The 112,715-nt window shown below is 41.3% G+C and overlaps 2 protein-coding genes and 3 long non-coding RNA genes across 6 annotated transcripts; 3 read left to right on the top strand and 2 right to left on the bottom strand.

Moving 5' to 3' along the window:
- The first annotated feature begins 4,058 nt into the window (after positions 1-4,058).
- LOC116318194 lies at positions 4,059-45,638 on the top strand. Its single transcript, XM_039607209.1, has 10 exons — positions 4,059-4,493; positions 12,730-13,137; positions 41,767-42,039; positions 42,158-42,412; positions 42,497-42,745; positions 42,882-43,139; positions 44,055-44,357; positions 44,458-44,727; positions 44,849-44,932; positions 45,079-45,638. Exons 2-10 carry the CDS (start codon positions 12,899-12,901, stop codon positions 45,143-45,145), a joined length of 1,998 nt encoding a protein of 665 aa, XP_039463143.1. The 5' UTR covers positions 4,059-4,493; positions 12,730-12,898; the 3' UTR covers positions 45,146-45,638.
- On the bottom strand, positions 30,309-41,592 carry LOC120436344. Its single transcript, XR_005610332.1, has 3 exons — positions 41,458-41,592; positions 35,182-35,185; positions 30,309-30,361 (listed from the first exon to the last, which is right to left on the bottom strand). It is a non-coding gene; the product is annotated as an uncharacterized LOC120436344 (long non-coding RNA).
- An 856-nt stretch (positions 45,639-46,494) lies between the features above and the next one.
- On the top strand, positions 46,495-49,183 carry LOC120436342. Of its 2 annotated transcripts, none has more exons than XR_005610330.1 (3): positions 46,495-46,627; positions 48,824-48,932; positions 49,022-49,183. It is a non-coding gene; the product is annotated as an uncharacterized LOC120436342 (long non-coding RNA). The 2 variants fall into 2 exon arrangements; XR_005610329.1 differs by lacking the exon at positions 46,495-46,627 and adding an exon at positions 46,766-46,892.
- Positions 49,184-52,597: 3,414 nt separating this feature from the next.
- On the top strand, positions 52,598-74,725 carry LOC120436286 (nucleotide-binding oligomerization domain-containing protein 1-like). The gene is made up of 5 exons (XM_039607048.1): positions 52,598-52,653; positions 52,765-52,834; positions 72,552-72,965; positions 73,139-74,681; positions 74,716-74,725. Exons 3-5 carry the CDS (start codon positions 72,599-72,601, stop codon positions 74,723-74,725), a joined length of 1,920 nt encoding a protein of 639 aa, XP_039462982.1. The 5' UTR covers positions 52,598-52,653; positions 52,765-52,834; positions 72,552-72,598.
- Positions 74,726-90,015: 15,290 nt separating this feature from the next.
- Positions 90,016-90,965, bottom strand: LOC120436343. Its single transcript, XR_005610331.1, has 3 exons — positions 90,834-90,965; positions 90,634-90,723; positions 90,016-90,417 (listed from the first exon to the last, which is right to left on the bottom strand). It is a non-coding gene; the product is annotated as an uncharacterized LOC120436343 (long non-coding RNA).
- Positions 90,966-112,715: the final 21,750 nt, after the last annotated feature.

Raw genomic sequence — 112,715 nt, 5'->3', positions numbered from 1 at the left:
AAAAACCATTCAAACACCGTTAGATTCCTCTTCTTTTGGACATGACTGCTTCTATTTTTTTCATTTATAACATTTATCTTTTTAAAATTATTCAACTTTTTTCAACAAAAATTTCCCATGCATTTCAATGGGGAGACCCTTCAAATTCTCATTCAACTTACTCCTCTTCAAACTGTATCTACTTCCACATACATTGACGTAGAGCCATCATTCAAACTTTAAAACGAAGACAAGACATTCAACTATTCAACTTGTATTTATCTTTTCAATATCTATTATACTTTTTCTTCAGTTCCAGTTTAAGTTTCATGCTGTTTTTTCAGTCGTTTCAGAGTTTATAATGGGTGTGTATGGGACGGAATGTTGGGGCTAGAGTGAGACAGCTCAACTGCCAGAGTGAGAGGAGCAAAAAAATTAATCTTAAAATATTTTTTAAAACTGCTGCTGTGTGAGCAGCTTTTGCTCTACAGGTATGATTTTACCCTCAAAACGTAGCCATCGCTGTCCTCTTTCATCCAATGTGTTTACTATTGTACTAGGTGTTATGGTTCTTTCATAAATGTCACCAAAGCACAGCCTCCTCCCTCCAACTCCTCCATAGACTCTAATGTTAAAATGGCTCAGAAGGTTCCTTTGAAAATCAGAAGAGCATGGTGTTTTACACACTCACCACGTCCATATAATAAACTCCACAGGCATGAAAACTGAGAATTAGGTAGACTGGACATTGCTGCCGCTCACGGTGAAAGAATTTCGTCAATAGAACCTGTATTTTTCATTTGGGAGCGATTTGTTTCGGCCTGACTTTTCTGTTCATTTTAAGCAGCAAAAGTGAGGTGCATGTCTGTGAGCGTGTGTATGGAGCCATTGGGTGCAGTCACTATAGCAACCAGGCTCACACCTGCCTAACGAGCTCTGTCTCTCACTGTGCCAAGATTCATCTTAAACACTTCTCTTTCAACTGCTGCTGTGTCCACAGTGTTTGGTCTATAGCCATCATTTTACCCTCAAAACGTCGCCATCGTTGTTCTCTTTTCAACAGTGTGTCTTTCAGAGCTCAGAGATGTAAAGTTTTTAAACTGTGTGGATCCAAGTGGAAGGATGAGATTTTAGTCATTCAGTGATTCAAAGAATATGAACTTTTAATATTCATTCAGATGTTTTCTGACTCTAAATAGTCTTTTCTCATTTTTTAGGTTTTTCTAATTTACATTTAAAACATTTTCAGCTCTTTTCTAACTTCTTCTCTGTGGATGTCAGCTTTTAGCAGTTCAGCTTTAGGTGCAAATTTCTGTATTTTTCATCCCATTCAACATTTTTAACTTAAAATTCAGCAATTAATTCATTTCAGCGCATATATTCAGATTCAAGCATTCACACTGCAGTTTCTTCAGAAAATGCACTTTCTAGTTTCACATAAATGTTGTACATTCACTAATGATGAAGGTTCAGTGTTTCCTTCTTATTATTCAGTTGTTGTCAACACTCACTTGAGTTTTTAGTCCCGTGAACATTCAAATGAAAGAGCTGAGCTGTTTGTGAAGCTTCACTGTCTGACTTACTAAATCAATCAGTTTCCACTTTGAAACATGTGACAGTCTTCTGTCTGTATGACAATAATGAAATGATGTTTAATAAGAATCAAACAGTAACAATAACACAGCCATGTTAAAAGAATAAAAACATGTCACATCAACTTTAAGATAAAACAGGATCAATTGATCCATTTAAACATTAAAGGTTACTCGCTGCATTCAGGTCTGACACACAATCTGATGAAGGAGACGAGGAAACCTCTCTAGTTTGTCACCACATCAAAGTGAAGTTCATGTTATAGGTGGGATCTTCTCTGTGATAAATGGACTAAACAGCAGATTAGGCTCCACATCTGTTTCACACTGCATCAGCAGCTGAATACATGTAAACTTGTGTGACCATGTGACACACAGACTGTGCTGCTTTAACTTACAGCTGGGCTTCATTCAGTGCTGTTAGTCAGACTGATACAGATCAACAGGTTGTATATATAACACGTACTGATTCAGCAGAGACTCTACATCACACTCAGAGCAGACTGGAAATAACAGAATCAGAGAAAATGTGGCACTTACAGCTGATTTTACTCTGAAACTCTGAACATAACCTGATCTAAACCAGGCTGTGTGTTCAGCATCTGTTACCATGGTGATATAGCCAGGTACAAAGAGAGCTGGGGTCCGTTCTTCGTACCTCGCTTACTACATCCAAGATCAAATGACACATCCAAGATCAAATCATCGCGCTAACCTTGAGCTCGCTAATCCAGTTCTCCGAACACACCTGTTGTTGACGATTAGTACAGCTGGATGAAGTAATGCGAGATCACTGGGTGGCTTAAAAGGGGCTACGCATCGATAGTAGAAACATTGATCGGCAACCCTTTGATTGGTCGGCGAAGATGTCGGCGGCGCTCAGTATTTTACGGCAGCAGAGCAAGAACTCTTGATTGAGGGATATCAGGAGTTTCAGAGTTTAATTAAAACGCAAGGGAACACTGCAAAGGCTGCAAAAGCAAGGAGAGAGGGCTGGCAGAAAGTTGCTGACAAATTAAACTCGTAAGTAATTTATTATATTATATTACATTATATCCTCTTTCACATTAGAGCCACAACAGGACCCACTAGAACATGGGAACAAGTAAAAGTGAAATATAAGAATATTCCACAGAATGGTAATATTTATCACTGATATTGCTTTTTAGTCTCTTGAAAAGAGACCCTGAAATAATCAGTTTGTTTGTTTATAACAGCAACCAAGAAAAGGGCAGAGCAAATAAAGACAGGTGGTGGTCCTGCACCCCTCTGTGTGTGTGTGTGTATGTATATATATATATATATATATATATATATATATATATATATATATATATATATATATATATATATATATATATATATATATATATATATATATATATATATATATATATATATATATATATATATATAAGGAGGAGGAAGGACAGGAAGGATCCTGTCTATCCCATCTATCCCGCAATATACGCTGAATTCTGTAAACTCTCCTTATCAATCTTGCACCTTCCTTGCTCGCGTACAAACGGACAGGACATGGCTGCGACAGACTTCCCAAATCCACCTTCGCTTTTATAGTCGTGGTCTCTCATCTTGATTACACGAAGTAATTTACTATTACTACTCTAAAATATGAATTACATCTGAAATAATCAAATACATGTAATAGAATGATTACTAGTACATTTCCCTTTTTTTAGGAAATGACCTGTATGTATCTGTATGAAATCAATAAAAGAATCAAATACTGCATTATCTTTAGTTACATTGATAATATTTATTTATGGAGAAACAGTGGCGAAATATCGCTGTTGCTTTCGTATAAATGAAGCGGACATACCTGAGTGGCCGCGATCTAATCCTGTTTACATAAAGTAAACCTGCTCCCGAGCAGGTTTACGCTTACGGATCTGTTGCTATGACAGCAAGTCCCGGATGAGCTTCGGAGAACCGAATGATCCAAAATCACGCGAAATCGTCAACATTCAAATCCGGCTAACTTACTTAGCGAGGTACGAAGAACGGACCCCTGGTTTGGTGAAACTAAACACTCTGACAGGAGGCTCAACATGGTGCACTTTGTGTTTAAGACTCTTCTTCGGCAGCAGAAAATATTAATGTAATATAATTTTGCAAACTTCCAAAAGTGAATGAATCAAAATTTAAATTAATTAATTTCTTAGCACATGTTAGTAAATATGTGATTTCCACATGTGTGATGTGAGCAGCAGGTGAAACTGATGTTGAACAAGATATGAAGTGTAGATGTTGTTGTTCCACTCTGTGTGTTTTTATATTGTTGATATTTAATGTTTTACTGTCAGACAGAAAATAAAATGACAGTTACAGTTCAGTATGCAGTGATTTCACAGACAGGATTAATGTTTTTGTTGTGAGTCAGTAAGATGGAGTCCATCAGTAGTGTGTGGTTCTATTTATGCAGCTCAGATCAAATCATCACTAAATGTTTCCTTGTTGTTCCAGTGTTGATTTATGGGATCAAGATGAAGAAATCAGGTTCTTTGTGAATCTGTTCTGTGCAGCAGCAGAGAGAGAACAGCGGACAGGAGAGAAGATACTGGAGCTGTTATCATCAGTGTGCCGACATCAAAATTTCCCCTATGATAACACGAACTTGACTGATTATGGAAAGAAATGTCAGTGTGATCTCCTGCTGGATCTGTACTCCCATGTGAAGGGCTATGAGTCTAAAACAGGCTTGAGTGTCCTTCCATCATTACAGTCAGTTTTTTCAGCTCCTGTAGTCTGGTCCATAAACCTCTCAGAGAGAAAGACCTCCATCCTCCTGGAAGTGCTGAAACTCCAACCAGAGAAGAAACAAGTGAAGCTGACAGGCTGCTCACATGAAGAAAGTGAAGTGAGGAGTTTCCTGCAGTGTCTGCCTTATATCTCACAGCTCAGGTAAATTAAATGTTCTTCACATGATTAAATCTATATAAAGAAATAATTAATTTTCAAAAGGAAAATTTTTTAGACTATTTAATCCTCAGGGTTTTTTTTCATATTTGCAATATTCTGGTAATATTCCTTTTTCATTTGTTTCATATTTAAACTTTGGGGATTCAACATGATGGAATCATGTTTCAGTTTTATTGTTGCTGCTGTTATATTTGATCGACTCTTTCAGTTTCTTGTCAGTTGTCAGGGACCAAGCAGTAAGGCATAGAGGACACAGGGGCTTTAATTCAAAAATGGGGTTTAATTGACCACAAAATATGAAAAATAATTGACATCAGAATCAGAATACTTTATTGATCCCTAGGGGAAATTATTTTTCGTTACAGTGCTCCATTATAAACAAACATTAACAGAGACAGACAATACACTAACTAAGAATAGCACAATATATACAGGCATATATATACATAAAAGTCACTATATATACATAAAAGTCACTTATTAATAAATAGCTGAAAAGAACATGTGCAAGAAGGGTGTAGCTGTTGCAGTAAACAGTGTGTTAAGTGGATGAGTTGTACAGGGAGATGGCCACAGGCAGGAATGATTTCCTGTGTCGTTCAGTGGTGCTTTTCGGTAATCTCAGTCTCTCACTGAACGCGCTCCTGTGACTGACCAGCATGTCATGGAGTGGGTGGGAAGTGTTATCCAACATTGTCTTTATCTTGGACAACATCCGCCTCTCCGACACCACCTTGAGGGAGTCCAGCTTCATCCCCACAACATTACTGGCCTTACGGATCAGTTTATCGAGTCTGTTGGCATCTGCGACCCTCAGCCTGCTCCCCCAGCATGCAACAGCATAGAGGATCGCACTGGCCACAACAGACTCATAGAAAATCCTGAGCATTTTCTGGCAGATGTTGAAGGACCTCAGTCGCCTCAAAAAATAGAGACGACTCTGGCCCTTCCTGTAAAGTGCTGTGGTGTTTTTAGCCCAGTTCAGTTTATTGTCAATGTGTACTCCAAGGTATTTATAGTCCTCCACAATGTCAACATTGACCCCCTGAATTGAAACAGGGGTCAAGTGTTTCCTGGTCTTCCTGAAGTCCACTATCAATTCCTTGGTCTTTGCCACGTTGAGCTGCAGATGATTCTGCTCACACCACGTGACAAAGGAGTCGACCACAGCCCGGTACTCTGTCTCATCATCCCTGCTGATACATCCAACCACCGCGGAGTCATCAGAAAACTTCTGAAGATGGCAGGTCTCTGTGCAGTGGCTGAAGTCTGTGGTGTAGAGGGTGAAGAGGAAGGGGGAGAGGACAGCTCTCCTACTGTTGGTTGGCCTGAATCCAGTGATGGTCTTCATGCCCCTCCACACCTCTCTCATGCTGTTCTGCTGGAGTTTCCACTCCAGCTTCCTCCTGTAATTGTCCTTAGCCTCTCTGATCTTGTCCTTTAGTAACACCTGGACCTTCCTCACCTCCTCTTTATTGCCCCCTCTGAAAGCCCTCTTCTTGTCATTGAGGAGGGCTTTGATGTCCTTAGTCACCCACGGCTTGTTATTTGGGTAACAATGAACAGTCTGAGTTGGAACAATGGAGTCGGTGCAGAAAGTTATGTAGTCTGTGATACACTCAGTAAGCCCGTTGATGTCCTCGGCGTGAGGCTCACAGAGTGTTTCCTAGTCGGTCACCTCGAAACAGTCCTGTAGTTCCGTTAAGGCCTCCTCTGACCACCTCCTAACGCTCCTCGTGGTCACAGGTTCCCTCCTCACAATTGGCACATAGCGTGGGGTGAGGTGAATCAGGTTATGATCTGACCTACCAAGTGGGGGGAGGGAGGAGGAGCTGTATGCATCCTTGACATTAGCATACAGTAGGTCGAAAATTTTCTCTCCCCTGGTGGGACAGTCCACATATTGTCTGAACGTTGGTAGTGTATTGTCCACTGATACATGGTTGAAGTCACCCGAGATCACAATAAAGGCACTCGGGTGCTGAGTCTGTAACCGGGCTATGGCAGAGTGGATAGTGTCACATGCAGCTGTGGGGTTAGCAGAGGGAGGAACATAAACAGCCACCAAGATGACATAAGAGACATACCAACACTTAAACAGTCAGATCAACAAAAGAGGGCAACTCAATAAACTGAACTCAAAATAACATCTAACAAAATGCAAACAAACACAAGACAAACTGACTTCCTGAAATGACACATGTGGGAACTTAAATACTAGTTTCGCTAAACCAAATGACAGACAAGGGGGGAAACAAAATGCCTGCAATATAACCAAGTAACACAAAACTATTAAATAAACTTGAAACACCCACCACACAATGTAGCATGTGGTTTAGTCCAGTTAGGCCGTCAGTAGTACTTCAGATCCCACAGCACTTTGCCAACCAGAAAGGAGAAGCCAAAACATCAGGTAACTCAAACAAAGAAAGATGTATTAATATAACATAAAACAGAACTTTAACCTTGCATGTTTGCACTCCATGTAAACAATGGAAAGTGTGATTGGAAAAAAATTTATTTAATAACGAAGCAATATATTGGGCAATAATTAATATATATTTAAAGTAGTGACTGCAAATGAAACTAAAGTGGAGCAACTAGTGGTGAGGTGTGGAGCTTACCATGTATGGCCATCACATCAGTAAACTGAAAAGCATTTCTAAATGAAAGGAAACTGATTTTCACAGTTAGCTGTGTTTGACTGCAGTGAACTTCACTGAGCATGATGATCATGTTAGCAGCTCTACAGTGAGCAACAAGTGAAGACTTCAGACAGCAGAGAGTCTTCATCACTTTGTGTCTCCACCTGCAGATGTAGAATAAGTGTGATTTCCACGTGTATGATGTGAGCAGCAGGTGAAGCTGCTGTTGTACAAGATATGAAGTGTAGATGTTGTTCCACTCTGTGTCTTTCTATATTGTTGATATTTACTGTTTTACTGCTAACACTTTATAATAGCTACACACTCTTAAGCATTAGTTCATACTTATTTCATCATTTATAAAACATTACTCCTCCTTAGTATCTCATTCATAAACATGGATATGAATGTTAAGTGTTGCTTAATAAGCTCATATAAAACATGTTTAATGACAGCAGTTTGATACTTTTTCAATGATGGATTAACAATTTAAAGTTTTACATGTATCACAGATCTTCCTGGTTAATTCAGGCAGTTACTGGTTGTTAGTGAAGTATCTTGTGTGAGCTGGTCTAAAGTGAGGCCCATCCATGCCTCACAAAGCATTTATCAAATAAAGTGAAAGGTCAGCAGGACCTGGAGACTCCAACCAGTCTCAGCTGTCTTCATGACAGAAAAAGGAAAAAGCACAAAGTGACTTTGTGAATATTTCACAGAGCATCACAGACAAGTGTAAACAGCACAAACACAATGTTGATGTTGAAGTGATCAAAGCTACTTTAGGCTGCTCCCTCATCACAAGGAGTCACCTGATAATGCAGGAAAGTGTCTCTGGGATGTTGAAGAGTTTGGAAGTTCTTTAGTTGGTTCCTCAGGTTCAACTTTCCTCTGGTTTGTAGTCAGTTAGTTTTAGTAAACAGGTCAGCGTCCAGTCAGGTTCACTTCCGAAGAGCTCCTGAATGAAACGCATCAGTTCAGCTGTTTGGTGCTGTGCTTTCACACAGGTGAACTCAGGTGGATGATGAAAGAAAAGGGCGTGGCCTCCTCGTGTGTCACAGTGAAAACGTAGAGCAGCTGCTCAGGCTAAGGAGGTGATCAGGTTCAGAGGTGGCTCGCCATCTCCTTCATCATGGAGAATCCAAAGCAAACAGCATTTCCTGTAACATCAAACATTAGCCTGTATAACACAAAGTTGATTCTGTTCATCTGGACGTAGTTTTTTCGGTTGGAAGAAACATGTCGTCACTCATCCAAGTGACTTCTTCAGTCTCAGCTGACTGCAGGTTTCCCCAATCTTATAAACAGCACATTTGCATAATGACTGAAACCAGCCCACTGAAGGAACAATGGGCTGGGAGGTCAGTTCCTTCATCATAATTATGCAAATTCTCATGACCACTGATCAATGGCCATGAGTACCATTCACAGAGAGTTGGGGAATGGCTACAATCGCAGCATTGTAAGATGGTGAAAGATGTACCCTTAGGCCCCCTCCTCGATTCAGAGATGGTCTTTCCCTTTTGACGTAAATGGCCTCCTTGACTCCGCACTCAAACCAGCGTTCCTCCCTTTCCAGAATGTGTACATCCTCATCATTTAAAGAGTGTCCACTGGCCTGTAGGTGTAAATAGACTGCTTGTTCCTTCAGTGGTGCTGGTTTCAGTCATTATGCAAATGTACTGTTTATAAAATTGGGGAAACCTGCAGTCAGCTGAGACTGAAGAAGTCACTTGGATGAGTGACGAAAAGTTTCTCCCACTGAAAACGTTATGTCCAGATGAACAGAATCAACTTTTGGAGATTTACTTACCTGGATGATTGAGAATGCATCAAGACTGCAATAAATCAATAAATACTAGTTTTCAGTGACCATAACCAATATAGAATAGAACAGAATAGAATAGAATAATCCTTAAATGTTCCCACAAGGAGAAATTTGGATGTAACAGCAGCAAGAAAGACACATATACAGACAAACAGTACACAGGATACAGAAAAGACACATACACAATTTCTACATATTTACATCAAGGACAATGGTTACCAAAAACAGAGTACTGTACCGTTATTAAATTAAATAAAGATAAGAGGCAAATCCAGGTTGAAGTGTGAATCGGTTGATAAGATAGTGCAAGTTACAGCGCTCATATAAACATCTCTGTTTGTTGGGAGCAGTTTTGATTGTACAGTCTAACAGCTGCAGGGAGGAAGGACCTGCAGAAACGTTCCTTCATGCATCTAGGATGCAGCAGTCTGTCACTGAAGGAGCTCTGCAGTTCAGCAACATTTACATGCATGGGGTGGGAGACTCTGTCCATCAGAGATGTTATTTTGGCCAGAGTCCTTCTGTCTCCCACCACCTGCACTGGGTCCATGGTGCATCCCAGAACAGAGCTGGCCTTCCTGATGAGTTTATCCAACCTCTTCCTCTCAGCTGCCGATAAACTGCTGCTCCAACATACCACACTGTAAAAAATGACAGATGCCACCACAGAGTCATAGAAGGTCTTTAAAAGCGCTCCCTGCCGCCTCAGCAGGTAGAGTCTGCTCTGACCCTTCCTGTAAAGAGCATCAGTGTTGTGGCTCCAGTCCAGTTTATTATTCAGGTGAACACCCAGGTACCTATAAGAGTCCACTATCTCAATGTCCACTCCCTGGATGTTCACTGGTGTCAGTGTGGTGGGTCTGCGTCTCCGGAAGTCCACCACCAACTCCTTGGTTTTCCCGGCATTGATCAGCAGGTGGTTCTGCTGACACCAGTCCACAAAGTCCAGAGTCCACTGTCTGTACTCTGAGTCGTCCTCACCTGTGATGAGGCCGACTATGGCAGAGTCGTCAGAGAACTTCTGTAGGTGGCAGCGTGGGGAGTTGATGGAGAAGTCAGCAGTGAAGAGGAACGGTGCCAGCACAGTTCCCTGTAGGGCCGCCGTACTGCAGACCAGCGTATCAGAGACACAGCCCTGTGTCCTCACATACTGTGGGCGTCCTGTGAGGTAGTCCAGTATCCACTGGGACATGTGGTGGTCCACTCCTGATAGCTCCTGCTTGTCCCTCAGAAGTCGTGGCTGGATGGTGTTGAAAGCACTGGAGAAATCAAAGAACATGATCCTCATGGTGCTTCCAGGCTTCTCCAGGTGAGTCAGAGCTCGGTGCAGGAGGTAGATGATGGCATCCTCCACCCCAATGCCAGGCTGGTAAGCAAACTGCAGCGGATCCAATGAAGACCTCACCAGGGGGCGCTGATGGTTTAAAACCAATCTCTCGAGTGTCTTCATCAGATGTGATGTCAGGGCTACCGGCCTGTAGCTGCTGAAGTCCTTGGGATGGGAGGTCTTTGGTACCGGTACCACACAGGAGGTCTTCCACAGCTGTGGGACTTTCCCCAGCGACAGGCTCAGCTTGAACAGATAACCTAGGATGCCACACAGTTCATCTGCGCAGCACCTCAGGAGCCTGGAGCTGCTGCCATGTGGACCTGCAGCCTTCTGCACCTTGATCTTCCGAAGCTCGTTCCTCACAGGAAGTGCTGAGATAGAGAACAATGTTCCCTCTAACCTGCGCGTGTGTGCATTTGCGCACTGCTGGCACGGTCTCTGTGCATAGAAAATCTGTGTTGCGCACAAAAAAAATCTAACCTGAATTGAAATTGGAGTGAAGCCACGTTAATGACAACATGTACAACCATTGGAGATGTGAGCAGGTCAGATGGAACAATTGACAGAAAAAGTGTGGACTTTATACCAGTTTTTAAATTGTGTTGATAGGCCACGTAAAACCAGAGTTATGATAAAAATATATGCAATGTTTGGTTTTCTTCCTCAATACTATCGTTATTTATATTTACTGCGGGAAGAAACGGTACCAACGGCGTTTTATAAGGAAAACGCTTGAAAGCGCTCGCTGCCTGTCAGCAAAAACAAATCCAAAAAACCCCACCCTTTCCTATTGGTGCAAAAATGTACCATGTCGACCAATCAAAAAATGATATGGCAACATGGCATTTAGTTGTTTAAGAAGGGGGGAAGGTTTAGGAGTGACGGCGGTGTTTTGAGATGTGAGAGATTTGCGACGTTAGTGCAAATCTTGTGTAGTTAGTGTGTAGTTAGTGTGTAGTGTAGTCAATAGTTTTGTTGTGTGTGTCAGAACAATGAGGCGACTGCTGAGTGTTACAGGTGTTACAGGAGTGATACATCTCCTGTTGTCAGGCCTGCAGGTATCAGGCTGTTGTTCTCCTTTATCTCATAGTGGACAGAAATTATTTTTTGGAGTGGCACAAATAATTTGTGTGGCATCAGATTTGATGCAGAACAGCTGATTGTTCTGTAAATATTTTGAAATGTTTATTTTAAAAAACGCCTTGGCTGCATTTTTAGGTAAACAGCTGCAAAAACTTTGTTTGCATAATAGTTACTTTTTTTGAAGAAGTAACTATATAATTAATTGCCCAACATTGGTCATTATATACTGTATTTTGCAGACAGAGAGTTACAGGACTCTCTCCCAGACCACAGACTCATACTCATAATACAAGTCAGAATTTATAAATTAAAAAAAAAAAAGAAGAAGAAAGTTTTGTTTTCAAAATTGGAGTTCAAGTTATTTTTACTTCCAATAGTGTTAACATACTACACAGGTCATGAACAAGATTTTTTTTTTAAATTTTCATTGTAAGTGGGCTAAAGCAGTTAATTAAAAGTAGTCTAACATAAATGTAAATGCTGTAATTTGATTATTTTAATAAACCATGTAACTTGGATGGATTTGATGCTGGCGTGACCACAGTGCACACGTCTAATGTCGCTCACAGTGGTCCAAGGGACCGCTCAGGGAGTTTGTGTGTTCACTCAGACACATGGAAAATTAGAGGGAACATTGATAGAGAGAGGGGATTTCGGGGGAGGGGGGTTTATGTTGGAGTCCACAGAAGCCGGGGGTGGGTGTGATGGCTGGGAGCTGAGAGGTGTGAAGTCCTGAGGTGAAAGACAGGCAGTCTCTTAAAATGAGGGAGATTGCAGCAGGGGGGATGATGCCGGGGGAGGGGTGGGTGTTTAGGTCATTCACCCACCCCAAGTCTCCTGCAGCCTGGGGGGTTGGTTTTTGTCCTGGGATTGTCTACAGGCTGTTCCAAACCCCTCTGTTGTCCTGTTGCTGCTGCTCTTTCATCTTCCTCCTGTAGTTTTCCTTCCCTTGCCTTATCCATATAATATCTAAAGTCTCAAAATACTCTGAAATACATGAATTAATACAACACTATATCACAGCTGTTCTCACACTATTCTACCTTTTTACAGCGCAGGAAATAATTATTTGATCCTCTGCTCAATTTATAAGTTTGCTGACTTGTAAGTCAGCAAACTTATAAATAAACAGTCTCTGATTATTTTTTTTTTTATCATAGTTTCATTTTCCTGAAGAGAGAAAATAAACCAAAGATCCAGATTAAACACACAAACATTACAAAGTGATTTGTGTGTCACTAAGTGAAATTAGTATTTGATCCATCAGTAGTGTGTGGTTGTTTTTATGCAGCTGAGATCAAATCATCACTAAATGTTTCCTTCTTATTGTTCCAGTGTTGATCCTCAGAAGTCATATCTTCATGAAGCAGTCAGGTTCTTTGTGAATCTGTTCTGTGCAGCAGCAGAGAGAGAACAGCAGACAGGAGAGAAGATACTGGAGCTGTTATCATCAGTGTGCAGATACAAAAACAGTCCTCTCAAAGAGAAATGGTGTGATTTCCTGATGGACCTGTACGCTTATGAGACTAAAACAGGCTTGAGTGTCCTTCCATCATTACAGTCAGTTTTCCAGTCAGCTCCTGTAGTCTGGTCCATAAACCTCTCAGAGAGAAAGACCTCCATCCTCCTGGAAGTGCTGAAACTCCAACCAGAGAAGATACAAGTGAAGCTGACAGGCTGCTCACATGAAGAGAGTGAAGTGAGGAGTTTCCTGCAGTGTCTGCCTTATATCTCACAGCTCAGGTAAATGAACTTAACTTTGCTTGATATTACGTTCCCAGAAATAAGGTCTAGGGGTAGGTGTGGGGAAGCAGTATCAAATAGGATGGAGAGGTAGAAAAGGAAGCCAAACACAGCAGTATGGTAAATAATAAGTGTTTATTATAAACGGTTTTAACACAGAAAGACGTCAACGCCGGTTTATCAATGAGCACTAAAAAAAGAAACAAGGCCTTGCTTGCCTAAGGAGGCAGAAGGAAGAACAAACAACATATTTTCTACAAATCTCAGATGACTTTTCATGCTGAAACAGGACAACAGGATCTAAAATAAAGAAGTTCTCATCAGAAAGGTTAGATTTTATTCAGATTTGATAGGTGTAGAAACAATTTGATTTAATGTTAAATTAAATAAGCTTCCGGCAATGGAGTAACACGTGTCCCTGAAGGCTCCCACTAATTGAGTTTCAAAAATAGTTTTTTCTCAACCTAAAAAGTCTTCTTTTGTGCTACAGCGGAAGTTAACAGTCTTATAAATTATATTATAACTTTATTTGAGATGAAATGGCATCCAACCTACGAAAATACAAGCACACAGGAGGAGCGGCGACTAGGCCCGGTGTGACCTCGGGCGAGAGTATCGATGATGGCCCAAGGGCAGCCTCCAGCTCTACGGCCGCTGAAGAGCAGACTCAACAGAGCGAGCGGCCATGTGATGTGGATATTGCTGCTCTAAAATTGGAGCTTTTTCAATCCATTAAAAAGGATATTAGTACGGTGTTAAAAGAAGAACTCAGGAATGCATTGAAAGATTTTGACAATATTGACAATAGGTCTGACTAGAGTTGGATGACCGGTCTCGAGACCACTTTTACGTGGTCTTGGTCTCGACGGACTTTTGTCTTGGTCTCGACTGACTTTGCTCTCCATCTTGGTCTCGCTGTTTCGGTCTTGCGTTCTCAAATCGACATAGTGTTCGGGAGATTTTGGAGATTCTCCCCCCTTGCATGTGAGTGAGGGGGGAGAAGCTGCTGCCTGCGAGTTTGCTGCAGACAGAGGAGAGCTTAAGTTTGACCAAGTACCGAAGCAAATCATTCGTACTGAACTAATAATGTAAATATGATGGTGTATCACAAAAGATTGATATCAAACTGATCACTTGGTTGCGTTACTTGCTCTTCGAGTGAATCAACAAATGGATAAATAAAAAGCCAAACAACAATGCTGATTTTTTAGAGAGTCTTAGCTTACATTTCATATTTTCAGTTGTTACCCTCCACGGCTAAACAAACTCTCTAAATCGGTTTCAATCGTGTACTGATGAACACAACAATGGACATAAGGAGCTTCTTTCAAAGAAAAAACTCAGGTAGATGTTATTTTATATATTATGCTTTGTATGTTGTTCAGTATATATATGCAAAACAAGAGGAATTTCAATACACAGCAGTGTATTCACAGATGAAACCAGATATTTACATACACTTTAGGAAGAAAACATAAAAACTTTTTTTTTACTGTTAAACATCAATTTAGAGTAAACTTTTGTTTTAGATAAATAAATGTTGAAATATCTTTTGAATTAGTTAAATGTCAAAATAAGATGAGGGAGCTGTCTATTTTAATAACTTTCATCAAATTTAGGAGTACATATACACTAAGTTTATTGTTAATTAATAAGAAAACTCCAGACGATTCTGTCACGACTGCGCAGCAGTCGTGTGGTGAATTGAGAAAAGGATCCAAAATGCAGGCACTGGCTGGGGTGCGAGTGAATGTTTATTTACAGAGGTGATAAGGTGACAAAAACAGGAGGAGCAGAGCGGGGAGTAAACAAACCTAAACTGGGGAAAACTAAAGAACTCAACTTAAACCAAACACGCACGGGAGGAGGAACAAAAAGCACAAAGAAAGATGGCGGACAGACGCAGACCGACTACCGGGTTACACAGAATTCCGCAGACGGACATGGAGTAAAACAGACGACGCGACAGAGAGCACAGGAAAACACAGGGCTTAAATACACGGGGAGTAATCAGGGAATGGGCCACAGGAGGGAGATACAGCTGGGAGAAATTAGGCTAACGAGACAGGGGAGAGGTAAAACTGAACACACTGACATGAGACATGAACTTTCAGAATAAAACAGGAAACTAACAGACACAGAGAACCAGACAGGACACTGAACTTGACAGGCAGACTCACGAGCAGACACAGTGACACCATAGACAGACGGAGGGAACACAGAGAAGTGGGAGCAGGCAGGCAAAGAAATGGCAAAATCACAACAGAATACATACTCGGAATGAACAAAAGCATAAGGAAACACAAAACACTGAGTCCTCAGACTCAGGACCATGACGGATTCCATTCTGAGCTGAAGAAGCTTCTGATAGGTTAGTAGAGTCCATGTGAGTAAATTGGTGGCACACCTGTGGATGCATATAAGGCAAAACACAGAGCCTGTTTCTTTGAAATGGGAAAATCAAGAGATATCAACCAAAACACCAGGAAAACAATTGTGGAGCTCCATAAGTGTGGCTCAATTTTGAATACAATTTGGTGCCATTTGCAATTAAGAAATACAGATAGTTTCTCTCTTTACTCTTAAAGTTAACAAATATGTTTTTTATATTTATCAATCTAAAAAAAATAAACATTTAGTCTGATTTGATGTTACAATTAAAAAGTGTTTGTGTTTTTATCTGAAGAGTATGTAAATATCTGGTTTCAACTGTATATTTGATGATGTTAGTGTTTGGTTTGATTGTCAGCACAGAGAGGGAGAGAGAGGAACAGAGAGGGAGAGAGAGGAGAATGAGGACAGAACAGAGATGGAACAAGAGCAGGTGAGACACACATGTTAGTCAAATGGTTGTTTGCCAAAACTCATCAGAACATGTATCTAGTGCCTAGTGTAACTTTTTAGATCCCATTTGTTACTTTTCAAATTCTGTATTTATTAAGTTTTGCAGGCTTGTTTGCACAACAAGGCTAAATAATTATATAAACTTTTCTGAATCTAAATAGTGCACTTTGGTAGAATTAAAAAATAAGTGTAGTGCAGGTCTATGATGATTTTCAGTGCTACTATCATCTAGTTTTGATTCTGGTTCTGTCTTGGTTAAGTCCTAAGTAGTCCTGATTTTGAACTGTTGTAGTCCTGTTTTAATTCTGGATCAGTTCTGGGTCTGGTTGAATTGGGGTTTAGTCCTTGTGTCTTGATCCAGCCCTGATTTTGTTCTGCCTTGCTGCTTAATCAAAAAACTAGTTTAAGGTGTGTCCTGCATATGTAATTTTTTTCCCCTATATGAAGTCATTCTTTTTTGAACAAAACTCAAAACAGAGCCTAATAATCTTTCAGTCATTTCAACCCTCACTTAATTTCCTTTCGCTGCTCAGCTCTCACACAGTGGCTCAGCTGGGATCCCAAATCCCTCCATATTGTGGCCAATCACATGCGAGGATATAGGATAATATCATTATGTGAAAAACAGAGAGGGTGAGAGACGCGACAGTCAAGTGGAGCATCCGTCTGTCCTCTCAGTAAGTGAATGAGACAGTAGACAGCGGTGAGGAGGGCTGTGTGAAAGCAAAAACACATAAATATGCCTGACACCCATAAACGAAGCAGCATCTGGCTGCAGTTTAAAGACTTTTTTTGTCTCGGTCTTGGTCTTGGTCTCGATACCCTCTGGTCTTGGTCTTGTCTTGGTCTCGATACCCTCTGGTCTTGGTCTTGTCTTGGTCTCGGATTAGGCGGTCTTGACTACAAGTCTAGGTCTGACGTGCAAAGAATGAGAAATGAGATTGCTAACAGCATGGCAGCGACACGCGTTGAATTTGATGGCATAAAGGTCACGGTGAAAGAAACTGAGGATGGGCTGTCAATGTGGACCAGTGAGGTGACCACCCTGCAATCTACAGTAGAGAGTATATAGAAGGAGCTGTCTGACTTGAAGGATAGATGTGATGACATGGAAGGCAGGATGCGGAGAGCTAACATCCGCATCATAGGGATCCCAGAGGGCCCAGACACAAGCTCCATCAATATTGCATATTGTACCCCCCTCCACCATTAACAAATGGTTCAGCCCATAGTGTGAAAGGTTTTTTTTTCTTGTTTTCAGTAGCAAGCCATGCCATGATTCAGCCAGAGCACATATCGAACAACACCATGAGACTTTCAGATTTCAGGTTTTTTGTGTGATTTCAGATCAGTTGTGTTAATACAGTATGTCAATGAAAAAAACAACTAAATTCAGACGTGTGAGGTTGAGCTGAAAAGAATGATACCAAACAAGGCAGGAAAAAAAAATAAATTGAAAAAATGTAAAGGTGAAATACAAATGTAAAATCAAAAGGAGTCAAAAATGGCCAGTTATATTTTGGGCCTCAGAGGGTCTAGGGAGCTTGGAAAGAAAAGCATCTGGACTTCTTTAAGATGCTTGAACACGTTTCCTGTGGAGACAAGACTCAGCAGTCCATCTGCATCTAAAGGATAAAGGTCACTCTTTCGAGGATGCCAATGTTCACATTTTGGACAGAAAAGACAGATGGTTTGAAAGAGGAGTAAAAGAGGCCATCTATGTCCACTGTGAGCGGCCATCTTTGAACAGAGGTGGTGGTTTACGATACCAACTTTCTGCCATCTATAATCCAGTTTTGAGATCCCTTCCCAGACGCCTAAAACGCCCACTCACATCCTGGGCCATCTGACCTCAGGAAATCACATGATAGGGGAGCTCACCCGAAACCTTGGCCGTTTTCACACCTTGGCTCATGTGATTAGGTAGAGGATCATTTTGTCCTGGGACTCTCCACCATTTGACCCTAGAACTGAAGAAGCTTCTCGGATGAGAGGTGAAATGAGAGGTGCAACTTAAAGAAGTCCAGACGCTTTTCTTTCCAAGCTCCTTAGACTACGATGACCTGGATGACTGATAATCTTCACAGACATATGGACCTCAGAGGGTTAACTCAGCAAATCGTGAAAAATTTTGTTTAAATATTTGTTCATGAAAGTGCAGATTTCTGACATTTTGTATAAATTAAGCATATAGCAGTGTGATTTTTTTTTTTTCTAACAAAAAACAGTGAAACTTCAGTTAGACTCAGAGTGGTCAAGCTCAAAAAGTGATATTTATTTTATATTTCCGGAAATGGAGACCCGCCACATGAGCACACAAGCTCAGGTCTGAAAGCCTTAGAAGCCAGCATAGTTATACATAGTTCTGCTATACGTCACACACACAGTTTACTTAGTTCCACTTTTTCTGTCTGGTTTCCTGTGTTTTATTAATATGCCTCTGCAGCTCTGCACTATACTTCCTGTTTTCTGCACAAGACGTGCAGTCTACTCTGACTTTTGGCATACATTCTAACTCACAAGGGCGTTTTCCTACACTGGGCTCTATAAAACAATATAAACAGAAAATAAGCAATAAGAATATATATTTATTTCGTAACAGTAGCTTTCTGGATTTTATACGTATTGGGTACATATTTATTTGTTATACAGGCTACCCAGATAGCAAGGAAACATTGAAACAATGTTTAGTCAATATCAGGCGACGTCATTGAATCAATGTTGAGGTGTGACGTTGACCTAACGTCACTCTTGCACCCTTTGTTATTGAAACAATGTCAGGTTTTGATATTGAATCAATGTTGAAAGCTGACATTGATTGGACGCTATATTTTCTAATACTGTTGACATTGAAACAATGTCAGATTCTGATATTGAAACACTGTTGAACTGTGATGTTGATTTTCCACCTCTTTCGCACAGTTGCTTTTTATTGAAACAAAAGTTAAAGTAAGTTAGTTTTAACCAATGCTAAACTACTGCATGTTTCCATCAATACTTAAACCACCTAAACACATAATTGTACTTATTCCTCAAATTGGACACCCTTTATATGTTAAAAAATGTCTCACAATGTATCATGTCAATAGTAACATTCTAAAAACAGAAAGCATCACACATGTAACAGAGAAAAAAAACTAAACAAAAAAAAGGTCAATAGACATGTATCGTTTACAAAATACTTTATTAAAAGACAAAGTTTCCTATTAAGATTTCTATGTTTCACGTCACTTTTAAATTTTTACTCCGGGATGGGGATGGATGATGTGCGTCCTGCGCCACCCATACGATCCAGAGCGTATCTGAGCCATTTCTGGACTGCTTGAGCAAAGACAAACTCAGACATAGAGTTCGCCCCTACCTGCTGCGTCAGGCCATCTAGGACAAAAATAGACACACACACACACAAAAAGACAAAAAGTGAATCAGAGCACATGAATAAGCTCTTGTTAATTGTCTCCAGCAGGGAGAAGGTATGTAAACTCCTAGGCTGATAAACATGAAAGTCACCAGGGGGAAATCGGCAAACTGCCACATTTGATTCCCAAAGAGCTATGAGCTGAAAATGTGATATGTCTTAGCATGGTGTATCCTTTAAAAAAAACAGACAACATGGGGTCCTTGTGTACAGCCCGAGGACAAAACAAGCCAAAGACCAAAGACTCCATCTCCAGATTAACCGGACATGAAAATCTTGTTATTAAGAAAGACAAAGTAATATAGCAAAAACTGGACATAGGAAATGTGAAACGCACCCAGCACATCAATTGATCCCTTTGTTTGTGCTGGAGTGGCGAAACGTGCCGCAAGCTGGGTGGGGCATTATGATGGTTGTAGAGCTGGGCGATAAAACGATAACGATATGTATTGCGAAATAACTTTTTCTCGATAGAAAAATTAAACTATTGCGATAGGCCTCATCTCTCTTGTCCTCTTAAAAAAAAAAAAAAAAAGAACAGCCAATCCAAATTAAGTAGCGCAGAGCCGAACCAATCACAGCCGCAGCGTCACGTCACGTGACTTGTTATGTACAGCACAAGCGCCAAGGTGCACATGTGTATTTGTTTTTGCAGCCGTGCAGCCCGGGTAATGAAGGAAAGGAGTTTGCCGACTAGAGAAAAATCAACCGAGAGCGTGAGCGAAGGTTACCGAAGAAAAAACAGATGATGGTTCCAATGCTGGAGAGCTTGTCGAACGGAAGGGCCACAGAAGTTCCGTAGTGTGAAGGTATTTCGGCTATTTCAAGTCTGACAAAAAACAGAGTAGCGCGCACTGTAAATTGTGCCGAAAGCAAGTCTGGAAATACAATAAAGCGGTGCATGCTCAATCTCTGACTGAAAGCGCTAATTCGTCATTCGGCTTTTGTCAGACTAAAGTAACTGTTAAAACTGTTTGAAAAGCTAAGCTATACAACAAGGAGAGATTGAGAATTTCCTTTTAGTTCTCAGTTTATTTGATATTGACAAAAGTTAGTCAATTTTGTCTGTTCTTCTGTAAAACAAACTAAGATTTATTTTTAGAAGTAATATTTTGTTTCTAAGTGGAATTGACAATTTAGTTTTGTTTGTTTTGTTTGTTCTATTTTGAAACTTAAACGCTTTAGCGGCTACCTTTTGTGTAGTTTGCAATATTTGCCTTTATTTATCTGAAACTGAAGTCTCATGTTCCTTAAGTACATCTGCCCTGTTGAACTTATTATGGGAAATAAATATTTTAATTAAAACAAGCTGCTAATTATTTCACATTTTACTTGTGAGCAACGGCACATTTAAATCTTACAAATATAGTTATTTGGCTTATATCGTGATATATATCGTTATCGCCTGAAATGAAAAAAACATATCGTGATATGAAAAAATCTTATATCGCCCAGCTCTAGATGATTGTCATCAGTGGGCTGGGGGGCAGACTGCGGAGTGGTGAGGGCTGTTTAGAAAAAGATAATTTTTTAAGTATTTAAGAATACAGACAACTTGTCAAAAAAGTTTCCTTGTGTCAGACACAGATATGTACACAGACACTAGACAGTATTTTATTACCTGGTATTTTCACTCATGGGGCCTGGGGAAACCGTTTTTTTGTAGGCTGCTCATCCTCTGAGTCAGTATATGTGTACAGGGGATTTGGTCTGAAGAAAAGAAGTTAAAAACGGTCATAAGTAATTAGAGCTGGGCGATATATCGAGTTTTTTAAAAATATCGATATATTTTTATACGAAATATAAGATGTGACAATATCCTTTATATCGATATAGTCTATGTTACGTTATAATTATAGTTGCGGAGCCGCAAGTTTGCCTCTCGTTCGTCCACTTTTGTCTTTACGCAACGTTACTCGACCTCGCCTCTCCTTCACTGAACACAACTCCCCTCCTCCCCATCGCTTCACCTGCAGGCAGCGACAAGATGGACACGGCAAATCTCCGTTAATGAGTTACTGCGCATCGCCCCGTGCGTGGGGCTGGACGGCGTCAACGTGTTAACGAGCTAGCCATGCTAACGCCATGCACGGCCTGAAATCCTTTCATTTTCTCAAAAGTTGACTGCGCGCCTTTTGTATGAATTCTGGTTGTGCTTGATGACCGCGAACCGATTTTATGTGATACACAGCGCTCAGCAATCTGTCAAAAAATGTTTTAATACGACTTTGGTAAGCTACGGAGCTGCACCGCTTGATGGATTGTCGGAGCATTACGGCTACCGAGGAGCCTCGCGGAGTAATACGTACTGTGCTTCAACGTAATATTACCGTACAGGTGTGTGTATAAGGAACCATAAATGGCACCTGTTCAGAGACATGGTTACTGAAGCGGATTTTAAACTCCAGGCTGTCAGTCACGCAGTAGAAGCTGGGAACAGAGCAGCTGTGAAATCTGTCTTTGTTATTATGCTCAGCGTCTGTTAGTTTACATTTTGACTGCACAATTGTGAGCTCTTTGTTATGCACAAAACAACATAGTTTTCTTTTATTTATAGAGCATCATTATTTAATAAATGCTCATAATTTATTTTTGAGTAGTTTTTTTCATGTACATCTATGCTGTATGTTAATAAAAGTGCCTGTGTGACATCTGGGACACAGCTTTGACTAAGAACTCTCTTTTTGTTCTTACTTTATGGCTTTAAAAAAATATCGAGATATATATCTTATATCGCCATCCAGCTAAAAAATATCGAGATATGAATTATGGGTCATATCGCCCAGCTCTATAAGTAATTGTAAATGTGCTTTTGGCATTTTTATTCCTAAAGTTAGTTTGATTTGTAACAACACACACAGGAAACAGAGACGTGCAAGAAGGTACAGTATACAAGGAATTTTTGAAGTGCACAAGTGTACACGGCTTTGCATTTTTAAAAAGTTTACAAACTTCCACTTTTTGGACTATATTATGTGGTGATATTGCAGTATGCAATGGTAAATGGCCTGTATTTATATAGTGCTTTTGTAGTCCCTAAGGACCCCAAAGCGCTTTACATATCCAGTCATTCACCCATTCACACACACATTCACACACTGGTGATGGCAAGCTACGTTGTAGCCACAGCCACCCTGGGGCGCACTGACAGAGGCGAGGCTGCCGGACACTGGCGCCACCGGGCCTTCTGACCACCACCAGTAGGCAACGGGTGAAGTGTCTTGCCCAAGGACACAACGACCGAGACTGTCCGAGCCGGGGCTCGAACCTGCAACCTTCCGATTACAAGGCGAACTCCCAACTCTTAAGCCACGATCGCCCCCTATGCAAGCACCACAGATATGTATAAAAGACAAGATCATAGATTCTTAACAATCAAAGATATGTTTGTGAATAAAAAAGTTTTACTTGTGCTTTCTTTTAAGACTGGTCTGGGTGTCTGCTTCGGACTGAAGCAGACACCCAGTGTTCACGTAGAGATCTCTGAAGACTGCGTTCTGCTTCGTGAAATGTGGAAATACAAACACAATGTAAGGCCAGACATACATTGCGTGTGGACAAAAGGTGCAAATGCATAGAAAAATCAGCGTTTTCAAAAATACGCTGGTACGTGTGGACGTAGCCTTATTCATTATTCAAGGCACAAACGGAAAGTCATGTACGCGTGCAACGTAAAGTTAGGTTAGGTGAGCGTGCAACATACAGTCACGTGGGCATGCCGCGTGAGCATTTGAACTGAGTCTAAAGTTTTCGTTTGCGAATTGATGCGGGTGCTCTCCAATCATCAAAAGTAACAAAGTCATTGAACATGTTTATACAGTTAACTTTACGTTTACCAATCATATATAACAGATGTACAATTTTTTGTAGTACTATGCTAAAAAGCAACTACAGAGCGAAAGTCTGGGTCAATGGTCGCCGATGCGACGGCAAGGCTAACAAAGGAACCCTCGAAGTTTTAGGCTAGCTTTGTAAGGGAATATAACGGAAAAGTATGAAACGAAAATGTTTTCTTTGTTGATAGACTTTGTTGATAGACAATTTATTTATTGCCGGACTGTAAGATGAAAGTAGACACAATTTCGGGCTCCCACATTTTGTCCGAAACTGTACGTCTGTGAAGGTTCTCAGTCATCCAGGTCATCGTAGTCAAAGGAGTTTGCAAAGAAAAGCGTCTGGACTTCTTTAAGTTGCTTGAAGACATTTCACCTCTCATCCGAGAAGCTTCTTCAGTTCTAAGGTCAAATGGCAGAGAGTCCCAGATTTAAACCCAGTGGGAGTATCCCCCCAAAGAGGGACAAAGGACCCCCTGATGATCCTCTAATCACCTGAGCCAAGGTGTGAAAGCGGGTGTGGGTTGTGCCCACTGGGTTGTGCCCCCCCTCCCACCCCCCGCACAAACGCATCCTCCAAACACACACACCCATATTTTGTTTACAAACTCCATTGCGGTTTATTTCACACCTCAAACATTTAGTAAACAATTAAGCCAATACAAGTAAACGGCAATAAATTACAGGTAGTAATAAAACACACTACTAACTCTTTTACGCTACGTCCACACCTACACGGGTATTTTTGAAAACGCAGCTGTTTCTATGCGTTTGGGCCTTTCGTCCACACGTAAACGGTGTTGCGATTCACCGAAAACGGAGATTAAACTCCATTTTTAAGTTTGTGTGGATGAGGCATACAGAGTTCGTCACGCAACGACAAAGGTATGTGCCTCTTTTCACGTCACGCTGTGCGCCACGTTATTGTTTACATGAGATGAATTGCAGAATGGCAGATTGAGACAAAATACTGATACTGTTAATCTATCTGCAGTTTTTACACGCTTACATACACACGCAGTTACTGTCCCTCCGTTTAGAAAGGCAGAGGCGTCATGGTGTAATTATTTTACGTGTAGTTGTTTTTTTTCCTGTGTAATAATATTCAACATTGCTATCAATACATTTTTCAAAAAATGCCTCTCTGTGCAAAATGGGTTCAAAAACAAAAACAGCTGTGGGATACTGTTTGTCCGTGATTTGAACCGGGGGGAACAAATTACGGAAGGATCAGCCTGATATTATTTGTATCCCACTGTAACTTTACTGCATAATGAGTTAACATGTCCAGAATTTCAGGAGTAGTTATTACTAGGGCTGTGATATAACGATATATATCGGATGACAATATAAAAAAGTCTATCGTTTCATTTTACACTATCGTTTGTTTCGTGGTGTCGCAAAATAAACTGTTTACGGCAATATTTTTTCATTATTTTGATGGTCACTGTAGTGGCTATATTAATTTCCTAAAGTTCTCTCTTTCTCTTATATTTAATATAACCACACTACAGACGGACAAGCGCTTGTTTTTATGCGTTGTCGTTAGCAACAACGACGGTAAAACCACCCCGTGTCCGCTTGTTTATTTTCCACATAAACCTTTCACAATAAAGCTCAAGATCCTGTTGAGACCTTTCAAAATAAACTGAATAACGTGAAAGATGCAGAGTATTTACGGATGAGAAGCAAAAAAGAGCCGTCAGGTGCTAAAAAATAAACCTTAGACTCAAACGTTAAAACAGGGTTTTCCCCGCAGCACGCTGTGTAATAAATACTCACAAAGAAAACGGCGGCCGTTACAACCTATGTCTAAAAATGTATCGTTTCATGCATTAGTTAAAACACTCGACTCCAGGTACCCGACGCCCAGCTGGAAACACTTCACGCAAGTCGAGCTGCCCGACATTCACAGAATTTACAGAAAATGTTACATTTTTGTGATTTATATCGTTATTGGGACGATAGATGTCTTAATATCGGGATATGAGATTTTGGTCATATCGCACAGCCCTAGTTATTACAAGAAGTGTTTGTCAACTAAAAATCAACATTGTTGGATACTGTTTGGCCGTGATTTGGAGAGCCCAGCGCGTGCTCCCGACGCAGGGAAAACTATTTGCAGGGGAGACCTACCTTGGCACTTGTGCAGGTGAAGCCAAAGGGAAGACATGCTTCACCATATCTTTGGCTTGGAAGGAAGTTGGTTTGGAAACATATTTGGCGATGCTTCATCTCCTGCTTTGCGTTTGTGTGGGAGCCCCGTCAAAAACTTGTCCTTTATGCTAGCAGTGTCCAAGCGTTCTTTTTTTTTTTTTTTTTTCATACCGCGCCCCCCCTGCAATGGCTCTGCGCCCCCCCTAGGGGGCGGGCCCCACACTTTGGGAACCTCTGCCTTATACTAACCATGGTGCAGGCCAGAGCAGTGACTTCTCTACTCAATTCTGCTGAGAGTAAACGGAATGTCCCGCTCTACTGTACAAGACAATGGTTACCTGGAGGGATGTACCACTGTGAGAAGGGTGCTGCGGAATAGTCCAAGTGATCGGTGCTTTAATTTCCCGGTCAACTATATAAATCTGCACGTCGACACGATTTTTTAAAGCTGGTGAACTAGACCAGAAATTATTGATAACAAAAGAACCATAAATCTACTTTCTCCGGTACTTTATACCCGCTCAGTTGCAATGCAATTTAACGCTCAACTACAAATCAATGGCTTTTTGATGGTGACTGGCGCGGATGGTCAACTATAAATAGACGTTTTCTTGACGTTGTTGTTGTCACCTGGTCGACTACAAATAGATCAAATATAAATGACAAAAAACAACCGTAAATCAACATTATTACAACGTCCCTATAGTAAGACCGTCGGTTTACCACAGTACAGGGAGTGCAGAATTATTAGGCAAATGAGTATTTTGTCCACATCATCCTCTTCATGCATGTTGTCTTACTCCAAGCTGTATAGGCTCGAAAGCCTACTACCAATTAAGCATATTAGGTGATGTGCATCTCTGTAATGAGAAGGGGTGTGGTCTAATGACATCAACACCCTATATCAGGTGTGCATAATTATTAGGCAACTTCCTTTCCTTTGGCAAAATGGGTCAAAAGAAGGACTTGACAGGCTCAGAAAAGTCAAAAATAGTGAGACATCTTGCAGAGGGATGCAGCAGTCTTAAAATTGCAAAGCTTCTGAAGCGTGATCATCGAACAATCAAGCGTTTCATTCAAAATAGTCAACAGGGTCGCAAGAAGCGTGTGGGAAAAACCAAGGCGCAAAATAACTGCCCATGAACTGAGAAAAGTCAAGCGTGCAGCTGCCAAGATGCCACTTGCCACCAGTTTGGCCATATTTCAGAGCTGCAACATCACTGGAGTGCCCAAAAGCACAAGGTGTGCAGTACTCAGAGACATGGCCAAGGTAAGAAAGGCTGAAAGACGACCACCACTGAACAAGACACACAAGCTGAAACGTCAAGACTGGGCCAAGAAATATCCCAAGACTGATTTTTCTAAGGTTTTATGGACTGATGAAATGAGAGTGAGTCTTGATGGGCCAGATGGATGGGCCCGTGGCTGGATTGGTAAAGGGCAAAGAGCTCCAGTCCGACTCAGACGCCAGCAAGGTGGAGGTGGAGTACTGGTTTGGGCTGGTATCATCAAAGATGAGCTTGTGGGGCCTTTTCGGGTTGAGGATGGAGTCAAGCTCAACTCCCAGTCCTACTGCCAGTTTCTGGAAGACACCTTCTTCAAGCAGTGGTACAGGAAGAAGTCTGCATCCTTCAAGAAAAACATGATTTTCATGCAGGACAATGCTCCATCACACGCGTCCAAGTACTCCACAGCGTGGCTGGCAAGAAAGGGTATAAAAGAAGAAAAACTAATGACATGGCCTCCTTGTTCACCTGATCTGAACCCCATTGAGAACCTGTGGTCCATCATCAAATGTGAGATTTACAAGGAGGGAAAACAGTACACCTCTCTGAACAGTGTCTGGGAGGCTGTGGTTACTGCTGCACGCAATGTTGATGGTGAACAGATCAAAACACTGACAGAATCCATGGATGGCAGGCTTTTGAGTGTCCTTGCAAAGAAAGGTGGCTATATTGGTCGCTGATTTGTTTTTGTTTTGTTTCTGAATGTCAGAAATGTATATTTGTGAATGTGGAGATGTTATATTGGTTTCACTGGTAAAATAAATAATTGAAATGGGTATATATTTGTTTTTGTTAAGTTGCCTAATAATTATGCACAGTAATAGTCACCTGCACACACAGATATCCCCCTAAAATAGCTAAAACTAAAAGCAAACTAAAAACTACTTCCAAAAACATTCAGCTTTGATATTAATGAGTTTTTTGGGTTCATTGAGAACATGGTTGTTGTTCAATAATAAAATTATTCCTCAAAAATACAACTTGCCTAATAATTCTGCACTCCCTGTATTTCAATGTTGTTACAACATTGGCATTTCAACCGTGAGACAGATCGGATGAAAAATCAAGATCAATTCAATGTAGTCTTGCTATCTGGGTATACATCTCCAAAAGTTGATTCTGTTAATCTGGACGTAGCGTTTTGTGGGAGAAATGTTTCGTCACTCATCCAAGTGACTTCTTCGGTCTCAGCTGACTGCAGGTTTCCCCAATCTTATAAACAGTACATTTGCATAATGACTGAAACCAGCACACTGAAGGAACAATGGGCTGGGAGGTCAGTTCCTTAATCTTAATTCTGCAAATTCTCATGACCATTGATCAACAACCACTGACCAAAACCCACTGATCAATGGCCATGAGTACCATTCACAGAGAGTTGGGGAATGGCTGCAATCACAGCATTGTAAGATGGCGAAAGATGTACCCTTAGGCCCCCTCCTCGATTCAGAGATGGTCTTTCCCTCCTGCTCTGGCTCGCCACGCTCCGGCTCACAGAGCTCCTCCGGCGGCGGCACGGGCTTCCCCTGCTCGCTGAGCTCCTCCCCTGGCGGTGATGACGGCGACACGGCAGCAGCAGGCGGTGGATGTGGTGGCAGAGTAGTGGACGTGGAAGGTGGAACAGATGACAGCTGAAGTACTAGCTGGGCAGCGGACTGAGTGACTAGCTGGGCAGCAGACTGAGTTGAGGGTGATATGGCTATCATGAAGGGTGGAGAGGATGAAAATGTTACAGCTGGCTCAACAAATTCCAGGGGTCCAGAGCCAACTGAGACCTCCAGTTCGGCCTCTGGGGAAGTCCTGGGGAGAACCTCCGTCTCCATGTGGCCAGAAAAGTCATCTGGGTCTGCATGCTCTGAGCTCCCTAGCTCCTAGCTCACAGTCTCAAAGAGAACATTTTCTGAGCTTTTGGAGGTAAAGCAAACAGTGTCTGACCCCACTGACTCTGAGCTAACTACTTCAGGCCTGACTATGTAAAATTCTGCCCCAGAATTAGCACTCAGACCACAGTCGTCTGTCGGTGGTCCAATAATCTCCACTGGGGGTTCAGTTACCCCTTTTACAGTTTCTCCATTGTTAATTGCCGTAGCGGCTATAGTCTCTATTTCCATGTTCACAGGGAGGGAATTTACAACCCCGGCAGAGTCTATTTTACTCACGGTGGCGTCCAGAGCCGCTGGTCCTGAGTCTTCAACAAGCACAGGAGTGAGTGTAGATGTGGCTGAACGCTGCTTGCAAGGACGCCTTCTCCATGAAGGCGAGGCCGTGTGTATGGAAACCGTCCTCTGCTGTTCATCTGTGTTTTGACTTTCAATGACAGGATTTATTGAAACAAAGGAGTCTGATTTACTCACTGCGGTAATGAGTGAGTAAATCTGGGTAGCTTTTGGAAGAGTATATTTGACACTATGTCTAAAATATGCGGCATTCCAATTACACCCTGTCCATTTATGGCTGTTTTCGGGGTGACGCTTTGTGTTGCCAGTCTTTCTAAATCCACCTTTCATGGGCAATGGGTTAAGGATGTTATGTATTATGTTCAGCTGGAAAAGATCCGCTACACTTCAAAAAGCTCAACTCAGGAATTCTATGACGTGTAGCGATCGTTTTTTTACTTAATTTGAAAGTATAAACGCGGATGTTATTGCTTAGTGGGGTTTTGTGTGTGTGTGTGTGTGTGTGTGTGTGTGTGTTTAATTTTTGTTCAATAAAAATAAAACCTTGATTAAAAAAAAGAAGAAATAAACGGATGTAAGTTATGTAAATAAAGGTGAGCATGTGACTGAGCTCGTGCAGCAGAGAGGAGAGTGTTGGAGTGCACACATGTGTTTGATGGAAACTTGCATGTTTGACCTGCAGCAGAATCATGAAATGATGTGAAGAAGAAGAAGAACGTAGCTCAGTGCTGACAAGTCAGTCCTGTTTAAAGCTGCTCTTAAAACAACAACAACGTGACATCAAATGTTTAAAGTCAAAGTTCAAACTGTTTGTGGCTTTTTGAAAATGAGAGCAGCTTCAAAATCAAAGCAGCTGTGAACCATCTCTATGCTGCAGTGATACAGCCAGAAACATCCTTTACACCTGAATCCATCATCGCCATGGAAACAACATAAAGCCAAACTCAATGAGTCCTTCAGTGAGTAACTCAGTAAATGAATGAGTTACATGAAGCTGCACTTTATCTCCTGACTTTGTTGAACTTTACTGAGCATGATGATGATGATGATGGTAGCAGCTCTATAGTGAGCAGCAGATGAAGAGTTCAGGCAGCAGAGTCTTCATCACTTTGCGTGTCCACCTGCAGATGTAGCAGATGTGTTAGAGCAGGATGAGTGTTTGTGTTGTAAGAGTGTAAAACAGTGTTCAGCTGCTCTGATGGAAGATGTGTTTAACATGGAGCTTCATTATGTACAGGAAGGACAAGATGGAGTCCATCAGTAGTGTGTGTTTGTTTTTATGCAGCTCACATCAAATCATCACTAAATGTTTCCTTCTTATTTTTACAGTGTTTATCCTCAGTGGTCATGTCTTCATGAAGCAATCAGGTTCTTTGTGAATCTGTTCTGTGCAGCAGCAGAGAGAGAACAGCAGACAGGAGAGAAGATACTGGAGCTGTTATTATCAGTGTGCAGATACAAAAACAGTTCTTTTGAAGAGAAATGGTGTGACTTCCTCATGGACCTGTACTGTTATGAGACTAAAACAGGCTTGAGTGTCCTTCCATCACTACACTCAGTTTTCCAGTCAGCTCCTGCAGTCTGGTCCATAAACCTCTCAGAGAGAAAGACCTCCATCCTCCTGGAAGTGCTGAAACTCCAACCAGAAAAAAAGGAAGTGATGCTGACAGGCTGCTCACATGAAGAGAGTGAAGTGAGGAGTTTCCTGCAGTGTCTGCCTTATATCTCACAGCTCAGGTAAATGAAATCTTCTTCACATGAGTCAAATATCTGTAAGAAAAGATGTGCTGTGAAAAGAAGTGATGGAAATATTTGAAACTCCATAAACTATAAAGTGATGATTTTGTCTTGTGCTGTTTGTTTGTCATCAGCATCATATTTGTGACTTTATCTACATGGATCATATTGTAAATGTATTCAGACTCTGTCATATTTCAGAGGGAAACGTGCTCAGTACACCACTGTGTTTCACTGACTTGTTCAGCTGTTTGTTGCTATGAAGTTTCATATTTTTTATAAATCTCAGATGAAACAGGATCTAAAATAAGAAGTTCTCATCAGAAAGGTTAGATTTTATTTAGATTTGATGAATTGAATTGATTGCATGTTAAATTCAATAAGCTGATGTAAGTTGTGTGAATGAAGGTGAGCATGTGACTGAGCTCATGCAGCAGAGAGGAGAGTGTTGGAGTGCACACATGTGTTTGATGGAAACTTGCATGTTTGACCTGCAGCAGAATCATGAAATGATGTGAAGAAGAAGAAGAACGTAGCTCAGTGCTGACAAGTCAGTCCTGTTTAAAGCGGCTCTTAAAACAACAACAACGTGACATCAAATGTTTAAAATCAAAGTTCAAACTGTTTGTGGCTTTTTGAAAATGAGAGCAGCTTCAAAATCAGAGCAGCTGTGAACCATCTCTATGCTGCAGTGATACAGCCAGAAACATCCTTTACACCTGAATCCATCATCGCCATGGAAACAACATGAAAGCAAACTCAATGAGTCCTTCAGTGAGTAACTCAGTAAATGAATGAGTTACATGAAGCTGCACTTTATCTCCTGACTTTGTTGAACTTTACTGAGCATGATGATGATGATGGTAGCAGCTCTATAGTGAGCAGCAGATTAGTACTAAGATAGGTCTGGAGGAGCTGCGCAGCCTGATAAGTAGACAGATGAACGCTAATCCTGGGGTGGTTGTGATTGTGGCTCGAGAATTTAGTCATGCAGAGACTGTGTTACCCAAATTCCATAAATTCATATAAAGTCCAACAAGGGACAAAAAAATTCTGGATCAGGTCTACTGCAAAGGGTCATATAAGGCTGCTGCAGCCATCCCCTCTTAATTTCACTGTGGTTAATATTTTCAATGGAAACTACACATGACATACAAAAATTACACATGATGTAGTAGAGTTCTTTAGAATTTTTTTTTTTTTTTTTTTTAAAGTATGTTAAGCACTTTGGCAAAATTCGCTTTTACGTATCATCTGTCTCATAATGTCTAATAAGCTTCATACAGTTAAGCACAATCAGTACATGACAGAAACACAAACTTTATATCTCTTAACAAAAATATAGTGGTGGGCGGATCGATCCAAATATCGATAGTATCGATCCCAAGTCGGGATCGGTATCGGATCGATACTGGCCTGGTTAGATCGATTCTTTACTTTGAGTTCTGCTTGCTTGCTACGCTGTGCTTTCGGCAAAACGAAACAGCCAGGTCGCTGGACTCGCCGCTCCTGTGACAGCGGAGAGCAGGCACACTTTGCTCCCCCCTTCTTATGTTTCGGTGTTGCGCTGACACGTCACGTGACTTAGACACTTTGGGGTTGTTAAGTTGTTTACATATTAATAATATATATTGTTTTTGTTGTTGAGAATTTTAATTGTCATTTTTGTATTATAGTTTATCAACAGTATTTGTTTTAATTTGTTTACTGGTTTGCGTGCACTTAAGATTTACAAAAAGAAAAAAAAGATCGCCACCACAGCAGACCCGATGGCATTTTCATGCTTCGCGCATCATTTATTCTTACAATAATCCCACGGTTGCTGTAATAGTACATTCAACGGCTGCAGCTCTCCCACTGGCAGCCGTACACATCACCACCACCAAACCTGCAGCGGCATCGCAGAACACGCCCTGCCACATACCCCCTTGCCAGCTTCACCCCACCCCACGAGCAGGCGAGGGAATCGGCCCGGACCGTCGGCGCCCCATTCCCCGGCCCAGCGACGGGAAGTGTCCACTCTGGCGGTCGCCCGCGCCTCCAGTGGAAGCCCGGAGCTGGCCTGATGGCCACCCATATGGCAAGCAGAGGCGGCGGAGCAGGAGTGGAAGTGAGCCGGGCTCAGAGGCAGCTGGGCAGGCGGGCAAGCGGACAGCATGCCGCCCTCAGGCAGGACCCCGCACCTCGACCTCGACCTCCATCTCCAGCTTGGCAGGTCCCGCTGGCGCGCCAGCCTCCGGCTCACCCCCGCAGCGCTGTCCACCCTTACAGTGATCACACGGTTGCTGTAACAGTAGCCTACATTAAACGGCTGCAGCCTTCCTGCTGCCAGCTATACACATCAACACCAAAAACAACAACAGCACAAGCAGCGCACAGGTTTTAAGCCGGTGAGGCATGATTGTAGATGCAATGAAGGTGAGTCCATCTCACCTGCAGCAGCATCGCAGACGGCTGCCACAATAATAAAGCATTTTTTATTTAATTATAAATTAATTATTTCTCCTAATTATGTCCCGGATTTTAAGTAATTAATAATACAAAAGGAAAAATCACAAAAAACACTTAAGGTCATGAAAATTAATTGCGATTTAGCAATTCAATGAGGCATCCACCTTGTTTATTGAAAAGTATTGGTATCGGTATTGGTATCGGCGATACTGGCCCGTATTTACTTGGTATTGGATCGATACCAAAATATGCAGTATCGCACACCACTACAAAAATAGTTCACATGTATGCCTGAATAAAAACAATCAATCAGAATCAGAATACTTTATTGATCCCTAGGGGAAATTATTTTTCATTACAGTGCTCCATTATAAACAAACATTAACAAAGACGGACAATACACTAACTAAGAATAGCACAATATATACATGCATATATTTATACATAAAAGTCACTTATTAATAAATAGCTGAAAAAGGAAGAACGTGTTGCAGTAAACAGTGTGTTAAGTGGATGAGTTGTACAGGGAGATGGCCACAGGCAGGAATGATTTCCTGTGTCGTTCAGTGGTGCTTTTCGGTAATCTCAGTCTTTCACTGAACGCGCTCCTGTGACTGACCAGCATTTCATGGAGTGGGTGGGAGGTGTTATCCAACATTGTCTTTATCTTTGACAACATCCGCCTCTCCGACACCACCTTGAGGGAGTCCAGCTCCATCCCCACAACACTACTGGCCTTACGGATCAGTTTATCGAGTCTGTTGGCATCAGCGACCCTCAGCCTGCTCCCCCAGCATGCAACAGCATAGAGGATCGCACTGGCCACAACAGACTCATAGAAAATCCTGAGCATTTTCTGGCAGATGTTGAAAGACCTCAGTCGCCTCAAAAAATAGAGACGACTCTGGCCCTTCCTGTAAAGTGCTGTGGTGTTTTTAGCCAAGTCCAGTTTATTGTCAATGTAGACTCCAAGGTATTTATAGTCCTCCACAATGTCAACACTGACCCCCTGAATTGAAACAGGGGTCAAGTGTTTCCTGGTCTTCCTGAAGTCCACTATCAATTCCTTGGTCTTTGCCACGTTGAGCTGCAGATGATTCTGCTCACACCACGTGACAAAGGAGTCGACTACAGCCCGGTACTCTGTCTCATCATCCCTGCTGATACATCCAACCACCGCGGAGTCATCAGAAAACTTCTGAAGATGGCAGGTCTCTGTGCAGTGGCTGAAGTCTGTGGTGTAGAGGGTGAAGAGGAAAGGGGAGAGGACAGTCCCCTGTGGTGCCCCTGTGTTGCTGATTATACTGATTATCACACTTTGGGAGACGTACATATTGTGGTCTTCCTGTCAGGTAATCAACAATCCAGGACACCAGAGAAGCATTCACCTGCATCGCTGTTAATTTACCACCCAGGAGGGTCGGCCTGATGGTGTTGAAAGCACTGGAAAAGTCAAAAAAACATGACCCTCACAGTGCTCGCCGGCTGGTCCAGATGGGTGTAGACACGATTGAGCAGATAGATGATGGCATCCTCTGTTCCAAGACGAGGCTGATAAGCAAATTGAAGGGGATCCAGATGTGGTCTGACAATGGGTCGCAGCTGGTCCAGGATGAGCCTTTCCAGGGTCTTCATGATGTGGGAGGTCAGTGCCATGGGCCTGTAATCCTGGAGGCCACTGGGACGTGACGTCTTTGGTATGGGGACGAGGCGTGATGTCTTCCACAGCACTGGGACCCTCTGCAGACTCAAACTCAGCATAAACAGTTTACGAAAGACTCCACACAGCTGGGGGGCACAGGCCTTGAGGACGCGGAGACTCCGTCTGGTCCAGCAGACTTGCCTGAGTGGAGTCTCCTCATTTGCATCTCAACCTGGTATTGAGTGAAGGTGATGGGTGGGGGAGGGGTGACAAGACTATCACAGGAGGCAACAGTGCTATGTGAAGAGAGAGGTTGGCACAGTGGTGTGGCTCTGGATTCCAGGCTGACCACAGGTGAGGTTGTGGGGGTTTGAGCAGACACTGTAGTGTCGAATCTATTGAAAAACAAATTCAACTCGTTAGCTCTATTCTCACCTCCCTCAGCTCCCCTACTGTTGGTTGGCCTGAATCCAGTGATGGTCTTCATGCCCCTCCACACCTCTCTCATGCTGTTCTGCTGGAGTTTCCACTCCAGCTTCCTCCTGTAATTGTCCTTAGCCTCTCTGATCTTGTCCTTTAGTAACACCTGGACCTTCCTCACCTCCTCTTTATTGCCCCCTCTGAAAGCCCTCTTCTTGTTGTTGAGGAGGGCTTTGATGTCCTTAGTCACCCACGGCTTGTTATTTGGGTAACAATGTACAGTCTGAGCTGGAACAATGGAGTCGGTGCAGAAAGTTATGTAGTCTGTGATACACTCAGTAAGCCCGTTGATTTCCAGCCCTGTAGTTCCACCATGGCCTCCTCTGACCACCTCCTAATGCTCCTCGTGGTCACAGGTTCCCTCCTCACTAGGGCTGGGTATCGTCACTGATTTCTAGAATCGATTCGTTTCCGATTCACAAGGTCCCGAATCGATTCGATCCACGATTCGATTCGATTCAATTCGATTTGAATCTGGGAAATTTTGACAGTCAGAAATATTATAATTCAGATCAGTACATTTACATATTTTTGTATCTATAAAAAGGAAGCTGACACAAGCAAAACTTTATTAAAGGTGTGAGCATCACAGCAGATGCCTTTGTGTCAAAGTAGCTGAAGATAAAACACAGAAAAACATGAAGGTGGTTTTCCTGGCCTGGGATTTTATAAAAATATTCTGCAGTACATCAAAAATGAAAGACACCATTAATCAACATGTGAACGTTACCTCTGACGTTACAGCGGTTTTATTAGAGACACGGCTGAGCATTTTGCATAATTTTAAAAAGTTTAAATTTGTTCAGTATTGAACGGCAGAAATTAGGTTTTCTTTTCGGAAGTATGTAAAACGTAAAAAAAAAAACAGCGGCCGACAGCGCTGTAAACAACGGTAGACTTGTGCGTAACAAGCAAGCGAATAATGCAGAAAACAGATATTTAGATGGGAAACTGTTCTTGAAGTACAGAGGGAGAGAGAGAGAGAGAGAGCTGTGCATGAAGTGTGATTTTATCGTGGTGGAAGCAAAACAGCAAAAGTCAGAGGGAATTCATGACGATGTTTATGTGAAGCGTAGTTTAGATCTTCTTTTGCTGCTAGTTCGGTCAATATTGTTTGGAGAGAGATCAAACTAACAGCTTTAGAATCAGCACAAAAAGGGCGTGAACACAAAGTGCGGACCCGCCGACAGATCAGAATCAGCGAGCTGTCGGGTTTCAGCCCTGTCCGTGCGGTCAGGTGAGAAAGGCGACATCTCACTGATTCTGATCCGCAGGTCCGCGCTTTGTGTTTACATCCTTGTGCAGAATCCGTGTTCCTGCTCTCATTTACTGTCTTAGCTGTTTGGTGGTTGTTGAAATTTTGTGAGGTTTCACCTGAGATTCTGGCGTTTCGGGCAAAATAAATTTATATTAAAAAAATCGATTCAGGATTTTAATGAATCAATTTCACGTTATCCAAGCCAGAATCGATTTTAATCGATGAATCGATTATTAAAACCCACCCCTACTCCTCACAATTGGCACAGCGGGGGTTGAGGTGAATCAGGTTATGATCTGATCTTCCAAGTGGGGGGAGGGAGGAGGAGCTGTATGCATCCTTGACATTAGCATACAGTAGGTCGAAAATTTTCTCTCCCCTGGTGGGACAGTCCACATATTGTCTGAATGTTGGTAGTGTATTGTCCAGTGATTTTTTTTTTTTTTTCAAACAAGTGACATGTTACAACGCTTTTAGTTTTATTTTAGTAAAAACTCAAAACTTACAATTGACAGCTACTGGGGTTTGGAAGAGAACTGAACAAATATTTAAAATATAATCTGATCATTTTTGTAGCAGCCTTCAGGATCTCCACGTATTAACATGCTGTTTTTAGACTTGATGGATAGCATTAACAACCTGTTAGCTGCAAATAACCATTTGCAGTTCCACATGATTATTAACAGAAAAAAAGAAAACATATTACGTAGCCTTCAGCAATAGTAATAAATCACATGGCAATAGTACATTCATGTAGTTGTAAAAAACATGACAGTATGTTAAGCAGTGTTGGGTAAGTTACTTTAAATTAGTAACTTAGTTACATTACTAGTTACTTCTCTAAAAAAGTAACTGAGTTACTTCAAGTTACTCGTTACTTTCAAAGTAACTAGTTACTAGGGAAAGTAACTTTGGTTTTACTCAGAATTCTCTTGTTAATGTGTTGCTTCCGTAACTGGATACCCAGCCACACTGCCAGTCTTCTAGCTTGCTTACTTGCCACAAGTGCACTGTGCCACCTACCAATAGAAAGGAAAAATAATGTGCACATTTCCACAAGAGAAATCCGCGCTGGACCGTCGTTGACCGCCGCCATGATTCTAGCCTGCTTTTTACATCCAACACAAAAACTGCAGTCGTGGTGCTTTTGATTGTACTCAGAACTTGGAAATTCTGCCTTCTGAATAGGAAGATGTAGGTAACACCAGACTGCAGATGAGCTGCATACAGGGCTGGACTGGGACAAAAAAAATCGTCCCGGCATTTTGACTAGAGACCGCCCACCATTATAGGAAAAATCATAAAGCCTTTGAATGAAAATAAACACTGTTGTGACAGTGATGTACACTGTTCTGATGGTATATATGTATCAATCTATCAATTGTTTGTTGTAAGACTCAGATAATTATTTTTTTTTAAAGCGAGACATTTTAAATGAGAATAATAAAGAAAAGTATTTCTTTGTGCCCCCCTTTCCCTGTTAATGCCCTACCTGGCCCCCTGGCAACACTTTGCTAGATCCACCCCTGCACAGTTACCAGTTGTCAGCTACATAGAAAAGGATCCTGGTGTTATTTGTCTCTCAGAAACAGCTCATAACTTCCCTTCAACTCATTCATGTCATCTAAAAGGTAAACCTGTTTCTCCATCACCTGTTCAGCTCTGATGATTCAGTAAGGACATCTCCTGGTTTCATCTTCATGTTTCACTCTCACCAGATAACCAAACCGATATCATGACCAGCAGCTTTACAGCTGTGGCTCCAGCAAACATCAGCTGATACTAGCAATTAATATTAAATAAATTCTAACAACAGCTGATCAAGCTTAAACGTGCTGCTGTTGTTTAACGCGACATCCGCTGGTTTCCTCTTTCTGGCGCAAAGTGGGCGATAAATAAACAAGAGAGAAAAGCCGATCAGCTGATCATTGATCAGTTTCGTGATTGAAGTAGAAATGGGAGAGAATGACAGAAGAAGAGGCAGCTGTGCAGCTTCAGCTTTGTGTCTTTTTCATTGTAGCTGAAGTCCGGGACAAACTGTGTTCCTTTTCACCTCAGTACGAAACGCGTAATATTTTCTCTGAATACCAGACGATTCTGTTTTTTACGGGACGGTTGGCAACTCTAATAATTAACCGTATGAACAAAATCAGTAACATAGCACCCACACAGCTGTATAGAAACTCCGTCATGCTAGCTAGCACACAGTACGAAAATGTCAGCATACCGAAAATAAACTCCACCTAAACTTGGTTTATATCTGACTCCGATAGACTGCAGGTCATAACTTCTTACCTGAAGTTCAGTTCACCTGACACGCGGACCGGCGGCCGCTTCGGGTCTCTCCTCTTGCCTCCCACCTGCTGGCTTCCACCACTTGCTAATGTTATTGAATCTGTGGAAGCTCCGCGATATCCACCACACGAAGTAACGAGTAACGAGCCTATCTAAATCCCACTAACGAGTAACGCGTTCCTGGTTTTGTCATAATAACTAGTTACCGTGCTCGTTACCACAATAATAACGTAGTTACTGTAACGCGTTACTTAATAACGCGTTAGTCCCAACACTGATATTAAGTAATCCAAAGTATTCAGAATACGTTACTCTCATTGAGTAACGTAACGGAATATGTTACAAAATACATTTAGGGGCATGTATTCTGTAATCTCTAGTGGAATACATTATAAAAGTAACTTTGCTAACTCTGACGGTCTGATGGTTTCATAAGAAAACATATATTTCTGTTTAACCCAGGCAAACAATCTCTTTGGCCATTTTTACATTTCACTTTTCTAATAAGTTGATGTATAGTTCTCTGAAGTACAATCATGAAAGCACCACAGTTATTACCCAAACTTTTCTGTAAAAAGAGCTCAGTTTATTTCAATTATTCAATTTTCTAGATTACTTAAGTCACTTATTCAAATCCTATACTGTTCCAATTTATATAGTTTTTAACATAGAAAAGCACACCCCCACCTTGACCATAAGTTATGTCTTTTTGGAACAAATTATACCCAACATTTAATATGTCAGCTAGAGAATTGTTCACAATTGCAGGATTATGCTTGTTGTTGTTACATGGTGTTGGATCTTTCCTTGGTGTGGAGTTTGGAGGTGACACATTATTGCTTTTCCATTGTTAACCCTATGGAGTCCAGTGTATAATTGGCCGTTTTGACTACTTTTGATTTTACCTCTATAATTCACCTTTAAAAACTGTTTACTCACATTGAGTAACTTAACAGAATACGTTACAAAATCTCTTTCGGCTCTTTCGGCTCCGAACCGGCTCTTCAGGTTGTTTTGTTGCTTTAATTAATTTGTTATTAACAACAATATAAAATTATGCAAAAAAAGGAATTAATAATGTAAAAAACCCCGTGGTTTTATATATATATGTTTATATATAAATATATACGGTGGCCTCTAGAGACAAAGCACGTACAAACTCCAAAACGCATTTCTAGCGTTAACTGAACTTCCAAAACAGAGCTACCTAGATCACTTAAATTACAGTATTGAAAGCATATGTGTATTGTTTGTGTATTTATACACAGGCACTCATATATATTCAAATAATTTAAAAAAAATGTTCATTTACCTGTTACTACCACACCAAATCCAGTCGTTGGTACTTACTTCCTGGCTTGTGTAGTCACTGGTAACAAAAGCTCAACACTGCGCCTAGCATCCTGGAGCACTTCTGTCGTCTTTTGTACGTGTTTTGGAGTTTGTACGTGCTTCGGAGTTTGTACGTGCTTCGGGGTTTGTACGTGTTTTGGAGTTTGTACGTGCTTCGGGGTTTGTACGTGTTTTGGAGTTTGTACGCGCTTCGGGGTTTGTACGTGTTTCGGAGTTTGTACGTGCTTCGGAGTTTTTACGTGTTTTGGAGTTTGTACGTGCTTCGGAGTTTTTACGTGTTTTGGAGTTTGTACGTGTTTTGTCTCTAGGGGCCACCGTAAATATACTTTTATTTATTCACTCCACATAAAATGTAATAAATAAATCATATAATACAAAAACCAACTATTTACATTTCACCTTTAAACTATTTAATTTTTCAGCTTTTTCCTTTTAAACAAATTTAAAGTGAAACAACACAAAACACTGCAAACCACAACACAGTTAAATTTAAATAAAAATATGAAAACAAAAAGAAGATGCACATTCTCTGTCATATGGATCTGCATGAATAAACTTTCTGAATCCTTTATCATCCGCAACTGAAAATAGTTGTGGATGATTACTATACCTTTCTAATGTGACGTTGTTGGCCCCGGCTCTCTTTCTCTCTCTCTCCCTCCCGCTCTGTTCCTGTGCTACTGCGAGTGTAACTACCGCCCCTCCCCCCTTTTCCCAGCAAAGCACAAGGCTCTCGTGCGGAGTGAAGCGGGAAAAAAGTGCGAGAGAGAGGGTGAGAGAAAGGAAAAAAAAAAAAACGTCTCGCGTCGTTCACTTCAAAGAGGCGGCTCTAAGAGCCGTTTCGTTCGCGACGGACACATCACTAGAGGGAAAGCTTTTTGCAAGAGCTGTCAAAGCCATCCGCCCACGTGCCCTCCCTCCCCTGCAGACACAGTCGGTACTGTAAAGAGTTCTGCATTTATCTTTAAAAAAAAGATGTTTGAAGATGTTAGAAGAGGATGAGTGTGTTGTAAAAATGTAAAACAGTGTTCAGCTGCTCTGATGGAAGATGTGTTTAACATGGAGCTTGATTATGTACAGGAAGGACAAGATGGAGTCCATCAGTAGTGTGTGGTTGTATTTATGCAGCTGAGACCAAATCATCACTAAATGTTTTCTTATTGTTCCAGTGTTGATTTATGGGATCAAGATGAAGAAACCAGTTTCTTTGTGAATCTGTTCTGTGCAGCAGCAGAGAGAGAACAGCAGACAGGAGAGAAGATACTGGAGCTGTTATCATCAGTGTGCACATATCAAACATTCCATTTAATTGACACTGATATGGATGATGATTATTTGCAGAAATATCAGTCTGGCTTTCTGTTGGATCTGTGCTCCTATTTGAAGGACTATGAGACTAAAACAGGCTTGAGTGTCCTTCCATCATTACAGTCAGTTTTCCAGTCAGCTCCTGCAGTCTGGTCCATAAACCTCTCAGAGAGAAAGACCTCCATCCTCCTGGAAGTGCTGAAACTCCAACCAGAGAAGAAACAAGTGAAGCTGACAGGCTGCTCACATGAAGAGAGTGAAGTGAGGAGTTTCCTGCAGTGTCTGCCTTATATCTCACAGCTCAGGTAAATAAGACATATTTTGAATTAATATTTTCATTTGCAGAATTTTTCCAGCATGTTTTCTGATTTCATCCTTACTGTGTTTCAGCTGTGATCCAGACTTCTTCCAGAGAGTGTGTACATCGTGTACATCGATGTCTGTAAGATCCAGAGAGGAGGCCCAGCAGCTGGAGTCTCTGCTGCAGCTCCTGGGGTTCCAGCTGCTGTTAACAGGAGAGTTACACAGGAAAAGCTGCTGGTCTGTGGGGAGAGTTCTCAAACTGTGTGGCTCTAAAGTGGATCTCATCCTCACACCCAGCAAGATGTCTGCCAGAGGAGCCGCTCTCCTCTTTAGACACACAACACAACTACACAGTCTGAGGCAGGAAGTGAAATCATGACTCCCTCTTGTTCTTCTAACACCATTTATCTGCTGTCCACTTTGAATCTTTAGTTCTTGGTGTTCATCATTTCTGCTCTTTTGTCTCTGTGATCTTCAGGCTTTCCATCGACATGTCCTTGCTCCTGTTTCAGTGGGTAAGAAGAGGCAGAGTGGTCTGTCCACTGGCTGTTGAAGAGCTTTCTCTTGTGCCTAAGAAAGCCCGACCATCACAGAGAGTAATGTTGAGGGCTGTCAGTAGTTTGGCTTCCCTGCTGAGATACTGGACAGTCGGACGGTTAGACCTGACTGAGACCTGCATCCCTGCTCAGGGTCTCATTACACTGCTGCTCCATGATGCTCCTCTAACAGTCAAGTAAATGTCTTTCCTGAACATCACAGGCCAAATAACATGTAGATTTTTACTTCAAAGCTTATTTTATATTTATGATCTCTGCAGACTGAGTGAAGAGAGCTTCCAGCAGCTTCTGTGTCTCCTCCATGAAATCCAGGACAAGGACTTGACGTTGTCCTTCTTGAGTAAGGTTGGTGGAGACCTGACCTCCTGCTGTCTGAACTGGGAGCTTCTTCACTATCTGCTGCAGCAGTCGTCAGCTCAGACCATCACTGTGGACCTGAGGAAGAACCTCTTCTTACAGGAGGAAACCACACGTCTGCTTCCCTTTCTGGACAGGATTGTGTTTAAAAGGTGCTGAATGTAGTTTGATCTTTTACCAAACACAGTTTCTGCTGTTTAATCAGGAGGATTTGAAATGCTGTCTCATCTTTAATCAGCAGTTTATGGATCCTTTAAACAAAGTTGGAAATAAACTGTTTGTTTTCAGGCCCAGTCCCAGCTTTGTGATGAGCTCCATCAGAGAGCTCTACAGAGCTCATGACAGTCACGCTGTACCCAGTTTACTGAGGTCATTTGGTCATGTGATCAACCTGAGCTGCAGAGAGCTGGACTCAGTGGACTGTGCTGCTCTGATCTTCATCCTCAAACACGGAGACGGAGTCAAACTGAACCTCCTGTGGACCTCCATACCAGCAGAGGGAGTAGAGTCCATCCTCTTCATGCTGGACAAAGTTTCTCATCTCAGGTCAGATATTAGAGCTCGTTCCTCTGTGCTGCACCTGTGTGAGTGCTGAACAACACACTGGACTTTATTCAGTCACTGTCATGGAGGACTGCATTTCTTTACCAATTTTTTAAAATAAATTGTATCATTATAACATACTTACAGTGCACTGTTTTATAAACTAACATTTTACTTTTACTGCGTGGAAAAGATTTTCTGAACAGCTGAACAAGAAACTAGAAGGAAACTTTTAAAGTCTTTAAAATAAAATAAAAAAACATGTCATGTTAACTACAGATAATAAAAGTTACACAGTAAAACTTTACTGTATCCACAAGTGGCAAATTGATCATTAATTAACTTTGCCTTCAAATAATAATGAATGATATTTACTAATCATTAGTAATTTTATAATTAAAACTATTACATAAATGTGTTGTTGGCCACTTTTGACAGTTGCTCAAACAACAAGCTGAAAGCTGGAATTCATAAACCTCCAGACACATTTTAATTGGACCCATTAAAATAATCTGCAACACGCTCTGTTTCTGTGGTTTCCTGGACACAAAGGAGATTTTTACTCTTCATCACTGCTGACAAATGATGCCTTTAATCTGATTATATTGCAGTAAATTATTTAAACACAGTTATCGGATAAACTGAGTCCTTTTTCATTTAAAGCTGTTATCTGTTAACATCCACATGCACAATCAGCTCAAACAGTAAAACTGGGCTCAGTGTGACTTTGTCACTAGTTTAGTAACATGAGAGTGCATAAATCCAGCATCTAATTACAATATTGTATTTGCTGCTAGTTCATAGATGCTGTTCTCAAAATCCTTTAGTTTCAAAGATCAACACATTTTATTCAAACTAGCAGTTTGTTCACAGCATCTATAATTATAGTTTTTCTGTCTCCGTGTGTTTTCCTTGCAGTGTTGACAGGAATCAGCTGCTGAGGTTCATCCACTGCTGTGCTGCCTGTGACGTCCAGCAGGAGGCAGCGTCAGGCCTGCTGAGGACTCTGCAGCACAGCTTGGATCTGTCCTGCTCCTCCTGTGTGGAGCTACCAGAGGAGGATCAGCCTGAGCCTCTGAGTCTGACTGCTGATGACTGCAGGGCCGTCTCCACCATCCTGACACACAGCAGCCGGGACACACAGCTCGACCTGCGAGACTGTGAGGTGGAGGACAGCGTGCTGGACCTGCTGTTTCCTGTCCTCCACAGGGTCCGCCTCAGGTGGGAAAGACCACAGAAGAGTCTAAACCAGAGAGAAGCTCGTTCACACTGTTGTTGATGCATCCTGACAGTTTCTCTTTGCTCTGTTTGTCCTGTTTAGAGTCAGTAAAACTGTCCTCCTCCAGCTGCTGTCTCTGGTTCCTGTGAACAGTGAGAGGGACACAGTGAGGCGGGCGGTGTCCCTGTGTAGAGCCCTGGGTGGAGAGCTGGATCTCAGTCACAGCACACTGGATCAGAGGGCCTGTGGGGCTTTGGTCCAGATGCTGGACTCGTGTGAAGGGCTGACAGAGCTGGACCTCAGTCACTGTCAGCTCACTGACCAGCTGCTGCTCCCTCTCATCACACATCTGCACAAAGTCCAAGTCCTGGAGTGAGTGTCACACACTGATCCTTCTCTGGGAGGCACCAATAACCATCAGCCTGTTCACACACACTACAATAATATAATGTGCAGCGATCACTTAGAGCCACTTGTTGTGTTTGTGTTACAGTCTGAGTCACAATCAGATCACTGATGCTTCGACTGATGTGTTACTGCAGCTGCTCTCCATCAACCCCTCCATCGACTGTGTGCGGTGAGCCAACATGAATCAGTCTCCATCAGTGAAGGAGTTTCTCCTCAGACTCTCAGAGGAATCATTCACAGTCTGAGCTCACATGGATTCATGTTGTTCTGAGTGAATGAGTGACGTCTGCTCTCTCTGCTTTGGTCTCTTTCTAGACTCTACAGCAACAACATCGTGCACAGAGCAGCCTTCAAGGAACACAAGCAGTTTGAGATCTGGTGAAGCACTCAACAGCTGGGATAGGCTCCTGCCCCCTCGCGACCCTGAAAAAGAATACGCAGAAGCGAGTGGATGGATAGTGAAAAAACAAAGCAAGACTGTAATCGTTACTTTAAAGTTGTGAGTCAACTTTGTTTACATGTGGTACTTTTGCAATAACTGTACTGATTTTGGACTTCATGTGTCAGTCTAAACATAAAGATTTTGTAATGATTTTCACAGTAGTCATGTAATAACATTACAGTCAGGTGGCATGACAATAAAGATACCAGTGAGTGTCATTTCTTTATTTTAAATGAACTAATGCAAGAAATAAAGGTGTGGTGTAAAACATGGTGCATATTTGGATTTTATGAAATACATGTGAAAATCAAATCAGTTTACAGACATCATTTTTAATCATGTAAATGTACAAAATGTGATTTTGACTGAAAACAGTTTACAAACATGTAAAACTTGAAGTCTGTGTTTCAAAATAAAACTGCACTAAATTTCACATTTCTTCTGATATGGGAATTATAGTTGTATAACAACACTGCGAGTGGTTTTATTATCATATACATATTAAGAGAGAGTATGTCATCACACAACACTGAGTGGGTTTAGTGAGATTAGTATTGTTTAGCACTCGAGATACAGAGTGGGTTGTCTGTTAATATTTAGATTTGAGCATGCCTCAAATCATCTTTAGTTCAGTCTATGCACACACATCTGGACACCGGCTCAGTTTTTGTAGTTTTGACTCTTTCAGTTTTAATTCAGCCAATTAATATGTTATATATTAAAGTGTAGTCTTTTAGCTTGAATTCCAGGGGAAATGTTGTACTAATTATTCAGGATTTAAAGCCATTTTTATGCATAGTGCCCCATTTTCAGAGGCTCAAAAGTCACTGGACAAAATGATTGAGAGCTGATGTGTTTTCAGTTTTTCATTATTTCCTGAACAGTGTATAAAGGGAGTTTTTAATACCAGATTTCTCCCTTGAGATGCTTACATGCTCTCTTGGGTGAGATCAGGTGACTGATTTGCTCACTGAAGAATATATCTCATTTCTTGTCTTGAGAAAGTCTTGGGTTACATGTGAGCAGGGGTCGGCAACCTTTCTGATGATGAGTGCCATCTAGAATTTCCTCAGAAGTCAATGTGCCATATGACTGCATTAGCAATAAATTTAATAATGCTCTATATCAAAAGTTACACAATATATACAACAACTTTATACAATTATATTTGTTTGCAGATGTTGGCAGCTATCAGCGAATAGTTATCAGCTATTTTGAAACAAAAAAGATGCTTTTTATCCATAACAACAAATGAACTGTACAATTCTGTGAATTCTGTCTCGAGTCTACGGATGTATCCGTGTATTTCCGTGGTGCTGATGCTGCGCTGAGTGGACAGCTCCTGAAGCTCTTGAAGTGTCGAAATGCAGAAATTTCAATATCACTTGAAAAAACTGCCAGCTAGCAACGTCCCTCTCACCAGTAGGCTAAGTTATTTTTAACCAATTACAAGTTGAATCTGGTAGTTGGGTTGTTAGCTAAGATGGATGATCTGATATCGTGCTAGCTAAGATACCGTCATTAAGAAGCGGCATAACGAATGTGTCTGTGTGAGCTAATTTGCGATGTGCATCGCTGGCCCAGCCATTTATTTTTTTATGCACCTTCTCAGATTAATTCACTGCGTCTTGTGCCATCAGTTAACCGTTCGCGTGCCAGCTGTGGCACGAGTGCCCCTGCTTTAGAGGTATGCTTTCAGACATTATCTATTTGCACTGTGGAGCACTGTACGACCAGTTTTGCAGCATTTGTCTGTATCTGAGCAGAGAGTATAACCCTGTATGCTTCAGAATTATTCCTGTTTCTATCAACAGTCACATCATCAATAAATATTAGTGACCTGGTTCTACTGGCAGCCATACATGGCTATGCCATAACATAGCCTCCAGCATTCTTGGCAGATGATATGATATACTTCAGATCATGATCTGTTTCTCTCCTTTATCATTTTCAGTTTAATCTTGGCTTCTGAAGCTTTTGCTTTCTCGCTAAAAGAATTTTTAGAGCTAACTATAGTAATAAGTATGGCTTATTCACATCCTCATTAAATTGCTTTTCAGTCAATTGTTCAAATAATTTTGAGCCTTTTAAAACAGGGGACTATGCATAAAAATGGCCATGTGTTGTGTGACTGTTCACTTTAATGACAGCTAAAGAAGGATTTCAGGAAGTAGTCAGATCCCATCACTTTCTGCTTAATTTTTAGTTTTTATATTTTGATGATGCCACTGTGACCGCCATCATTTGTCAACATGTTTCTTATTTAATACAAGTTTTTTTAAAATTATTATTTATTAAATTATTTTATCTGGCAATATAAAGAAAGCATGATGTCTCCCGTGTACAACTAATGCATCAGGCATTACATATATCTTGTTCCATGGATTTAGCTCAGGAGGTAGCGCATGCATCTACTAATCTGAAAGTTGGTGACTGCTCCAGTCTGCATGCCAATTATTTTGGGGGCAACCTCTGATGCATCTATTGGAGTTTGAATATGTGTGAATGTTAGATAGAAAGCACTTAAGCATAGAAAGAAAAGTGATTATCTGAACAATTTATTGAGGCATGTTGTATAAAGCGTTTTGAGTACTGGACTTGTAGTCAAGACTGCCTAAACCAAGACCAAGACAATACCAAGACCAGAGGGTATCGAAACCAAGACAAGACCAAGACAGACCGAGTCAAGACCAAGACAAAGTCGGGATGAGACTAAGACAGAGACCGAGACAAAACAGTCTTTAAACTGCAGCCATATGCTGCTTCGTTTACAGGTGTCAGGCATTTTTATGTGTTTTTGCGATGCACTCGCATCTATATATATATATACATATATACATTATAACAATGTAACAATCAATATATATAACAAATATAATGTGGGTGGCAGGGAGTGACACATCAGTGTCCAATGTAGTGGTTTATGTGCAAGTATACCATCAACACTGACACAAATACAAGAAAACAGTCTTTGAATAGCTGTCCACTGCATGGCCACTATGCATGAAAGGGTTAAACAAATACAATTTTACACAATCTTATAGTATAACCCCATTTCCACAAAACTTTGGACGCTGTGGAAAATGTAAATAAAAACAGAATCCAATCATTTGCAAATCTGCTAAATCCATATTTTATTCACAACAGAACGTCACATGTTTCTACTGAGATATTTTACTATTTCATGAAAAATATGAACCTAATACAACCAAATGAAGCTCAGCTGTAAAGTTGGAGCAGCACAAACTGTGTTTGGTATTGTCATAAGAATTTGCATGTGTTCGGTTGATGGTGTTAGATTATAGAAATATCTGTGAATAAATAACATTAAACTTACACTGAAGTGATTTTCACACTCTTTTATTAAGCTATGTGAGAATGCCAGAGCTGAACACACTGAGTAACCTTTAATGTTTAGGTGTGTGCAATTGAAAGTTTCAGATCTTTAATGTGCAGCTGCCATGTCAGAAATAAACAGCAGTATTGACATCGCACTGAGCAACAATATAGTGTTAAGCTGAGCTGATAGATTTCTTGTCCTGCTCTTATTCATATGTGATGATTCTCTCACTCTCCTTCTCACTCTTGCCTACTCTCTCTCTGTCTCTCTATCTGTAGACGTGTGTCTTCCTCCAGTCTCAGCCTATCTGCACCTGAGAGATTTGGTCATCAGCCAGTTCCCATTTAAGCCGAGGAAGATATTTATTCAATGCTGGATTGTTGACTAGTTAGTAAAGTTGGTTTGCCAACACATGATCAGTTTTCTCCATTGCCTGTGTGCTCCCTGATACTTACTTTCTGCTTGTGTCTGTGCAGGAATCCCAGGCTGAGTAAATGTTCTCACTGGGTTGTGGACTTGTTTCTGGTGTTTCTTTTGACCAGGCCCGTGGCGAGGATTGGAGCCTTCAGGACACCCAGCTGTCTCAGAACCCAGTCGCAAAGATTGTTGCTTTTCTGTGTGATCATGTGTCACTGTAAATAAACACACTGTACTGAAGATTTAAGATTCTGCTTTTTGAGTCCTTCCCTGATCACTAACCATGACAAAAATCATCTGGATTTAACAGAAGAACGAAAGAAAAAACGTAATGAAGTCATTCACATGGATCTCACCTGTCTGTCCAGCAGCTCACGTGTATTTCATGTAACTTTATATATTCTATTTCTATATCCCTCCCAATAAAACAAACAACCTCTTCATTAGTTAATCCCTCTCCTGTCACAGTCCTATTTGTTTAAACACTGTGCACACTTCTCTCTAATTTGAAACGATACCACAAAACAAAAGTCAGAGGTCAAAGTTCAGTCACTGCTAATGCATTTTATTTACCTCTATGGATCCTCCTTATACTCTCAGGGGCTGCCCCACCTTCAGTGATCCCCTAATCACCTTCTCACTATTTCTTCCCCCTGTTCCCCGCTGTCCAAATTATGGACAAACATGGTTTAGTTTGTTAAAGTCTCTATGACTCGAGTTCACACAGACGTGATTATCCTCTTATTCAGCAAAACGTCCTCTGTCGAAATAGTCTGACTCCACTTGAGAACAGTAAATGTATCACTTTCTGTTGTAACCCACAACCTGAAGGGTGATGAAAGACTCATGTTTCACTGTTTTACTAAAGTAAAACGTCCAGTTGGTTGGATTGTAAAGATTGTAAAGAGTCAACTGGATCCGTTCACGTTGCCCTGTGAGCACGGGCAGTTGCATCGTGGTGGGGGGCGGCATCACAGGCATCGGCAAAAAAAAAAAAATGCCCATTTGCCCATTTGATGGGAGTAAGGGCGCACTCCGTTTGCGAGGTGCGCCTGCTGCTTGCGGCACAGAGAGGAGCGGGCGGGGCGACGGGGGATTCTCTGGCTGGCTGGAGCAGCATCTAATAACCAACTCGCAAAATAAAACAAAATAAAAACAAAACAACAAACACGAAAACACCGGACATCATGATACAGACTTATAATTTGCCCCTATGTTTTTTCGAAATTCTATACGCGAAAAGTGAGCGCGAGAGCCCTCGGTGCGCCTGCTCGCTGCTGAAGTCAAAGTAAACTTTATTGTCATCTCCGCTACATACAGTCCAGTATATAGAGAGACGAGACCACGAGGCTCCAGTTACAGCAGTGCAAGTAAACAAACAATAAATATAAGAAGAATAAGAAAATAAATACACACTTTAGGATTAGGGATAAAGGGATCAATAACAATTTAAAATTTATAATTTACAGTTTGATGATTTAAAGTCTCACACACAACCTGTCGAAAGGGGAGGGGGGCCGGCTGCTTCCAAACAGAGCACATTTCAATCATGTTGTAAATCCAAGCCCATTATGTATTCATGATTTTAATCCCGGGTTGTGCGAAATCCCAGAAATAAACTTTAGACAAAGTGAATCTGTGAACTAAGGTGTAGGTCTGTTAGGTTATGTTGTGGCGATCGTCGATATGGGGGATTTGTGTTCATAGTGGAGTGCAAAATTAAAACCAATGGAAGTTGGACAAGAAAAGTTCAAAGCCATCAGGTGCTCAGTTTAGAAAAAGATAGAAAAGAAGAGGAGGAGAAACAAGCAAAAGATACAGGTAAGCAGATGTGTCATTGGATAATGGTGAGTTATCCTGAAACAATCAGAATACTTTATTAACCCCTAAGGAAATAATGTGGATTACAGTTGCTCCAAAAAGAAATGGTAAAAATAATAACAGTAACAGACTAAACTCCAAACAATACATTATGTTACAGATTTTAATATCAGTTAGTTCCGACAACAGTTTTATGTTAATGTACAATCCTTAATATGTTTTATTTGCGAATGTGTGTGTGTGTGTGTGTGTGTGTGGGGGGGGGGTACGCTAGAGGGAATGTTCGCCCGGGGCACCAAACAGGCTAGGACCGCCACTGCACATCAGAATCAGAACCTTTAAACTGCATATATTTAAACATGAAAGGTTACTGTCCCACAGTGTGATAAAGAATCTCTTTAGCATGTGAAAGTGAAATTAATTTGATTGATTGAAGAACTATTCCTGCAGCTAAAAGACTTTACTGAGTTTTACAGCGTCCTGATTATTAAACAGCGACTTTTACATCATTTCTTAGCCAGACGGGTTGGAAAAGTGGCGTTTTATGACCTAGTTTGCCTGCAGCGGTGGCATCTGGTGAATCATATAAGTACTTCCTAATTCCTGATCAAGAAAAGTGAAAGGAAAACGTCCAGCCGGCGTTTGTTTTTTTGTTTTTTTTGTTTTTTTGTTCTTTTTACTATCCTATGGATTAACACAGAGAGAAACGATCCCAAAAGAAGCGGACACAATGAACTAGTACCATACAGGTAAGATTCATGACGAAGAGGCGGACTGGTTTTAAGCTGTAGAAACTTTACTTTTCGACTGTTTCTGTGATCCACGAGGAAGGACAGCACAGGCCGCTTTGGTTCGCATCAAACCCGCCGTCTGTGGAGGGTACAGTGGATATCTGAAGGAAGGGACGTTTTTACACTTAGTTTTGAGTTGAGTCCATTTTATGTCTCTGAGTGTATTTGTATTTTCTGGTTTATGTTCTCTTTTTTATTAGGTTCCCTTTGCGCTTGTGTGTGTGTGTGTGTGTGTGGTTGGGGGGGGGTATTACTATGTCCTTGGACGATATAAGAGGTGAAGGCGGCTTTTCTCTCTCTTTTGAAGACCAAAAGAAAGAAAAAGGGGGAAAATGACTTTTATGTAGCTCACGCATTCCTAAACAACTGTCCTAATATACATAAAAATGTAAAGGTGTTGTTTTTAACTTGGTGGTGTGTTGTAGTTAATAGCACATGAAGCGAATGTCCTGCAAGACAGAAAAGTTTGACTTTTGTTATCGTTCGGCTCGGATCGCTTCTTGTCTCCATTCTGATAGTTCGAAAGTTACTCATCACTTATGAGGCGCTGATCCCGGAAGTTGGAATATCTTTGTACCTTTATCATGCTCTGTGCAGATTGCTCCTTTAATCCAAACTTGACTTCTTATTTTCGGCATCTTTTCAAGAGAGAACTTAAAGATTTTACGGACAGTTTGAATTGTTTTAAACAGAAGAAGTAGGCTGCCTATTTTTGTAGTTTTTCTTGTGATAACTGTTTGTGTGTGTGACTAAATGTACATGTTCACAGCCTTTTTTTCTTTCTTTTTAGCTCTTTAAATTCGGATTAAACTGCAGTAGAGCAAAGACACATTGATAATAAACAAATGGGACAAGTTTGACCCATAATGAGGTTTTAATTACTGATAAGATTAACCCAGAACATGATTTTAATTGCATAGATTTATGATTTATGTAGATGTGTACTGAGTTTTCTTGTCTGGCATTTTTATCTTCATTGGAATAACTGGGTTTTATATTTTTAAACAATAAACAAGGTGCCCCCCCCCCTTGAAGCTGCTCACACTCAGCATGATGTGATGTGGTGGAGAGAGGAACAGGTGAGATTCTGTGTGAGGATTAAAGCCACTGTAATAATAGACAATAACAGTCTTTGCGCTCACAGTAACACCACAGTCTTACAGTTTGTGATTTTTGTTTCTTGTGTTAAGGAAAATAACAGCACAAAGATGCTGAACAGCTGATGGAGTTTCTCATCAGTGGAGACTTTGAGGCTGATGTGTAAGTGTGTCTCTGATACTCTGAAGTCTACAGGTATCTGATAACTGATGTTTCTCTTCAATGCTCTATTACATATGTTTATTAATGAAATATAAATGTAGTTTATTCTGCCCTTTAAATCTTTTAGCTAAACAAACACTGAACACTTTCCTTTAAAAACTCTGTTGTGAACCTAACAGTATGTACAAATAAAGGAAACACTCAGGACAAGTTAAGATTCTAAAAGCACATTTTTTAATGTTATAAAAAGTTAAAGTATTTACAGCCACCACCTCCACCCAGGATTAACTGAAGAATTAAGTCTTCAGTTAAAGTTCTGCCTGAGTGTAGAAGGCAGCATATTAGGAAACAAACAAACAAAGAAAAAAACAGACACTGAAGAGCATTAATCTGACACTCAGCAGCTCTGTGTGATGACAGCAACTAGGGGGAACCAAGGGACCACAGATGTTTCCTCCTCCAACAAATCAAATTTAATCAGGTGGAATTCAAAGTTTTTATATAACTACAAAACACTGTTAGTTGGCTAAATGTAAACATATAAACAGTATGAACATCTTTCAAAATCCATATACATGACTTCCAATGATCTGGTACTGGTTAGCGTAACACTTTGACTATCTGGTCTACAATATTAAAATGTGCATAAAGTATTGTTCAAAAGTCTTGAACTGACTCTTTTCTTTATATTTTTCTAAGTAAATCAGAAATAGGAGCAGCAATTTACCGAAATGTAAAAATGTACTTGGAAACACTGTATATAGGACAACAAGAGTTTGTACAATTCTAACGAGCTTGAAAGTGAATATTAGGTGTGACCACGGGTGTAGGTCACAATCAGCACAGTCTGAACTCTCTTAGGCAGCTTTCTTGTCATGTCAAGTAGTTTTCAGGAATAGATCTCCAGGCTTCTTGAAGGACATTCAAAGCTGTTCTTTGGATGTTTCTGCCTTTTGTTCTGTTCTCTGTCAACATGAACCCACACTGCTTCAATAATGTTGAGGTCTGGGCTCTGGGGAGGCCAATCCATGACTGTGTGGTTTTCTATCCAAGTATGATTTTACTGCATTGGCATTGTGTTTGGGATCACAGTTGTGCTGAAAATTTTAATCACTGGCAATCAGACTCTTTTGGATGGTGGATCAAAGTCTGATGATACTTTTCTATGCTGACACTTGCAAGACTTTATCAAAGGTGTGAGCGTCACAGCAGATGCTTTTGTGTCAAAGTAGCTGAAGCTGTTTACGTCTTTGTGCAGAATCCGTGTACCTGCTCTCGTTTACTGTTTTAGCTGTTTGGTGGTTGTTGAAATTTTGTGAGGTTTAACCTGAGATTCTGGCGTTTCGGGCAAAAATAAATTAATATTAAAAAATCGATTCAGGATTTTAATGAATCGATATCACGTTATCCAAGCTAGAATCGATTTTAATCGATAAATCGATTATCAAAACCCACCCCTAGTTTGGACTTCTTTAAGTTGCTTGAAATCGTTTCACCTCTTTACTTAAAGCCATCTCTAGACCCAGTTGTCTTAGCCAATTATAGGCCAATCTCCAACCTTCCTTTCATTTAAAAATGCTGAAAAACTAGTTCATGCATTTATTACTTCCAGGCCGGACTAATGTCATTCATTATTATCAGGATGTCCTAAAAACTCCCTAAAAAGCCTTCAGCTAATCCAAAATGCTGCAGCAAGAGTACTGACAGGGACTAGAAAGAGAGACAGTGTGGGAGTTCAGATAAATGAGAGGAGACTGAAGGAGAATAATATGCTGATATAAGCCTTATCCATCCAACTGTTAATCAAGATACTCTTGCTGTTTTTGCACCAGAGCTGCTGTTTCACATCTCTCAGTTAGAATAATAATAAGAAAAGTTAGATGCACAGTTTGTTCGCTTTGCAATTGACAGTGCAGCTTAACTTAAGTGGGACTCAATGCTGGACACTCAGAGTGGGGACCAGAGATGGGCAGTAACGCAGTAATCCGATTACTTTTTTCAAGTAACGAGTAAAGGAAAGAATTACTATTGCGAGTGCGACGCTCGTGGTAATAGACGTGTGCAGATCAACAATGGATAATATATAGAATACGGGAGAGAGTATGACTGTGCAGCGTTTAAAGCGTGGAAGTACTGACCTTATTTTGAGTTTCATTCCATAAAAAGTCACAAAAACATTAGTGTCCGCTGTACACTGCTTGGGAAGAAAACTTCTTTCTAAAGCAAAAAACCGTCCATAAACCTCTGAGCAAGTACCTAGCACACTGCCACAGGAATGTGAAATCCACAGAGAAATCCCTGGATCCTGGACACTGACATGAATGCTGCGGCTCCAGGCAAACCTCCGCCTGCTCCACTCCTGCTAAGCAGGTGAAAATAGATTTAAGCGCGACAGGACTTAGTGCCGCTGAGTCTTCGATTTTATTTATTTTCTGCTGGGTTTTACTTGCATCTATTGTAAGAGTGAGTATAAACACAAAATATTATTTTATTTTATATGCTGGAATATGCAGAAAATAGGTTTAAATGTTAAACAAATTTCTTCAAGTCAAACACTGTTGCATCTAATTAATTTTTTCTTGATGCAATGTGTATAAAGTTAAAAGATTAAAATAAGTTTTAAATAGAGACTTTTTCATTTGATTAAATTTTATATGATGGATTATGCAGAAAAAATAGAATTGGGCTGAAAAGTCTGTTGCTTTATTAAGTATTCAGGTTGTGTATCATGTTTTTAAAAAGTAACCAAGTAACTAATTACTTTAAAAAAGTAATCAGTAAAGTAACAGAATTATGTTTTGGAGATGTAATCAGTAATTAGTTGCTAATTACTTTTTTCAAGTAACTTGACCAACACGGTGGGGACTGAGTAAAGAATAACAGCTTTGCCACAGACTTCACAGCCTTGAGCCAGCCAGCTCTCCCAATTATGCATTTGTTCTGATTGAGTGCAGAATAAGACATGCTCTTCAATGTGAAATGTAACACTTTTTACACTAAGAAACCTGAGTAACTCACTGTGTGTGATTTATTACATTTCATCTATTAATCTGGATTTCACCCAGGACTGTATAGCATTGGTTGGATAGCAGTGGTGTTCACCTTGGGGTGTCTGTCAGAACACACAGGATGCTCAAGTAACGTTATTCCTTCTTTAACCCAACAGGACATTAATGCAACCACAGGCTTACAGGTGTGGTGTACAAAAACCTGTAGGTGTGGGTGTGATCTGTAAACAAAACATTAACAGGGATGTCCTTTCTGTTCACAAAGGAAGATGCTGGAGACGGTGGAGCACTTAGTGGTCTGTTGTCCACAGCTAGTGGGTTTATTTTCTTTGTTGCAGGAGTGGGTGGAATCTCCGGGGGAGAAGTTATCTGTACCCTTGTTTGTTTTTGGTCCTAAGTATCAAGTGAAGAGGGGACGGACTCTGGTTCTGATTAATTTTTTGGTTGGTACAGCCAAGCTGGCAATATGGAAGACTGGGAAGAACCAGATGTTAGGCCAGAGTTGGACTGATGCTGTGCAGAGTTTAAAGGGACTGTTGGCATCCCGTCTGAGAGTAGAGCATGCTTTTTACTCTCGACTAAAAATCTGGACTCCTTTACAACTATGTGGGGGATTGTACAGGTTTTGTGTTCCATAGGAGCAGATGGGACACTTGTCCTTAATTTTAAGTGTGTGTGTGTGTGTGTGTGTTGGTTGGAGTTAGTAAATGGTTAGTTCATATTGATGTTGCTGATGATGTAGCAGCAACTTTGTGTTAGGTTTGTTTTTTTGTGTGTGTTTTTTCTTCTTAATGTGGTGTAAATAAAGTTGTGTAAAAAGCCGTCATGCTGTCAAACTCAAAGTTAATGATTTTGTGGATGGTCTCTTTGGGGTGCAAACTGTGCTCCTTAAACATGTTGTGTGTCACAGAAGGCAGGTTTTTATGATCCTCAAAGACAGCGCTAATGAGCCAAACCGGTCTTTCAGTTTTAAAATAGAGGGTTTCAACACCAGAATCTGTACTCTCCTGCTGACATCAGGAGGTTCTTACAGAAAACCAAAGGCCTCAGGATGGTGAAAGTGGAGGACTACCTTCCAGACCTGAAGCTTTTTGTTGAATCGGCTCGGGTCTTGACAAAAAAATCTGGAAATTTTGTTGATGATGTGTTGACAGATCAAGAGATTTATCATTTAAAGAAACTGATTTTTAAAGTGAGAGCTCAAGCACTTACTGCTGATGACAATGATGATGTTTAGGAAAATACTCTATATGTCCCTTCTCCTTTTTTATGTGCAAATTCAAAATGGGCACATTAAATTTGAATGGTGCTAGAGATGAGGTGAAAAGTGCTGCTTTTTTCAAGCTTACGGATTTAAAGAACTTAGATATGATGCTGGTTTAAGAAACTCACAGCACTGTTGACAATGAGAGTGACTGGAGGAAGGTCTCTGTGTGTGTGTGTGGTGTGGGGGGTATTTTTTAGTCATAAGTCCAGCTGCGGTGGAGGTGTGGAGATTGTGTTCTCTAAGAATTTTTTGTTTTATTGAATTTTTTTTTTTTAATTGTTTCTTGCTAAGCAGAGGAAATAATCAAGGGCTGTTTACTGAAAGTTAAAGTCAAATATGAAAATGTGAATTTTGTTTTTCTCAATGTATATGCTCCAATTAAAGGAGTGGACAGAATGGGTTTTTTAAATGTCCTGTGTGATACTGTTAAGGATTCTAGTGATGATGAGTATTTGTTTTTTATGGGGATTTCAATTGTACTGAAAACCCACTATTGGATAGGAAACACAGAACCTCATCCTGTGTCCTCTCACAGGCTCAGGCAGCTGGCTGCAGCTGTGGACCTGTCAGATGTGTGGAGGGTTTTCAATGGACATCAGAGACAGTACACATGGAGTCACTCTAAGGACAATCGTTTGTCTTTGGCAAGACTGGATCGTATATACTCATTTAAACACTATTTGAGTATTTGAGACTGTCAGATAACCCCTGTTGGTTTCTCTGATCAATCTGATTTATTGTTCTGTTTTCATTAAAAATGTTTATGTACGGAGTGCCTACTGGCATTTCAGTACAGCCCCGTTGAATGAGAAAGCTTTTAGAACAACCTTTGAGTATTTTTGCTTCAGTAACCAAAAATCAATATCAAATTTTGTATGTCGTGGGATTTTGCGAAGTGTCAGGTAAAACAAACAAACAATTGTGTCAACATTTTACTCGTAATGCTATGTAATGTTACGAGAGACTAGAGATGGGTATTGATAAGATTTTCACGATTCCGATTCCATTTTCGATTCTGTTTAACGATTCGATTCTTTATCGATTCTTTTTAAAAAAGGAGAACACTAGAACTTTGTTTTATATCTTCTCTTTGAACAAGATAGAAATTTAGGAGTAACATGGCCTTACAAACCCAACAGTGAGATCTTATAAGATCCACAGCCTACAGCTTTTAATGGGGTGTCACAGGGTCCCCAGGAAAAAAAACTGTAAATGTAAAATAATAAAATAAATATTCTTCTGTAGCAATAACAAAGTATAACATAAATTATTCTGTAGCAATTACACAAGTATATTAAGTAATGCCCCTGCCTACAATTAAACACATTCACTTATTGAAAATCGGGAGCATCTGCTGTGGCAAATGGGTGCAAGCCTTTGACCACAAACTTAGTCACTGCTCGGTGACATTCGTCTATCCTGGTCTGAAAGGAGATGCTACCGGTAGACTGCAGCGAGAACTGCCAGCATCTGAGCCAGCCAGACTCTGTCTGTCTCTCTCATCATGGTCACCTAAATGCACAGTAATGGCAGGTTTTGTAATAAGGCAGATCGCGCTAACATAATATGCACTGTTAGTTGATTATTTACCTGCCGCATTAACGGGAGAGGATGTGCAAACGTTACCGCTGCTGCTGCTGCTGGGTTGAGATTCACGAATCCGGAGCGGCATTAAAAACACGACGTTCATTTAAGGTTATCGCGTGTTTTGTGAGCAAATGCTTTTGCATATTCGTAGTGTTTCCTCTCTTAAATGAAATAGCTACTTTGCAAGTATTGCAAGTTGCCTTGTTGTCATCCGTTCTCGTAAAGTATAATCAAACTTTTGAGCGTTTGAGCCACCATGTTTCCTGCCAGGTAAATGATGCTCCGCAACGTGGTGACGTCATTCGGGGCGACTGGAATCGATAACGGAATCGTTCGCAAAAATGGCAAACAATTCCAAGGAATTGAAACAGTGGGAACCGGTTCTCAACAAGAACCGGGTTTCGATACCTATCCCTACGAGAGACATGACCAGATCTATGAGAGACCTATTGCGACTCAGATGGTAGAACTGCAGGGTTTAGCAGCGTCTACAGGAAACCGGGAACTTTTAGATTCCCTCAAATCTAAAAAGCCTTTTTTAGCCGACCTGTTGGGCACGACAGCCAAAGGGGCTTTGGTCAGGTCACATTTCCTCAGATGTCACGTTTCCTCACTTCTTCTTTGGACTGGAAAAGAAGATTGGGCAAAGAAAGACTGTTCACTCTCTAATGTCTGACAGTGGCTCAAAAATCTCAGATCCTTCTGAGATCAGGAGGTTTGCTGTCAACTATTATAAGGACCTTTGTAAGAGTGATTTCTCAGAAAATCCCAGTTTGTGCAATAGTTTCTTCAAGGGACTCCCTCAGGTGGCGGCTGAAGCCAATTGAAAATTGGAGGCTCAGCCAACTTTGCATGAACTTTATACTGCTCTGAAGAGTTTTCAGACTGTAGAATTCCTGGCATGGATGGAGTAACTGTGAGAGGTCCTGTTGAATTTTACAAAGCCTTTTGGTCTTTGATGGGTGAGGATTTTCTGGAGGTTGTCACGGATAGTCTGCAGAGAGGCTTGCTACCTCTGAGCTGTAGAAGGGAGGTTATCGCTCTGCTATGCAATTTGAAGAACTGGAGATCAGTCTCATTGCTCTGTATAGACTATAAGATGTTTTCCAAGTCCTGGCCACCAGACTTCGAGATGTGATGGCTTCTGTCATTCATGGAGACCAAACATAGTGCGGGCCCGGCAGGCTGATAAGTGATAACATCACTTTGATTAGAGATATTTTGGACCTCTCTAGCTCTTTGGGCATAGATATTGGTCTCATTTCTATAAACCAAGAAAAAGCTTCTGACCAGGTTGAACACCAATATTTGTGCCAAACTTTAACTGCTTTTGGCTTCAGCCAAGGCTTTGTAGCAACGATTCAGGTTCTGTACTGTGACATTACAAGTGTGCTGAAAATAAATCAGAATCAGAAGACTTTATTTATCCCCAAGCGGCAATTAACAAACAACAGAGCAGCATAACATTGAAGATAAGGACAATAAGAACAGGCAATGAGAGTAAAATAATAAATACACTGAATATACAGTATATACAGTTTTAAAATTACACAGTTTTAAAATTAAAGTGACTGAAAGGTGAATAAATAACTGTAAGTGACTAAAAGTGAATAAAGTGGGTGAGGCAGGGCTGTTCTTTGTGAGGGATGCTGTATTCCCTGGCAATTGAGCCTTTGCTTCACAAATTAAGACGGGACTTGTGTGGTGTTTATATCCCTGGGTGCAATGTATCTTTAAAGTTGTCAGCTTATGCCGATGATTTAATTGTTCTGGTCAACACGCAGAAAGATATTGAGATTTTAGGAACACATTTTCTCTTTTTGGTTGTATTTCTTCTGCCAAAATAAACTGGGGAAAGAGTGAGGCTATAACGGTGAGAGGTCAGCTGGGAGATCAGCTCAGCCTGCCTGGAGGCTCTGTGGCACCGGTGGACTTGTGTTGATCCCCCAGTTATATTCAAAGGATCCTGGTGGACTTTTTTTGGGATAAGCTGCACTGGATTCCTCAAAGTGTCCTTTTTCTCCCTAGGGAGTGTAGAATTATAGGAATTATTTTAGGGTTACTGTTCATAACCATCATCTTTATCATTGCATTAATTATCATTTCATCCTAGCATTTATTGAAGTTGTTGGCATTATGTTATAATTTGTATTACAGGGGTTATCATAATCTAATATTAACATGTTTATTACAGGTGCAGTTACAACCACTTAAATCGTTGAGTTAAATCTATAATCTTAAAAGCTTATAGGCTGAGTATATTGTTACAGTAAAATAGTAGCTGAGTAAAGGCCTGAATGTATTCAGCTTCTTGTTGCATTTGAGTTTGCTTAGTTACAGGTGACGGAAGGATGTCCAGTCCATGGTGACCTCAAAGGCCTTAGGTCATCACCATATTTGGAAGAGTATGCCACAAGGAGGAACCTCTATGTTGCATTTAATTCTTAAAATACATGAATGTTCTGTACATGCAAATTATGTGCTTGTAAACGCAAGAAGGGGCGTTACAATACCCTGATGTTATAAAAGCAATCTAGAGTGTATTTTGGGTAGAGATGTACAACTGTTTTGCAGTTTGCACCTCTCCACGCTGCGTGTATTCATTAAAATCAATTGTTTGATTGACCTCTTCTGGACCATCATTGTTTTACTCTCGTCCTCAATTTCGAACCCATAACATTTGGTGCATTGGCCGAGGGTTGAGTAGAGAGAGTTGGAGGTTGAGACCGAGAGGGTCCGAGGCGCTCGAACGAACAGACACGAGTCAGTGGTCGAAGTGAGTGGACATAAGCCGGCTTATTCAAAGGTAAGGCACTACCTGTTGAATTATTTCCAAACAGTGCTGAATTGGTTCTGACAAAATTGAAAGTCTACTCACTGAAAATTACTGGTAAAGGTCTGTTTTGATTTTGGTGAAAATCTCATGAGAATTGAAGTTGAAGTAATGATAATGTAAGGTTAAGTGACAGTACTGATTAAAGGAAAAGCAGTTGGACTGCTATGAGGATTTAAATGCAGTTGGACTGCTAAGGAAAGAGAATTTAAAGTAGTTGGACTACTGAATTTAGGATTATAGGTAATTTGGAAACTGTGTATGGTAATACAGTCATAATTGAATATAAAGCTGGGCTTGGACATCAATAAAGTCGGTTTGGTGGTTTCATAGGATGTCTTTAAAATACAAGTAAATTTCTGTAGAACGGAACTGTGGGATGTTCTAGGAAGTGCATTGTCGGAAGGTGACGCTTCCAATTTGTCGGTGACGATCGACATCTTCCTCTGGGAGGATAGTTCACTTGGCAAGTGTGGAGAACAACGACGCTCCTAAATAGCTACTGATTGGATCAGTTTACCGTTTGGAACGGTTTATGCACTTTTTGGGTAGTAAAGGTTGGACCTTGGGCGTTGGATGCTTTTAAATTGACTTAGGAACTTTAGCAATTAGACCAGACACAGGTTGGACCTGATACTGGGTCATTGATTATCAAAACTTGGAGTTTGTCCCTTGGAGGGTTAATTCAAATTTTGTCTAAATTATGTAGGTTGTGCAATTTAAGGCCTTGTAAATATTATTTAATTTATCAGACGTCTCTGTGTTATAATTTTAGGTTTGTATATAGGCTCTGTCTGCCACGGGCACTGCAGCAGGCTGGTTATTTTGAGAGTGTGTCTGTGTCTATGTAAATGAGATGCCTGTGACTTATTTAGAGTGACATTTCCTGTTTACTAATGAGTGGCTAATGACTGACTGCAGAGCCTGGGTTAAGGACGACTTCAATCTGTGTTTTAAGGAAGAAATGCAGTTTATGTTTATTATATTTGTGTGACTGTTGTTGATTATGATAAGTATTTCATGATAACTGTAGAATATGAGTATGGGGTTTGCTTGACACGTGTCTGTACTAGGTAAAACTGTGTAAGACTGATAGGAAGTTTATAGAGACTGCTACACATGGCTGATGCATGTATTTAAGACGCTGGTTTTGTTTATTACAAGACTGTAAGTAAAGTTTTATTTCTTGCCATGACTGTATGAATTTTGCTGGGTTTTGAGATAGGATACATAAACTGTTGATACTTAAGACCGTTATCTGGGTTCTAAGAACTGAAATTGAATTTGAGATAATTTAATTAAAAGATGTCTGTAAGCGAGGTGTGTTTTGGGGTGTCAAGTAAGATGTTTTAGGATTTTTAGATGGGTTCTGTTTCAGTTTGAGATAATATATACAGTTACATTTTCTGTGTGTGTGTTGTTGAGTGACAACATGCGCAGTTTAAATTGGGCGCTGTTCCTTCCTCTTTTTAGTTTCAAAACACAAAGGCTGTTAGATTAAAAATTACTGTGAGTAACGGTTTGACTTTTGACTAGGGAAATAATATGCTTACTTTTGGGTCTATGAAGATATTTGACCTTGAGTGATGGTATGAGAGGTTGAGTTTATTTTATGTTTGAAAGAGCTCTATTTAAAAGTGTGTATGAAAGGAAGGTGTATTGTTTTAGACCAAGACTTAGTAAAACTAAAGAGGGTTTGTAGACTGTAAATATGAAAAAACAAGTGTTTGATTAATCTGTAGAAACAGGAAAGAGAAATAGGAAATACTGTGCTGCTGTGTGTGTGACAGGAAGGTGTGTGTGTGACTGATGATGTCAGGGGAGCACCCAGAGAAATGGACAGAGTTAAATTCTAAGAAGATGAAGCAAATCGAGGTTTTAAGATAAAAAATGAATATAATACTAATTGTATGCTTTAGTGTGCCAATACAGGTGGAATTCTCTCAACATTGAACCTTGAGTAACCGGCAGAAAGTATAGAGGAATAATTGGGAAAAACAGGCCACTTTTTGGCTGAAATTCTACAGCTTCACCTGTCACTTTGTCCCTAAACTGAGAAGAAGTTCAAAGGACAGTCAATCGCCTGATGAAGACCGACAGAACATCGCGGACTCGAATACAGCAGGCAAACGACAGTGCCACTGATCCATTAACACTGATGACGACTGACGACCAGCAGCAGCATGTAAGAGTAATGCAACATGTACTGTGAAAATACAGGCTGGGCAGTTGAACAGTGGGATAAAGAATTGTGGAAGAGCACTGGACATTGAGTGTCATATTTGTCATGTTTGAAGTAATCTTGGAAGAGAAGACTGAAAAGCCGGACGGGAACTTAACGTCGAAGAAGAATACGGAAAGACCAAAACAGAGAAGAAACAGACTGTGTTTGCTGGAGCTTTGAAGCCCGAACAGGGCACTGTGAGAAAGGGATAGGGTCCAGTCTCAGGTGAAGCTGGACGAGTTTGACTGCGAGAATATAGGATATAATTGGAATAAAAATTGAAGCGGGAACTCATGATTGTTTAGTGATGTCCACCAAATCATGTTTAAAAGAGGTAAACACGAATTGAAAACACACATACACAAATTGTTCCATGTGAGATTATTTTTGAAATGAATTAGAAGTGAGATAGTTTGAATCTAAAGCTCAGTGGTGAAATGCATAAATTAAATATGAATATATAGGATGCAATGAAGAAGCAGTTTACACTCAATTAACATAAAATGCAAGGAAGAACACGCTTACATGCATGGCATAATTGGTGTTTCTGATCAGAGATAGAGAAATGGGTTATTTAGGCACTTGTGATAATAATGAAAATGTCTTAGTTTTGTTATTTTCAGGAGTAAAGCAGAACCGGACAAATTCTCCACAGCAGCAGTCGGAAGAAAATTATAGGTTAACATCAATGGATATGTTAAGGCAAGTTTCTGGTTGAATTGTTCACAGAATGATGTGTCCAGGAACCTGAAAAGTAAGCCCTAACTCCTGGCTGAAGACCAGGAGTGCTTTTATTTAAGGTGGGAAATTAAAGTTTGGGCTAGTAATTCGGGGAAAGAAAAAACTGACTGCTTAACTGGAGAATTGGGAAGGAGTCTGGGAGACTGCGAAGCCATAGATGCAAAATACCACACACAAACAGAAAATGCATTAACCTTACAAAGACAAGCTCATGAAGCTTGTCTAATCAAAAACTTGATGCATAGAGACATTGATTGAAAACCCGGCTAAGAACACAAGCGTATGCAATGAAGATCAGCTTGCTGGTTGTATGAGTGAGAGAATGGTGTGAATGTTTAATAAAATAAATGGAAATTAACAGAAGAAAAGTGATTAAAGCAGTTTTATAAGAGTGAGTTAGGAGTGCTTTTGCACTGATTGATAAGAGTAAGTGATTAGTATAGAAAGAAAATGAAAATAATTCAATAAGGTGTTAAGGTTTCAACATGCATTTCTGTTGAAGGTGCAGATTTGGACAAGAAATTTATAATTTAGTGTTGACACATTGTTATAACGTGTTTATATTTTAGGCTGAATCTAAGTATGGTGAAGTGTCTAAGGGGACATGGTTGTGTGTAAAACGGTGCAGTTTGGACAAGGTTTTCAGTGCGTTGAATGGGTGAAATTTAAGATGGTTTAAGATTTTTGGGGCTGTTGTTTTCATTTTAATAGAGGGAGTTTTGATAAACATGGACATGTCTAAAAGGGCCCATAGTTTTTATAACAGTGCACTTAGAAAAAACCTGTCAGGTGATTTTGTTTTGTACTTTGATGAGCTAACAATCAGCTCTCTTTTTCTCATTTTGCTCTAAGCAGGCCTGGAAGAGAGTGAACTGACGGCGCGGACAAATTACCAAGTAAGGATTGCAGCGAGTCAATCCAGTCAAAAGTATAGAGAACTATTTTCCTAAAAAGGAAAACGAAATAAAACAAATGATTGAGCTCATTTTGCTGATGTGGAGCATCTGATGACGTGCGCAGAAGGCTGCAGTATCAGCAAAAATATCATGTGTGAATGCATGTGAGTGAATGCGAGTGATTGGACCAAGAGGGAAATAAATAAAGGTTGACAAACAGGAGGAGTGGAAGACTTAATTCTGGGGATGTTGATGTTTGTTTTGAGAAAATTATTTACTGGGGTTGGATTATGTTATTACATTATAGGATGCCAAATGCTAAAAGGGAAACATTGTTTGAGGTAACTCAAGTTACCATTAACTGAGGTAACACATGATTAATAACTGTTCTGTTTAAGTTTATTTTGTGTTATAACACAGGTTGGATCATAAGTGGGGAAATTGAGTATGAAATGTGAAGTTCTGGTTAACACACAGGTTTTTGTTTCTAGGACGTTCCAAGGATGCAGGCTGTGGATGGAGCCAAGAAAAGATTTGACATGATGATTAATTTGATTTCATTCCTTAAAAACAGGTTTGAAGGTCCGGAGCATGTAGACTTTATATGATATGACTAACCTTTTCTTTTAATGCCCTAACCTGAGTGAAGGATTTTGAGTTTGTAACACATGAGATGTGTCACAAAAAAGGGGAGTTACAGGATTTAAGGTTTAATTTGAAAGGGGTTTTAGGATTACTTGATGATGTTTAGGTTTTTTGATAATTTGGGTATGGTAAAACTGAGGCAGAAAGTGTTATTTTCAGGTTATTTTTGATTTCTAGAATAAGAGGTTATAATTTAGGCGTGCACATACAGATATGTCAAAGGAAAATTGTATATATGTTATTAGCTACATGAAATGTGTCTACGTGACTTTTACCTAATAACTTATGTGATGATAAAGTTGTTTACCGACTAGCAGCTTGCTCTCTTCTTGAACATACAGACTTAGAAAAGGGAACTTCAGCTCTGAGTTCTGAGAATAACTCTGGTATTTTTGTAAGTAGACAGGAAACACGTCGAGACACCGTATAGGGCAAATGTGTTAGAGCTTGTAATTAAATGTGGGCTTGAAAAGAGGAAGCAAATTTGGTACAGGACGTGCTTGAGATGATCAGATGAGAGAAGGGGAAGGTCAGGAATAGTTTAAACTAAGATTGAGAAATTAAATTGGGTGAAAGGGGGTGTAGCAAGTAGATTCAGGGCAGCTCACAGCCTGGCGTAAACGCAAGGTGCCGTCACACAGCTTAAGTTATTTGTTTGATTTATTTTATGACAAAATAATAAGGAAACATTGAAAACATACAACCCGTTGAGGAGACAGATAGGGTTGGGGAATTGAAAGGGTTGGTTTGCTTAGCATAATGCACTACAAAGTATACAAAGTTTATATAACATGATGCAAACACACGAATCAGAGACACGTAATGAGAAAACTGATTAGAATGTTCCTTACAACTACATGTTTATTGTATGCAATGATATTAACTATGGCTGTGTTGTTTATTGTCTATATTTTGCAGGGCACTCCGAACCACTTGTCTGAACACGGAGGCCAGTCCAGCCCAGCACTTCCTGAGACTGTAGTTGCTAAAACAGGATCGGTAAAAAAAGACAAAAGCGCGAGGGGTCAGGTAAAGGTGATGAGTGTCTCAGCAGGAATAAGGGCATAGGGTTGAATTATGGTAAAGGGTCTACCAGCTCATTCACATTTGATTTGTGTGGCGTCATTAAGTGTACAGGAGCTAGTAGTAGCTGGAGAGCGTATGATGTATGGGTCTGCAATCACCCCATGATATGCTTAGGGTAAATTTAGTTGATGCAAAGTCTAAGCCGCTGCAGAAAGCTTAATCACCATTCTGACTGATCAGATGGTAACTTCGGGAACAGTAGCTCAAAAGGAACAGGAACCAAAAGGGAGAGTACTTCTGACAACAGATTACTTTAGACTGAAGCTTAAAGAGTTGATAAAGCGCCGCCACGGGTTTCAAGGACAGTAACCTCTGGCTTGATTGGGTGGCTCAAGATGCTAGAGAACAACATGTATCTGACTGTGTTGCCTGTGCTTCAGCTAGGTCACGGTTGTTTACAGAGCCCGAACCATTGCATTAGAGGATGAGTGGGGCTATGATTGTATGTTACAGTTAACTAGAAGTGCAGTGACTACTGGCAACTGTACTTTGTTGTCCAGACTTTCCCTGCCATTTCAAAGCAGACAGCAGTGGGACCATTTATGCTAAAATAAGATAATTACATGTTTCAAGTTTTCTACAGATAATGAAAAGTACAAGGTGGGAGAGATCGACCCAACTAGGTGTGCTGTCACACTCACAGGACGAACCACCAACAATGTAAGCGACCCTACCACGGTAATTGGAACATGGGCAAGAAGTGGGCTCTACTAATACTGTGGGAAGATATTCGTGTTCCTATGGGAAGCGTGGGGACATGTGCGATGGTGCGATTGGGAGCTCCGATCATGCTTATTGGAAACCAGGTAAAGGCTATTCCACAACATAACACGTGAACTTTAGCTGCCATACGTAAGAGATACATTTTGGCCAAAGAGGGACCCAGACTACCCATGCATATGATCCTCGTTTGAACTCGCCGACCTGGATAGACTCCATAGGAGTGCCCAGGGAGTTCCTAATGAGTGCAAGCTGGTAAGTCAGGTAGTTGCAGGATTGGAGAGTATATTTCTTTGGGTAACGCCTAAGAAAAATGTTGGCCGCATTATGTTCATTACAACCTGCTGAGACTCTCTAACCAAACCAGGGACGCCATGATGGGGTTCGCAGAACAATTAGGTCCGGGTTCACTGACGGGAGAGCAAAATCGAATTATCTAAAACCATGCATGAGCACTCAGGTATCGAAAATCTGCTGGCGTCCTGGATGACATCTGTGTTTGGACAATGGAAAGGTGTGGCTAAGTAAACTTGGCAAGTGTCAGTGATGTTTTCTTTGACTGTACTTTTGGGAATATTGGTCATCGCTAGTTGTGGTATCATTCCTTGTGTCAGAGGATGGTTGGTAAAGATAATGGCGAGGGTTGCGAACCCTGCCTGGGTTGAGGGAAATTCTTTATTCCTATTATATAATCTGCATTATTATGATTGCATTAAGAACATGTTTTACAGCATTGTTTACCAGTAATATTGTTTACAGGGTTCATATTGCATTGAATAGGTTTGTCATCACATTCATTCTATTCACAGGTTTAGTTCATTTTATACACATTGCATAACTGTGCTAGTTTAGAGTTGATGTTCTATCCAAGAGGGTTTTAAGCTTCACTGGTGAGAGTGTCCAGGTGATACATGTTGAGGGAAGATGAGAACATAGCAGGTTAATTGCATGCATGCTTACAATACACATAAATCTAGTAGCAGGCCTGAGCGAAGGCCCAAGTGTCTTCTACTTCTTATTTGAGACCTGCGCCAATTCAGTTTACTTAGTGATTGGTGACGAGGGTCCATTCCACTAGATTTCCACTAGAGAGGGACCCAGGAAAGGAGCAGAGACCACTTAAGCATGAAGTGTTTTCAAGTGGGAGCTGGCGTTTTATTACTGGACCACCTAGATGACGTGAGGTTATTGTCTGGTTTGCTGAGTCAGGGGACGGCTAGAGAGGGTCAGAGCGAAGGCAGTAGACCTGGGAATGGTGGTTTCGGGGCCCATGATGCCATTAATGGATCTAGAGGTGACAGAGTGGGTCAGGAGTGACGTCTCTGGAAGAGACGTCAAGAGAGGGAATTGTAGAATTATAGGAATTATTTTAGGGTTACTGTTCATAACCATCATCTTTATCATTGCATTAATTATCATTTCATCCTAGCATTTATTGAAGTTGTTGGCATTATGTTATAATTTGTATTACAGGGGTTATCATAATCTAATATTAACATGTTTATTACAGGTGCAGTTACAACCACTTAAATCGTTGAGTTAAATCTATAATCTTAAAAGCTTATATGCTGAGTATATTGTTACAGTAAAATAGTAGCTGAGTAAAGGCCTGAATGTATTCAGCTTCTTGTTGCATTTGAGTTTGCTTAGTTACAGGTGACGGAAGGATGTCCAGTCCATGGTGACCTCAAAGGCCTTAGGTCATCACCATATTCGGAAGAGTATGCCACAAGGAGGAACCTCTATGTTGCATTTAATTCTTAAAATACATGAATGTTCTGTACATGCAAATTATGTGCTTGTAAACGCAAGAAGGGGCGTTACAATACCCTGATGTTATAAAAGCAATCTAGAGTGTATTTTGGGTAGAGATGTACAACTGTTTTGCAGTTTGCACCTCTCCACGCTGCGTGTATTCATTAAAATCAATTGTTTGATTGACCTCTTCTGGACCATCATTGTTTTACTCTCGTCCTCAATTTCGAACCCATAACAGGAGGAAGGTGGACAAGGTCTGGTCCATTTGGGCAGTAGAGGTGCTGATTTTTGCTTTCAGTTTATTCAGAGGCTACTTACAGGACCCCCAGATCTAGTGTGGAGGAGGGTATCGTGCAGTATTCTTCAGCAGCTTGGTGGCATGGGTTTGGATTTATCTCTGTTTCTGATGGACTCGAGCAAGCTGTGTGGGCTCTGCTGAGAAAAAGGAGGCAACAGCAGGCTGATTCTCTGTACTGGTTGCTGGAAGAACCTGTACAGTTTAGCAGCTTGCTGGATTGCCCTGTCTGGGGGAAGACTACTTTATCCAGACAGCTCCACACTGCATGGGTTTTTTCTCTGAAGTGGGTGTTAGAGCTGGCTGGACCTCGGCTGGATAATCCCGATGGACTCGCTGCCCAGGTTGGAATAAGTTCTACTCGAGTTGTTGTTCAGCTTTTGGATCATTGGAAACACAAGTTAGGTGGAGCTGAATGTTCACTTTTGGCAGGTTATTGTGAAGGCACTCTGTTTCCAAATCATTTAGACCCTTATCCTTCCATCAGACTGTTCCTGGGTTTAAGAACTGCTCTGGTCCTTTACTGGAAGTGGCCTCTGCAAAAACTTTGTATAGGCAGCTTGTAAAAACTCTCAAAGGAAGTTGAATGAACGCAATGACACAGTTTGGAGGACCCATCTCTCCTTAGCACCTGACACGAAACCAGCATGGAGTTCCCTTTATAAGCCTCCCCTCATGAAAAAACATGCAGACTTACAGTGGAGAATTCTCCATGACATTGTTGCCGTAAATTCTTTTGTTTCTGTTATTAACCCTGCTGTGGAAGACAAATGTCCAATCTGTCAGCAGAGAGAGAAGTTGTTTCATTGTTTTCTGAATGTGTTCCCCTCTCAGCTCTGTTTGTACTTCTGAGCACTATCTTCAGTAGATGTAGGGGAAGGTTTTACACTGAATGTCTTTATTTGTGGTTTCAAATTTACTCATCATAGGAAGAGCAAATGCCAGCTGCTTAATATTTTGTTAGAACAGGCAAAAAATTATATGAGTAGGAAGAGGAAGGTGACACAAGGGCTGAATTGTTGGGGTAGTCCCTGTGTTTGTGAAGTCTAGGCTGTTGCTAGAATTTAATTTCTATAAGGCAGCCTCAGACCTACATACTTTTCCTCAGGTCTGGGGTTGCAGAGAAGCAATCTGTAGTGTGGTTGAGGGGCACCTAGTTTTTGGGCAGGTGTTGATGTAACGTTTTGATATTGTAACAAGGCAGCCCTTAGCGGCTGGAAACACAGTGAGATGGACTAAGGCAAGTGCAGTGGAACAAAAGTATTTATTTGCCATACAGCTCTCCTTACAACAATTAACTCATCGAGCTTCTTCACAGCACAGAATCCCTCTCTAATGACAACCGGCAGCCTTAAATATGTTCAGCTGTCACCGACTTAACCATTATTCCACTCTCAGATAAATTCTTAAATCCCAACATTCCACCACAGTATACAATATATCAACTATAATAAATAAATACATAAATACATTTCACATTTTCATATTAATAAATATTTCACACTTTAATGTTACACCAAACCCAATATTATAAAAACCCAGAAACCCAAGCACAAAAAGATTCACCACACTCTCTTTACCAATGGTCTCTCCCGGAACCTTTAAATGGTGTCTGGACCCCCGGGGAAACATTTGCCCAAACATGCTGAAGAGGACACAGGCAAGAAAGGTGAGTAATCATTATCTTACAAACACTTATTTGCACCACTTTTATTCCTAGATTTCACACACACATTTGCATTAGTTTTCCTTACCGGTAAACCTTAATCACAATCTCAATCACCATTCTTCTTTCCTGACAGACAACCACCACACTCCTTGATGAGGAGCAGCTGTGCAGGATCTGAAACAAGGCTACCAACTGATTTTAAAATTCCCAATAAATATTCAATAAATATTTAAACTTCTTGTGTGCAAATGTTTTACTGCGCAAATCCATGCTTAAAGTGCAATGCTAAATAAAGTGCTTGATAAGGTGCTTTTAATAAAGTGAAAGGTGTGCTCTAAAGTGCTATACAAATAATATAATATAAATAAATGTAGTAAGGGAGTCCTCTTCCTTACAGATATATTGTGGGATTTTTTGTTTGTTTTTTTTGATTGATTTTGTGTTACACTTTCAATATAACGGGTGTTGTAATATGTCGATTATTTCATGAGTAATAAACATATATTTCAAAAATCTAATCTCTCTCACTCTGTCTTAGGTTCTGTTTCTTTTCTGAATGCGTTTTGTTACAGACACAGCAGTGGGTGACCTGTTGCGCTTTACTAGTGCTTTGTCCTTTTTTGCCTGTTCTCCATTTCTTCCCCTTTTTTGTCTTTAATTTGTTTTTATGTTGAGCATGTTAACTCACACTACACATATAAAATAAAATAAAAAGGACAGGGAGTTTACAACATGATTCTTCTTGCTAAAGCTGCCAGACAGGACAGGTTGATTTAAAAAAGCAAAAACAAAAACTGTTTCCCCATTATTTCCCCATTTATTTATTGTTTATATTGCTTTATTTAGATCTTATGCATGTGTTTATTAATTTATTTTACATTCCCATATACAGTATTTAGTTCAGTTTTATTCTGTCTTGGTTATCTCAAATACATCAGAGGCATGTTAATTATTTCCAACATTTCTAACCTGGTATCTTGTTCTCTAGATGAGTGAAGCTGGTTCAGTCTGCAGGACACACACAAGCCGTGAAACATGGCCTCTGCATCACAGTCTGCTGAAGGTTATATCGGAAGTGCAAGACGCCACCTTGTGGGCGAATTAAAGAATCTATCTGTGATTTTAGAGAACTTATATCAGCGAGGAGTTCTCTGTGATGAAGAGGTCAGTAAAATACAGGCAGAGAAGGACGACTACGACAAAACCAGAAAAATACTGGACTCAGTCACAAAAAAAGGGGAAAAAGCCTGCTATGAGTTCCTCAAAATTATTGACATGACAAGGAAGAGGACTTTGGAGAGACCACCTCTTCATCCTGGCACCAAGACGTTTGACCTGCATCACTGGATCAGCTGCTTTTCCTTCAAGGAAGACACACAAATGAATGCAAACTATTTACAAGGTATTCTGAAGCAAAATCCAGATTAAATATTTGTTACATTTCATTTTCTTTGTTATCTTTTATGTACTGTTTCTATAAAATGTGCTTAAATGTGCTGGTATAAATATGTATCCATTATTTTGTAAGAAAACTACATTTGATTAAAAGTCACTTTGTTTTCTCACTGTTTTCAGGACCACGGCCGTGCCACAGATATCAGGAAAAGTTAAAGTCAAATGCAAAAGAGATGTCAAAAAAGTTTTGGGGAGAAAGTAAAAAGCTGTTTGGAGGAAAGAAGAAGCCTGATCTGTCGTACGCAACACTTGTATTAGACACAGACGAAAGTGTTTCTCCGTCTAAAATAAAGAAAGTGAAGAAAAAGAAAAGCAAGCTGAGTCGCCCTAAAAAGATGAGAAAATACATCCCTGAGGAGAAACCAGACATTTCCCCCAGTGAGCTGCTGGAAACCGATAAAAACATTCTCTTGGTTGGAAAACCTGGAATTGGAAAGACAGCACTGACTCATGAAATGTTGAGACTCTGGGCAGAAAGAGAAAGCAAAGAGCTCGATTACATGTTTTACTTTTGCATGAGGGAAACATCTGACATCATAAGGGCCAAAAACTTAGAGGAACTTCTTTTTGGTGTGTTCTGTGAACCTGATGAAGGCAAAGATGAGGTCTTACAGGATATAAAGAGACACTCTGACAATGTCATAATAATTTTTGATGGGATCACAGATCTCTCCTCACAGGTGGTCAAGAAAGTTTTAACAAAGAAACTACTTCCTCTTGCAAAGATCATCATAACATGCAGACCAGATGATGAGGATGAAGACTTCCTTTCTGGGGACTTTGACAGAATGGAAGTGAAAGGCTTTAGTGAGCAGACTATAAAAACATACTTATCTGCAACACTCGGTGAAGATCAGAAGAAAGTTTTGAGTAACTTGGAGTTGGTAACACTTTGTCATGTCCCCATGTATGCACTGATGATAGCTGCTTGCTTTAAATCAGATGACTCTCCACAGCCGTGTACAGTAACTGAGATCTACATCAATATTGTTCGATTCTGCCTTCAGATAAACAGCAAAACAAAGAACAAAGATCTAAATTCGTTCATCAGCACCAAGAAAGAAGAAATTCTGTCTCTGGCTGAAGTTGCTTTTCTTGCAACTCAACAAAAATCTGTGAACCTGACAAACCTGCCCTGTAAAGACAGCTGTGTCCTGTCCTTCCTGAAACCACTTCTCATTAAGGAGGCCGTGACTGAAACAATAACCACACATGCATTTCTCCATTACACAGTGCAGGAGTTTTTTGCAGCACTGTGGATCCTGAAGAATCCTGATAAAATCAGAGATGTTTTTCAGCAGTGCCTCACAGAGGAGAAGAAACACATGAAACATCTGATCCCCTTCATGTGTCGACTGTTGAATGAGAAGAGCCCAAGTTTGATGAAGCATCTGATTCCAGATCAGGACCTGAAGAATACATCTAACTGGTTCTTCAAGGAGCTGATAAACACATTTCTTCCTCATCTGTGTGAGCAAGAAGAGGCTGATACTGAGGACAGTGGGCTCCATGTTGACATACTGTTCTTATGCCAGTGCTTGTATGAGTCCCAGAGTCCTGAAGCATGCGTCTACTTTCTAAACAAGCTAAAATACCGCCTTGACCTCAGTGGAGAGAGTCTGGATACTTACCCTTGCTGTGCTGTGGCCTATGTGGTCACTCAGTCAGAGAAAAAGAAAATATGTCTGAACCTCGAGGATGTTGTGATATCAGAACAAGGAATGAGACAGCTGTTTGAATGCTTTAAAAATGTTCAGTGGTAAGAATGAACCTGCGCTTTTTGGCTTATATTACTGCTTAGGTTACATCCTTTAATGAGACGCGTATTCTTGGTTAGTTTTACTCTGAGGTAATGATCTCTTTTTAATTGTAGGTCTGACCCTCTGCCTCAACAGCTTTGGGAGATTTTTCTTATCAATGAAGAGCAGATGAACTTTGTAAGCTTACTCAGCCTAGATGGAAACCTTCACCTTCTAGTTGATGGTGAAAAGAAGCTTTTTGAAAGAGCTGTGGAAATCATGCAGAGGATGCCTACAAAGGTTAATGTGTGCCTCCACTGGGACAAGGAAACTCCTGCCTGTCACAGTCAGTGTGAGTCTCTGTTAAAGGCTTTGCCGTTCATCAGCTCACTCAGGTATGTAGCTTTTGCTTGCAAATAATTATGACTGTTAAAATGGAAAAAATAGGTTTTGACTTGTTTTCAACTATTTTAATACTTTTTACAGAACTAAATAATTTATATCAATATCTAATGTACTGACAATGTAACTTCCATTTTTTAATTACTGTTTTACTTCTTTAAGAAATAATGGTGTAACCCTAAAGACCAGGAGGTAATAATGACGGGAGTCTACCGCCCACTGAATTGCCAGGCAGTCCTTTTCCATGGTGCTGTATCTGGCCTCCCACTCTCAAAGTTTCCGGCTGATGTACATGATGGGGTGGTTGACTCTTCTTACTTCCTGGGTTAAAACACTCCCAAGCCCTCTGTTCAAGGTGCTGGTTTGCAGAATAAAAAGAAGGGAGAAGTTAGGTGTGTGGAGCAGGGCTTTCCCACAGAAAGCTTCTTTCACCCACACAAATGCCGCCCGGCACTGCTTCCTCCACTGGACCAGGTCCGAAGCACCCTTTCGGGTGAGATCGGTCAAGGTGTCAATTGCCATTGTTTTATCCATCTGAGGATGCACCTGCCCAACTCCCACGTGGTACCCCAAATACTGTACCTCCCTCTGTCCAACAGTGCACTTCTTCTGGTTCCCCGTGAACTCCGCCTGCCTCTGGGACTCCAGCACCATGGCCACCCGCTGCACGTGCTCTGCCCAATTGTTGCTATGGATGATGACATCATCCATGTAAGCGGCAGCATATGCAGCTTTTAAACACAGTACCCGGTCCATAAGGTGCTGGAAAGTGGTCAGGGCTTCAAATAAGCAGAATGGAAGTGTGATTAATGGGTGCAAACTGTAAAGAGTGGATAAGGCCGTTTTTTCCCCCCTTAGACTCTGCAGATAAGGTAATGTGCAAGTAGCCCTTGGTTAAATCCAGTTAAGTAAAAAAGCGAAAAAAGCGAGCACTGCCTAACCGGTCCAGGAGCTCATCGACCCGGGGCATGGGATAAGCATCAATCTCTGACACCTGATTCACCTTGAAATAGTCCACACAGAACTGTATAGACCTACCTTTCTTCTGTTGATGCCATCTTTAGCATTTCTGCCAATTCCTTTTGAACAGTCTGTCTTTTGTGCTCAGATAACCTGTAGGACTGTGAATGCACCGTGACGCCAGGCTGCATTTCTAAGTGATGCTCCATGAGATTCATATGGCCAGGCAGAGGAGAGAACACATCCACAAACCGCTGTTGAAATGGGTGTTAACTGCTGCTCTCTGGGCCTGTGTGAGATGGTTACAACAATGGAGGGAGGCGGGAATGGTAGAATTTGGCACCTCCCAATTCATCTCTTTCCTTAACCAGGCTCACAAGAGCAGCGGTTTCAGCCCCTATCTATGCTTTAAGGAGATTGAGGTGATAGATCTGTGTGGTTCCGCCCCTGTCTGACCATGTCACCTTGTAGTCCACGTCCCACACTTGCGATGTGACCACGAAGGGCCCTTGCCACTTGGCAAGTAGCTTTGAGCTAGATGACGGGAGTAATACAGCACTTTATCTCCCAGTAGAAATTGCCTGGGTTTAGCCCCGCTGTTGTACAGGTGCTGGTGTTGTTCCTTGGCCTGAACTAAATCCTCCCGTGATAACCTATCCAACGCTTGAAGCTTTGCTCTCAGGTCCAGGGCGTATTGAATCTCGTTTTTAGGCGGGCTTGGAACCCCAGTTGAGCGCCAACCACAGTTTCCTGCCGAACAATAACTGAAAGGGAGAAAATCCCAGCACCGCTTCAGGGCTGACCATCGTGAATACACTGACCATCGTTTCTTATAACTTGGTCGAAGGCTGAGCGTAGGTTGTCATCTCGAGACTGCTCCAATAGAAAAGTCATCCGTAGAGCACGCTGCCGTATGCTCCTCCCTGGAGCCGGTGTTGGATGACCCCGCATTACCGCTCAGCATATTTACTAACTATGCTATGCGTCCTCTTATGTCCGGAGGTAACAGCATTTTAATACCTGAAACTACCATAATCCGACAAGAATGTTTGAATGACAGATTAGGGTTTAAAGATTTAGGGTTTAAAGCAGGGGTGGGCAACTCCAGGGTCAACAATTACAACCATAAACACACAAAAAAAAACCTTAGGGGTGGCTATTTTCCGCTGTTTATTTTCAATACCATGTTTTGACAGGTAGCTAATTTTAACTTTTAACTTTAACATTTGTATTTATATGTAACACAGTATCGTAGCTGTCTCAGAATTGGGTTTGTACAAGCATGGGCATTCTACATTTATAATAAGTTTTTCCCCTTTTGTATTACAGCATGACACAGACCCTGTGTCTACTCCCTGCTATACATTGGGTGCTTAAAGTTTGATCAAATCAAGTTTAACAGAAATCTGAAATTTTGTTTTTCAGCTTCAGAGGTCCAGTTTCATGGAGGCAGGAGAAATACCATGGGACACTGGAGAGGGAGCAGAAGAGGCTATTCATGGATTTATGCCTGAAAGCAGCACTTCAATATAAAGAAAAAAACAAACATATACTGAAGAGGCTCCTCCTATTGTTTCCAGTTAAAACAGACATAGACAACATCTTTCTTGATTTGTTTGAACATGTGAAAGAGTTTTCAAGTAACTTTAAAATGGCTTTGAAGCCATTTTTCCAGTCAGCTCCTGCAGTCTGGTCCATAAACCTCTCAGAGAGAAAGACCTCCATCCTCCTGGAAGTGCTGAAACTCCAACCAGAGAAGAAACAAGTGGAGCTGACAGGCTGCTCACATGAAGAGAGTGAAGTGAGGAGTTTCCTGCAGTGTCTGCCTTATATCTCACAGCTCAGGTACATGTATTAGATATCTATTTTTATTAGCAACTGTTCAATCTAATTATTGTGTGCCTTCATAAATATTGTGTATATTTATATTCCATATGATTTCAGTGTCATTCCTCAGTTATCAGAACATTCAGAGGAAATCAGGTTCTTTGTGAATCTGTTCTGTGCAGCAGCAGAGAGAGAACAGCAGACAGGAGAGAAGATACTGGAGCTGTTATCATCAGTGTACAAATACAAAGGATTCCTTCTTAAAGAGCTATGGTGTGATTTCCTGCTGGATGTGTACTCTTATCAAACTAAAACAGGCTTGAGTGTCCTTCCATCATTACAGTCAGTTTTCCAGTCAGCTCCTGCAGTCTGGTCCATAAACCTCTCAGAGAGAAAGACCTCCATCCTCCTGGAAGTGCTGAAACTCCAACCAGAGAAGAAACATGTGGAGCTGACAGGCTGCTCATATGAAGAGAGTGAAGTGAGGAGCTTCCTGCAGTGTCTGCCTTATATCACAGAACTCAGGTAAATGGTCAGCACTTTTGTGATTTTGGTTGTCTTTGGGTTTTTATTACGCATGCAAATTAAAATATTCTAAGACCCATGACATAATTTAGAGAAGTAATCAAGTTCATTCTTATATTTAAGAAAATATTATCTTGATTTTAGTTTCAAGCCTCAGGCATCAGAACCCTCAGAAGAAACCAGGTTCTTTGTGAATCTGTTCTGTGCAGCAGCAGAGAGAGAACAGCAGACAGGAGAGAAGATACTGGAGCTGTTATCATCAGTGTGCAGCTATCAAACATTCACTCTTAAACAGAAGTGGTGCGATTTTCTACTTGACTTGTACCCCAGTGTGTTTGAAATGGGTTTGAGTGCCCCATCATCATTACAGTCAGTTTTCCAGTCAGCTCCTGCAGTCTGGTTCATAAACCTCTCAGAGAGAAAGACCTCCATCCTCCTGAAAGTGCTGAAACTCCAACCAGAGAAGAAACAGCTAAATATCACAGGCTGGTCACATGAGGAAAATGAAGAGAGGCATTTCCTTCAGTGTCTGCCTTATATCTCACAGCTCAGGTGAATTTTTTTTCACATTTCTGTTTTCATAACAGGTTCTTTGATCTAATTTAGTGTTTCTGTTTGCAATTATCATATTAGAAGCACTAAAACATTTTAATCAATGTCCATACTAGAGTTTTCATAAAATGTCCTGATGAAAAACGTTTTTAAATCTTCTTGATTTCAGTTTTGTTACTACATCATCAGAATCATCAGAAGCAGTCAGGTTCTTTGGGAATCTGTTCTGTGCAGCAGCAGAGAGAAAACAGCAGACAGGAGAGAAGATACTGGAGCTGTTATCATCAGTGTGCAGCTATAAAGGATTCCCTCTGAAGGAGATATGGTGCGATTTTCTCATGGACCTGTACTATTATACAACAAAAACAGGCTTGAGTGTCCTTCCATCATTACAGTCAGTTTTCCAGTCAGCTCCTGCAGTCTGGTTCATAAACCTCTCAGAGAGAAAGACCTCCATCCTCCTGGAAGTGCTGAAACTCCAACCAGAGAAGAAACAAGTGGCGCTGACAGGCTGCTCACATGAAGAGAGTGAAGTGAGGAGTTTCCTGCAGTGTCTGCCTTATATCTCACAGCTCAGGTAAACTATTTCTAACACCCCTTTCAATAATTGGGATACAAATTTTAATGTTTACCTGTGTGCTAAGATAATAGCTAAGGTTCGACTACTAGAGCAAAGTGGATGACTAATGAAATGCTCAGAGAATTTGGTCTGATGAACTTGTATTCTCAAATGAATAATCTCACATACATACAATGAAAACAACAGCATTACATGAAAGGAAAAATTGGGGCGACGTCATGAAAAATAATAAATCTCTCTCATGTCAGCCGACACCCTTAAGTGTGAGTCCATCAATGAGGCTTCTCCTTGCAGGAGGTGCAAAGGAGAAATGAGGTGCAATTCTGTCCTACCACTTAAGTACAATTTGTACAGTTCAAGGCTTATCCAAAGAATTTAGTTTTCTTCTCAGATCAATCATCTAAGAAATCCTGAAAGGGTGGCTCACTATCTTTGGACTGGATCATCACTGAACCGTACACCCCAAAAACCTGACCTGTATATCACAGTCAGAGTAACATTCAAAAATCTACATTTAGTCATTCATACATATATTCTTTCCTATATTTTCTTCATACATACTAGCAAATTTGCATTTTCTGTCTCTCCAGTACACAGAAAGAATGACAAAATATTCCAAAACACTGACAATGATCATTTCTTACCAAAGTCAACAACAAAATGGGCTCTCTTGGTCCTGATCTTCAAAATGGCAATGGTCCAGCGTTGTAGCAAAAGAAACAAAGAAACATAACCCCACTTTCTTTAAACTGCATTCACTTCACAATGAACACAATTAAAGGGTTGATACAATGACTGTAGAAAACATGGACGACGCAACAGCTCCCCTACAGCTGGCTGCAGTATAGGTCATAAACCCCGCCTCCTCCATGTTAGTGGATGGGACTGCGGTCAGACTAAAATAAATTAATTCTCCTCAGATAAATTTTTTCCAAGCATTCTTTCTTTTGTTATCAATAGTTCTCATCACGCTGATTTATGTCCAAGGGGTCTCCTTTCCCATAAGTTTGATTCTAATTCCTACCGATGTTAAATTGGGGTGAAACGTCATCATAACAGCTTTGACTGGCAGCTGCAGTCATGGAGAAACTTGCGTATCTCTGTTCGGGAATAGCAGATAGAGCGTAGGCTCTGAGAGGAGGGCCAGCGTTTACGTTACGAAAACACGCCTGACTGTTTTAACTTGACAGCCTGAGGTGTTCTTCAGTAAACTGGACTACCCGACAGAAGGACCCGAGGCCCCGCTGCACTTTTTCGGTAAGTTAAATATGTTTGTAAGCTACTCCGTAACCACCGTCCTTACACAAACTAGAGATGGACCGATTCGATATTACGTATCGGTATCGGTCCGATACTGACCTAAATTACTGGATCGTACGGTGGCCCCTAGAGACAAAGCATGTACAAACTCCAAAACACTTACAAAGTTACAAACTTACTCATTTTGAGTACACTGTACAGCCTTGTTAGTTCCTAGAACTCCCCAAAAAAAATATGGAAACTCGTTGCCTCAAAAAAACTAAGTAAAGCTTACTTAAGATGACTGTTAGGACAACTTATACATTGCAAGTCTGCAGTATTAAGAATAACTTGATATTTCTGACTATACAATGTTAATTTACCTACTGACAAACATTTCAAGTTCAACTAAATGAAAAAACAATTTGTGGTTACCTGAATATGATTAAAAATAATTAACAACACTTTTTGTAATGATGTTAAAATCAGCCAAACTTTTATTTTCAAACACAAAGTATAACAGCCAACATACTGGTGTCATGAACCGAAGTTCAGTGCACAAGCTGGACCCAGAAGCAGAGCCAACACGCACAGGAGTACGAGAAAATAAACTTTATTTCAACTAAAGGTGTCCCGGAAGGGTTAAAGGAAAACACGCGTGAAACTAGAGAAACCAAGGGACCGGGAGATGAGTCGCGCAGGAATGCTGAAATCGGGACTGTGGGAGGCTGCAACAGAAAAAGGAAAAGAATTACTGGGGAGCGGGGAAATAGCAGCATACGTGGGGGAGAGTATGAGTCTTACGGTCAAGGCGGGGCCGTGGGAGCTGGAGGGAGGGGTGAGGGTCCGCGGGGGAGCTCCAGGAAAGTAGAGATGACGGGTACCGAAGGCGATCCAAACTCCAGACGGGCAGGTGGACAGGCAGGTGGCTCAAAAAACACGGCGAGCTGTTATCGCTGTGAGGCGACTAACGGACTGGCGTGGAGCAGCAGGCTGGGCTGGATCAAATAGTCCACCTGATGATCCCCTGGGATGGGATGCAGGTGTGGAGTTAACAGCCACGCCCGTGGGCGTGGGCATCCCATCAGCTCCTCGGACACCGGACCGCGGACCATGACAACTGGACACTGTTCTCTTGAACAACAAACAATTATATTTCCATCACTGTTATATTCTTACAATGAAACAAAGTCTCAGATGTAATTATTCTGAAAATAAGTTTAGGCCTACCACAAGTTTGTTTTGTACTTACATTACTTTTATAATCAAAATAAAATATTTGTTGTTCTGTCACTACTACTACTACTACTACTGTCACTGTCTCTAATTTAAACAACGCATTTGTTTTTCATTCCAACACATGAGCTGGAATGTTGTATTATTTTAAGGATGGCTTGTTTCCAGTCCAGGCATTACTGCCTTAATGACTGTCATGGATCGAGGTGATCCAAATGTAGGTGCAGAAGAAAGTCTTGAACTTCCCTTAAGTACAGTGGCAGTGGATGTGGGTTGGAGATGCAATGAGCTTGAACCTGCAGGCGATCTTCACTGACCACACCATCTGTGACGGAGCACTCATCTCTCCTGCTGTCCTGCAAGCAAACAATCATAATTTTTGGAACATGAACTTAATTGCTTTCTTAAAACATTTTTTCTGCATTTGGTATAAAACAGACTCCAATTTAGACGATCTCAGGCTCACACCCCACCGGAGAGGTGACATTCAATGTCCCAATTGTCAGTCTGCATAGCCCTGACCACCACCCAACATGCAATAATGTCATGAAAGCATCATTTTAAAAAGGGCTATGCAAACATGGCCAATAAATTTCATTCTAATGATGTGCAAAATGATTTGGGCACAAAACAGATTTTGCTGTTAAAAAACTTGCAGACTTCACTAAATACAGTGTAGACCCTCTAAACTAAGTTTGGGGGATGTGACCTTTAAATAAATGCAGACCAAACTGTTGTTGTTTGTTTACTTACACAGCATGTCTTGTAGAATTAACTGGAGTCACAGCAACAGAATCGTGCAGTCATATCTCAAGTCTAATAACAGAAGACAGGAAAAGATCAGTAAAGAAACAACTTCCCCAAACCAAAGCACAAATAAAACAATAAGTAAAACAGGCTGATCTAAAGTATGATTAAAGTTCAGCCTGATTAATATAAATGTCACTGACAGTTGCTAATATATTGGAAAACCAAAATACTTACTGATGTCTTTCTGTCCAACAACAGGAGTGCTGGTCCCGAGCCTCAAAGACAGTAAGAAGCAAGCAGAGGGAGAAAAAACAGAACATTGACTTGATCCTTAATGGCTGTGCAATCATTGTAACATAGAGTTTGCTTATGTTGTTAAATAAAGGGTAGATTTGACATTAATAGATGCCACAGATGTTCAAAAGCTGCCACAAAGCATGAAAAAAAAATAGACGTCTCCCAAAACGTGGAAGCACTTTTGCAAATATGTGATGTCTTGATAAATCGAGCAGATATTTGAACTTTACACAGCTACATTCTCGCCTGAAAATATCTTAAAAGTTTATTTTGTGACCCAGAAAAAGTAATGTTTTTTAGTGGCACTCCTCCGCCATTAGCGCGCTTTCAAGTACGCACAGGCCCGACAAATGCGATCCTCATTTTCCCCAGACTACCCTTTCTGGGTCACAAAATAACCTTTTAAGATATTTTCAGGCGAGAATGTAGCTGTGTAATGCTCAAATATCTACTTAATTTATCAAAATATCACAAATTTGCAAAAGTACTTCCACGTTTTGGGAGAGCTCTGTTATCCACCAGCGCAATAGCTGACCGGGAGGTCAAGACTTGATAGAGTCTGCGAGCACAGCTAACTCCTGGCGTATTGTTTTCAACCCCCTGCAGTCTTTTGCTACTCAGGTTAAACATGATATTTATAGTTAGTTAGTGAGTTAGTTAGTTAGTTATGGCTATGGATTGAAAATACCTCCCACACCCCACCCCTAACGGCTGCACCTCCCGAAGATTTTGTCTGGGCTCTTATCTCACTTTTTTATTTCAAACAATCAACAGAAAATTTCACAGACATAGTTTTATGTAAGGTTTTTAAGGCTGTGGTGTTAATTTTTGAGTAACATGAGCCCCAGCGGCAGCAGCAACGCTAGGCTAACACTAACTAGCTAGCAAGATTATAAACCTGGTGCTAAACTAAGAGAAGCCACAAAATCAGTTTGAATAAGAGTAAACATTTACTCACCAAGTCAGTGTATCAGGTAAAGATCCACAGCAATGACAACAATAATATCTTGAGCTGACGCTTCTCCAGCTTTGCTCAACATATTCTATAACAAATGCTGGTACCATGAACATGCGGACTGATCCGCGAGGGAGGAGGACGGTAGTGACGTGGCATTTTCAAAACACATCTTTCATCCTTCCGCACTGAGAAGCAAAACTTCCAGCTTACTTAGTTTTTCTAAGTTAAGACAACTCAAATAAATTGAGTTTATCAGCGTTTTTGCATAAAAAGTACTGGTGACTTATTTAAATCGAGTTCTAATAACAAATTGATAAAAATTGAGTTCAGCCTATTTAATATTTTTAATTAAACACAATATTACATTTTACAGTGTATGACGAATTATGATGGTTGTTTCGTAGCCGTTTGCATATTATGCATACTCTCTCTCTCTTCATATGTGTGTGTGTGTGTGTACAACAGTTTTATGTTAATGTACAATCCTTAATATGTTTTGTGTGTGTGTGTGTGTGTGTGTGGGGGGGGCAGAGGGACTGTTCGCCCAGGGCGCCAAACAGGCTAGGACCGCCACTGGGTGAACATGAACTCCGTGTCAAATACTGAGGCTGTGTCCCAATTCAGGGTATGCACGCTTGAAGTACGCACACTACGCGTACTACGTACGGTGCAAGTACGGGAAGTGCGGAAGTGCGAGGCTTGTGAAATGGGATGGTCTAGCCTTCGTGGCGCTGTTCAGGTTGCCTAGCAACCATGATACTAACCGCGAGAAATGTTTCATACAGCTTTGTTTGACAGAAATGAAGGAGAAAGAATGTTTTGTTGTTCATTCATTTTTGTCATGACATCACTTTGATCAGTTGAGACCACAGGACTGTAAAACATGATAGTTGGGCTTCATTCCTGTACTGAACAGTCATTTCAAGATTAGTTAGTAAATAATAATTAGCTAATGTTATTCATGAGACTAAAGTCATCTCACTGTGGTAATGTTAATATAATATGGACAATATTATATGTATTGTCAGAATATATATATATGAGCTTGAACTCTGGGTCAAAGATGCAAGTAGCAGTTAATTATATTTTCTATCACCTTAAATCTTCACTCAAAGACAAGTATCTCTGACAGTGTATATACAGATGTATTATATATAAGAGACAAACATTGTTTTTTCAATATGTTGGCATTACTAAATTTGGCTCAATGCTTATATATATGTATAAAAAGAAAATGTACGAGCTGTGATAACTGTTTCTGATAGAATGAAGAGTAGACTGATATATGAAATATTCCTTTATTGGGTGAGAAAATCAGACCATGTCATAACTGCTTTAAGTCATACAGAACAGATATCAGAGCCTTAAACAGGCCGACTTCTGCTAAATGGGTCAAACTGGGCAGAAAGTATACAATATTCTATATATAAGGATGTTATGTGTTTGTATTACAAACACATAACATCCTTATAGAATATGATGTAACACTATAGATCAACTTAGCTCAGAATATATAAAGCATATAAACAATTACAGCAATATGATGCAACAAACACAGCAGTACTACTAATCCAAAATACTCAAAGCTTCATAGAACTGAAACAAACATTTATTTTTAGCTCCATTCTGCTGCTGATACATACTTTAGGTTTCTGAATATTAAACTTGTTGCTGCCTTTCATAGTGTTTAACTTGAAGGCCCTGAGTACTTTCTCCCACACTGAAAACACTGGAATGATAAAATTATTTGAACATTACCTAATAAGACTGATTCAGGACAGACAGTTATTTTAAACTTTCCAAGCAGTCCTTCACAAACAGGGAACAGTCTGTCTATTCTCTCCATCTGTCAGCTGCTGCTGGCTCTTCCTCCTCCTCTTCCTCACACACTGCTGAGTTTGTCCTGGTGGATCATCAGGGGTGCAAAGCCTCACAGATGATGTGCAGCGGTGGGTCCCTCAGTCTGTCCTCACTCTGGACACTTGCAGTTGTCACACATGGAAATCAAATGTGTGATAAGCTGCAGGATTCAAACACAAGTGTAACTTATAAACACATGTTCATACTTTTATTCCACAATCAGAGAGAAAGAAACAGAGAGAGGGAGTGCAGGACACTCAGACAGGTGACAGTCTCAGGTGTACACACTGCTACAAAACAGCACAAGAGAAGGAGGATTTAGTGTTTGTGTTATTACGAGTGCTAAACAAGAAGAGTTCCCAGATGGTACAGTGGACACATGTGTGACTCCTGTGATTAAAGCATCTTTCTTTCAGCTTAACGAGTGAACCGTCAGCTCGTTCAAACACACGTTAAAGTCCGTTTGGCTCGACACCACCGAACAGAGGCAGCAATATAACATAGCTAACATTAACAGTGCAGTGAATCCTGCTTGTGCCGTCATATTCAGGACTGCAAACCGAGCAGCATCACTGACTTTCAGCTTGTTGTGTTTGTGGATATATGACTGACTTTAATTATCCATAAAATCATCACATTCTCTGTAAGATTAATGTCAACTATTGAACGGCGTATATTTTGAAGTAAAGGCTTTAAAACATGTGGCCAACAGTAATGTTTTAATGTTCTTCATTATTAAACATTTGCGCATAAATAAGTGACATAATATTCAGTACTTACTTTTGAAAGTTTACTCTTCGGCCGCTCCGCTTCCACCGTTTTTTTTCAAAATTATCCACACCACTGCTGCGCTATGAAGTCTGGGATATGTTGGGCCATGAAGGCTACACCGACCCATCCTTAAAATTGAGGGAAATGAAGGCTGCATTTGAGGCCGCATTTCGAGCAGCCTTTGAACGACGCGCCGAAGGCTGTCCAAATTCGTAGACTCCTCCGAATGCAGCCGACAAATGCGTCCTCCTTTTCCCCGAATTTGAAGGATGGGTCGGGTGTGTCCTTCGTGGCCCACCGGGTCCTCAGGAGGATGCAGCCCATGGATTTGGACACGACCCCTGAATTGGGATACAGCCCAAATCCGGTCATTGGTACTTCCTGGCTTGTGTAGTTACTAGGTAACAAAAGCTCAACACTGCCCCTAGCGTCCTGGAGCACTTCCGTTGTGTTTTGTATTTTGCATGTGTTTTGTATTTTGTAAGTGTTTTGGAGTTTGTAAGTGTTTTGGAGTTTGTAAGTGTTTTGGCGTTTGTAAGTGTTTTGGATTTTGCATGTGTTCAGGAGTTTGCATGTGTTTTGGATTTTGTACGTGTTTTGCAGTTTGTGCGTGCTATTTGGAATTTGTAAGTGTTTTGGAGTTTGTACATGCTTTGTCTCTAGGGGCCACCGTAGGGATCGGATATCGGAGAGAAATAAAAAATTTAATCCGATCCATTAAATTTCAAAAAAGCACCTCACAAAACTTGCGACACGGCGTAACTCGGCTCATAACCGTAGCACGTCGGAGCAGTATGCGTCACGTGATAGAGCTGTGTGTATTTGTAGCCTTGCTACCAATCCGGCATTTCATCTCTGAGGATGTTATCCCAGAGAGAAGTAAAGCAAGTGTGTAAGTTTATCTCTGAATGTTTGTAAAGCATTCCCACGTTAAGCTTAACAACCGATATATGGAGCGACTGCCTCTTCTCTCTCTCTCTCTCTCTCGCTCCCTCTCCTGCCGCTACTTCAATCATGAAACTGATTAATGATCAGCTGATCGGCTTTTCTTACGCGAGTCCGTCTCTCGTCTTTGTTTTTGGCCCACTTTGCACCAGAAAGAGGAAACCAGCGGCTGAACAACAGCAGCACGTTTAACCTTGATAAGCTGTTGTTAGAATTTATTTCATATTACTTTCTACACCAGGATCCTTTTCTACGTAGCTGACGGCTGGTAACTGTGCAGGGGCGGATCTAGCAAAGTTTAGCCAGGGGGTTCTTTAGGTTCTTTAGCCGTCAGAATTGTTGTCTGAAGACCAACAAGGATACCAAATGGATTTATTCTGCCAAATGGATCATCATGGCATTGCCGTATTGGTCCATTTGATCAAACTTTGTTGTTATTATTTATTTTATTTTCAGTTGTTACAGATGGGACAGACATGACTGGGGGATAGGAAAGGGAGAAAGAAAGAGAGGAAGGAAAAGAAAACAGAAGGAAAAGGGACAGTGAGAAAGGGCACTTACAAAGACAAAGAGAAAGAAAAAAAAATCTCCTGGATCACCTGTTGAGAGAAAAAGAAGAGAAGACAAGCAAAAAAAAAAACAAAAACAAAACAAAGCAACATACTAAACACAACACCATCACGTTAATCTAGCTAAGTGTGAACAGCAGTAAATACTAAATATTGAAAGTTGTTGTGCAGCACGCAGGACAGACAGCGCACAATGTGCTTTGAAGTAGCAGCTAAGAAAGGTGTAGTTTATGTCTACGAACAGTGAACACCCGTGTGCACACATGTAATAGTTTTATTTAAACCGAACCTCTGCGCAGAGGGAGATCATGCAACCTACATGCAGATCTGAGGGGCCGTCCAGCAGATCGTTACATTTATACTTGGTGGCCACGCCCCTAATGGTCATCTACAGCATTCAACACTACTTTCCTAAATGACCATATATGGATATACGTATCAGTGTGAGTGTGTCTGTGTGTGACACCAATGCTCAGCCCCTATAAAACAGGATGTGTGGGGGTATGCCTACCCTCTGCACCTCAGCGGGAAGGGTAACAAACTTCTTTCCTCTTTCCTATCTGTTCCATACATTTCTTTTTTGACAGGCAGAACCAATGTTCCCTCTAATTTTTCATGTGTCTGAGCGAACACACAAACTCCCTGAGCAATCCCTTGGACCACTGTGAGCGACATCAGACATGTGCACTGTGGTCACACCAGCATCTAATCCATCCAAGTTACATGGTTTATTAAAGTAATCAAATTACAGCATTTACATTTATGTTAGACTACTTTTAAACTGCTTTAGTCCATTTACAATGAAAATGTAAAAAAAATCTAGCCATTGACCTGTGTAGTATGTAAACACTATTCGAAGTAAAAAATAACTTGAACTCCAATTTCGAAAACACAACTTTCTTTCTTTTTTTTTTTAAAAATAAAGCTCTGACTTGTATTATGAGTCTGTGGTCTGGGAGAGAGTCCTGTAACTCTGTCTGCCAAATACAGTATATAATGACCAATGCTGGGCAATTAATTATATAGTTACTCCTCAAAAAAGTAACTGAGTTTGGCAAACAACAAAGTTTTTTGCAGCTATTTTTTAAATGCACATTTTAAAATAAACATTTCAAACTATTTACAGAACAATCAGGTGTTCTGCATCAAATCTGATGCCACACAAATTATTTGTGCCACTCCAAAAAATAATTTCTGTCCACTATGAGATAAAAGAGAACAACAGCCTGATACCTGCAGGCCTGACAACAGGAGATGTATCACTCCTGTAACACCTGTAACATTCAGCAGGCGCCTCATTGTTCTGACACACACAACAAAACTATTGACTACACTACACACTAACTACACACTAACTACACAAGATTTGCGCAAAACGTCGCTCCTAAAACTTCCCCCCGTTTCTTACCAACTAGATGCCACGTTGTCATACCATTTTTTGATTCGTCGACATGGTACTTTTTTGGACGAATAGGAAAGAGACAGGGAGGTGGGGTTTGTTTTTGCTCACAGGCGGAGAGTGCTTTCGAGCCTTTTTTCTTATAAAACGCCGTTTTTACCGTTTCTTCCCGCAGTAAATATAAACAACGATAGTATTCAGGAACAAAATCAAACATTGCATATATTTTTATCATAACTCTGGTTTTACGTGGCCTATCAACACAATTTAAAAACTGGTATAAAGTCCACACTTTTTCCGTCAATTGTTCCGTCTGTCCTGAACCAACCTAAAACAGAGACACACATTCACAAATCATTTGCTTTTTCTCTGATCTACAGCTGCACACTATCATCTAAACAAACTTGAGCACATTTTATTCTAATCATTGTTTTCTTGTAATGACAAGCACCTTCACAATTGTAGAACCACATGGCTGCTAGCATATCATTGTTGATGGTTTAACTTTGTATAACTTCGTATTCTTGTTCACAACAAGTTAACTCACCTATAAGAATGGAGCAATAACAGAACTCTTCTCCAATTAAGAACAACTGCCAGACAGTTTGTCTCCTCCGTACAATTCGACTAAAGAAAGGCAATCACATTTCCCACTTGGAAGACCAGACTTTTTCCTCTCCCTTTTTCCTGAGCTCTGTAGCTGCTGCACAGTGAACACAAAGAGGTGGTGCTTCCCCCGTCTATACTTCAAAGGCCATCCGGACATCATAAATACCTGCTATTCAATTACCTGTCAACAAAATAATTTTATTCAATAAAATTTAACAGTGAAAGCAACATATTAACATCACTCATAACACACTGAAGCCCTTAGTAACTCTCCAGGGGTTACATATTGTCTTTGCAATATTTGTTTGTTTTTTTATTTAAAAGAGGTTGCACTATTTGAAATGTTTTAATGTGTAAAACAAACTGACACAGTTCACACTCTGTTAAAAATCCTTACATCATGTTTCGTTCTTTTATTTCAGTGTCGTTTCTGACTTCTCAGAATCTTCAGAAGAAATCAGGTTCATTGGCAATCTGATCTATGCAGCTGCAGAGAGAAAACAGTGGACAGGAGAGAAGATACTGGAACTGTTATCAACAGTGTGCACATACAAAGGATTTCCTCTTAGAGAAATACTGTGTGATTTCCTACTTGACCTTTACTCCAGTGAATCTGAAATGGCCCTGAGGGTTCTTCCATCATTACAGTCAGTATTTTCAGCTCCTGCAGTCTGGTCCATAAACCTCTCAGAGAGAAAGACCTCCATCCTCCTGGAAGTGCTGAAACTCCAACCAGAGAAGAAACAAGTGGAGCTGACAGGCTGCTCACATGAAGAGAGTGAAGTACTGATTTTACTTCAGTGTCTGCCTTATATCTCACAGCTCAGGTAAATGAATGCTATTTTTGTCATTTATGTCAGAAGTGTCAAATTAATTTTACAATGCGGGCCACATACTGGCCACTTTGGTCTTAAGTGGGCTGGACCAATGAAACTCCCCTTTGTGTAAGAATAAAGACGTTACTCATTCAGTACAACTTTAGATATACAATAGAAATCAAAACAACAGTTGCATCAAGGCCCTTTATATTTTAAGGTAGACCCTACAATAATACATACAGAGTACAACCCAATAATCACATTCAACCCTATGAGCAATACTTTGGGGAAAGTGGGAAGTAAAAGCTCCCTTTTAACTAGAAGAAATCTCCAGCACAACCAGGCTAAGGAAGGGGTGGCCATCTGCTATGACCAGTTGGGGTGAGAAAAGGAAGACATGCTGTGGAAGAGAGTCAGAGATTAATAACATGTAATGATTCAATGTGTTAATAGACACTATGTGTCATCATGGGAATTCCCCAGTAGCCTATACTTATTGCAGCATAACTAAGGGGGGATTCAGGGTCACCTGATGCAGCCCTAACTATACGCTTTAGCAAAAAGGAATGTTTTAGTTTTTAAGCCTAATCTTAAAAGTAGAGATAGTGTCATGTCTGCTGTGGCAGATCATGTGGAGTGGAGAGAGATTGGACACAAATCCACACACTTGCAAAGGACTTAAACTGAAATGGAGCCTTTATTAGTGGCGGAACAGAACACAAACGAAACATTAAAAGAGACAATGACTAAACTACAAAACCTAAACTGGGAAGAAACTAAAACATAGCTCATAGAAAAAAAAACAAACACCTGGAACATGGGAAACTTGAGACGTGGGCGTGCAAGGGGAGATACACAGACGATGCTGCAACAAACAGAGGAACACAAAGGGCTTAAATACACAGATCGGTAGCGAGAGGATGGGAAACAGGAGGGAAACAGAGCTAGAGACAATCAGACAAACGAGACAGAAAGGAAGCAAAACTGAATACATTAATATGGAACGCAAGATTGTCAAAGTAAAACAGGAAATTTGAGACACAAACTTAAATAGATTTGACACTTTTACTGGGGAAAGAAGCAGATATGAGAACATAGGCAACTGGGGGAGACAGAGAGGAAACACAGAAGCAAAATAAAAGGAAAACAGTAACATAAAGACAAGAAGACAAGAGAGACTAGAGATGAAGGGAGGAACACAGGGAAGCCACATAGTAAACACAGAGACAGAGACTACAGGGCTCGCAAAATTTCAAAATCCCTGGTAGCCCTTCGGGCAGGGACTCTTCAGTTTTTGGTAGCCCAAAATAAATTTAAGTAGCCCGAATAAAAAAGGGAGCAATTTTTTTTTATGTTTCGTTTCCTGTTTTGTTTCTGTTACAATATTATACTTTAATGTATAATATTGTAACAGAAACAAAACATTAATCAAAAAATTGTTGAAACACAAATTACAATATTGTATAAAAATTACAATCATCAACTCAAATACTTGGTTGTAATTGAACAGAAATTTCTATGAACTTGTAAGAACTGTACAACAGGAATCAGTCTGTGTCAGATCCTGAATTTGAAATTTTCACTGAAATCACAGGTAAGAGGCAAGTGGAACCAAGATCTAGGCCATTTGCTTTTTGAAGTTTGCAAAGACTGCTAAATTTTACCAGTGGTAGTTCACTCTTTGCAACATAGTAGGCTGTTCTAAACAGATTTTTCAGGTTTATTTTTAGTATGTTATTTGCAGACTGAGCAATAATCAATTTCTTGCATTTCTCATGGGTCCTAATGGGGGCCTTTCTTAAAATTACTGGTCCCAGTAACAAAGGCACTTGTCGACTCAGAAATCGAGGGAAACCAACAACACACCTGGCAGAACATTGTTATTTACATAGGTGCACATAAGTGGTCCGCATGTGCGCATTCGCTGTCACAATAAAAGACGCGCACCAGATAAGAAATTGCAATGCACGTTTGTGTCCATATAAAAGGCACTGTTTTTGTCCGCTAGAGTGGGATTTTCATGGCACATTCTGCACCAAATCTCTGTGCGTTCATCATTTGTTTAAAGCCAGCTCACCTCCTGCAACCACTTTTCCTAGAATACGCGCTTCTTTTGTGGTTCGGACTCCATCTGACATTGGAGGTAAAGTAATTGCTTAAAGGAGCTTCTTCGACATCTTTAAGAGTTCTAAACAAATGTCTGTCCTCCTCCAGAAAATCTTATGGACGCAAACGCGCGTTGCAACTTCTTATCTTGTGCGCGTATTTTATTTTGACAGCGAATGCGCACCTGCGGACCACTTATGTGCAGCCCTGGTTATTTAGCTTGTCATATTCCAGCCACAGAAATTCTTTTGTCCATGAAACCATAAAGCTGCACTTTCTTTTTGCCTTATAGTCTGATTTGTCATAACTTTTCCGTTTTGTGGTAAGCTTTTCTTTGGCTGTCACTTCTTCACCCTGACCGGTCTTATTTGGCTCAGCAGAAGTAAAATATATATCCTGCTGCCTTTACACACGCACTCACATAACGCTCAGCGATTCTCTGCGCGATCAACCTCTCACATGTTTAAACTTCCTGCGGGAGATTTCACTTGTCATGTTTGCATAGTAAACTAACGATTGATGAGACGATGTCAGAGGAATTGGTGCGCAAATTATCGTCACTCACCAATCAGTACTGTCGCTCTCTATACACAGTTCGCGCGATTGCAAAGTGAAAGCAAAAAAACAAGCGCAAATTCAAATGCGATTTCAATATGTCACATATAGGGCTGCTCGATTATGGCAAAAATCATAATCACGATTATTTTCACTGAAATTGAGATCTCGATTATTTGACGATATTTATTTAACAATAACAATGTATTGAATAATGGCTTTAAAGATTGTCAAAAATAGTATAAAATAGTGTGCAAATACTGATAACAGTGCAAATGTTTGCAATATAAAAAATAAAATGTAAACATCTATGTTTAGTGAACTTTGCCATGTCGCTCTGTGGTGCAGCTACAACACCAAAGTTTCCACACTATGTGTTAGGTGTAGGCTGTGTGCAGGCAGGAATGGTGGACCCATAGTGCAGACGCTCGGAGGCAAAAAGGTGAACTCAAAACAGTTTTAATGCTGAACTCAAAAAAGGTAACAAAACCGAGACTCCAAATAAACCCAGGCAAGCAGACAGAACACACAGCATAGTAAACGGTAGATCGCGACAATGACAAACTGAAACACAGGGCTTAAATACATAGAGGGAGCAATCAGGGAATGGGCAACAGGAGGGAAACACAGCTGGGGCAAATCAGGACTAACGAGACAAGGAAAGCAAAACCAGATACACTAACATGAAACACGGACTTTCAAAGTAAAACAGGAAACATAACACAGAGACGCGAACTTAACAAGGGGATACAGCCGACAGGGGAGACAGAGCAACTATAGAACACAGAGACAAACCATAAGACATGACTCTAACAAAAACCCAAAGACTAGAAATTATAAATAATATAATAAACCCAAAAACCCTGGGTCAACGACCCAGGCATCCTAACACTATGTCTACTTGATCCACGTCTGACTCCGCGAACCCATAATGTTTCCACACCACTGAAGGGTTTTTTTTTTACCTCTCTTTTCAACCAACGGCAGTCACTCTCCTCTCCAAATAACTTCTGCTTAGCTTTCCGAGCTTCCCTCTGTTAGCTCCTCTTAATTGTTGTGACGCGTGTTCGAAACGCAGAGAGGTGCGCTCGATTTGCCACACGGAGCAGCGCGAGAGGAAAAAACGAGGGAGGTGCTAATAATCGGCTCAGTCATTTTTAATGATCATTGAAAGCCCAGATCGTAATCTAGATTAAAATTCGATTAATTGAGCAGCCCTAGTCACATATTGACAGTGGCTCACCGATGCCAATGACATATTTACCCAGCTACATTTCCGAAAGAATGCAAAAGCATTGATATATATTTTTCCTTCCTATGATATCCCGACGGGCAGGGCAGGGATAGATTCTGGTAGCCCGACTGGAAAAATCGCTAGCCCCGGGACGTCGGGCTAGCAATTTTGCGAGCCCTGGACTATACACAGGCTAAGTATAACATTGAGGGAGGGAGAACTAAGATCACTAATAACGTAAGAAATCAAGATAACCAAAACTATAAATAACTGTACTAAAAACACAAGTAGCCAGAGAATTCAAAAAACAAAACAGTTCTGGGGGGTGGCCGCAAGGAAAGCAGCAACAATGAATCAGTTCTAGGGACCAACTGTTTGAGAAATGTCTGTGATTAATCCGTACTGGGGGCTGACCACGTGGGAATCAGCGGCAACAAATCAGTTCAGGAGGCCCCCCATGACGATGACCCTCGAGGACCCTGACAAAGGAGAAAAAAGAAGCAGGGAACTTCAGGTGGAATGAAAGGTGGCTGGTGATGGGATGGGTGTTGGCATGCTCTGGCATGTGCAGGCTGAGGAGGCCATGCAGGATGTGGCCATGCAGGACATAGCCAAACAGGATGTGACCTGGCAGGCACGCAGAGTCTGGTGGAGACAGAGCTGGACCAGACACCACAACAACCTCTGGCAAAGACGGAGCTGGAAGAGACGGCACAACAACTGCAGTGCACACAATTAGCCAGTCATTTCCTCTTGGAGTGTCATGGGATCCCCAGGCAGCCAATCGTCTGCGTGGACTGGCACACTTCAATCTGCATAAAAGAGGGCTGGCACAGGTCTCCCAGTAACCAATCATCCATGAGTCCTAGCACACTTGGATTTGCATAAATATAAAAAGGCATTCTCACTCCCAAGGCTCAGCACCGTAACACTCCTCCCCTAAAAATACAAAACTAGTTTTTGTATACACAGACTTCACAGTTCATAACAGGAAATAAAACAAGTCATACTCACAACTGGGAGAGTCCATCAGCCAGTACATCTTCTGATCCCTTTATATGCCGAATCTCTAAGTTGTACTCTTGCAGCAGCAGGGCCCATCGCATGAGGCATTCATTGTGGTTAAACATTTGGGCAAGGAATACAAGCGGATTATGATCTGTGTACACTACAATGGGTAATGTGCCAGACCCCAAGTGCACATGGAAGTCCTGAAGAGCTAGCAACAGAGCCAATGTCTCCTTCTCAATGGTGGAGTAATTTACCTGATGCTTGTTAAACTAGCGGGAGAAGTAACAAATGGGGTGGTCCAATCCCTGCAAGTCTTCTTGCAACAGTACTGCCCCAGCCCCAACAGCACTGGCATCAACCTCTAACTTGAATGGGCGCGTCAAGTTGGGTGCAGCTAACACAGGAGTGTGGCATAAGAGGGTTTTTGCACTTTCAAAGGCGTCTTGACACTCATCAGACCATGGGAACTCAACCTTAGGGCTCAGCCGTAACAGCTATAAAGAAAAACACACAGTGAAGATTATTGGCAAGATTATCCTTTAACGATAACTACAAGAAACAACACTGACTGCAGTTAGCAGAACTCTTGGAGAGTAGTAAGTGAGTGGTGGTGTATAAATGCTGACCTCTCAATTGGCCACAGGTGAGGAGACACGCCAGTGTACGGTGACTTCGCCCCAAGGTGGAGACAGGGGCTAAGAGGCAAAACACCTGTACTCACCAGACAGGACAGTCACATTTTGGGGGGGTTAATAAATTTGGTCAGATTTCTGGAAATGAGAGCTGCTCCATCCAAAGTGGGATCGATGCCGTCTCTGCTAACAAGACCGGGTTTCCTCCAGAAAGTTTCCCAATTATCCATAAAGCCCACATTCAAGTGTTTCTCTACATGATAAAGAAAAAGCTGTTGTGACAAAGAAGGAATCCGTTCGCATGACTGTTTGGAGTTAAATTATAACAGATAAGACAAAGTTCTGATAGCTCATTGTCCAACCTGTTCATTTTTTGTTATTCAGTTGTTTATTGCATTGCTCATTAGTTAAAAACTATGTCCCATTTTCTTGCTCATGATTTCAGTGTCATACCTCAGTTGACCGAGCCTTCAGAAGAAACCAGGTTCTTTGGGAATCTGTTCTGTGTGGCAGCAGAGAGAGAACAACAGACAGGAGAGAAGATACTGGAGCTGTTATCATCAGTATGCAGATATAAAAGATTCCCTTTAAAAGAGACGTGGTGTGATTTCCTCATGGACCTGTACTATTATACATCGAAAACAGGCTTGACTGTCCTTCGATCATTAAAATCAGTTTTCCAGTCAGCTCCTGCAGTCTGGTCCATAAAGCTCTCAGAGAGAAAGACCTCCATCCTCCTGGAAGTGCTGAAACTCCAACCAGAGAAGAAACAAGTGGAGCTGACAGGCTGCTCACATGAAGAGAGTGAAGTACTGATTTTACTTCAGTGTCTGCCTTATATCTCACAGCTCAGGTAAATGAAATGTTCTTCACATGATTAAATCTGTATGAAGAAATATGTAATTTTACATGATTGACTTTACATATGGATTGTTGTGATGTAAACCAGGTTAAATTAATCATAGCAACCACATTCCAAGGGTCCACAAATTTGGGAAACACAAACCATTGCACTCGCTCTGCTCCTCGTTCACACAATCTCCACACTAGCAGCTCCACTCACACTCACGCTGTCCAGGGGTCACAATGCGGGCAGACCTGGAAAACCTATTCACAGAGATGAGGGTTACTCCAAAGTAATCAATATTCCAGGGATGAGTCAGGGAAGCCTTATCAAAATCATTCCAAAACTGAGACAAAAAATTGTCATAGGTTATTTCAGGATTAGCGCACAGCACCACCTGTACCCATGCCAGAGTGTGATCCCGTAGTAGCTGGACAAAATACGAGATCTTAACCCCATCATTAGAGAAAGCATGCGGCTGCTAAGCGTGTCTTTCCCAGGATTAAAGGTGTTAACTACCTTGTCTGTAGATTTGTTAATTAAATTTCCATAACAGCAGGTAACAGTGTAATCGTTCCTTGGAATTAGTGAAATGGCCAAAGCAAAAAAAACCAAAAAACCCCAAAACCTAATTAATTCATTGGCCCTAGCTGAGGTTAGAAACTTCCGATTTGAAAAATTACATTAGCTTAAAATACACTATACTGAGTAGGTATTACTCTTTCATGACACGCTGATCTTAGAAGAAAATCCCAAATGTTTATATTTTTAAAAATTTTCAATAAACTATAATACAAAGAACTTAGATTTCTTTTCTATATAAATCTGTTTCAGCTGCTTTCATTTGATAAGGTAAAATATGTTAGTACATTTTTTCAGTTAAATATTTTTGTACCTCTTTCCAGTTACTGAATGTTTTTTTTTTCAATTTTCCTTCCAGTTTCTCTCCTTTATTTTTACTCTCAAGCCAAACTAAGTTAATGTGGGAAGAAGCAGACGGAGAACAGCAACCAGGAGAGAAGATACTGGAGCTGTTATCATCAGTGTGCAAACGTGGAACTTTCCCTTTTACTTACAGACAGAAAGCTGTTGAATATCAGTGTGACTTCCTGCTCGATCTGTGTTCCCATGTGAAGGACTGTGAGACTAAAACAGGCTTGAGTGTCCTTCCATCATTACAGTCAGTTTTCCAGTCAGCTCCTGCAGTCTGGTCCATAAACCTCTCAGAGAGAAAGACCTCCATCCTCCTGGAAGTGCTGAAACTCCAACCAGAGAAGAAACAAGTGGAGCTGACAGGCTGCTCACATGAAGAGAGTGAAGTGAGGAGTTTCCTCCAGTGTCTGCCTTATATCTCACAGCTCAGGTAAATGAAATGTTCTTCAAGTGAGTCAAATATCTGAGAGAAAAGATGTGCTGTGAAAAGAAGTGATGGAAATATTTGAAACTCCATAAATTGTAAAGTGATGATTTTGTCTTGTGCTATTTGTTTGTCACCAGCATCATATTTGTGACTTTATCTACATGGATCATATTGTAAATGTATTCAGACTCTGTCATATTTCAGAGGGAAACGTGCTCAGTACACCACTGTGTTTCACTGACTTGTTCAGCTGTTTGTTGCTATGAAGTTTCATGTTTTCTATAAATCTCAGATGAAACAGGATAACAGGATCTAAAATAAAAAAGTTCTCATCAGAAAGATTGAATTTGATTTAGATTTGATAGATGTAGAAATAAATTGATTTCATGTTAAATCCAATAAGCTGATGTAAGTTGTGTGAATGAAGGTGAGCATGTGACTGAGCTCATGCAGCAGAGAGGAGAGTGTTGGAGTGCACACATGTGTTTGATGGAAACTTGTTTGACCTGCAGCAGAATCATGAAATGATGTGAAGAAGAAGAAGAACGTAGCTCAGTGCTGACAAGTCAGTCCTGTTTAAAGCTGCTCTTAAAACAACAACAACGTGACATCAAATGTTTCAAGTCAAAGTTCAAACTGTTTGTGGCTTTTTGAAAATGAGAGCAGCTTCAAAATCAAAGCAGCTGTGAACCATCTCTATGCTGCAGTGATACAGCCAGAAACATCCTTTACACCTGAATCCATCATCGCCATGGAAACAACATAAAGCCAAACTCAATGAGTCCTTCAGTGAGTAACTCAGTAAATGAATGAGTTACATGAAGCTGCACTTTATCTCCTGACTTTGTTGAACTTTACTGAGCATGATGATGATGATGATGATGATGGTAGCAGCTCTATAGTGAGCAGCAGATGAAGATTTCAGACAGCAGGGAGTCTTCATCACTTTGTGTGTCCACCTGCAGATGTAGCAGATGTGTTAGAGCAGGATGAGTGTTTGTGTTGTAAGAGTGTAAAACAGTGTTCAGCTGCTCTGATGGAAGATGTGTTTAACATGGAGCTTCATTATGTACAGGAAGGACAAGATGGAGTCCATCAGTAGTGTGTGGTTGTTTTTCTGCAGCTCACATCTAATCATCACTAAATGTTTCCTTCTTATTGTTCCAGTGTTGAGTTGTGGGATCTTCATGAAGCAGTCTGGTTTGTGAATCTGTTCTGTGCAGCAGCAGAGAGAGAACAGCAGACAGGAGAGAAGATACTGGAGCTGTTATCATCAGTGTGCAGATTTGATACATTCCCTTTTGATGGCTATGATGATGATGATGATGATTTGGAGAAATATCGGTGCCATCTCCTCCTAAATTTGTGCTCTGACGTGAAGGACTGTGAGACTAAAACAGGCTTGAGTGTCCTTCCATCATTACAGTCAGTTTTCCAGTCAGCTCCTGCAGTCTGGTCCATAAACCTCTCAGAGAGAAAGACCTCCATCCTCCTGGAAGTGCTGAAACTCCAACCAGAGAAGAAACAAGTGGAGCTGACAGACTGCTCTCATGAAGAGAGTGAAGTGAGGAGTTTCCTGCAGTGTCTGCCTTATATCTCACAGCTCAGGTAAATGAAATGTTCTTCACATGATTAACTCTACATAAAATGAAGTGCTCCCTGAAACAACACTGGAAATATTTTACGTTCTATCAATTATAACTTAATTGTAACTTGTGCCTTGTATGCATTTGTAATTGCTCTGTTATCAGTTTTATTTTTATTAGTTTTTATCTATGTAGGCTACTAAAGGATAGGGTAGGGGAAGTTAAAGTAAAAGGAAAAATGTGCCACTAGCTAGAGTAATAGGAGGACTAAGGTGCAGAAGAATGACTGGAGTCACAGGTAAAACTGTTTTGACTTGTATTAAACGTCAATTTCATAAACAGGAATGACAATATGAAAATAGAATACAATAATAGCAATAACAGTAATACCCCAGAATCATATCTGAGCTCAGATATGTCTGTCATGCCGGCTTAATAGTCAGTGTTTAGTTAAGTGAAATCCAGAAGGTCAGATGTCTGTGATTGGTGCGATTTCGTCCGACCGCACTGTTGCAATTGTTCTTGAGGGAAGAGCAACCTGCCCTTCTGGGCCAACCTGGAATGGCTATGGTTCTTTCAAAGGGAAAAGCTCACCGTCTCCCTTGGCAAGGAAGAAATCCAGGTCCCACGATCTCACAAAAAACCAAGCAAGTAAACAACAGTGCTATCACTGATTAAAATCACATTCCATGGTTATGTATATGGCCATATGTAAATAATGCAAGTGCTTTAACCAGAACAAGTACAAACCATTAATTCTAATTTCTAATAATATTCTTTACAGTGCTGCTTAATCATGGAATGTAATTTATTGAATCACAATCAGCTTATTGGTTCATAAAAGCTGATTACACAGCAGTGGAGAGTAGACTTTATCACAGTAGATGTCTTTCTGAAAGTGCTGTAACTAAGTTTAAGAATATAATCCACCCACTGTTATCATCTTCAATGGCCTGTACCAACATAGAGCAGAGCAGCTATCTGAACGCTACCCCAACAGAGGTCGATTATCTTGTTAATAATTTTACCTCCTCACTACGTATGACTCTGGATACTGTAGCTCTTGTGAAAACTAAGATCTCAAATCCGAAGTACCTGACTCTGTGGTATAATTCTCAAACACGTAGCCTAAAGCAGACAACTCGTAAGCTGGAGAGGAAATGGCGTGTCACAAATTTAGAGGATCATCATTTAGCCTGGAGAAATAGTTTGCTGATTTATAAGAAAGCCCTCCGCAAAGCCAGAACATCTTACTATTCGTCACTGATTGAAGAAAATAAGAACAACCCCAGGTTTCTCTTCAGCACTGTAGCCAGCCTGACAAAATGTCAGAGCTCTATTGAGCCAACAATCCCTTTAACGTTAACTAGTAATGACTTCATGAACTTCTTCACAAATAAAATTTTTATCATTAGAGAAAAAATTACCAATAATCATCTCACAGATGTAATATTATCTACAGCTACTTTTAGTACCATTGATGTTAAGTTAGACTCTTTTTCTCCAATTGATCTTTCTGAGTTAACTTCAATAATTAATTCCTCCAAACCATCAACGTGTCTTTTAGACCCCATTCCTACAAAACTGCTCAAAGAAGTCCTGCCATTAATTAATTCTTCGATCTTAAATATGATCAACCTATCTCTAATAATCGGCTATGTACCACAGGCCCTCAAGCTGGCTGTAGTTAAACCTTTACTTAAAAAGCCATCTCTAGACCCAGCTGTCTTAGCTAATTATAGGCCAATCTCCAACCTTCCTTTCATATCAAAAATCCTTGAAAGAGTAGTTGTCAAACAGCTAACAGATCATCTGCAGAGGAATGGCTTATTTGAAGAGTTTCAGTCAGGTTTCAGAGCTCATCACAGCACAGAAACAGCTTTAGTGAAGGTTACAAATGATCTTCTTATGGCCTCTGACAGTGGACTCATCTCTGTGCTTGTCCTGCTAGACCTCAGTGCTGCGTTTGATACTGTTGACCATAATATCCTATTAGAGCGATTAGAACATGCTGTAGGTATTACAGGTACTGCACTGCAGTGGTTTGTATCATATCTATCTAATAGACTCCAATTTGTGCATGTAAATGGAGAGTCCTCTTCACCCACTGAGGTCAATTATGGTGTTCCACAGGGTTCAGTGCTAGGACCAATTCTATTTACACTATACATGCTACCCCTAGGCAGCATCATTAGAAGACATAGCATACATTTTCACTGCTATGCAGATGACATGCAGCTCTATCTATCCATGAGCCAGGTAACACACAACAATTAGTTAAACTGCAGGAATGTCTTAAAGACATAAAGACCTGGATGGCCGCTAACTTTCTGCTTCTTAATTCAGATAAAACTGAGGTTATTGTACTCGGCCCTGAAAATCTTAGACATATGGTATCTAACCAGATTCTTACTCTGGATGGCATTACCTTGGCCTCCAGTAATGCTGTGAGGAACCTTGGAGTCATTTTTGACCAGGATATATCCTTCAACGCACATATTAAATAAATATGTAATACTGCTTTCTTCCATTTGCGCAACATCTCTAAAATTAGAAATATCCTGTCTCTTAGTGACGCTGAAAAACTAGTTCTTGCATTCATCACTTCCAGGCTGGACTACTGTAATTCTTTATTATCAGGATGTCCTAAAAACTCGCTGAAAAGTCTTCAGCTAATCCAAAATGCTGCAGCAAGAGTACTGACAGGGACTAGAAAGAGAGAGCATATTTCTCCTGTTTTGGCTTCCCTTCATTGGCTTCCTGTTAAATCCAGAATTGAATTCAAAATCCTGCTCCTCACATACAAGGTCTTAAATAATCAGGCCCCATCTTATCTTTTTTTTTTTTTTTTTCTTTTGCCTGTCCCATTTGGTTCTTTAGCCGTCAGAATTGTTGTCTGAAGACCAACAAGGATACCCAATGGATTTACTTTACCATCACGGCCTTGCCGTATTGGTCCATTTGATCAACCTTTGTTGTTATTATTTATTTTATTTTATTTTCAGTTGTTACAGACGGGACAGACATGACTGAGGGATAGGAAAGGGAGAAAGAAAGATGAAAAAGATGAAGGAAAAGAAAAACAGAAGGGAAGAGGGGCAGTGAGAAAGGGCACTTAAAAAGAAAAAAAAATCCTGGATCACCTGTTGAGAGAAAAGAAGAGAAACAAGCAAAAAAAAAAAACCCAAAACAGAGCAACATACTAAACACAACACCATCACGTTAATCTAGCTAAGTGTAAACAGCAATAAATATTAAATATTGAATGTTGTTGTGTAGCAAGCAGGACCGACAGCGCACATTGTGCTTGGAAATAGCAGCCAATAAAGGTGTAGTTTATGTCTATGAACAGTGAACACCCGTGTGCACACCTGTGTGGATCAGCGCGCTTGTATTCAAAGGTTTCCTCATGTAACGATCTGCTAGAGGATGTAGAGAGCCATAGCCCTGTCCCCCAGGGCATGAAGCAGGCATGGAGGAGATCCAGGCTCCAGACATCCAGATGCCCCAGAGTGCGAGAGCCCAAGGAGGACCACCGGAGGGGCATCCGTGCCACCCTCCTGGGAAGAGCTGAGGAGAGCTCCAGATGATGGGTCACCCAGTAGCCACGGAGCAGAAGCCAGAGGGGGCTGCACTGGCGTGCCCGCCGGCTCTGCCGGCAGCCAGCTGCGCCAGAGTGAACCGAGCCACAGGCCCAGAGACCGGAGGCCCGAGGGCCCCCTTTGACCCGGAAGAGGCCTGACCGAGCAACAGGCACCAGGCCCCGCCAAGTAGTCACCGGGTGTGAGCTGGTACATACCTGAGCGCCCAGCCCCGGACACCAAGAACCACCAACGCATCGACCTCTGAGGGCATCAGTTACCGGCAGGGAGTGTGGTGAGGGGAGATAGGCCTTTGGAGGGCCTGGGAGTTCCCAGAGAGGTGGAGTGTAAGACCCGACCTGACATATAAACACAGACAAACAGGCACACACAGACACAAACATGCATTCCCACCCTCGTTCACACATATACAAATACTCAGCACTCACCCAACGTAGGGATAGACATACATGGACACTGTACACACAATCACACTCCCGAAACAAACTCTATACTCCAGGTCCAGGTACCCTCGACCCTGGAGGGGGAAACGGCACCTAGACCCAGGAGATGTTACCCTTTCCCCCGGGGTGGAGGCAAGCAGACCGCCCCAGGCTCCGCAGCAGCAGGGAGGCCCCGCATCCCAGATCCCAATTGGACGGCCAACACTTCCTCCCAGCCCCCGCCTGATGGCCAGCAGAGAACAGGGGTGTGTGAAGACCCCAAATCTCCCTCCTCTCGCTCATGTGTAGTGTTGCTGTGTGTTGTTCTAAGGTGCATTTAAAACACGGGAGAGCATGGTGCTGCTGCCGGAGAGCAGCAGGTGTTAGCACGGCCCCTCCCGAGAATCCTCAATGTCTACATGGGTTTAAAATTGAGAGGTGGGCACCGGCGCCAGAGGTGGGGTTGAATACACAGACCGTCCACTGGATGCCGTTAACATGCCCACCCTCAAGGCCCTATATGTATGTGTTATGAGACTGTGAGTAATGTGGATGTCTAAGTTGTGGAATAAAATTGAGGCACAGGTGGCCAGAAGGGGACGGGGGGGGGAATGCCTCCCCTGCACCCTGGTGACACACCCGCACCCCAAGGCCCCACTTGTGTGGGTGGGTGTGTTGGAGCATCAAGATGGAGGCAGCCGGGGATGGGGAGGAAAACAAGGGAGGAGCAAGATGCCCCTCCCTGGGGCCAGCTCCCCCGCTGACCCCAGTAGGCACCCCCGTCCTTCGGCACCCACCAAGGCAAGGGAGCCCAGGCCCATCCAGATCGGGGCCCACGGCAGCAGGACCGCCCAGCCCCACAGGACCCGGGGCAGTCCACCCGACCCCACCGCAGAGGAAACTGTACCCACCCTAACATTCAATCATCTCCCAGACTGCAAAAGACAGTAGACACCCAGGTTAAGTTTATTCTCCACCTCTCTTATGACTCTCCCCCACCTGCAGAGTGGACTCCTGCAAGGATGGAACAAACTCCCTGTCAGTTGAAGAGCCCCCTAGTTAGGCCGATGCGCCAGAGGCCCCCTGCGCCAGGGCTGAGCCCCCGTGCACCCACCCGCCCACAACCTCGGCGACACACCAACAAGGACCTTAGCCCCCAAGGCCCAGCCAGAGCCCTAGCACGGAGGTGAAGCACCCCCGAACCCCAAGCCCCCACGCCTGCCCTGGATTCACTCAGGGGCAGCCAGGCTACCAGGCCAGTAACCTATGTCCGCCAGCACAGACCCTCCCCCAGCCCTGCTGCACGTAGCCACAAGGAGAGCACCCTCTAAGAGCAACCAGAGCCACTAACCAGGTTATGACCACACCCCCTGGGTTAAGCCCTCCAGGGATAACGTCCCTAGGGATTCTCCAGACGGCCTAAGCCTGTCCCTACCTCCACATCAACCACAATGGCGAAGGTGGGACCAAACCACGGCCGATCAAAGGAGCCCAGAGGGACTGATCTAATGTGTTGGCAGAGGCTGTCTCGAGACTAATGTGATCTATTAGATGGTTTCTAAATTGGCTAGAATTAAGATTATTTTTATTTTTCCAGTTAATGAGGACCGTTTTCTTGGCGATGCATAGGGCAGTAAAAACCATCTGGACTGTATTAGTTTCTGTAGTGACATCATCCAATTTGCCCAACAAGCACACTAAAGGGGAGGTTGGAATTTTACATTTCAGACATTTTGATAAGTCTTCACATATCCTGCGGCAAAACTTCTGCACTGGTGGACAGAACCAAAGAGTGTGGATGTAATTGTCTGGTGTATTGCCTTGACAGTGTGAGCAGTTGTTAGAAGATGTAAAGCCCATCTGGAACATCCGATGACCTGTATAGTGCACTCTATGTAGTATTTTGTATTGTATTAATTGCAGACTGGGATTTCTAATCAATTTAAAGGTTTTTAAGCATATCTGAGACCAGAGGTTTTGGTCTAAGCCGACTGACAAATCTGCTTCCCACTTTGCAATAGGAAGGGATATTGATTCATCTATTTCAGAAAGTGTTCTGTATATTTTAGACAATAATTTGGGGGATTTCAAATTCAAATTCAAATTTTATTTGTCACACACACACAACCATACACAGTATGACATAGGGGTGAAATGCTTGTAGCTGTACAATGCCCGACCATTAAATGACAGAAAAAAGTTTTACAGTATTTACAATTTACAGGTTACTACAAAATTTACAAATTAACTTAGAAATTTACAGTAAAAAATGTGCAAATAGCAGAAAGAGATTATAAAGATTATAAATTATAGGAAATGTGTGGTGGTGCGTGTGTTAATGTGATGTGTGTGAGAGTCCAGTCTTATAGTGATGTGATGTGTGTGGGAGAGTCCAGTCCTACACCTGGTTCAGGGCCCGGATAGCCTGGTGGAAGAAGCTCCTCCTCATTCTCTCTGTTTTGGCCTTAAGGGAGCGGAAGTGCTTCCCAGACCTCAACAGTGAGAAAAGTCCATTGTTGGGATGGGAGAGGTCCATCATAATCTTCCTAGCTTTGGACTTGCACCGCTTGGTGTAGATGGACAGCAGGTCAGGGAGCTCTGATTGAATGATGCGTTCGGCCGAGCGCACCACTCTTTGCAGATCTCGTCTGTCCTGCTTGGTGCTGTTCCCAAACCAGGTGCAGATGTTTCCCGTCAGGATGCTCTCGATGGTGCAGGAGTAAAAGTTCTTGAGCACCTTCAGTGGCAGATGGAAGTCTCTAAGTCTTCTGAGGAAGAAGAGACGCTGACGGGCTTTCTTAACCAGGGTGTTGATGTGACAGGACCATGACAGGTCCTGAGTGATGTGGACACCCAGGTATCGGAAACTGTCCACTCTCTCCACTGGCGTGCCACTGATGATGAGGGTTTGTAATTCCTCGCCTGCTTTGTAGTGAAGTCCACGATCAGCTCCTTAGTCTTGCTGATGTTTAGGAGGAGGTTATTCTCCTGGCACCAGGTCTCCAGGTTCCTAATCTCCTCCAGGTAGGCCGTCTCGATGTTGTCGGAGATCAGGCCTACAACAACAGTGTCGTCAGCAAACTTGACAATGGAGGTGGTGTCTGATGTGGCTACACAGGCATAAGTGTACAGTGAGTACAGCAGGGGGCTTAAAACACAGCCCTGAGGCACTCCAGTGCTGAGTGAGATGGAGGGGGAGACTTGTTTTCCCACCCTCACTGATTGGGGTCTGTCTGTGACGAAGTTGAGGATCCACTGACACAGTGATGAGCTGAGTCCTAGATCCGTCAACTTGGTGAAAAGCTTAGAGGGAATTATTGTGTTGAATGCTGAACTGTAGTCCACGAACAGTATCCTAACATAATTCCCTCTGCCAGTGTCCAGGTGACTCAGGGATGTGTGGAGCAGATGAGATATGGCATCGTCTGTGGAACGATTAGTCCGGTAAGCAAACTGAAGTGAGTCGATGGTGGCAGGAAGTGAAGAAGTGATGTGATCTCTCATCAGTCTTTCAAAACACTTCATCACAATTGAAGTCAGTGCTACTGGACGGTAGTCATTGTGGCAAGCGGACTGTTGTTTCTTTGGAACAGGAACAATAATGGACTGTTTGAAGCACGTGGGAACCACTGCTTGGGTCAGGGAGAGGTTGAAGATCTCCGTGAACACCGGTGCTAGCTGGTCAGCACAGGCTCTCAGGACCCGGCCTGGGATTGCATCTGGTCCTGCTGCCTTCCTGGTGTTCACCCTCCTGAAGGTGTTCCTCACGGCATGCTCTGTGATGATGAATACATTGTCTTCACTGGTGCACTCCGAGCGCGCGCAGCCGTTTGTTGTTTTAATTGCTGCGGCGTCGAAGCGAGCATAAAACGTGTTCAGCTCATCAGCCAGTGAAGCATCGGCATTCATCATTGAAGAAGCTGGTCGTTTATAGTCCGTTATAGTCCGCAGTCCTTTCCACAGGTTCCTAGAGTCGCACTGTCGTAGCTGTGACTCTAGTTTTTCCCCGTAGCTCCGCTTTGCCTTTCTGACCGTGCACGTTGTAGGACGCAGCCTTGTATAGGTCCATATTACCGGAGACGAGCCCTTCATTGTAGGCAGCGGTGCGTGATCTCAGAGCGTCGCGGATGTTTTTATCCACCCACGGCTTCTGGTTGGGAAACGTTCGGATGATAGTTCTTTCTGCTGTGTCGTCCACTAGTTTCCCAATAAATCCCACAACCGCTTCCGTAAACATGTTGATGTCATCAGAGCTGCGCCGAAACATGTCCCAGTCTGCGTCATCCAGTGCGTCATCCAGTGCGTCCTGCAGCGCGGCCACTGATTGGTCTGTCCAGCGAGCGACCTCCCTCCTGATTGGTGGTTGCTGCTTTAGCCTTTGTTTGTAGGCAGGCATGAGGAAGATGGCGGCATGATCCGATTTTCCAAATGCCGGCAGGGGCTGAGCCTTGTAACAGTTCTTGAACGGGGTGTAGCAGTGGTCTAATGTCCTAGTGCCCCGGGTGGGGCAGTTGATGTGCTGGTGAAGGTTGTGGAATGTCCGTTTGAGATTCACTCTGTTAAAATCTCCCATAACAATGAGTGCGGCATCTTGGTGAAGTGTTTGTTGATGTGTGAGAGCCTCATGCAGCTCACATAAGGCAGTGTCCGAGTCCGCGTGAGGCGGAATGTAAACAGTGCAGGCAATGACCGCAGTGAATTCCCGAGGGAGATAGAAAGGGCGACATTTAACGATCAAAAGTTCCAGATTGGGCGAGCAAGAGCGTGTGAGTGGGGAGATGTTTGTGCTGTCGCACCATCTGTTGTTCACCATCAAACACACTCCACCACCTCTTTTCTTCCCCAACTCCATTGTCCTGTCCATGCGGTAAACCGAAAAGAACCCCGCCGGCTGCACGGCGTGGTCTGGTATCACTGGGTTCAGCCAAGTCTCGGTGAAGCAGAGGAGGTTGCAGTCCCGAATGTCTCTCTGGAACTTGATTCTGGCTCTGAGGTCATCAAGCTTGTTCTCGAAGGATTGAACATTGGCTAGCAGGATACTGGGCATGGGTGCGCGGTGTGCGCGAGCCCGTAGCCTGTTCCTGATGCCGGCTCGTTTCCCTCGAGGCCGTCGCTTAGGGTCGCGTCCTTTGTTCTCTCTCAGGATCTCCTTTGGCCAGGTTGGGTCCGGAGTTAAACATGGTGAAATGTTCGTGTATTGTAGACCAATAGAAACCAGAGTGTCTCTACTGTAGCGAATTTGTGTGTTTTGCATGATTCCCATGCAAGATTATGGCAGATATAGCAAAAAGTGGTGAAAAAACGCAAAAAGTGGAGAAGTTGGGGCAGAGCATCCAGCACGGCAGCCGACCTCACCGGCGCCATATTTCAACTTCTAAGATTTAAGAGTAAGAAAATGTACCACGCTTGGTGGTGTTTGCAATTCAACTTGACTGAGGTTAAATTTCTTTTTTACTATGGATTTAATTTGTTGATATTCTAAAAATCTTTTCTCTTCTGTGGAACCAGCTTCCAGTTTGGATTCGGGAGACAGACACTATCTCTACTTTCAAGATTAGGCTTAAAACTTTCCTTTTTGCTAAAGCATGTAGTTAGGGCTGGACCAGATGACCCTGAATCCTCCCTTAGTTATGCTGCAATAGACGTAGGCTTCCAGGGATTCCCATGATGCATTGAGTTTTTCCTTTCCAGTCACCTTTCTCACTCACTATGTGTTAATAGACCTCTCTGCATTGAATCATATCTGTTATTAATCTCTGGCTCTCTTCCACAGCATGTTTTTATCCTGTTTTTCTTCTCTCAATCCAACTGTTCGCAGCAGATGGCCCCGCCCCTCCCTGAGCCTGGTTCTGCCGGAGGTTTCTTCCTGTTAAAAGGGAGTTTTTCCTTCCCACTGTCGCCAAAGTGCTTGCTCATAGGGGGTCATATGATTGTTGGGTTTTTCTCTGTATCTATTATTGTGCGATCTACTGTACAATATAAAGCGCCTTGAGGCGACTTTTGTTGTGATCTGGCGCTATATAAATAAAATTGAATTGAACTGAATTGAATTAAAAGGTTCACAATTTTTATCAGATATCATGAATAAACCATAAACTATGGTAGATTATTTTCATACAGTATTGCACCTTCAGATGAATTGCAGGACTATTGCTTTGCATGGTAAACCAATGAAGCAATATGTTAATTACAGTGTTCTAAAACTCGTCACTACACACTTTATACAGTTTTCTCAGACAGGCATGAACATTTTCACACTGTTCTCTTTTGTTTAAATGCTCTTAAAGACTTATCTGACTGTTTTGTTTCACTTAATGCGCCTTATAATCCAGTGTGCCTTACGGTCCGAAAAATAATAATAAATATAATAATAAATAAAATGTTCTTCACAAGATTAAATCGACACAAGATGAGATGCTTACTGAAATCAACATTGAAAATATTTTCCGTTCTATGATTTGTAATGTAATATTTCTCTGCTATCAGTTTTATAGTGCCACATTAGTTTTATCCACATTGATCCTTCATTTCACACAAATGTTGTAAATTCACTAAAGATCAGGATTCAATGTTTTCTTCTTCTTACTGACTTCTTGTTAACACTCACTTGAGTTTTTAGTCCCGTGAACATTCAAATGAAAGAGCTGAGCTGTTTTTGAAGCTTCACTGTCTGACTTACTAAATCAATCAGTTTCCACTTTGAAACATGTGACAGTCTTCTGTCTGTGTGACAATAATGAAATGATGTTTAATAAGAATCAAACAGTAACAATAACACAGCCATGTTAAAAGAATAAAAACATGTCACATCAACTTTAAGATAAAACAGGATCAAGCGTCTGTTGCTGCACAGAGGGCTGAACAATGAAGCAGGTTCATCATAACCAGGCTTTCTTTGTGTTCGCTGGCTTGATGAAACCTAAAGCTGCAGTCAGAGATAACAGCTGTCACAATGTGGAGTCAAAACTTTGTGTTCACTCAGCTTCAGCCTCTGTCCACACTCACATAGAAGGAGGAGTTTGATTTGTTATTTGTCTCTTCTTCCACACCAAATGGACCAATCGAATGCCACCTTCATCAGTCAGAAACATGATCACATGAATGGATGATAAAGATCTATGAAGAAGTGAATGAATGCATATATGTGTTTGAGCGCTCTGTGCTGCAGTTTATTTGTAAGCTGACAGCTGCACATTAGAGCTGTGAGACTTTAACCTTCATCCATTTAAACATTAAAGGTTACTCGCTGCATTCAGGTCTGACACACAATCTGATGAAGGAGACGAGGAAACCTCTTTAGTTTGTCACCACATCAAAGTGAAGTTCATGTTATTGGTGGGATCTTCTCTGTGATAAATGGACTAAACAGCAGATTAGGCTCCACATCTGTTTCACACTGCATCAGCAGCTGAATACATGTAAACTTGTGTGACCATGTGACACACAGACTGTGCTGCTTTAACTTACAGCTGGGCTTCATTCAGTGCTGTTAGTCAGACTGATACAGATCAACAGGTTGTATATATAACACGTACTGATTCAGCAGAGACTCTACATCACACTCAGAGCAGACTGGAAATAACAGAATCAGAGAAAATGTGGCACTTACAGCTGATTTTAATCTGAAACTCTGAACATAACCTGATCTAAACCAGGCTGTGTGTTCAGCATCTGTTACCATGGTGATATAGCCAGGTACAAAGAGAGCTAGTTTGGTGAAACTAAACACTCTGACAGGAGGCTCAACATGATCCACTTTGTGTTTAAGACTCTTCTTCGGCTGCAGAAAATATTAATGTAATATAATTTTGCAAACTTTCAAAAGTGAATGAATCAAAATTTAAATTCATTAATGTCTCAGCAAATGTTAGTAAATATGTGATTTCCACGTGTATGATGTGAGCAGCAGGTGAAGCTGCTGTTGTACAAGATATGAAGTGTAGATGTTGTTGTTCCACTCTGTGTTTTTATATTGTTGATATTTAATGTTTTGCTGTCTAAAGTCAGACAGCAAATTAAATGACAGTCACATTTCAGAATCCAGTGATTTCACACACAGGATTAATGTTTGTGTTGTGAGTCAGAAAGATGAAGTCCATCAGTCGTGTTTGATTGTGCAGCTCACATCAAATCATCACTAAATATTTCCTTCTTGTTGTTCCAGTGTTGATCCTGAATGGTTAAATCCGGATGAAGCAGTCAGGTTCTTTGTGAATCTGTTCTGTGCAGCAGCAGAGAGAGAACAGCAGACAGGAGAGAAGATACTGGAGCTGTTATCATCAGTGTGCACATATCAAACATTCCCGTAT

The sequence above is a fragment of the Oreochromis aureus genome, linkage group 23, assembly GCF_013358895.1.
Source record: "Oreochromis aureus strain Israel breed Guangdong linkage group 23, ZZ_aureus, whole genome shotgun sequence".
Taxonomy (NCBI): domain Eukaryota; kingdom Metazoa; phylum Chordata; class Actinopteri; order Cichliformes; family Cichlidae; genus Oreochromis; species Oreochromis aureus.
Note: the sequence above shows the minus strand (reverse complement) of the source record. Positions and strands in the feature narration are given on the sequence as shown.

What these genes read in the sequence shown, in the direction of transcription:
- LOC120436286 (XM_039607048.1), top strand. Translation starts at nt 72,599, where the DNA reads ATGGCCTCTGCATCACAGTCTGCTGAAGGTTATATCGGAAGTGCAAGA. An exon ending in GAATGCAAACTATTTACAAG is followed by an intron (nt 72,966 to 73,138) that starts GTATTCTGAAGC and finishes CACTGTTTTCAG; the next exon opens with GACCACGGCCGTGCCACAGA.
- LOC116318194 (XM_039607209.1), top strand. Translation starts at nt 12,899, where the DNA reads ATGGACCTGTACGCTTATGAGACTAAAACAGGCTTGAGTGTCCTTCCA. An exon ending in ACACAACTACACAGTCTGAG is followed by an intron (nt 42,040 to 42,157) that starts GCAGGAAGTGAA and finishes TGTGATCTTCAG; the next exon opens with GCTTTCCATCGACATGTCCT. An exon ending in GATGCTCCTCTAACAGTCAA is followed by an intron (nt 42,413 to 42,496) that starts GTAAATGTCTTT and finishes TGATCTCTGCAG; the next exon opens with ACTGAGTGAAGAGAGCTTCC.